This window comes from Ambystoma mexicanum, chromosome 13 (genome assembly GCF_040938575.1).
Source record: "Ambystoma mexicanum isolate Mex_15411 chromosome 13, UKY_AmexF1_1, whole genome shotgun sequence".
NCBI classification, from domain to species: Eukaryota; Metazoa; Chordata; class Amphibia; order Caudata; family Ambystomatidae; genus Ambystoma; species Ambystoma mexicanum.
In genome coordinates, this window is record NC_090938.1 from 89,720,926 (window position 1) to 89,865,104 (window position 144,179).

General features: G+C 44.1%; 1 protein-coding gene across 2 annotated transcripts; it reads left to right on the forward strand.

Annotated features, from left to right (window-relative positions):
* The first annotated feature begins 16,189 nt into the window (after positions 1-16,189).
* LOC138520918 (cytochrome P450 2A13-like) lies at positions 16,190-104,155 on the forward strand. Of its 2 annotated transcripts, XM_069633345.1 has the most exons (9): positions 16,192-16,435; positions 18,209-18,371; positions 49,998-50,147; positions 55,608-55,768; positions 64,692-64,868; positions 72,965-73,106; positions 74,286-74,473; positions 94,761-94,902; positions 103,759-104,155. In XM_069633345.1, exons 1-9 carry the CDS (start codon positions 16,256-16,258, stop codon positions 103,938-103,940), a joined length of 1,485 nt encoding a protein of 494 aa, XP_069489446.1. In that variant the 5' UTR covers positions 16,192-16,255; the 3' UTR covers positions 103,941-104,155. The 2 variants fall into 2 exon arrangements, with proteins under 2 accessions (XP_069489447.1, XP_069489446.1); XM_069633346.1 differs by lacking the exon at positions 64,692-64,868 and having other exon boundaries at positions 16,190-16,435.
* Positions 104,156-144,179: the final 40,024 nt, after the last annotated feature.

The window sequence follows — 144,179 nt, forward strand, 5'->3', positions numbered from 1 at the left end:
TAGTCCATGGAAAGCATGACTGTCCACAGACTACCGCTTCGAAAATAGGCCTTGAAAAGTTGCATAAAGTTGACAAATAAACAAATAATGGGTCCAGGAGCTGTCCAAGGGTAAACATTCCACTTGAAACATCCAAGATTGGCCATAAATGCATTTTTAAACTGTTAGCGGTGACGGACACTGTTCAAGGACACACCTTTACCCTGCACGGGTGCGGTCACATGATGATGTCCCAGGACGTACACGAAGGAGAGATGGCTGTCCACGGACACCCATTGGGTGAGAGATTGCCAGGCGCATATGCATCGGTGTCCGCAAACTAATTAAAAGGGCGTCATGCCGACTTGGACATGTCCGGACAGGGGGCGCAATGTCCGCGGACACCCTATTTCATATACCAGACACCCCAAACAGTCGTATAGTCTGCAGACTATTAATTGGGTTTTGAAAAAAATAAATATGTAAGAACAATATACAAGGTACGACATTCTGGCCTTGCAAGAAGTTTGGTTAACAACACCCCCAATATGGAATGAACACTATATTGTTCTATTACCTGCTAAACTACTGGTTAGGGGCAGACCCATGGCTGGGTTAATGGCAGTGGTCAAAATGATAGCAAATTTAGAACTCTCTCCATTGTTCTCTCCAAACATGTTTATTCAATTGGTCAGGATAAAGACGACATATGGATTGATGCACTGATCAATATATACTGGAACCACGTAGGGATTTCAGATGAAACCATCTTGAAAGATTTTGAGTTGACTTTAGAGCATGTCCATAATGATAAAGAAGTTCGACATGTAATCCTAATGGGAGATCTTAATATTAAATGCTTAAAAAAGACTCCTCGGGTTCAACCCAAAGTAACTCTTTTATGGTCTGCTCTTACGAAAGAGAGGCAGATGATGATGGTAAATGGAACTGCCAGTGGAGATACTCCTGCCAAGTGCACCTTGCAGAGGGGTAAACAGTGGGCCCTAATAGATTACATTTATGTTAGTCAGAGCTTCTTTGCCAAGGTTGACACTTTCCAGGTACTCACTCAGACCAATAGTGATCATAATCTATTAGAGGTAACGTGGAATATATAGGTGAATCCATCCAAGGATAGCATGCATATAAATCCAACATCAACAATGTAGCAGCTTTGAATTCTGGAAATAGGCTTAGGTTGACTCTACCGACTCTGACCGACTTTAAAAATCGGTTATCTAATTTCTCGAGTGGCAAAGGGCATGAGCTCAAAATCACTAGTGGCCTATATGACACCTTAATGGAAAGATACCAACAGAAAGGAGGATGTAGTGGTCAGAAGAACACTATACATGTCCACAGTTATGATTCAGAGATTGTCACTAAAAAGGCTCAGTACAGAGCGAATAGATGCCATGAACTAAAGCATAGGATATCCAAGACGCAACAAAACCTGAGACAGCTACAGACAAAGTACAAGAACTGGATAAGGGCAAGAAAGGCCAATATGTACCAGCAAGATTCACAAAACATGCTTTGATCTGTGGCTTCTAAGAATTCAGCCTTGATATGGGGATTTCTAAATCAGGCCCAAGAGGAAGTGTGGACCATATATTATAAGACCCTGTATTTACGAATGCACTTTTCCATCTCTACAAATGATAATACAGTAGCTGGTCAAATGACTATTGATTTTGATATGGATGACATTTTGTAATACATAAGCAAACTTAGTAGGTCCAGGGCTCTGGGACCTGATGGCTTAACGAATCTAATGGTTAAGACCCATCCCAAATCCTGGGCATTCATCCTAGTGATAATTTTCAAACAAGTGTTTCAATCTGGTCGACTACCACCCTCTTGGTTAAAATCCATCATAGTACCTTTGTATAAGAAGGGTGATCGACAAATACCTGAAAGTTATTGCCCCATCACCCTGTTGGATGTCCCGGGAAAATTCTTTGCTTGCATAATCCTCAAACACTTCAACACATGTGTTAAAACTTCAAACCTAGCAGATCCATTCCAAACCGGGTTTGTGGTGGGAATGGGAACATGTGTGAATCTCATGGATTTACATGCTATAAAGCTTCTTGAAAGAGAAAGACATCAAGCACTTTATATGGTCTTCATTGATTTCAAGGCTGCCTTTGACTCTGTGTCAAGGGAATTGTTGTGGGATAAAATTGTTAAAACAGCATGCCCGGAACCAATTCTGTATTGGATTAAATAACTGCACACTGATACAATGATCCAGGTTAGACTATCTCTGAATGGAAATTTAACAGCCCCAATAGCCACCTACCGAGGCCTCAAACAAGGGTGTATTCTTGCTTCGGCAGTCTTTAATTTCTTCATCTCGGACATGAGATATAGTTTTGGGGAAATGAAATCTGATCCTCCATGACTTAATGGGCAGTGCATCCCCTGGCTGTTCTATGCCGGTGATCTGATGTTATTGGCAAAGATTCCCAGGGGGTTGCAAATGCTACTGAACCACTTGCATACATATATGTAGAAAAACCATCTGACAATCAATAAAGAGAAATGCAAAATGCTGGTCAATATCAATTAACGAACCAAAGCAAAGAAACAAATGCAGTGGCTGTTACAGAAAGATCTGGTAGACATTTTACACAAATATAAATATTTGGGGCTCAATACAAATGATCATCCCTTTGATGCTCCATATTATGAAGACCTTAATAAGAAAGTAAAAACTGTAACATCCCAGTTATGTGTAATCTTGGGCAAGTACGGAAAATATTCCCTGCTACTCGCGCTGCACTTTTACAAACAAAAGGCAATGCCATTATTATTATATGGTGCAGAAACGAGAACATGGAGAGACAAGAGGAATCCTACTGAAAAAGAGTATTGAAGTTGCCACAAGGCCTACCCATGTCGTTTATTAGACACGAGTTGGGCTTGATATCCCTGAGTATGGGATATAAATAGAAAATGGTTACATTTTTTTGGAATTGCTTGTTGGCAGTGAATGACAAGTCCATTATGTACGTGGTTGCAAATCATCTGTTGAATCCATTAAGCAAACAGATGCGCATATGGCTAACAAAAGTTCAGCAACTCTTGAAAGATGTGAATGTCTCTAATGATGTTTTAGAGTCCAACCCAGATAGAGGAAAAATAATGTACCAATGGGATTGGATCCTTAATAGAGAATTTTGCATGAAGTCAAGATGATACGGGGAACATAACTGTTCCACTAAAAAGTTGCATGATGTAGAAACCTACCTAGTGAAGTTCCCTAGTGCCAGAGCAAGACATCAATACTTAAAATTTCGTCTGAACATATGGCACACTAAGGAGCTAACCAGTAAGTGGAGCACTGACAAAGATATTGATGTAACTTGGAGTTTCTGCAAAGATGCAGTGAGCATTGAAACACTGAGACACTTGTTAACTGAATGTAAGGAGCTAATTGTGCCGGGAAAAAAGTATTTTCATCACCTACTTGGCGACTATAGTCACCCAACATCTGACACAATGTGGGAGCTATTGATCATTTGTAATCAGACCTCTTTAAAGTTGGCAATGGTACACTTTTTGAATGGATTTAACCTGGAAAAGCCAGTACTTAATTAGTTAATAAAATGTGCACTGTGAAAATTTGTAATTTGATGAAATTTGTACTGAGATAAAACTAAGTACAATGTGTCGCATTGTTGAGATAATAATGATGTAAACATATATTTCTCCTTTTAGATGTAAATTTTGATTTGTATAAAAGAATTACTCGTCTTTTGTGAAAGGTTGATTTTATCAGCCAATTCAAAATAAAAAAATAAAAAAGAATTTGGAATTTCTATACAATGATCATTAGTGGAGGGAGGCAGTGAAGTTTCATCAAAGCATCTTTCATTGATATTTTTTCATTTATATTTTGGGAATGCGATTGGGTGATTGCTGGGGGTAAGGGGAACAGGTACAGGAACGACAATGATAATCAACATTTCTAATAACATTATTTATAACTTAATTTAAAAGTTCCTTAAAGTCATTAATAAGTGCATCTAATTTTGCAGACAAGATCACTATTTCACTATGTACAGTTGGGGACAGAGAGTGTCTTTCTGATTCTTGGGATTCTCCATAATTAAATTGGGGTCTTGTTTCTTCATGTAAAGTATGTGCTATAAGAAGAGAAGAAAGTATTATTCGTTCTGTATACATGTATACATTACATTATCTGTTTATAATAAAAGATGTATTGTTTACAATTAGAGATGTTATCATCACTCATTTCTTCTTTTGGGAAGTTTTCTTCCAGCCACTGTAGTGTGTTTGCCATTTATGTGAAAATAAAAAATAGTGCTTTTTGCTTTTAAGAAATTTTTATATAATTAATGGTAATAACACAGAAATAAAAACCTCTACGTACCAGTTTGGAAGAGGTTGTTTTGAAATGAGTGCCTGGTGTTTGTGAGTCGGTATGAAGAGTTATGGTGAAGTGATAATATGAGGTGTACAGTTATGGTTTGTGCTTGGTGCATTCCATTATATTGGGCCTCATTACATGGAAGGCGGTAAGGGTTAACGGTCACCGGTAATGGTACCGGTGACCGTTAACCCTTACCGCCTTACTACGAGGTCCCTTTGCGGGTAGGTACTTTAACGCCTGCTGTTTAGCAGGCGTTAAAAACCAACCCGCAAAGGGACCAGGGTGCTAATTACGGTACCGCAATTTGCGGCACCGTAATTAGCGCCTTCCCCATTCCCATAGAGCCCTATGGGGCAAAAATGGGAATGGGGAAGGGCAATGGGTGAAGGGGGAATTACCACCCCGCCAACCTTGGAATAGGGCGGTAATTCCCCTTTCCACCAAGGCGGTGCCGGTATTTTACCGGCATGGACCAAGGTGCTAATAGCACCTTGGTCCTCCGCCTACCGTGTAATGAGGCCCATTGTGTGCTAAATGAAAAATGAATGACTACATTTTCCAATGATGATCTTCGACAAAAAGGTATATTTGGGTGTAGTAAATATAAGTAATGCTGTTTAAGTATATATGTTTGTTGGTTAAAGAGTAGAACATTTTTTGTTCTCCCCTGTGCTTCTGGGCTTTGTTAATGTTACCTGCTGTCCGCTGAAGCTGCTACTTTGTGGGTGAGTACGATATAAGGAACTGGCAGCAAATGTAGGGTACACTGGTAAACACCTATGAAAAACAGTGAAAAAAGTTTGTTAGAGGGATGTTATGGTTAAGTTGAACTAATATAGACCTATGAAATTCAGTGAAAAAACAGTGTTAAAGGGACGTTATGGTTACAAGTAAATCCAAAACCCCTCAGATATGTGCCAGTTATGGTAAGTAAGCAACCATAACTCGCGCTACCACCGTGCTCTGCTAAGACTAACACCCAGGTCATCAAAGATGACTTCACAAATGCTCTGAGAATATTTAAAAGTATAACAAGTGAATGGTGGCAAAACAAGTTTTGAGAAAGCTCCTAAAGGTTAAGTTCAATACCACTGTGAAGCTAAAACAGTGGCAGTGCAACTGTAAAGAAGAAGCAAATAAGGTGTATCAGTTGCATGACCTGCAATCTGTGGACTGTGTAGTCCGACAACTGCACCTAGAGCGAGTACACCCACCTAAAGGAAAAGCCACTTAACACACTCAAAAGCTTGTGATTGAATATCAAGGGACTGATATGCAATTGGGTATTCCTCTTTTGTGAAAGGTACAGTGAGCTAAAACATGTGACCGTGGACTCTGAATAGGTACATTCCCACAGAATAGGTTATCATGCTGTGTTCTTTCTTGCAGAGGGGAGTCCTGACCTCTTTCTGTGTGGAAACTTGTGTGATCTGAACTTTAGGAACTGCACTTTGAGATATTGGTGAAACCGGTGAAAGGCAAGAAAGCCAGGAAATCTGTGAAGTATCCCAAGGAATAGTGTAGCTTTGTAACATTGAGAGGCTTGAAAGCTTGGAAAGAGAACCCCTCTTTTTGGTAAAGTGAACTATCCTGAATCTTGGAGAAGGTAAAACCCTTTTCCAACCAAGGGCTGGAAGAAGCTCTGAACTTTTATTTGAACACTTCTTATTTTGATGCTGACATCCCTTCACATTATATACAAGTAGATGTGAGGTCAAGTATAGGTTTTGGACACAGACAGACATTTGCTATGGACTTCCTGACACACACTATCATTAGTTTCAGTTAGGTAGGGAAGTCCAACTTTAGCATATGGCAAGTTAGATTTTTTTCCAACCTTCTTTTTATTTTAATTAAAGTTTGTAGTCCAGGCTTTACTCATTTGGCTGTCTCTAGTTCTTGATGTATTCACAAAGTGCACATATTACTGCGGCCATGGACAGTGTCCAGATGATTGGGGGCATGTGCCACATTTGGGAGAGCATGATGAGTAACCTTCAGGTACACTGTCTACACTGTGGATACTTACAGATGCTTATCAAAGTGTTCTCAGTGTAGGGAAGCTCCATTTTCCTTCCAACTGCAAAGTTAAGGGCAGGGTCTCATTCCCTCGTTCGGTCAGCCATATTCATCCAGTAGAATGGGACCTTGCATTGTCAACAACTCCAACAGAGTGGAATTTCCCACTCCATTTTCAGGTAAAACCTAGCATGGAATTTGGGCTTCTAAACCTCCTCCTTGAATGCATGGGACAGCTTATAGGGAGAGCCAATACTCTTTTGCAGCAATTTTCAGTGGCATTGCCTTCAAGAGCACAGAGAAATCAAAGTAGTGAAATTGTTTTTCTAAGTTTGGGGCTCCATAATTTCATAGCTTCCATCATGTCCACCATCCTGAGAAATGACTGGCATCTGCATGGAATTGTTTTTCCTTGTCTCGTCAACTCCAGATAAGCTGATTTCCCTGAGTTGGTGTGGGTTTTACCCAAAATTTAGAAACTATCCTACCCACAGCTGTCGGGGTATTCAAGGTCTCAGTGATGGCATTGCATAGGGTTTCCTGGTTGGGAATGAAAGAATATGCAATCCTTCAGAAGCATGGTCAGACTTTTCAGCATATGCACCTTTTATCTAGTGACCCAAGGAGAGTGGTGTATGTTTGGTAACTTTAAATACGTAAAAGTATATCTGACTATGACCTATTTCTCATCTTCACAGCACAATACTCTCCATTGGTAAATTATTGATTTAAATTGAGTTTCACTGATCATACAATTTGAAGGACACTACCCTCAGGTAGGTGTGCACATTGGAAATGCCAATGGGATTTAACATGTGTCTTTCTGAACCAGAACTAAACGCTATTATTGCCACTCACAGTTTACCCAGCTCTTTCTTTTGGTACTGGTAGTGCTATACGTGCCAGTAGACAGTGATATGAAAAATAATACATTCTCCATAGTAATAAAGGAGTTTATAAGGAAAGAGCTGAAATGAGAAGTCGCTACACTGTTTTTCCAAGTATACATTTCAGGCTGCATTTCCCTTTCGTATCTGAAATGGGGACAGTTCACATTTCTGCTGCTGGTATGTCTTTGGAATATACACAGCAGTAGTGTACATATGTCCATGATTATGTTAACACCTCAGTAAGCCTGAAGGCAGCTCAGATGAATCCACCAACACCCCCTTTTAGCCAGAGAACATCCACAGAGAGTATGGCTGCTCAGCAGAGCAAATAAACCGGCCTCACTCTGTATCGCAATCATAACAATCTCAAGAGAGTGCACACTTGCAGATGGTATTCTGTCACAGAATTATACAGCGATTATGAAGCAATGACTCTGTGGCTAGACAGGCTGATGATACAACAGATGCGGCACACCAATACTTAGCTGTGATGCTGGAAATGCATTGGAGGGACAGGGCTTCCCTGTCCTTGTCCTGTAGACCTTTTTCATTGTGTTCTGTATTGTTTTCTGCCCAGCAATCCATGTGGGACTCCTGGCAGTGCAGCTCTTCCTGGTTTTGGTTTGTTGTACGGACACATGGGATACCCTTATGGCACCCATGGGTGGGGGCACAACCCTGTGCCCCTAGTGTATGTTTTTGGGCACCTATGGGTGGCCCGCAGAGCAGGGTATGGGCTGGTGGCAGCTCCATGCTGAATTGACAGGTGCTCTGAGTATCCTCCATTTGGGGATACCCAGGCCCTGCCATTGGAATCAGTTGATTCCTGATAGGAAACAAGATGGCACCTGTGGCCTCTTGCTTTTTATTACCTGTTACCTTGTTTTCCCAAAGTCCTGGGAAGACCTGACTCTGTCCCTTCCCCCTGACTGGCTGTGGGGTGGAAGTTCCATATATGATGTTGTTGTGAAGTCCAGTCCAGACTGGCTGGAGCCTTCCCAGTGACTGTATGTTGTGGGTACACTCTGTGGGCGGGACCTGGGTGAATGGAGTGTGTGACCAATATGCACTTCTTGTTGCGGCTGTCTGGTTTCTGGTATGAGAGACAAAGACTGAGACAGCCCTGCCCGAAACTGGCCTGAAAGCAGTGTGTAGTGTTGAATGGCTGGGTACTTGTCCCAATCCACATTCCTTGTTGTGAGTGTCTGAGAGGGAGGAGGATGGCCTGAATACACTGTATGCCTGATTGGCTGACTGACTGCATGAATGCCCTTCTGTATGATTGGCTGCTGAGGGTGACCCAGCAGTGTGGATGAGAGACAGGATAGTATATCTGGGGACCTCTCACCACTGGAAATTGTTCAGAAGCTGTGTCTACACTTGAAGAGTAACTGGAACTGCTGATCCTCGACGCCCAGCTGGAAGAAGAAGACTGGCTGTTGCATTTGCTTCGACCTGATCTGAAAGCTGCCAAATTCGTCGAAGACTGATCCGAGAGAGGACCTGGAAAGGCGCCCTCTTCCCGTGCTCTGAGGGACCATCGAGCATCGCTGACCTTCGCTGAAGTTCCCTGGGAGTCAGACCCTCGAAAGGCTGCCGACCGGAGACGGGGACTGCTGAGTAGAACGAAGTGAAGCACCAGGACTTCACCGCTGTTGAAGTCCATTACCGTCGACCAGGGTTCGCAGGTTTGTGTAACTGCTGGAGGCCCGTCGAAGTCGTGTTGCCCAAGAAGAGGGGGCCGCTTGACGCTGTGCCGTCGACGAGCAGAGCCGCCCGCTCCTTTGCCTAAGAACATTTGAATCGAAGGACTCCCTTGTCCTCAACGTCGACCGCTTTGTCCTGCCAGAGAAAGTCAAGGCCGCTGATGCGCCGAGGAGAATCCGCCGGTGGGTTTCCCTCCACCTGAAGGCCACAAAGACTTCGACGACTCAATGCCCTTGTTGGGCCACAGTTCTTCAGAAACTCTTTGCGGTCCTGAACAATCAATCGTCGAGGTGCCCCGCACACCTCATCCTCGCAGGACGTCGCTGACGAGCACCACCTGTATCGACGCCGTGGTCTCGGCACCCTCGAACTTCTCATCGACGCCGTCGACGCCAAGTTCACCTTCTTCGATGCCTCTCCTCGATCCGTGACTGCTGCTTTAAAGGGAGTCACTCAAGAAGGATCCGTCGACGCTTCTTCGAAGAACTCTAATCCACCAAGTACATTGGGGGGTAAAAACATTATAGGAGAGAATAAAACTATTGATCAATATATGGACTGGGCTTGTGCTATATTGTTATTTTACAGGTTGCCCAGGTGGGGGGATCTCCACAAAGAACTGTGCCTAACGGTAGAGGCCGGTATTCTGCCTATTGTTTCAACCATCTTGCTTTCCCTCCTACCTCTATTGCTTGTTATTGAACTGTGTGACATTGTAACAGTATATTTGATGCGCTTTAATGAGATCTGATAATATTGGTGGCACCACTTTAGAATTGTATATATTTACCATTGTTGATTTCTGAGTACAAAGTGCGTTATTGTGATAGTGTAAATACCTTTGAATATTAATTATATAAAGACTGTGTTTTTAGTAATACAGTGTGTGGACATTCCTTTGTGGGGGGTTGGGGACTACACTGTACTTAAGAACCAGCCTGCATCACCTCCTGAGAAGCTAGGCCTTGATTGCTCGTCCATTGCTACCTTATAGAGAATCTTAGCTGGGGTCCTCTGTGCCTCTCCTCTGCCATATAGAGAGCAGAAGTACAGACACCCCCTCCGGTCCTTTACATCAGCCCAAACACATGTATCACTGTATAGATGGACATGAAAATGTAGTTTACAGATTGTTTATTTGTTAAATCATTTGAAAGGATCATCTGATGAAACAGTTGCCACAAATGTACTAGATGAAATATACACCTTGCTTTCCCAGATCACAACACAACGAAAAACAAATGTTTTCAGTTGTGATGGTATGATATGATATGATAGGTCATTTATAACACGCTTACTACCCAAAGGTTGCTAAGTGCGGACGCGGGGATCGAACCCGTGTTGCTCCGTGTCGCCTTGCTTCCAATGCGAGCACATTGCTGCTAAGCTATCCTCCCAAGACCAATGGTCCTACGGTATTGCATGGATGGTTTGGCTGAGTCCTGAAAAGATCAGAAGTAAATAAAAATGTTCTACAATGCGTCGCTCGACCATTGACTACTTGTGTGTCCCAGTCAGGTTTTGGAATTGTATTAGTGGGTTTAGAGTACTGGATGATCTAACTAGTGATCATTTTCCTCTGCGGCTCAAGCTGAGATGTCAGTATGGGCATGTGGGTTGCGTTGGCCTCCAGGGAGTGGCCTCTCTTGCCCTGAAACTTAGGGTGAAATGGCAATCAGTGGATCTCTGGTGCCTTCAGATTGCTATTGTTAGAAATCACTGGCAGATCTTGGAAGACTACTCTGTTGGTGTAAGGAATAGGGGGTTATCTGGGCAGATTTTCTGCTTCTTCTATCTAACTATCATTCACTCTGGGGGAGGGTAAAGGCAGGTCCCGTCCCCCTTCAAGATGGTTCAATTCAGAATGTGCAAAATTGAAATCCTCCCTGTTAAGAATTTTGAAGAACACCTTTTCTGTAAATTTGAACATAATTGGAGCTCGAGCAACATATAAGAAAGCCATTGCACGCAGGAAGCAAGCAATTGAAGAGAGACATTGGAGATTAATTAAGGGACCCTTCTATAAATTCAGGACTTGTGGATTCAGAGCGGTCATGGTTGGCTCATTACTCCTCCTTGTTTGGTAGTGACTGTGCAAGTATATACAGGGATAGTCCTTCTGGCCGGGCCGTAAAACGACAATTTGTGATACGGTAGCTAGTGTTGTGTTTACAGTGGAAGAGGTTTTGTTGGCTATTATTAATCAGGGCAGAAACAAGGCTCAGGGTCGGGACAAGATTCCATCAGATGTGTTTATGGCACAGCCAGACTTATGTACTCCAGTCTTGACTCTGGCATTCAACGCTGTGTGTGCCAGAAGCCCTACCCCTGCCTCTTGGTCTTGTGTGCTGATCTACCCAATATACAAAAAAGGCCCAAGGGAGCAGACAGGGTCTTATAGACCGATCTCCCTGCTAGATTCAGCTTTTAAGATTCTGGGGTGGGTCATTTTAGGGAGACTTGAGTCTTGGGCTGAGAATGCAAGCATTCTCTCTGCTATACAAATGGGATTTAGGCGCGGCTGGGAACTGCATAACAGACCCTGAATATCTATGTGATTATAGCACACTCCCTATTTGTCAAGGAAGAGCCTATTTTCTTGCCTTTCATGGTTCTGAACACTGCATTCAACAAGGTCGATCATGCTAGGCTGTGGAGCAAGCTCAGATCCATGAAATGCCCTGGTCCATTGGTGGATTTGATGGAGAGACTACATCTCTCTACAATGGCCCAGGTGAGAAGTGGAGCTGATGGACAACATACACCCTCTTTCCAGGTGGAGTGTGGGGTGCGTCAGGGGTGTGTCCTGCACCCCCTGCTTTTTTGTCTCTACACCAATAACATATACAAATACCTATTGAAATCATCTTCTGATTTCCCAAGGCTGGGCAATAGACACCTGCCAGTACTTGCTATGCTGATGACGTGGTCTTACTTGCCTATACCCCCAGATCATTAAAACGTTTGGTGGATGACTACTCTGGTGTCATGGACAATCTTGGGCTCAGGATAAATGCCAGGAAATCGACGTTGATGGCCTGTTGCCGAAGGAAACAACCCTCTAGGTCTCTGGTTATCTTTTGTGAAGGAGAACTGAGTGAACCATTTTGATTATTTAGGGGTGAGATTCTCTGCAAACTTTGGGCCGGAGGCACATATTGAAAAGCAGTCAAAAAGGTTTAAGGAGGTGATCGGGGGTCTCTGGAGCTTTGGGCTCATTTAAAGCAAAACTTCTAGAATTGGTATTGAAAATCTACCATGGCAAAGCAGCGTCTGTGGCAAAATATGGTATGAAGCTGTGGGGCTTTGGAAGATTGGAGCCCGTCCAGGCGGCCGAGAGTAACTTTTTTGAGAGCATTGTGGGGCTGCCAGGGTCGGCTCCTAACTTTGCAGTACACAAAGAGCTTGGCTGTCGGTTTTTTGGATGATCTGTTTGTAGCTTTACCAGTCAGCCATTGGCTCAGAATTTGGTGAAATACCAAAGCAACCTTGACCCAGGAATTAATTAGATTTTTGGTGCTTAGAGACTCTTATTTAAAACCCCTTTGGCTTAAGCTAGTGCAAACTTTGTTGGATGATGCAGGGGTGGGTTACTGTTTTTTTTATGTGGAGAAAGAAAGGACCTAGGCTGTGTAGCCGTCGGTGTGGGCCGCACTCCTAAAATACCCAAAAAGGGTTTAGATCACTTTTGTTGTATCCTTGTTGAAAGTAAAAGATGATTCCAAAAATGTTTCCGCGAAGTTCTTTTATTCATAGAATTATTCTTTTCATTTATGCTAATTCATTTCCTTTTTCTGGTAACGATTGGTTAAAGGTCACCAATTTGTTACAGGCTGATATATAGGCAAAGGAAAAGAACCTAGGGCTAGGGCTAATGCATTTCGGAAAACTAATTTTCCTTCTTCAGAGCCAGGTTAAGTACAAAAAAATCTTTCTTATTTAAATGTTCTAGGAAGGTTGGAGTCTGCTTTGAGTGGGGCTAGTTTGTTCTAGTGTGCAGAAGCCTCTTTGTATTGTGTGGTCAAGTCTGTGCCCCGCTGCTACAGGCGACTGGTCACGGTTTGGATCTCGCCTTCGTTTCGGCGTGGCCCCGGGACGTTACCTGAAGTGGTAATGCCTCCTGCAAGGGGCCTATTGCTATTAGTTGCTATTAGTTGCTATTAGTACCCCGGCCCGTAAGACCGTGGTACTAAGAGCATTTTGTTTCTGTTCCAAAATGCTCTGGCATTTCAGAACAGAAAAAAAATACGTCACAAAAATGGCCGCCAGGGAAGGGAAAACAAAGTCTGGTTTCCCTTTCCATGGCAGCCATTGAAAATGAATGTAAAAAAAGTAAACAAACAAAATGGCAATCATGGAAAGGGAGAAGGGACTACAGATAGTCCCTTCTCCCTTTCGTTGTTGGCCATTTAAAAAAAAACGGGAAAATGTAAACAAGAAAATGGCCGCCGTGGAGTCTTCTTCCTTCCCATGACCACCTGTTGTGGATCGGGATCGGAGTCACTGGGGACAGAAGTGTTCCCGGCGCGTCCGCTCCCGAAATGGACAGAAAAGAAGTTAAGTGGGGTTGGGAGGGTGGGCGGGAATTCTTTGGGTTGGAGGGCTCAGGGGGAAACACTTACCTCGATCCCCACCGGGGGAAGATGGCAGCCTCCAGCCGGGTGGTGGCTCAGAGCAGGGATTAACCAGTTCCATGCCTCCTCATTGGCTGAGTGGCTGCCACCCCCCTCCCGCTGGGAACATTGTGGGGAGAGGGATTCTCGGTTGGGTAACGCCCGGGCGAGGGCCAATGAGGTTGCTTGTAACTAGCTCATTGTCCTTTGCTGGGTACTAATGTTGCTTCCACTTCTGCAACTAAAAGGAACATCTGGCATGTTTATAGCTATTAATACTACACTACCTAGCAGGTACTTTGCTCCAGTTAGCTACACACCCCAAATACACTTTTTTGTTATGCATGACGCGGTGTTATTGTTTGCTGATTATGTATTTCTGTAACTAAAAAAACATAATTTATAAGAAAAAGGAAATGAGCTAATTATTATTAGTTTTATTTTTATTAATATTATTATCATTGATTAATGTGCATTTTTTTTTATTTCTATCACACAGGCATATCGCTGCCCAGACACTGTACCAAACTTAGGCTCTGAATCATTATGCACTTGGGTAATAACATTCTGTTCATCATGCTGAGAAAAGTTCAATTAAAGGGTTCAATTAAAGTTGGTCTTTTACCTCGGATGACGTGTGGCTGCTGGCAGTGTGCGAGATCTTGTGTGCAATTGATGGTGTCCGGTATATTCATTAAGGGGTTTTGAGGAGTGACCCCATTAAGATATCAGAGGGATTTGAAACAGGTGAATCTCTGCAGCTGTCTTGAGGAACAGGACATTGAGACATTTCCTTGAGTGCACATTCCATAGTCCTGAGCACAGCATACTGCATCTGTGGTGCCTCTGAATTGATTACACCACAGTACTCCTGTTAAGATTGGAGCAGGTCAATGTTGAGGTGTATCCTGCCCTTCTCTGAGGTATAGGAGGACTTTCCTCAGCATGATGATTAGGGAAATGATGGCCTTTGTGATGAATGTGATCTGTGGCAAGTGGAAAAGGTCTTGTTAAACCAGATGACGCTCGCGGTTGGATTCCTTCACAGGGGATTGAAATGTGGGTCTTCATTGTGCGATTGATCCCATTTGCTTCGGAGTTGTTGTTTGTGAAGATCTTGGGCAGTGGCTCAGAATCAATGCGGACTTTGAGGAAAAGCCTCTTGTGTTTGCATGTGCGGCAACACTTCTTTACCAATCAGAGTGGCCACAGACAACAGAGCTCTCTTGTGTGATTTCAGCTGCTGAAAGGCAGAGCTGATGAATGGCAGATGGTTGCCTTCCTTTAATGGAGTGTTGACAGATGTGTGCAGGAATCTTCAGCAAGAGAATACTGTCAGAAGCTATTCCATACTGTGTCCACTTGAGGTATGGTTCTAATTCCTCTTTGTGCTATTATTTCAACCGACGGCTGGTGGGAATATAATGTCAAAGTATTTGATGTGTGGGTGTGTGGGCACATGGTAGATTTGCATCGTGGGATGGTGGGCTTTCCAGGGGTATGGGGGCTGTTTGAGTCCGAGACTTCTAACTGGTGTAAGGTCTTGGTCTGTCTGGGAAGAGGTGGAACCTGAGAGAGTAATTTCTGAGCTGGCTGAGTATGCTTTAGAAAGACTCATTCTGATGTATGTGAGATGGAGGCATAGTGGTTGAAATACTTCATATTGATCACTTCCTGACAAACAGACACCTCTCCTTGGATTATTTAACCCTCTTTTAGACAGGCCGAGGTAGCAATTGACGACTCATAGAATGCACTGACTGAAGGAGAGAATAATCACCAGAAGACCACAGGACAGAATCTGCACCATGCCCCTGAAACCGAGAAACTAGCCAGCTCACAGAGGTATGTATCGCACTCCATGTCAATGGAAGAAAGCCACAGGCACAGCCACCCACCTGCACGCATCTGCTATCATATGCTATTTGAAGACACACTGCAAAACACCTCTGCCATTAGAATGCAGCTATGTCCCACGACATAAAGTCTAGCTGGACACAAAAGCAGTCTCCTGCACTCACATACTCTACCGACAACCTCACAGCACCCATTCACAAGCCAGCTCGACTTGGATCGCTAGCAGGGACTTGGTCAGCCCTACCCACCTATTGGCTCAAATTCAGACAGCCTTCTAAACTCCCCTGACGATTCTTCCATACCTTGGACTTTGGACCCCCGATAGTGTTCACCTACAGCTCTTTGAGGCCATACCAATGAGAAAAGGCACTGTACACATGACAAATGACATTACATTGCATTACATTACTTAGAAGTTCTGTGCGGGTGGTCCCATACGTGCAGTGTTGCTTTTTTCTTTTTCACTGAATCAGCATCAGACGTTTGGACAGATTTTAATCCCTGCAGAGCATAGATTCCAGGTCAGGTTTGCGCAGTGATATTGAATGTGTACACAAGAGTCAAGCAATTTTCTGAGCCAACTGGCACTGCTCCCTAAAAATGTTCTCTGTGCTGGAACGCCTGCTTTTCATGGTTCAATATGAAATAGCAAAAGATTGTGAAACAACGCAGAGCTCATAATCAGACAGAACACTGCAATCAAAAAGCAGGCGTGCCATGTAAATAAGAGAGAGGGTTGTTCCTTCCGGGCCACTGTTTCATTCACCCTTGCACAGGCAGTGGCAGCAATGTTTCTAGCTGGAGAATTGACCGTCTATTTCTATGCTGTTACCTCAGTGTTGCTTTTCTGGTATTTCTGGAGAACTTACGATGAAAGAAGCCGGCTGCCTCCGGGGCCGTTTCCCCTTCCCCTCATAGGGAACCTGCACCAGATAAACACCGGGGATATGGTGAACTCCCTCAAAGCGGTACGTTTATTATTCCTCTTCTTTTAATTCTAGACTTCAAAGTATCTAACTTTTCAAAGCATGGATGGAAATCCTTGTCCATTGGTACAGGGGGAAAGCATTTGTGCATAAAGATAGCCAATTAAGTTCAGCGATATGCAGTGCGCCCGCACATTTTAGCACATACTGAAAATGTCCCTATCCAGTCAGAAGTTACGGCAAAAACTCTGAAATATCTGTCAGTGCATTGTATTTTTTGGTTTCTGCATTTCATACCTTCAGAGATGTATAAAACTCTAGAAGGATCACCAAAGTCCACGGCAGGTGTCTACTGGATGACATAGACACATTTCATCTCATGAGACGCTCAGTGCGTTTTATGAATTACAGATTGAAGTCCAATGTCCTCCAAAGAGCAGCCCAGCCTAACCAATAGCCGTAAGGCAGCCCGTTCCTTCCCAATGATGATGTTCTCAGCAGCCATTACCATTACACTCAGAGAGGGCAGAGTTTTACTCGTGAATCCTCAGTCATCCGGAAGTGTATCTCGATTGCAGAGCTAGATGTCACTAAAGAATATATACTTCTACATGTGGTCAGCTCACTGTTACATTCACTAATGTTCATTGAATAATGAACTTATTAACTTAATTAGGAAAGGTGCGCTGAATTGTGTCCCAAAATAAATGTGCAACCTTTTTGTGAACATTGTAAGCCACTTTAAAACACATGAAACATAATCCATTGCCAGCATTCATTATTGACCAAATGTTTTGTTTTGAGAAGTAAATGAATTACCTTAGGTTTTCATGTAGCGCTTCATGTTTAGGTGCTGCCACTTCTAAGTGCTATGCTAATTTCAGTTCAGTTTCTGATGTAACAGTGCTCAGTGTATAAAGCTCACAGGCGTGAAGGGCAGATAAGGGTGGCCCTCCTGGGATTTTTACCTGTGACTATCGATCGGTCACCGACATCCAAGGTGATGGTTTTACTCACTGAGCTATCTAAATAAAGACCAAAGAGGAATGTGACATCTTTCTAAGTACCCGACCCGGGGAAGAGACTCACACAATTGTTCACTTCCCCTATTGTTGGTAAGGGAGGGTATGACTCTTTTTCAGACGCTCACAATTCCAGCCATCACTCACCAAACTGGGGGTGCCCAAGAAGAGTGGACACATGATGCTAAATGTGACACATCTGAGGTCATCTTCCTGACTGGCTAATTAATCAGAACTCCACTGGGACAATGGCAAAACAGAGAAAAAAGCTGCTAATCATGTGTATAGTGATTTTGTTTTGTATATGGCTAAACAGTTGAAAATAAATTCAATAAATTTGCCAGGAAAATAAAATACATAATCTTTTCCACAAAACTTGGCTGTGAAATAAATTAGGGCAGGAGTAGGCGGACCAAGGAAATTCAAAGCTGCATATCCTACAATAAAAGGAAAAGAGACAAAAGAATGGTAAGCACAAACAGCCTCCTAGGAAAAACTAACAAAGGTTAAATAAAGAATTGATGGTGAAATCCTGTAAATGGTAAATGGGCACAGTCTCCATAGGTTAAGAACAAGAGGATCATAAAGTATCCTTACCCTACCCTGGCACACTGCACCAAAAACAATAAGTAATTTTCAATCTTGGAAAAACAATTAGTTGTTTTTACACATTGTTTTCTTTTGATTACCGGGGATAGAAAACAATTTCAAAGTTTGACTTGTTTGTCTAGCAAACTGTCCATCCCCCATCATCAGAATGTTTTTTTTTTCTTCATTTTCCTGGGATTTTCAGATGAGCCAGAAGTACGGTCCAGTGTTCACCATGCATTTGGGCATGCGCCGGGTCGTGGTGCTCTGGGGATATGACGCAGTGAAGGAAGCCCTGGTCGATCATGGAGAAGAGTTCAGTGGAAGGGGGCCTGTGCCCACCTTACAGTTGGCAATGGAAGATTATGGTGAGTAAATAGAGTTATTGATTGTGCTGTAAACAGACATCTGTACAAATATCCCAATATTCAGATTACATTTGTTCCTAGGGGGCAATGATCCTATTACGATTTTAGTGGAAGGATTTGCTAGGCTCCTCAAATCACAGTTTTGCGCTGTGGCCAATTTGGCAAATTTGGAGGGATAGCTTGAGCTAACTCGACTCCTATTTAATCCAGCCAGGATCCGCTTTTTCCGGCTCAACCTACCTGCATTAAAGCAAGCAGCTCTCAATTCACCAATACTATCTCGACCCCCGCCCCCATCTCAGGGATGGCATTAGCTGCTACCCGACCCCTCCATGGAATTATGGATCACTCAGAGATCTCCTCACATGGCAGTCCACTTGCTAGCCAGTGTTGGGGAGCCCCTGAGGAATCACCGGATCATGGGGTAGGGCAGACAGGGGGCTGGCCCTAACCCAACCTGCAAGCACATCTGGTTGACCTTTGCACTAGATGGTTGGTTGCAAGCCGAGCTTAGGAGGTCTATAAACACCTCATGAGGAAAGAACATCTCCTAGGCATCTCCACATCTCTCGGCACCAGGGAAAGGGCACCAAACAAAGGCCAACTTAACAGGGTAAGTGCCAATATGGGCCTGTAAAATGACTTAGAAGAAATATGTAGCTGGCCATTTCTTTTAATATTTTTGACCCAATTGGCTCTAAAACTCACACTTTGCTTGTAATATTACCAAACCTGTACAATAAAGATTGCCCATGCTGATACCTCAGGAAGTCTTCATTTTTTTGAAGACAAGGAGGCGAGCATTATGCTTTATCTTTATTTAATACTGAATACTGCCATCTCAGCACTTAAACACTTAAACACATCAACTTAACTTATTTTTTTATATTTTCCTGGTGTTACATTAGAAAAAAGTAAACAGTAAGTTCAAGTTCAGCATCTCCTAAAATCTCATAAGAGTGTCCGGGACCACGACTCCCATGATCCTCAGGCCTTCAGTAGTCCTGACCCCGGCCGTCCACCTATCAGCGCCCAGCATGCGGTATATGCACTCCGAACCCAATGTCCATGTCCTTTCCTCTTTCTTTGCCACTAGAGTTCTAGTTCTGCACATGTACAGGCATTGAACGCCGAAGCCCATAAGAACTTGCTAACTGCTCCGTTGTTGTAATAAATCTTTGGTCCAACAGGGACAACTTGAGACAACTTCTTCTTTCACTCGTCTAAATCCTTTCAAGGCGCCTTCTGGTCATCTCCTGCGAGAACAGAAAAGGTACCATGAGGGTGGGAATGAACAAAGACTGGCATAAAATACATTACAAGATTTATTTCTTTGTCATTCAGGGCGGGATATAATGCTTGCCTCCTTGTCTTTAATAGAATGAAGACTTCTTGAGCTATCAGCGTGGGCAATCTTTATTCTTTGACAAGAGAGGAGGCTCGCATTATGCTTGTTTAAAGCTTGCTACCACTCTGTTCGGTATATCTGACACTGGTTTGAAATAAAATGTTTTAAAGGTCGACTCAGAGGACCAATCTGCTGATTTCATAATGTCTTGAAGTGACACTCCTGCTGCAAAAGCTCTAGAAGCCATCGTCCCTCTAGCAGAATGCACGCCAAATAAGGATAAGTCTATGCCTGCCCATTGCATCACCTCTCTTACCCACCTAGCTATAGTCGCTGTTGCTACTGCATGGTGTGGTTTCCTGCGTGCTATAAGCAACTGGGTCACTCCGCGGGGCCTAATCTGTGCTGTCGCTGCTTCGTAATCTTTAATGCATTGTGCTACACATAATTTCTTATTCTCTGTAAAATAAGTGTAAGAAATCACTCTAGAATCAGTCTTTGTTCTCTTGGTGATAGAAAATGCTACTCCTTCCGGATAAAAAATCTTTCTGTCTAAATCTAGTGCCTTAACGTCTGACACTCTCCGGCATGCCACTGGGCATAGAAGCATAGCTAATTTCCTGATAATTGGGATCGGGATAAGTCTTCATTCTCAGGCCACCTCAAAAACAGATGAAAAACGTCCCTGACGTCCCACAGGACTGCGTATTTAGGTTCTGGCGGTCTTCTCAATTTAATCCCTTTGAGAAGCCGCAGGACTGCTAGATGCTCTCCGACGGCACTCCCTTCCACTTTATCGTGACCTGCTCAGGTCGCTGATCTGTAAACTCCTATTGTTCTGTAGGCACTGCCGGCCTGGAACCTCAAAGCTAGGAAGTTAGGGACTTGCACTAAAGGAGCTGAAACAGGATCCAAACTGTGTTCTGTACACCACAGAGTCCAACCGTTCCAAGCGGTGCTATAGCTCCTAATAGTGAAAGGCGCCCTGGAATCTCGGATGCAATCTGCAGCGAGCTCCAAAATTCCTGGCAATTGCCATCTTTTCCTGAAACCCTGCATGCTATCAGTTGTAACATGCCCGCTTCTATCATCGGGTGGACGTGACCGGTCGGGTCGAGTAGAAGGTCCGGCAGACTCTGAACTATTCTCAGAAAATCCAAAGAAAGTTTCATCACTACTGGAAACCAGGCCTGCGCCTTCCAACAATCCAGCACCATCACCAGCTCGGCTTTGTCTCTGCGGACTTGCGCCAGGGCTCTCGTGATCATCACGAATGGCGGGAAGGCATAGTGGACTGCTCCTCTCCATGGGTGTAGAAATGCGTCTGTACCCGCTGCCCCCGGATCTATCCTCCAGCTGTAGTACTTTTGCGTCTGTGCATTCAGTCTGGATGCAAACAGATCTATGTCTAGGGGTCCCCATAATGCATGCAAGTGTCTGAATACCTGAGGATGTAGCCTCCAATCGCTGGAGGCTGCAAGATATCGAGAGTTCCAGTCTGCTGTACTGTTCTGACTCCCAGGAAGATATTCCGCCGTGACTGCAATCTTGTTCTGCAGGCAATAGTGCCAAAAATCTTTCGCTAGCTCCGGTAACATCTTGGACCTCGTCCCCCCTAATTTTTTGATGTAGCAGACTGCTGAGATGTTGTCCATCTTCAGCAACACGCAGCATTTTATCTTGTCTTTTGTAAACGCCTGGACTGTGAAGGAGCCTGCTTGAGACAATTTATGTGCAGGCTTAATTCTTCGTCTGACCACTTCCCTCCTGTCTGAATCTGTTTGCACCTTGCTCCCCAACCTGACCTGCTTGCGTCTGATTCTATGACCAGATCTGGAACATCTCGAATATAGCTTGGCCGTTCCAGGCCTCCATATTCTCCAGCCACCACTGAAGTTCCGTAATGGCTTCACGATCCAAGCTCACTATGTGATGGTAAGCTAAACCTCTGCGCAAGTGTCTGATCTTGAGCCTCTGTAACGCTTGGTAATGCAACGTCCCTGGAAATATATCTTGAATGGAGGCTGCTAGTAGACCCACTACTCTGGCTAGATTTCGAAGCGAAATACCTCTCATCGCTATCACTGTTCTGAGCTCCTTTTTTATCGCCCTCACTTTGTGACCTAGGAACTCTAGAATCACTTTTACTGTATCTACGGTGAAGCTTTTTCCTCTCGCGGCATGCTGATGGGGTGAGGCTCTGTCACCTGAATTGTGTCGCCTGTGAACTGCAGTTTGAGACCTGTCACCGCCTCCAACACCCAAGCATTGCTGGATGAAGCTTGCCATTGAGTCACAAAGTAGAGTGTTCTCCCACCCACACGTATATTTGGTGTACTCACCACCTGCTGCACTGGGCTGATGATAGGAGCCTCTCCCTCTGCGACCTCTCGTATTCCTTCCCCTGGCTGGAAAGAAGGTATCCTGCTGGCGTCCTTCCCAATATTGTGCGCGTGGGCCTTCAGGTCAGCGTTGATAATTGAAACGACCGTACGAACGACCTCTGAAGCGTCCGGTCCCAGCAAAAACACGTCCCGGGAAAATATTCCTTATGGAGCTCTGAGCTCTCTCTAGTGCGGAATATGTAACTACAAACTGCGACATTTCTTTAGCGAAGGCTTCCCCAAAAAGAAGACCTTTTGCGCCCTCACCTGCCTCATAAGTGACTAGGTTGCTGAGTTTGCTGTCGATTTTCAGGAGGAACCCTCTTCTCCTCTCCAAAGAGAGAGCACAGTTAGCATTTCCCAATACTCTTAGACTTACCAGCAGCCTTTGATCTGCTTGACCATCAGAAACTTCAAGAGGCACTGGAAAAATCAGGAAACTGTTCTCAGGAGGCCATAGATTGGGTTTCTTCTTTTCTTGGGGAACAAAGCTCCAAGATACACTGGGGAGACGAGTTTTCTAACACCATATACATAAACTGTGGTGTACCCCAGGGGCAAGTTTATCTTCCCTTTTATTTAACCTGTACCTATGCTGTTTTTGCCCCCTTCTTAACAACTTAGGGGTGCTATTTACCAATTTCCCTGATGACAGCCAGCTGATAGCTGAACTAAGTGGGTTCCATAGCGTAGACAGCACTAGGGTTGCAAACATCTACAGTGTAATTGAGGCCTGGATGAAAGCGAATTGGCTTTGCTTAAATGGTAGCAAAACAAAGCTCATGATATTCGGCTCTCCACAGGCCAGGACCAAACTTAACACAGACTATGGGCCTCATTATGAGTCCGGCGCTAGCCGTGCCGGTAAAAACGGCACGGTTGCCGCCAGAGTCATTTTTTTTCTGCCGCCCGGCAATGGGGATTTTCCCGGGGCATTACAGCCCTGGCAGTCCCGGTACTTCCTCATTGCCGGGTGCCAGAAAATATTACTCCCCATTCCCATTCCAGTCCCATTGGACTCAATGGGAATTGGGAGGATGGATGCACCAGCATCATTCATGAATGGTGCTGGTGCATCTGTCAAGGTCTGCGAGCGGGTGCTTTTCCACCCACCAGGTTAGACCTCGTAGTTTGCCGGTTCGGTAGCAATGTTGCCAGTAGCTTACCGGCACCGTTGTTACCAGACCGGCAGCCTTGTAATGATGCTGTATGCCTCGTTTAGTGTAAAAAAACTCAAACATCCCGGTCTCCGATAAGGTCAAACCCTTAGGTGTCTCTTTGGGCTGAGGCCCATGTAGCCGGTGCCGGTACTATCAAAGACTACTCAGGCATATAAGACCTGTCCTAAATGAAAAAAAATGTACCACCATCACTAGAGCTAGAATCCTCTCAAGGCTGGACTATGGAAATGCCCTACTACTCGGAGCAAATAAAGGCTGTATAGTCCAATGCCAGACCATTCCGGATAATGAGGTGAGATCCATCAGAAGGCAAACTAGGAGGGACCACATCACCGAAGATAGGAAGTCGATCCATTGACTAGCCATGAACAACTGTATTACCTTCAAAACAGTTTCAATTGTACACCATTGCCTCAATGGCTCCGCTCCAGCATATTTGAAAGAGAAAATAACCTCATATGAACCAGGTCGGTCTCTGAGATCTAATGCTCAAGGATTGGTGAAAGCCATACGCGTCAAGAAAGTGAATGGATTAGGACGATCTTTCACTGTCAAAGCGGCATCAAAGTGGAAAAAACTTCTGTCCTCATTAAGATTATAGTCCAACTTCTTAACGTTCAAGAAGAAACTGAAAACACTGCTATTCAGTTAAAGTCCAGACTGACCAACCATGAAGCTAACACCCTCTTAGCAGTCCCGTCTTGTTTGTTTGTCTGTTGTCTTTATGTTCACGCCCTGATGCCTGCGGGCTCCGGCGCGCTGTAAATAAATGAATAAATAAAATTAGTAAAAAAATCAATCTCTCCACCATTTGATGTCTCTCTTCATCGGACAAATTAACTAAGGCTTCACTTGATCTCTCTGGGCCTGGCCTGCTGCTGCACAATCAACATACATTGGGGATTGGTATGAGTTTGGTGGTCATTTAGTGGTACATCCACAGACTAAGGATCAAAATTGATTAACGTTATCACCACTCGGTCTTGCAGAATTCCAAGTGGTGAAACAGTGGTGCTAGTCCCCAGTTGTTAAGCTCATAGCACTCCATAGGCAATTATTCAGAATTATCTGCAGCGGTGGTTCCACTATAGTAATTATGATGATTTTCAGACTTTAAAGTGGATGATTTACTTACTTTTTACTGGAGGTACATCCTCTGCTTTACTGACAAAACTCATTATGCGGTAGTGGGATAATGTGGTAGTATTGGAAAAACGACCTCTTTACCACCATTTAACCACACCACTATACTCCTAATAAGGGCCTTTGCCTTGTGACTGCCTGTGTAGCGTTTGTTAGATTGTTGGAATGATTTCCAAGGGTAACACTTGGCCAGTACAGGCTTGTATAGTTAGACATTCAGAAACTGGCCTGGGTTAGTCTTCTGCACCACCCCATCCAAATTCCTGCAGGCTCAAAGACCGGATTCAGGTGTAAATTGGATCTTGAACGAGGAATTGGATGAGATAATGCGGTTCCCGTGCAATGAGAAATCTCAGGGCGGATTATGATGTTTATGTGTTTATGTGTGATGCTTGTCCTCGCGCGAGGATTTTGGTGATATTTTATCCAGAAAGCGAGCTGAGACATCTATAGAGGAAGATGCATTGGAGATAATTCCAAGTTGGGTGGTGCGGGTAAAATGCAGCAGTATCACCATATACTGCCTCTTTAACGCACCGCCCAAATATAATTTAGGTGTAAAGTTGGAGGGTTTACCTCCAGCTGTTAGTTGCAGGTAAATTCGCTGAATTTCAACCACATTTTGGCAGAATAACATCAGGTGGAATTTCCCGCTGCAGGAATTCCACCAAAATCTCCTATTGAGTCAGATGGACTCAAAATAAATGGGGACTTCCAACGACTACAACGACTACTGCCACATGTAGTTTGGCAGTAAAACTGCCAGACCAAGTGGCGGTAATGGTAATATAGTTTGGTGGAATCTTGGCGGACTTACTGCCGAAATACCACCAAACTTATAATGAGCTCAATGTCCTGTTTCCTTTGTGGGTTCAGTTTGGATGCAGGTAGGACAGTTGGGGTTTGTCAAACTCACACAGCAGAAACTGGAGTTTTTGGAGTGAGTCTATCTAGCAAATATTGTATTGAGCAGGAGTGTGTGTCTATTTGTGTGTTTGTGTGTGTGTGTGTCTCTGTGTGTGTCTGTTTGGTAGGAAATCCTTATTTCTTTCGGGTTTGGGAAGCCATTTTGTTTTGCAATGGCAGTTTTGTTTGGGGCACCTGTTTATTTTGGAAAGCCAATTTGATTTCATTTTTCTAGTAACCCCTTTTGTGTTTGGGAAAACTGTTGTTTGCTTTTGGTTTTTATTGAAGAAAATGTCATGATCCAAAGATGAGGATTGTGTGCTCCCTGTTATTCAGTACAGTGATCCAGATGGAGGTGTGGATGTGGATGTGGAATTGTTGTCATCATACCTTGAATATGGAGAGGAAGCAGCTCAGTTATATGGCAAAACTGGTGTGTTGACGCACCCTGAAAATCTGCACCCCTCTCCAGCAGTGTCACCGCTGTTGGAGGATGATGATGGGACTGCAAAAGACAACAGAACAATACTGTATTGATTGAAATGGCGCCTTTTTATTAAGCATTCATGTTACTAATTACTGCAATAAGTGTCTTGCAGTTGTGCACTTAGTTTATCACTGTAATAAATGTCTTACAGTCTGTTGATGTGCTCATTATTTTCACTTTGTTTAAGTCCTTTATCTTCTTGCTTTTTGCTTGTTCCTCTTGTGTCCTCTTAATACTTGTCCTCTTTTGATTTATTTGTGTGCTCGACACGTGGTTCCCCGTCTACTTATCTGACGGTTCTTCAGGAGGATCTTTGAGTTTATTTGTTCTACACAGTTGCATTGCTTCAAATTTGTGTGCTCTATTCAGTTGCCTTTCCTTGTTCCTTGTTAGGTTTGATATTTGTTTGCTATGGTTTTTTATCCATGTATGGATGGTTCAGAAATAACTGAAATAACTGTTCTATTTCATCTGTGTTTCAAATTGCCTGTAAAAGAAAAACCCGCGTCACTGTTTTATTTGCTTTTTGTCGCTCTGTTATTTAAACTGATACTGATCATTTAGTCCAAAATAAAATCATGGTTATTATCCAATATGTATGAGACATTAATTCTTTTAGGTTACCACTGTTTCTAAAAAATGTCTTGTTTTCTGAAGAAAACCTTTTTATCTCTCCGATTTTCTTATTTAGGTACTTAGCTTTTAAACAATTGTCTGTCCATTTTTAAATTCAAACTTATTATTACCTTGTTATTTCTTTTGAAATATCAGATGTTTTGTTCGTCATTTATGTGCTCCTTCGCTGGATTCCAATGTTTTTACGATACGTCTACATGGGAAATGTGAAAATAGTCATGTTTTAGCCCTTAGTAGTAACTGACTTCGTAGAAATGTTTGACATCTACTTTCACATATAGCACAATCGTATGGTCCTAATCTGTCTGAGTCTCTAACATCCCTGTTGCCTTACCGTTGTTTGTGTGATCTCTGTGCTTCCCCCGTGTGCGATGGTCCGCCTTCGTTTCTTCTGTTTGTCATGTTTTGTTCTCGCGGCTGTGTTAGTTTCATTTTGATGACGATATTCCACATCACGTGTCTCTCAGATTTGCGATCACGTGACGTTTGTTAGTGACGATCGCCATTTTGGTTTGGGCATGTTATTCTCTCTTATCTTACACGTTTTGAGACTACGTTTGTTATTGTTTTTCTAATCCGTTCTTAAATAAATATATTTTTTGGTGATTCTGTGCTTTATATTATTGAATACATTTTAAGTTTCTCCTCTGTTTCAAAATTGTGGTCACGTTTATAGATCCTTATTTCAGTTCGAACTTGTAGTTTTCCTTCTTATTTTGCATTTCATTGGTACCTCGCATTTTGAAAAAAAGCATTTCCTTGTTGCAAATATTGTATTTGTTGTATTTACTTTTTTGCAGGCAATTATTTCTATGCTATTGAGTAGATTCTTACTTATCTTACATTTCGTCCTTTTTGCTTGCCAGACTTCTAATGTTGTTGTATGGTATACTTCTATATGTGTTGTTAAATAGCCCAATGGCATGGTTTATTCATTGATATTGCTTCAGAGGAAATGGTGCATTTCTTGGTCTTTGTTGAGTCCTGTGTGGCATGTATCAAGATGACAAATCCAAAATGTCTCTCTTTTCCTTAACATTTTTTTCAACATTTCCACCTCTGGGTGGAATTACAATTTTTTCAATGCCAAAATATTTAAGCTTTCCAATGTCAGTTAATGAATGATACTGCTTAAAATGGTATGCCAGAGGTGTTTCGGGTATTTCACTTCTTATTGATCTAATGTGTTCCCTGGTTCTGAGCATGCGTTTATTGCTTCCAATATACAGTTTCGTGCAGATGCATTGTATTGCATATACTACCAGTTTACTGTTACAGTTAATGAACTGTTTTATTTTCTTAGTTTGTCCATTGGGCAATGAGATTTCTGTTTTCTTGTTGTCTGAAAATTGGCATTGGTTGCAGGATCCACATTTGTAATGTCCTGTCATTGGATTTCTTAACCACATTTGTTGTGATGGGGTGATATAAGTTTTCTCTGAAACAAAGTGAGATGGATTGAGTATGTTTTTGAAATTCTTCAGCCCTCCGATAAGTAATACTGGGTTGTGGGTCTAGTAGTGCTTCCAGGTTTTTGTCGGTTTGTAGTATATTCCAATTCTTCTTGAGAATATTGTTCAAAGTTTTATTTTTACTGTTGTATGTTGTGATGAATCTTATGGTTTCTCCTGTTTGTGTTTTCTTGGGATTGTTTCTAAGAAGATCTGTTCTTGTTTTGAGGTTGGTTTTCTGATAGCTCTTAATTAGATGTTTATAGTTGTAACCTCTGTTTTGGAATTTTCTAATGCTTTCTATTACATGTTTTTCAAAATCTTGTGTCCTTGTGCAGTTGCGTTTAATCCTTAACATTTCTCCATATGGTATATTTTTGGTTATATGGCTTGGATGATTGCTTGCAGCATGTAAAATGCTATTAACTGCTGTTTCCTTTATGAAGAGAGTTGTATGGATTTTGTTGTTTTCTATGAAGAGGTTCAGATCCAGGAAGTTGATACTACTTTGGCTGTATTGTATGGTCAATTTCAAATTGTAGTTATTGGAATTCAAAAATTCATGATATTGTTTCAATTCATTTTCTGTGCCTTTCCAAATCATGATAATGTCATCAATGTATCTGCCCCAATATGTCACCTGGTTAGTTATGTTGAAAAAAGGATGGGTCCACGCATGTTCTGTCTCAAAATGTCCCATATAGAGGTTGGCATAAGTTAGGCATATTTTGCCCCCATTGCTGTTCCTTGAATTTGTTTATATATTTCTTTGTTGAAGGAAAAAATGTTATTGCGTAATGTGAAGTCAAGCATCTCTAATAGCATCCGATTTTGTTCAAGAAATGATATTGATCTTGTTTTTAAGAAATATTCTGTGGTTGTTATGCCCTTTTCATGTAAGATACTGGTATAAAGAGTCGATACATCTAAGGTTACTAACCAGAAGTTGGTTTCCCAGTTGATGTTTTCTAATTGCTGGATTACGTGTTTTGTGCCCTTTATATAAGATGTGAGTCCTGCTGCCAAAGGTTGCAATTGGTGATCTATATATTCTGAGATCCTTTCTGTTAAGGACCCTATGCTGTTAATTATTGGTCTGCACTGTGGTAGTGCTTGAAATTCTTTATGTATCTTCGGTGTAAAGTAGATAGTTGGCATGATTGGATGGGTACAATTCATGTATTGATATTCTTCATCAGTGAGTAAGCCCATGTTATTCCAATGCTCGCTCATCAGTTTACAGTCTTCTTTGAATTTTGGAATAGGATTCGTGATTAATTTTGTATAGCATTGGGTATTACCCAAATGTTGGTTAGCTATTGTAATATAATCCATGGTGTTTACGAGAACTATGTTACCTCCCTTGTCTGCCATTTTAACCGTGATGTCTGAATTGTTTCTAAGGTTGTTGATGGCTTGTTTTTCTTTCAAGGTTAAGTTTTGTCTTATTCTTGGTTGACTGTTTTTCAAATATTTTAATCTGAGATCTTTCTGTACCGCTTTGTAGAATATGTCTACCACATTGCCTTCTGTTAAAAGTGGAATGAAGGAGGATCGAGGTTTTCATTTTGTACTGGCTGATAATCCTAAAATGATATTTTGTTCTTCAGAAAAAGATTCTACTGTGCGTATATCTTCTGATTCTGGTAGGTTTAAAAGTTCTAAAGTTTTCAGAACATGTTCCCTTGACAATTCAGATACTGGCCGATTTGTAGGTCATCCGATTTTCACTAATGCAGTTGAGAAAATGCAATTTTAATTTGAGCTTTCTGCAAAACAGAAAAAGATCTTTATTCACATCGAAGTAATCCCAATTACTGGAAGGGCAGAATGATAAACCCTTGTTTATTGCTTGAATCAATTCCGGTGGAAGATCAGTATTAGTGAGATTCACAGTTAAGTTTTCCTCTGTAATTGTAGATTTTTTGATCTCGTTAGCATTCCATCTGGGTTCTGTGTTTCGCTTCTTCTGTACATATGATCTACGTCCTCTTGACCCCCTCCTCCGATATTTGGTTGTCTGTTGGGTATTTTTGCCCAACTTGGGTAACTTCTCATCTTCTTGTATTGTTGATATTCTTCTAAAACAGTTGTCGATGGTGTTGATAAACTGGAATCTTGGGTGCTTGTTGCCTCTGCTGGTGCTTGTGTTGAGTCTAAATCTTTGTCGCTTATTGAGTCTGTGTCTGACGAGGACGGTATTTGTTGCATACTTGGTTTTCTAGACTTGTGAGGCATTGGTTTTTTTACTGATTTAGTGGTAGGTTTCTGAAAGGTGTACACTCTCTTGAATGTATAGTCCATTTCATCTCTTATAAATTGTCGCTGCTTTTTAAGTTTTGTTGCTTCCATGTGTTGCTCTATGATTTTATCCATGATCTCATAGTTCTTAAAAGTTTTCTCTGGAATATTAAGTGCTTCTATTTGTCCTTTAATGGTTTCGATTTCCTTCAGTAATTTTTCATGTGTTTCTTTGCATTTATAATTAGTTTATGTATCATTTCTGTAGACGTATTTGTCAAGAGTTATTCCCAATCTTTTAAGCTGTCTATGTCGTCTTCTTCAAATGAAGGGAAGATACATATTCTAAGGCCTCTCGGAATTCTGCCTACTTTTTTTCTTTCAGCCTCGGACACACCATAATTAAATGTATAAGTCCATCTGTTTCCATGTAACTATGGATTCCATTGATTGCAGACCCAATTCGAATCTGATCCTTGCCACAGGAAATGATTTTGGAAGGGCCAACGTTTTCCGCCAGTATAGCCCTTTTAGAATGGACCAGTTAATAAACTTCTCCTTGATTATAGATTCACTGGCATAAGTTATGATAGGAACTACCTTTTGCCTATATAATAATGTTATTGGCTTTGCTGAGAATGTGCCATACTTCAGATGAAAGAATCTTCCTTGTCTCGCTAAAGATATAGCCTTTTCTTTGATGTTTTCAAACCATTCTTTTTCATTGTTTGAAGGATTTATCAGGGCACCCAAATATTTCATTGATTTTGTCATTACAATTTCATTTCCATCCAGCATGATTTTAAAGGGATGTTGTTTTTTCCGTTTCAGACTGATCAGTTTCATGGCCTTGGTTTTGCACGTATTGATTTGCAGATCATTTACGTTCATATAGTCTTGTGTTTTGTTCAGAGATTCTTGCAAGCCAGATGTCGTTTTATCCAAGATGATAATATCGTTAGCATAAATAAGTGCTTGGATAGGTTCGTTATTGATTTTCGGAGGATTTGCTCTCGTGTTTTGAATACGCTCTTCAAAGTCATTAGTATAAAGGTTATAAAGACATGCAGCTAGGGGACAGCCTTGTTTCAGACCTTTTCTAGTAGAAATTGATTCTGTGACCATACCAGCATTTGTTAATCGGACTCGAATAGATGTATTTGAATATAGTTGAATGATTGGGTTTAAGATGTAAGCAGGACAACCCCAAGCTGTTAGTTTCTCCCAGAGCTTCTGTCTGTTTACTGAATCGAATGCCATTTTCAGGTCTATAAACAAGGCATAAACTTACTGATTTCTGATGCTTGCTTCAACCTTTATCATATTCAGTAACAGTAAGTTTACGTTTGTCCCAATCTTCGTCAAAAAGCCAGTCTGTCTTTTCTCGTGTCTTCCATTTTTTGCTGCCCATATGTTTAGTTGTTTTTGTAGGTAGCTTGCAAATAGCTTTCCTAGTGGATCAAGGAGGGCTATCGGTCTGTAGTTGTTTGGCAGCTTTCGGTCTCCTGATTTAAAGATTGGGATTATTATTGCAGTTCTCCAGGTTTTGGGGATTTCTTTACTTTTCACTATGAGTTGCAATAATTGTGAGAAGAATTTTGCCCAGTCTTCTGGTGATGCTTTGAGAACTGCATTTGAGAGCCCATCCGGGCCTGGTGCTCGCGAAGAATTCAAAGCTTTAATTTTATTTATTATGTCATCGAGCTCCCATTCAAATTTCCAAATAGATTCATCGTTTCCTCCATCAATTACCAGCTTGCTTGTTTTGTTGTTATATACTTCATGGTAATGTCTTACCCAGTTTTGTGAGTCAACTTCTTGTATTAATGTTTGCTGAGTTGATTTATCATTCATCATAGACCATAGATATCTTGTGTTTTTATTTTTTAAAGCGTTCAATATTGCTTCTGCATCATGTTGTTTCATCATAGCCTTGTTTTGTTTTATAAAGTTTGAGTATCTTTGTTTTTCTTTCTTTAACTCTTTTTTGAGGTCCGGTTCATTTTTTGATTTCAAGTGACGCAGTCTCTTTTGATGTTCATGCTTTTCTTGTTTGATAGTTTGATTGTAATAATGTCCATGAGAGTTTTTCGCCGCATGCTTTGTTTTTGTTTGTGGGTCTTTGTATTTTTCTAATAGCCATCCATAGTTCAGTTTTTCCTGATCTTTCAATGTGGCTGCTTGAAAAGTTGTACGAATTTCTCTGGCTTGCTGGTCTCGTATTCTTAATTTATTCAGACTGTTGCTTACTTCCAAGTCAGGTAAGAATATATACTCAGCAATAGTTTTGTGGGCATACCAAGAAATAGAGATTTGATGATGATCGCTTTCTTCATTTGAATAGTTGCTGGTTTCAATTACTAATTGTTGTAGAGTGTCAGAGGCAAAGATATAGTCAATTATCGACGTAGAGGTTTTTCCTGTCCAAGTTGCACACGGTATCCCCTCTCCATTTAACGGTTGTTTTGTTAAGGAAATGTTACGAATTCTCAGCTCCTTCATCCATTTCCTTGCATGAGGTGACATTTCTTGCATTGAAAATTTGATTCCCTCTTTGTTAAATAAATGCATATTAAAGTCACCGGCTATGATGAATTCGTTTCCAATATTAGCTCGGGAGATGGAGTCAATTTCTTCACATACGGAACCAATTAGCTTGTTGTCATTGATTGCAATTGGATTCCAATAGATGTTGAAGATTGAGATACATTTACTTTCGCTCTTGCGTGTCGTTTTATTGTCATTACGTTCTGGATTGTATGCTGGCATGCTAATGGTTATGTATTGAAACCAGGAATTTATGTTCATTCTTGCGGTTATATTCCACATTGTATTGATTTTCATTAGGATTATCATTCCTGATGCCGCTCTACCTGTTTTCGATTGAATTGCAGGGTTCATCCAGGTTGTATATCCCTCGCAGACGATCTCATCAGTAAGTCAGGTCTCTTGTAAGCAGATTAATTCTGAATTCGCTAAAACTGTGGAGTAATTTTCTAGGAGATGTTTATAGCCCCTTGTGTTCCATGAAGTTAGAGATATTTTATGTGTGTCACATAGTTTCTCCTTTGGTTGTTATAGGTATGTCTTCCTTGGTTGAGCGATCTTGTTTGTCCTTTCAGCTAAATTTACTTGACTTCGGGTACTTCGATCATTAGTTTGTATGCTAGTTTGATGTACCTCATTCTTTTTGTTGATTTTTATCCTTTGGTCTAATATTGTGATATTCATAGATTTCTTTTTTGCCATCAGTCTGGTTACATAAACTTCTTCTGCTTTAAAGCCAAGTTTCTTGAGATGATGGTTGGCCGCTAGGACACGGTCCATGGTTTCCTCTAGGTAAAAATCAATGTGAGCTTCCTCCATATGATTCTTATTGGGGAAAGTTATTACTTCGAGGTTATCCGATTCTATATCTCTAAGTTGCGGGATTGCTTTCATCAGTCGCAAAGTGTTGTATCTATTAAGTGTCACCCGTTCTTCTGAACTTGGCGCGAGTTGGAACAGGGCCACTCTGTAGGCGTATGTTCTACTCAAAGGATTCTGGAAATTAGGTTTCAAAATTGGCGACTCTTGGGTAGTAGTCTGCTTCTGTTCTTTTAAGTCTGTTGCCTTTCAGGAGATGTCCACGATTCCGCACTCGAGACAGCCGAGTAATTGAAGGCTGCTTTATCTCCTTGTATGGTTGAATCATGCGAAATAGTTGTTGGCGTCCTGATTGGATCGTTATATGCATCGATGACAATCAACTGCTCGTTTTGATCATTTGTACTGCAAAAGGTGTCTTCTACGGAGTCTTCAATTGTAATCTGCTCTGTTGCCGATGCTATACTTGAATTCAGGGACTTTTCTTCGCCTCTTGTTACTCCAGTATTGCTTGTTGTTTTCTTATCATTCTGGTGATGAATTTCCAATATCAGATCGTCTAAAGGATCCCTTTGTGCTGGATTGTGTATTTGGACACTTGTAATGGCACTGTCCGTTGTTGGCATAGGCAAGTTTGTAGTTTTCGTCTCTTTATGTTTCGTCACTTTGTTCTTGTTATTTTGTGATGTTTTGTCATGTAGCGTTTTTTGCGCTTTTTGCATATTTCTAAGGAACGCTCTAGATCCTGTTTGTGATTTTTTTGTAGCTTTTTTATGCGTTGGCTTATTCAGACTATCCTGTCCTGCTTGTGCTCGTTTTGAGAGATCAAATATGTCAAATGGTGTACATATGGAAGGTTCATTAGTTTCAGATGTTTCAATCCTCAGTGGTTGCATCTCGTACTGCGTTGTCTTGTCAATCTTGTGTTTTGACCAATCTGCTTCTTCGGTTTGTGTGTCTTGGTTTATTGCATAGATCCGTGGTGAGATTTGGGATTGTTTTTTTGCCTTTTCGTCTATTAATTTTTTTGTTATATTCGACACTGTTTCTAGTAAATTCTGTTTTTCGATATGCTCTACTCTTCCCATATCTGCTAAACGCGATTGCCAAGATCTTGATGTTTCGGCCTCATATATCAGTCGCTCCTGTATGCTGGTTGTAAATGCTTCGAACTGAGTTTGTTTTGTCATAATCATCGCTAGTAGCGTAGCCTGGTCTTTTGTGGCGTCAACCATTGATTCTTGTATTTTCAAAAAGGGAATCATCGCGTTTGATAATACTGCAGTTAGGGTATTTTGTAGGTCTAACATTGTTGTTGGTATTCTTGATGGTGAATTATTCACGTCCCTATTGTGTTCTGATTGTGTGCTTATTGCCGAAGACTCTTCTGTCCCCGATGTTTGTTTTTTTTGGTATCCATTATTTTCATTCACATCATTTTTTTTTTGTTGATTTACTGTCTTTGTAGTTGTTCGGTGTAGAGGTATTTATTTGGTTGGTGTGGGTGGTGGCACATTTCACATTGAACACCTCTTGTCTTTTGTCTTGACTATCCAATAAGGCGTCTATCTCTGTGATGTCCATTGAGAGTCGTGCTATCCTTAGGGGAATGGGATGTATGTTATTGTCGCACAGAGAGTGGGCTGACCGATACATTGTCTGCCATTGTTGTTTTGCGATCCGTGCTCTTTCCTGTAAGGATGGTGTGCAGCATGAGTCATCTGGGCTTTTTTTTGGTAGTTGTTTAGCGTCAGAATCACATTGTTTAGATATCTCTTCTACAAGATCTATATTATCATCTGTTGACTTTTGTTGGATTCTATTTTCCCTTGGCATTGTGTTTGTCTGGTCTAGGAAGGATCTGGATTGAATCTCTGTGGCAGCATTCGCGTTGTTAACTACAGGAAGAGCATTTTTAGTGTAAGATCACTAGTGCTGTATTTGCTCTCATTTTTCACTGGAGTATTTTCTTTCTTTATAGATGGTCTCAGTTTCTCTTCTATGTGAATGTCAGTGAATTGGGGATGATCATTGTCTTTCGGCCTGCCTTTATCCTTTATTGCAAGTGTTTCTTCCAATTTTTCTTGCAATCTAGTGCGTGGTTTTGTGTTATCCATCTTTATCCTTAGTATTTTGTAGTTGATCTGACAGAAGAATCTTTTTGTTCGTATTTCAAGTGACAATGGTTTCTCACCTCTCCTATTAGCCGCCTCCAGCCGCAAACAGCAGTCAAACAGCGCGCCCTTTCCTCCGCGCGGGCTTCACGCCGCAAGGGTCACCCTGTTGTGGTTTTGTAACGGAACTCAGGGGGAGTGTCCAGGAGAAATCACGTGACACAGGTCACGTGTCAGTATACGAGCCTCTGTAGAAATGCCCGCTCGCTTCAACTGCTGTCAGCTGTGTTGGCGACTGACAGTCTTACGCGAATTGGAGCGGGGAAAGTCTTTCTTGATGCAGAGTTCCCAGCAGGGAGGGAGGAAACAAACAACACGTAGGTCTCAGCAGTCAAACAGTGCGCCCTTTCCTCCGCGCGGGCTTCTAAATACTTTTCTAAAGTGTTGATGTCCCACCATCTTTTTGATGATGGGACTGCTGTTTGGACTGGTGTTGTTGATGGGCATGATGTGATGGTGGTGGGAATGATTCTGATAATGATGAGGAGGGGCAAGTGGAAGAGGAAGGGCTGGAGGAAGAACAGTAGGCAAGAGTCATGAAGGAGTAACGTGGTGACAGGATAATGAAGAAGAGGTGGAGGAGAAACAGGAGGAGAATGAAGTAGTAGTTGAGGAGGGAAAGGAGGAGGAGCAAGCTGCAGTGGTCGAGGAAGAAATTGAGGAGTATGTAACAGTGGTTGAGGAGGAAAATGAAGAGGAGTATGCAGGAGAGGTGGAGGAGAAACAGGAGGAAAAGCATGCAGCAGTGGTTGAGGAACATGAAGATGAGTATGTAGCAGAGGTGGAGGAGAAACAGGATAAAAGCATGCAGCAGCGGTTGAGGAAAATGAAGAGGAGTATGCAGAAGAGGTGTTGTATGAATGGGAGTAGCAGTGTCAGGTGTTCTTAAGGAGGGGTAAAATCGCAATGTCCAATCCCATCAAATAATGACAGTACAGTAAAATTGGCTTGAGGCTCTCAGGTAAATTATAGAGGATTAACAGAACGGGGCAGTGGCCTGAGCTCATGCAGTGAAGAAGTGACTGCTCGGAGCTCACACTGTGATCCTGTTTATAGATCCTGATTGTGATGACAAAAGCAATTTCTGAGGTTCCCTGGGCATATTCTGGTGGGGGAGCCCAGCCTTTGCATGGGCAGCTTTGTCTCGGAGGAAAACAGAGCTGTGAGAGCTGTACAGCACGAACGAAACGCTACACGCTGAGCACTCCAAAATGGCAGATGAGCCGGCTTCATGAAATTTTCACCAACGGACCTGGTGGCAGCGAGAACTCATGCTCGGCTGGAGGGACATCGGACATCCCCTGACACACGCTTGAGAGACCCCCCCACTGGGGTTGTAAGGTCCAGGTATGGACCTCAGACATAGCCCAGCAAAAAACACCAAAAAGAAACACACACGAAAAAGAATCCAGCCTTATAAAAGGCTTTTTTGCCCTTTATGCAGGAAAAGGAGCCTGCAAACTAAATTTCCCAGTGGACACCGGGCCAAGAACTACAAATCCCCACCCACGTTGGCAAGCAGAAGCATGGGGCTTGTGCTCAGACGTCCGACTGAAGCAGACGTGTTTCCCAGAGCTCCGAGCAAGGGGAGAAGCATGAGGGGCCACGCCCCAGACAACTTTCCTCCATTCCCCTCGCACGCCTGAGATAAGTAGCGCCAGCGCAGAGGAGCCTAGACAAGTGTTGGGAAAGACGCGCACGCCGCAGCAAAGCCTCGTTGAGGAGCGAACATGCAGGAAGTCTACCACGCGATCAGGGGCACATGCAGGGGGCATCGCCCATACTTTTGAGTCCCCCCTGCTCCAGAGAAGCTAAGCCTCTCACGCAGTAGCAGTTCTAGCCATAACTCCATACCGCCCAAGGGGGTATCCCGGGGCGCAGCAACTCCTAGAGCATTGCATGTCATTTGCATATATAATTAGCCACGTGGAATAGTGCGAATTGTACTGAAGTCGAGCCTCGCCACGTGCTGCTAGCAGCACATCAAGGACCCATTCTACCATGTGTGATTTTTAACACATGAACCAGCATTTACCGCGGAGCCACATGCGGCAATCTGTCCGCATAAACAGTGTTTAACCCATTACGGGAGGCATGAAACTAATACAAACAAAGCCTGAGATGAGTGGTTCTGCATGGGGAGGTGTTACTAATCTACTGCATGTACAGTGTTGTGTGTGTGAGGAAACACCCACAAGATAATAACTCCTGCTCTCTTTGAAGCATTGAACTGCTCCGGATACCAGACCTGAGAGTGCGCAGGGAGGAGGCCAGCACTCACCCCAGAGATAAGTCTCTCTTTGGTTCGTTTTTGAGCCGGGTTGTATTATGTGCATGTAGTACTGGTTATTGCTGAGTGAGTGTCCTTAATTGTTATTGTTGTATTTATCCTATGTTCCCCCTGCCTGCCCAATTCCCCTCTCCTGACCCTCTTTCCGGTTACCCTAAAACCAGTTCCTGTCCAACCAACGGTTCCCTAACCCTCTTTCCCCGCCGGGGTCTCGGAGGCCCGTGTAAGCTTTGCCTTGCAGGCGCCCAGACCTGTTGGGTGTGCTGACCCACGTTTGAGCTATCATGCTGCAACATTTGGTGCTGTGGGCTTAGAAAATCCAAGATGGCCAAAAAGCCCACATGTGCGCCAGAATCTAGGAGAACCGCGCAGTTTGTGCACACTAAAATGGTTGCCTAACTTGCCACCCACCAGTGCGAGCAGGATGGGCCGGGGTGCCATGAGTGAAATGTGTGCCAAAGGAAAAACTGCACTTGAAAATCACCTTTTGTTTCTCTGAATGCCAGCTCAAAATGCCTATTTTCAAACATTGCAACATATCCAAAAATCTCACTGAACACCAGCGGACATCTGGCAGAATGAAGAATGTGTGCATACTAAATCTGGGAAGTTGAAGAGCCCCAAAACAATGTTCATAACAAGACTGGCTGAGCTCTGCAGGTCTGCAGCAGCCTAACTGAAACTGGATTTAAAACTACCAAAAATCGAAAATGTTTAAATTAACTGAGTGTCCTACTTTGAGTGTCACATAGTTTGTCACTGTTGAAATGTCATAGTTTTGAACTTAGAATCAGCATTCTAGCTGCATATGTAAAAATTGTCTTGACTTAAACTGGGGAACAAAAAGTGACATTTTATCTGAAACCTGGCTTAATGAAACTGAATTCTGCCTGACATCTACCCCCACAGGAGTTAAAACCTGCTCAGCCACTCTTCCCCTTGCCAAAAGGAGTTGTCACCTCTCTGATTAGATTAGGGGTGGAGCAGCTACAGGGAGTTGAACAAAGGCCTGTCCTGGGCCCAGGCAGATGGTTTATTAGGGTGGCCGTAAAATAGCTTCCTCTTGGCAGAAGCTGGGAGGGGCAGGGTCTCTGAGCTTGGCAGAAACTGGATAAACTGGTTTCTACACCATGTGACCTGAAAAGACACACCCCTGTTGGCCAGAATATGATTCTAAGAAAGATGTATAACTCACAGTGTGGACTTGTCAAAATTATTTAAACGATACCATAATTCTTGTGAATTTTCTGTGCACGTTTTAAGACGCGTTGGGAATTTGTGTGATGTTCTGGGGCAAAACCCTGCTATTTATGGATACTACAGACTCTGTGTTTAAGCTAGAGACATGGGAATTTACTGGAGTATGTATGGACAGGCCGTGTATATGTGTATAATTTTTAATGAAGAACCAAGGTTGCATAACCCACTAAAATCGAAAATGTTGCCGTTTCTGAATGCAAGCCCTCAGGAAGAGCAGATTTGGGACAGAGACTACCTCATGTGATAGGTAATATGTACATGCAATGACAAACCACTATGTATTTGAGAAATGTGTATTTTGATCAAATATAGATTTGTGGGCAAACTGACCAGGGGAGGATCCTCTGACCCATAAAACCTACAGCATCACTCTGACTCACAGTTCCTTCCCCAATCATGGGAGAGGGGAGAATTGGGCCAGTTACAAGTTGAAAGAGGGGCTGGCTAGTGATGCTGCACACACACACACTTTCAAAAGACATAAAAAGAGCCACTGGAAGCTAGAGAGGGGATTCAATTCCATTTGCTGCGGAGCATACCGACCGACAACTTCACATCCAGAGATCCAGACTTCAAATCCATCAATCTCCAGAACCTGTAGCAGTACCCAGAAAGCAGTGTTACATCCAGGATCCAGAACCAGAGGCCAGAGATCCAGAGTGACCCATACCGCTGTTAGCAGAACCAGAGAGCTGACCCAGACCGCTGTTCGCAGAACCAGAGAGCTGACCCAGATCACTGTGAAGTGCCGAGACCAGAACCAGAGTCCAGTCCAAAACCTGACCAGATCCGTGGCGAGGCCTATTTCTAATATATTGTGAGTACCTAGCAGAACTGTGCAGAACCAATCACTTAGTTAAAATAATCTAATCCAAACTATTTTAAGCTAAGTAGAACTGCCTCCTAACTGTCACCTGTCATTTGCAAAGCTGTCACCTGTCATTTTCTAGCTGCAAGCTGTAACCTGTGGCTTTGAACTTTTAAAATTTCAAGTCCAAAAAAACAACCTTCACAAAATCGTTCATAACTCTGTAATCTCAGCTTTTCAACAAGCTTAGAACCGACTTACTACTCCTTATACTTTTGCCGTAATCACGATTCTCGCACTCGCGAATTTTGCCGCGATTTGCAATTTGGCCCGATTTCTTTACTTGTAAAAAGATAGCCGCTTTTGCCTGAACTGCTAATTTTCGTTTGCCTCTTAAGAACCATCCCTGAATCATTGCTAGAGTGAGCCTGAACTCATATTAACTAGATACCACTCACCCTGAACCTCCTGAAGGGAATTAAAAGCATTTTCAGCATATTTCTCACTGCATTGTCACCATATTCAAAGCACTTGGGTCTGTGTTTCAAAACTCCTATCTGTTGTATAAGCTGCTGGGGGGGAATTGAACTGAATTCTATTTGATTGCATTCCTAATAACTGAGTCCCATTCTATTTATCTCCTTACATTGCATAAAGGGGGGGGGGGGTGAATTGTCCAAGAAAGTGATTACATTGTCTTTTGCTGAAATCCTATCAAGTTATTTTCTGTACTGCATTGTCATTCCACCTTACATCTATTTGAAACCGAAAAGTATTGTTGCTATCTTATCCATCCTATAACCACTCATCATTGATTATGAAGAAGTGTGCTAGTGCCAGACTATCCATTATTGATTACTGCTCAGATTAAGTGTGATATTCCATTATTAATTTATTATAAAGTGATATATATATATATATATTGTTTAAATTCTCAAATAAACCTTTTAACTTGCAAAACAGAACTACTTCTTGGCTCAGTGGGGTCAGGGGGATTCCAAGAGAGGGGTGTTATATAGGGGTAGTCATCCAGAACTCATGAACTGGACATAAAGATATATCAATAAGGGTTTCCATTCAGTATCCCAGACTAGGCATTGACTTAGCTGTAGTGCTGGATTGAATCCTCTTACAGACCGCGGAGGGGAAGGTTGGTTCGTGCCACTCCTGTGCTTGGAGACCGGAGCTGTGACACCCGGAGAGGAGGTGAGAGGTGTGAGCGGATATTTGGGTACCCCGCGGGGGAGGCAGTCGTTTCCTGTGCAGTTGTACCCTGCTCTCCACAACCGCAGCAGGTTCGCTGAGGAACGGGGGCACGCCTAACTACACCTGACAACACTGGACATAATGGCCCCCTTGGGCCTGTGGTAACATTCTTTTTAATTGTGCCTGCATGGACCTAGCGGGCCTAAAATGAACGCCTGACTCACACAACTACTCTGGAAACACATCCACATCCCCCAGATGATCCTCTGCGATGAGGTTCCTGAAACAGGGCCCTGCTGTCACGTGCTCTCTGTCATCTGAGCTGCAGGTGCGACGGCCCCTCCCTTGCAGATGAGGATGCTGCCTTGCATGTTGCCCTCGCAGCGACACTTAGGTTGACATATACTGGTAACAACAACGAACTAGGTGACTGACCACTGTGTGCCTCCCCCCTATTGATAGATGTTTGTAACTAATTGGAGCGCGCTGCGATTGGGACACTGCGTGACCCTGTTGCCTATCCATAGCAGGAGGAATGCCGGACCTTACTTGGGGATACGAATGTCACGACCCTCGCCCAAAACCTCCTCTGGCAAACCCATTGACCAGGTGGAGTCAGGACTCAGGCCTCTAGAGCCTGGCATCCTCTTCCAAAACACTCTTGGGGCCACTCCTGGCACCTATGGCGCCAGGCTCATACACCATGAAAAACATGTGCTTAGGAACATCTTAATGTGTTGTCAGCCAACATGGAGGCATCCACATAGCTTGGTTCCAAGGAACCAAGCTATGCGGTCTAGTGTATTGGGTGTGGTAGCCTAGGGACTACTTTACCTGGACTATTTTGTTGGGGCTATTTAAACCACACCCGAGCAAGACAACACGCTTTGCGTTACTTTGCAGCTTGCAACGTGACGCTCACCGTGTCCAGCTATTCCCTCGAACCCAGGAGAAGCAGAACCTGCAAGGAGACAAAAGGAACATCATTATCAGCAGCATCTTACCTGCAGTCTTCATCTTTAAACACTCACAGCTGCTGAGAACAGCTTCCTCGAATCTGCACGCCTCCTGGACAGAATGACCTGAAAGAGGAAGATAGAAGCAACATTAAAGAAAGCAGTAGAGACATTTACAAATTACGAACTGCTCAAAAGGCTTACCTGGCTGGTCGTCTCTTGGCTGGCTCCACTGCGGACATTCAACTCGCGCTGAAGAACACTGTGACCTACAAGGAAGGAAAACACAGGTTAGCAAAGGCAAGTCTACGCAGCGCTGCGCATAGCGCTTACTTACCGCATCATAGCGCTCTTAATGCAACATCATTTTCCAGCGGGGCTCAACCAAGCCAGTTCGTCGCACTGAAGCTCTGCATACCTAAGGGGGAAAAAAGAGACATTTTAAACAAAGAAAGGCATGCAGGATAGCAACAAAACTAAAGAACAGCTATAAGACCTACCTGAACAATATCAAACGGGCCAGCGTCAGTGAAGTAACTGGACCGCATACGCCCATGAAAGACAACGCGCCCCTGCAAAGAAGGCAGGACGGAGAGAACGCCTAATTCTACCACAAGGTGAGGAGAGGGTGCCAGAGGGACTGAAATCATACGGGGGTGGAGGAAGAATACTTACCCCAGTCGGTCAGTCTTGAACACAGTCCAGTGTATTTTCAGGCAGAACCTTCCCAGCAGACCACATCAGGGCAAAGCTGAGAAGCATACCAGCGAGGTGGCGTCCCTGTGGATACCAGGTGAACGTAACAATGATATGCAAGATATTGTCTAAGCAGCAGGAATCCATCGTGTACTGCCAGAAGTTGTCATGGAAACCAGGTGAGCCCTTAGTTGCCACTGGGCTACTGCTGTACACCAGACCTGTGAAGGAACATCTTTCCTCAATAAGTGCTTGGTGAACTGGTATAGGATCGTGCTGCTGTTGATCTGCTTTGGCGCCTCTCTGACTGGGCTCCCACGCCTTGACTTGTGGGACAGCACCTCAGACATTTCTCCTCACCCTGCATTACATACTCCAACAGGGTACAATAATGGACTCTTTCGCCAATCAGCATAAAAAACTGTAACCCAGCCTCAACAATTGCAGCAGAACTGTGGGATCCCAGCCTGCAACCAACAGACCCGCAGGGAAATCAGGTGCAAGCTGCTATAGCCACCTTGTGCTCCTTCCAGGAAACCAAAATTACAAGGTCAAGACTGATGCCCAACTGTTGCGGCAGGATGTATGTACGTTGGCAGGAAGAGTTACCAATGCGGAATCGCAGATGAAAGAAATTATCACCACAACAGGAGACCTTGTGTCAAGAGTGAAAACAGAGCAGAAGGTGCGGAGTGCAGATACTGCAGGAATAACACTTGTGTGCTGGGGCTTCCGCAAGGCGTGGAGGGCCCAGACCCAACCACCTACATTGAAAATGCAATCCTTCATGAAATCGGCCTTGGGCGCTTTATGGAGGAAAGGGCCCACCGATCACTTCAGAAGAAACACTCACTGGTGTGTTACCCGAGACCCATCATAGCCAAAATACTAAACTTCAGGGACAGGGAAGTAATCCTGCAGTTTTCCAGGGAGAGGGGGGAATACAAAGAGACAACTCCAAGATTGCTATGTAGCCTGATTATATTCCAGCAATACCAAAGGCGAGGAACACATTCACACCCACCAAGGCGAGGCTCAGACAACTGGGGTTTAAAGTTAAGGTGAAGGTGTTGTACAATGGCAAATCGCCCGTTTTTGATAGCCCAGCCACAATAATCATGTGGATTGAGCATCATAACCTGCTTGATAAGAAAGGTACATACACTTGAAGGGAAGTGATGGGGGTGCTGCCCTCCAGATCCTTATGGGAGTGAAACATCACCATTCTACTGCACATCCCAACACACTTATATGCCCTTCAAACAATGGAGAATGGACCCCATGAGAAATAGCTAACTGGGGGTGGAGGTAAATGCATCGCCTTGACTTTACAGGTCATCAGATTGCGTATTGTGATGTGCTGGCCTTGGAAACCCCTAGATGTCACTACTTGAGGGGATTTATGCCGCTTCAATACAGCCTTTTTTCCAGTGGGGCGATGACTGTTACCCACTGGTGGGCTTGGTCAGCCTCGTCCAGGTTAATACCTGGTACCAGCCTGTTGCTGGACCACTTGCCTTGTACACAAGGCCATGGTAGGCCCAAGAAGTACAGGTATGCCTGACCAGGGGATTCTTGTTGGGCAATGTTCACTTTTTGAGTTTGGTTTGTTGTTGTTCTGTTTCTCTGTAGGTTGTGTTAAATGGCTTGCATTGTATCACTGCTGGACAGTGGGGGGGAGAGAGATGGAAATGTTTGTTTACCATGAATGTACTGAGTACGTTGGACAAGGGCTTGGGGGCACACACTCCATGCTACTGGTAGGGCTACTTTGGGCTAGTACGTCAATCTATTGGGGGAGCCACGTGGGAACTAGGGTGGTGGTGCTGACCATGACTTGGTCATGACTCAAATTAAGGTTATGACATGGAATGTGAGGGGGCATGGGTTCCTACATGCACAGGAATAGGGTGAAATCATACTTACACCGAAAGAAAATAGATATAGCTTTACTTCAGGAGACCCACCTCACAGCGAAGTGCCAAGGCGCAGTCATATCTCACTGGGGTGTAATGGGACTCGCAGCCACGTACTCTAAGTTTGCAAGAGGGGTGTTTATGCGGATAGACGTGGCACTGCCATTCCAATTGTTAGAAATGGAAAAAGACAGGGAAGGGAGGTACTTCATTTTGCAAGGTTACCTTGACCACAGAGAAACATGTATTGTGAATTCCTACTTGCCAAATCACATGATACCGAACCACGTACGCATATTGTGCAAATGCATGGCATCGAGATAAGAGGTACTCTTCATATCGGTGGCAATTTTTACTGCGTAAGAGATGTAACTCTTGACAGAACCTTTCCTTCCCGGGGCGGCCCTTCCCCTGCTACTACTGCTTTAAATATGAGATATCTGACTTAGGGTTAGTGGATATGTGGAGAGAAATGCACACGGACACCAGGGGATACTCCTTCTCCTCTCCCCATAAATTACAGTCTAGAATAAACTATTTTTTTGTGGGATTGAACAACTGGCTGAATTTACTGCTGCTGAATATATGATCTCTGATCACTCTCCTTTAGAGTGGGACAATGCATGCCCTAGGTCCCCTATCCCGAAATGGAGCATGCCTACAGACACCATAAGGGACAATCTGTTCAGAGAAAAGCTACGGGAGACCATGGTTAACATTTTGAAGGACAACATTGGGAGTTTGGATAATTGGGGCACTGTCTGGGAAACCATGAAAGTAGTGATCAGGGAGGAAGTTATCAATAGTGCTGGGGGCATCCATCGGAAGTTGAGAGAGGAGATGGAGGCTGTAGAAAACAAAATTGGCATATTGGAGGCATTGCATTCTGAAACAGGACCTGTTGGACGTACACTACTAGAGGCCCGTTCCTGATGCCTACTGGCGCGGGACAGACTGTCGAAGTTTGATTACGACACACAAATGGCCTGAACCCATGCAGACGGGGTCAAATCTGGAAGGGTCATTGCGTGGCTCTGCAAACATGAGCACGCTAGAGTCATGACCACATTGTTACATGATGAATGTGGAGCTCCATGGAGGGCGCACATGGTAATCAATAGCTTTACTGCCTATTACACACAACTGTATTGGCATGACATCCAGATACCCCTGGGCGATATTGCAGAGGCAATCTCATTAACTGAGCTCCCAAGGCTCACTGTAGATCAGAAGGGCGCACTCGAGCACCGTATTACTGTTGATGAAGTACTGGTGACAATCATTTCACTCTACACCTGTAAAACACCAGGGAATGATGCGCTCCCACCAGAATTCTTCAAAGGACACAGCTTCTCTCTGGCCCATGCATTACTAAAGGTCTTTGAGGAGGCCTATGTTATGGGCAAGCTTCCAGCAATTATGAGGGTAACACTAGCGATACCCATCCTCAAACCCAGGAAACCAGAGAAAAAGTGTGACTCATACCGCCCCTTGGCCATGTTAAACTATGACATGAAAATACTCACAACTGTTCTAGCTATGCGCCTACGAAAAGCTATCGCTTTTCTAATGCACCCAGATCAAACTGGGATTGTGCCTGGCTGTAACACTCCCCTGAATCGCCGAAGGTTACAACACATTATTGATCAAACTAATCTGCATACTGGACACTACACAGCAGCATCCCTGCATGCAATCTATGCTTTTGATTCAGTCTATTGGGAATGGATGATTGCGACACCACAGGGCTTTGGGTTCGGGGTGAACGTTGTCCGCTGGGTAAATTTACTTAACACCTCCCCCACGGCCAGTGTGAAATGTGGCAGGCAAATGTATACACAATGGAATATACAACACGGGACATGCCAGGGGTGTCCGCTTTCACCCACGCTGTATACACTTGTCTTGGAGCCATTAGCTGTATACTTAAGTCAAGAATACTTGGAGTCGGTATTGCAATAGGGGGCACCCAGCCTCTCATATCACCATATGCAGACAACGTTCTGCTCTAATTGTGTGTATCCCATCACAACTTACCTGTAATCTTGGAAGTGTTGGATGATTTTGCCAAGTAATCTGAATGTTCTTTCAATAGACAGAAATACTGTCTTTTCCCCCTGGCAGGACTTTGCAGTAGGGACAAAACTACACTGCCTGATCGGGGACTAGCCTGGGAGATGCACTCCTTTAAATAACCAAGCATTCGGATCACTCATATTCCTAAAGACACACGCACATGCAACACACTCAAGACAGTAGATGGAACTAAGAGATCCATGAATGTTTGGTCCAAGTTGCCACTCTCTATCATGAGCAGTATTGCTATAACTAAAATGATCATTCTACCAAGGTTATCATACACCTTTATAAATGTCCATTATTGCATTGAGATCTCATTTTTTTTTATCCCTGGGCACTCTTATTAGGGGCTTCCTGTGAGGCCCGAGATGACACAGATTGGCATTTGGGGTGTTGTGTTTGCCATACAGGGATGGGTGGTGCAGTTCCCAAGCTTGAGCTTTATTATCTGGCTGCCCATCTAAGTTGTGTTGTGAAATGACTATCAGATGATGCTACATCGGAATCGGAGTTTCTCCAGCCGTTGGTGAGACCTGCATGGCTTAAGGAACTCTTTTCGCTCCCAGACAGCGTCATGAGATCCCAACCTTTACTTGTGAAGTTGGGTAGGCAGATCGGGCCAGGGCTTTGAAAAAATGCCAGGTACAGCACCCTTATTTCCCTAATGTCCCATTTGCTGCGGTTGTGTGTATGGGCAAGGAGAGCTTGGGAAGAATTGGGTATATCCATCCAGGGGACTTGTGCAGCAATGGTACATTCAGAGATCTGGAGAGCCTACGATGGCCGGATGGACTCCCCAGGGCGCCATTATCGAGGTATATAAAAGTGGCAAAAGTGGAGCGATGCAAATGTTAGGGTGGCCGGCTGAGCCGGAGGTGACTAAATTGCTGGCCTTGATGTACACCATGGGGATGGCTGGAGACACGTGTCCAGATTTGATGAATGCTTGCTGAGTGAGACTACTGTTAGCAATCCCAAGCTGTAGGTTGATATAAACTCAGTGATCACCGAACAACAATGGGACATGGCGCTAAGTTTTGGGAAGAACGTGTCTCGTAATGCTAGGTTCAGGTTGTTTCAAATTACCATGGTACATCGCACATACATGACCCCTAGTGGAGTGTCTAAGTTTAATGTTAATTCAAAGTTCACTTGCCCTTGGTGTAAAAGTGACAATGCTGACTTAATACATATGTTTTGGACATGTACAAAAGCTCAGAGTTTCTGGTACCGAATTGAACAAGCTTGCGTGAGGGCTGGCATCCACCCGATACGACTGGAACCCACTTGAATGTTTATTGGGAATTTATTCTAGAGCAAGCAAACATAAGCATGTCTTTAAATTAATAGACCTTTCCTACATATTAGTGAACTTGGTCATGTCATGGAAGATCAGCAAGGGTCCCCAATTTGAACAATTGTGTAAAGAGTTGGAAACCTGGTGTGAGGCAAAAACAAAAGCGTGGCTTGTAGCAATGCAAGGTCACGATACTGCAGCTACCACTTTTGAAGCATGGAAGATGTTTACTGTGTCTATGTTCCACCCATCACACGATAAACCACCCTGAGTGTATCTAAAGAATGCCGAGATATGTGTAAATGAGTACATAAGATCCCCATAGTGCTTCCCCTCCCCCCCCCCGACCCATGGCTGTGGTGATGCTAACCCTGCTGCATGAATAATTGCGTCCAGCGTGCTACCCCCTCTCCCTGTGTGCGACCATTGAGGTATTGGCATTTTACTGCAAGCCTAATTTGCTTCGTGTTCTATTTTGTATCTGTTTGTAATGTTTGATAAGTTTCAGTTCATGTTAGGTGATCTCAATGTTATGCTGCAGCGCAGCGATGTGACTGTAACATGGCAATCTGCCTATCTAACTGTGACTAGCTGCATGCTGCTGGTATGAAACTGCTAATACACACATTTAAACATAGAGGAGTAACAGAACAGTTTCATAACTGGCCTATAGATGTGAGACACTAATAGAAGAGAAGAGATGTGCCTAGTGAGACGCAGAGCCAGCAAGTTCATCAACCTGCAGGAATATCTGTCAATCCAATACCCAGAAGGAAACACTGTGGGCCCTGGGAAAATATATTTTGGGGCACATTGGGGGCCTCTTCTTCCATGAAAGCACCACGCCACCCGTATAGTGGTGCAATGCTGCCTTAAAAAAAACTCCCTAGAAACCCAGCACTAACCATACACAAAATAAAGTGCAAAAATCTTTTTTTTCATTATTTCCTTAAAGTTATGGTTGCCATAAACTCCCAGCATGGTGGTGACCTTATTGCTGGGAGCAGAGCCAAAGGCAGGCACAACAGCGTGAATGGCACTCTGCGGTATGGATCGCTATTCATGCTATAACATGAAATATGGCAGACGCCACATGTTGCTGCACTGCCAGGTTTGGCACGAGTACCAACAATTGCTCACCATGTGAAATCAGGGCCTCAGCCGGGCACACACTGACAGGCTGCCTCTGTGGCTTGGGTGTTCTGCACAAATGTTAGCATAATGTTATACATTATCCTAAACCTGGTGTTCAGTGAATAACAACATTAATCCTGGTGGTCCTCCAAACAGTTGCACTGCCCATAAAATGCAGAAATGGCAATTACCATTGTCCCAACCAAGAGAAGCGGCCATCTGGCTATTATAGGTTGGGGGATAGCCCCACTGATGTTCAAGCCGGTTGTTTCAGCTGATTTCAAGTGTTTCCGGTGTGGATTATCTACTAATAATTATACTGCATTAGCTACTGGGTGGCTGAATGCTAAAAGCTGTTTCGCTGCTTGTACATGCTACATGCTGTTGGACTGGTCTTCTGCATTTCACGCTTATGCTGGGGTACATGCAGAGGAATTGCAAAAGAAAACTCTTGTTTGCAGCGCTGGACATTCACTCTCCTTGTATCTCAGACCTGAGGCACAGCTTTAGGATATCATTTCCTCGTCAGACAGGATGAGCTAGCTGGCAGAGGACTAGGTCTTTCTCTACAACTCAAGATAGATCTGTGTTTTCATTCAGTACGGTGGCCTGCTGGAAATTGAACATTTAACGTGTCAAATGTTTGTCTCCCATTTCTTTTCCCTAGGTCCGATATTTAGCAATGGAGAACGTTGGAAGGAGATGCGACGTTTTGCACTCGTGACCCTACGGAATTTCGGAATGGGCAAGAGAAGCATTGAAGAGCGTGTCCATGAGGAAGCGTACCATCTCATCGATGCGCTTAAAAAAACTAAAGGTTGAGATTTCTAGAGCAAAGTTGCCCGAATCCTCGCTGGTCAACACATTTGAACTAGGTGAACTAGTATCTCAGGCTGCACAGTTGTTTGTGATATGTTTGATGTTCATTTGTTAGAAGGGTCTTTGTATCTTTCTTTCACATTACATTTATATTCCTTTGAACTATTGGATTTAATGCCATAATATCAGCCAACTATAGCTCATACAAAAATATTGCAAGTGTCAAACAGCTACAGTAAAATTTGCAGAAAAGGGGTTCCAGTTGATGAGGACTGTAAGTAGTGCAGGTCTGCATTACAGCAGCTTAATGCCAGCACACAACATGAAGGAGCAAGGGCACAGCGTGCAGGTAGACACAGAGCAGGGAAAACCGTGGCGTGGTGGTTGGAGAAATGAAGACCATGCAATGGAAGTGAGTGTCCAGGATTATTAAACAGAATGTAGTTAGATGACCCAAGAGCTGACGGCAGGGTTGGAAGAAGGGGGTGTGGGGAAAAGGGAAAAAAGGGTTAGGTGCATTGTCCGGACCTCACCTGGAAACAAGCAGTGCAGCCATGTCAGAGGACAGTGACGCCATGTGTTCGCTGTGTGGCATTGTTATGCTGGCATTCTAACATTCAGAGAGGGCTTGTCCTGTCTACAGTGTTTTTCATCAATAATGGTTGACTCAGGGATTTGAACAGTAAGGAAGTTGATCAGTGAGACCCTGAATCCGGCAGATTTTGGTTTGGCTTTCAGTTTTGTTGAAACATTGAAGTATGGTTAGAAATTACCCAGCAAGATATCCTTACTACTAGTTTGCACTTAAGTTGCAAGTCTTTAGATTAGATTACATTTTCTCTGGATGAAGAAATCAATAATTCCTTTTGAGAGATACCATGTATTACCTGTTGCTTTTTTGGGAGTGATTATTGATACAATATGATATTTTATTTATATTTCGGCCATACACAAGTGTTTTAGAGCACAACGAGGTAAGTGTGGGGTACAAGGGAGGACAAAAAACAACGATCTTACTAGGCCCAGTGACATAGAGGATGCGCAAGTTCAGGGGAGAGGGAAGGGTAAAGTGCAAGGGGGGAGGTGTGGATAGTGCTGAACAAGTGACCAAAAACAACAACAGATAGTGAGGACAGCAGGTGGCAAGTACAAGAATTAAGCACAGACAACGGGTGTCTGATAAGTGCAGTTAAGGGAACTGTAGGGTTGCAGATACAGACCCAAGTGCAGAGGTTGCCAGGAAGCAGTGCTGGTATGCAGCTGGGTGGGCAGGGAACTGGGCCCGTATTCAGAGGGTAGCCAGGAGTCCAGTGCAAAATAGGCATATCAACAAGGGAGGGGAGTAGAGGAGGAAGAAACAAAGAGGAAGGTCTATTTGGGGTTTATTTTGCAAATTAAACCCTGGGGAGAGATGCTAACAAATCAGGAGGCCAGGACACATGAGTGAATCTATGTTTACACTCACATTCCATCCTGTCCTCTGGGGCTTCTAAGCAAGGTCTGCCACTTTTTTAAACTGCCCCTTCATCAGGGCCTCTCCACTCTCTCCCAATTAATCCTCCAAACCTCCACCCGCTGAGTTCTGCAACCCTCACATAGCCCAAAATACCTTGGTTGCCTCCTAATCCTAGACTGATTTCACATGTCCCCTAGCCATCTCCACCATGGCCACCATTGAAATAGAAAAGGATGAAATACTACAACCCATCAGAGCACTCTATAACAACACCAGGATACAAGTCCGCCTAAACCATCAAGGTCTTCTATCTGAAGAGATAACCACAAATCGAGGGGTAAAACAAGGATGCCCGCTGGCTCCGGCTCTCATTGTGGCTTACATGGGAGACTACAAAGAAACGGAGGCAAGGGTCAGAGCCTTTCCCCCAAAACTTGGACAGGTCAAAATATCCAGGATTCTATACGCGGACAACATTATCCTACTTGAACAAACCGCCATTGGTCTACAGAGACAGTTTAAATCTAAAACCAAAATACTATCAATTGGAAAAGGGAGAGGCAAAGCAGACAACTTCGTCTGGCAGCTGGAAGGTGAACGTATCGAGAAGGTTATAGACTTTAAGTACCTGGGCATTATGATAGACAACTCCCAACACGAAAGCGCCATGCAAAACTACCTGCAAGATAAAACCAAGAGCCTAATACCTCAGGCTAAAGCCATTGCCAAGACGTGTGGTCGCTTCTCTTTAACACCAGTCATAGGGCCTCATTACACGGTAGGCGGTAACCATGGCGTGATTAGAACCATGCTTGCCGCCGGTATTTTACCGTGTCCGCCTTGGTGGATGGCTGAATTACCGCCCTACTCCAAGGTGAGCAGGGGCGGTAATTCCCCATTCACCATGGCACTTCCCCATTCCCATTTTTGCCCCCATAGGGCTCAATGGGAATGGGGAAGGTGCTGATTACGGTACCGCAAATTGCGGTACCGTAATTAGCACCAAGGTCCCTTAGCGGGCCCGTTCCTTAACGGCTGGTAAAACCAGCCGTTAAGGTCGGGTCCCGCAAAGGGACCTCGTAGTAAGGCAGTAAGGGTTTACCTAAACCCTTACCGCCTACCGTGTAATGAGGCCCATAGACTTCTACAAGGCCAAGGTCGTCCCATCGCTCGTATATGGCGCGGAAGCCATGCCTGGACTACCTAAGAAGATCTGTCCCGCACTAACTTCTGGCAGAAAGTGTTGAACCTGCCGACCTCAACTCCTATGGCTCTAATAAAGCACAAATTGAGTCAATTTTCACTACAATCGGTGGTTGAAAGAAACTCTATGATGCTGTTCAGGAAACTTCTATTGGAAAATAGCCCCCAACTACTGGCAGCAATTAAACAAGAGCTGATTGGGGGACGTTGCAAAGCCCTAAACCAATGGTCAGCTGACCAAGAATCCAAACTAGAAACAATCCAATGCTGCAACCAAGATCTGATTGAGAATCCAACAATGATTCACAAAAAATGGAACGAACTAGACTGGATCAGGACATGCGAGCAAGCTGTGACTTACAAATTGACCTCACAATTTCCGTATGTGACCCACAATCTTCACGCACTACCACCGTTTGTGGGCAAATACCCAAATCGAAAATTGAGCAACATCTTCCTAAGAGCTCGCCTTAACCTTTTGCACACCAACAAAATTCTCGCTATTCTTGGCCTGACGACCTCAAATAAGTGCGGATTCTACAAAAACCCCAATGAGGTCGAAACAACGAGGCATCTTCTCCTATCATGCCCAGGAGTGGTAAGCATCAGGCAAGCTTACCTGAATCCAATCTTGGCCTCTGCCCACATCTTTGACGAAGATGTCTGGTGGTCAAGACTAATCAGAGGACAGAAGACAGCGTGGGTGACGGCCAGAGCCAAAATAATGGACTTAATCTTGGCCACGGCCGACAAAGAAAGTAGATAGAAGCATAGAACAGAAAATCCAAAGCAAACAATTCTTGTAAAAAACATGTGGGTTAATCAAGTATAAAAAAATAGAAAAGGGACTTACTCTTGTGCTTAGTTACCATGGTGGACATCTTTGTAGATTTCTTTAAGGCAAAATGGCACGCGCAATATTTGCGGGTCCCATTTCTCTAACAGAAAAAGTACTCAAATTCAATTAGCATCCCAAATTGAGCCCTTGGGTGTTATTGATGATAACTCCATGTTTCAGACACTGACAGGGGTGGTAACACCCCACTTCCTTCATTGAGGGCTTTGCTTTCCCCATGTCTGCTTTAGGCTCAGCCTAAGGGACTATAGGGCCTCATGTCAGCACACGAACACAGGGGTTATCTCTATAATAACAATTCTTCACTGTTCTAAGTTACCATTGAATGAGTGACAGGATAATGGGCTATTCAAAGACAGTAACAAATTCCAGTACCTTAGTGATGGTGTCACCACAAAGATAGTTCACACCCTGTGCCCATCTGCTAATGTTTTGTGAATTTGTGAGTGTGTGATTGCATTTTTGTCACTCTGTAGAACCACACAGTCATTTTACAAGGAGAACGAGGAACCATTTTGTTATTTTCCTCATCCATGGAATGCTATGTCACATTTCTGTGGATGTTAAATGTAAGAACAAAATAATAAAGATTAACCGATTTTTGCATTCGGTTTTCCAAGGTACATAGAAACATGGTTTCAAAACTGTCCACTACGATTTTTGAGATTATTAAGACACACATTGCATGAAATATGGGAGTGCTACAGCTTGTGCCTGGTACAGCACTCATAGACATTCAAAGAAAAATCTTTATTTAAGAGACCGTATATATTGAAAACAGTTCAATGCAACAAAATCCATGACATTTAGTTAAAAGTCTTGAGGTCAAGTGAGAGTAAGGTTCTGGTTGTCGCAACAAAACCCTCGAAAGTAAGTATTTGATGAAAGTTATGCCAGGTAAGTATCTGGTAGTTCAAAAGGATATGACTTCAAAGAAAGTATATATAATCAACCACTTGAAGTTATGTTTCTTGTGTCTGTGAACTTGTAGGTCAATTAGAAATAATAATATATTATGAAAGGCAGTCATATAGAGTTTTCTGATGATGGGAAAATATGTTGTCATCTTGAAAGACACATGACATCCTGACAGACTACAACATATCTACGATGGGCCATTATAAAGATATAAGTCCAGAGCATGTTTCTGATATGTCTTGAAATACACAAAATGAATTCTTCACTCTGTCAGTTATTCTCAAGTTGTGCCTGATGTCTTAAGTGATGTCATCTGTGAAATCAGTGTGGTCCAGATCTGTGAAACCAGGGAATTGGAATCAAGGTGATGCCTTTTCTCTATAGTTTTATTGTCAGTTTTATTGTCACATTATTTTCCAGGTTTTGTTGTCACAAGTTGTTTCACTGAACTTTGAGGGTTTTATTGACCTTTCAACGTAAATGTTTCCTAAGTAAAGATTTTCCTGGGAGGATGTATAAATGGTACGTATTTATGTAGCTAGGTATTTTTACTTAAGATCTTGAAATGTGTTAATAATAAATTGAATTATGTATTAGAAATCTAATAAAACAATTATTGAAAAAACTAGCACTCGGGCTGATATTAGATATTAAGCCTATATGACTATGATGCTTGAAATCTCAATAAAATGATATGCTCTGAAAAATCATATAGAGAATTTACTGTATGTTCAAAGACTTCGCGATGCATCATTGATGTTCTTGTGATAGTCTCCTGGAGGCTAATGATTTGCCATAGATGTTGCTTGCTGGCATGTGGGGCAAAATGTCTGCATTATGATTGGACCAACAACGTATAATTTTTAATAATAATATTTTGGTCTACTGACCTTTTTTGTGTTGCATTTTAGTTTTCATTATTCCAGCATGTATAAGTATGTTCATGTCAGTAAATAGATGCTCAATTTGATGAAATGTAGCCAACCTATTAATCAATAATCCTTTGTTTTTCTTTTATTGAGCAGGGTTGCCTTTTGACCCAGCCATCCAAATAAGTAATTCTGTTTCCAATGTCATCTGCTCAGTCATTTTTGGAAAACGATTTGAGTATCATGATAAGGAGTTTGTGGAATTACTTCAGGGGATCCATACTGTGGCGGTGATAACAAGTTCTTTAGGTGGCCAGGTAAATAAATGTATCTATTAATAGCAGCATTTCATTTAATTTTAATTATCTGAAGAGCATGAATCCATCATCATGATGGCCTAAAGGTGCTGGGAAACTGAAGACAAAAGTCAAAGAGTCAGTTGATTTTTTGATTGTTACACAGTGTATATGTCTGTCAGGAAGACAAGGTTGTCAAGGATACTGCCAATCAGTAGCAGAATTTAGCAACATTTTCAGGAGCGATGTCGGACAATTCTCCAGAGTGGATATTGCATGTACAGGAGATTGTTGCAATAATGTTTATGTTCAACAAGAAGGCCCTGATGGAGGTATATTGCTGAAGTTCGACCACCAGGAAGTGAGGGGGTGCACTTGGTGGATGTAGTGGTGTGCCATACAGATTTGTTTGATTTGATCCTTTTGATGCTTGGACAATTTCCTGTCAATATGTTATCCAATTGTTCTCTAGAAGACTTTCCACCTGCTTCCCTTCTGGTAACATCATGTTTCTGAAATGCCCTCATAGTGGTCTCAGGGCCCGATTCTAATGTAAGTCCCTTGTGACTGTCTTTTTTTAATATAATGGTATTGTAGCTACGTTTTTGGTGGTTTGTGTTGAGAATAAACACACTACTGCTTAAATTGAGTAGATGCTGGACCACAGAATTGCATACCTTTTGCTGGAAATGGATTAGGATTAAGTGAGCCAAGACAGGTATGAAGTTTGAGATTAGGTAATTGAATAATACAATTTAACATTAGAATGGGTCAGAGACAACAAACAGCTGTGATCGTTTTGCAGCATTTGTTATGGGGTCAACACCCATACACACCTTCTACACCTCAGCCTACGGCCTACTATCCTAAAAAACAATTTAAATGAGACACTATACCAGCATTCTTTGTAACAAATCATGCAGAAATGCACTCAAATGGCCATTCAGGAAATTATTTGAATTTCTGCACTGAGTTTGGCTGGTACTGTGGGAGGTTATGCCTGGGAATTCACCAATAGTGAGTGCAAAGATCGAGATGCTAGAATGGAGTGGACCTGTTGAGGTTAGATATGAATTGACAGGAACATCCAGGTTTTTAAATGACTGTGCAGTGGTAGGGCATGAATAGGTAGGGGAAGGCCCTGTGGTGGCTTTCCAGAGCCTATATTTTAGCTGGGACCAGGGCCTAATCTTTGCAGCAGTTAGTTTAGCCAGTGGGCTTCCATCGAGGCACAAGTTATGGAAAAGCAATAATAAGGCTCATGCCTGCGTGCTGGAATCTCCTTTGAGATGTACCAGTGTATGCTTGACCAATAATGTGCAGAAAGTGAATCTGGAGGAACAGATAAGAGCAACAATCTGTCAGATGCAGGTCTGTAAATGAATGGTTACAAGAGCAAGTCCCTGTTCTCTGGGCCCTTTGGCAGGACAAGTTTTCTGAAGTTAGGGGAAAAATGGCAGCATGTGAGCTTGCTATTGACAATTGACTAGATGGGCATTGATCTACTTGAAAAACGTACATAGAATGGGCAGCAGCTGCATAAACCACACCTAAAGTCCTTTTTCAATGCACTAGGCTGCACAAAAGCCACTGGCACTCAGCATAATTGTAGCACTTGACTACCATTGTTGTGAAGACAAGCTGTTTGTGCTAGAGTTATCCACCTGGTCATATCCATTAGCTGGACCATCTTGAAAGATCTAAGTTATGTCACGGCTGGAACCTGCACTGTTAATTTCAGACAATGCACTGATCTGAAGATGACAGTAGGTAATGTAAAACACTGACAGAGAGGGATACCATTGCTAGTAGCAGTGTCATTTCCTGTAGGACTAAATGAAACCGATTTTGGATCAAGTAGGACCAATCTCATGGAGGCTTGCCCTCACTGGAAATGCAGCAGTTTAGGCAATAGCTCCATTTTGGGAAGCTTCCGATTGTTCATGTTGTACTCTTTGAATGGCAGTCATTTTCGGTAGTAGCAATTTCCACTCACTGTGCCAAACTTTGTGGAGTAGTTACTTGGAGTCATGCTGAGGTTCGAATGCCAGGTGAACTTTCAGAACGACACTGATTAAATGTAAGAAGAGCACAGTGTAGGATGAGTCTATCATCAGAAGTGGTGAGTGGAAGAGTTCCACCCATTAGGACGTTCTGGCAGAGTTTCTGGAGAAAGAGAATCTTGTCCACAAGATTTCTGTGTCAATGTGCTGATGACCTGTCCAAAGAAATAGGCAACCTTCCAGCATTGTGTGGCCATTAGTTCGCGTCTTAGGAAGGGAGTGGATCTTCCTGGGATTCAGATTTTTCCAATCACCGGGTGAAAATAATCAGTTTAGGGTATTTTTGCAGCATGAAGTATCTCAGCAGATGCGTCTAGAAGACCGCAGCCAAGAAGAAGCACAGAAGGTGAGCCTAGTAGTTTCACATCAGGAATGTTGTTTCCTATTTGGTCCTGGAAAAAATGCCAACTTACTGAAATCTCAACCTAATTATTGATTACTTCTCACTTGTTCTGCCTGCAGAAACTGCTGTAACACTGTTTACGTTGTATTCAGTAGATGATCGTTTTCGGTGCAGGGGGCCTTTTTTTGAGATGGAGTATAGGGGGAAGCAGTATCTTGCATTTGCTGTTCTATGTTGTTGGTAATGCTTTTTGTATAATACGTAGCTTGTTTAGTAAGCAGGTTGGTTTCCATACTGTCCTCATCTTCTAATGAATTTTTAGTATCTGCCATCAGATCTATCACGCAGAGGGTCAAGGGTGAAGCATCAATGATGGGTGCACAGCAGCTGCGAGAGGTGGATAGGATAAAAAGGTCGAGTATGTGGCCTGAGCATAGGCATGAATGTTGTGTATGCTAAAATGGGAGTGGTCATTCAGGGGATATTCCTTTACGAGTTTCTGGGCATTGGACTAGTTAGTTGCGTTGAGGTCTGCAATAATGATAGTGGGGATGTCTGTTGTGAAAGATTCAAGTCTTAAGTCAAGGACAGTGAAAAAGAGAGTAAGAGTGCTAGGGGTGGAAAATGAGAAGGAGGGTTGTGAGGTTGACACAAGAACTTTAATGGATATGGGTTCAAACAGGGGAAGAGTGACATCAGAATGGGTATCAGGGGCTGATGGTTGTGTCTTTACTTATTTTTTTACCAACACCACTTTGTAGTCAGTTTTGGGAGTGGGCGAGAGCAGAAACGTCTGTAGGCTGGGCATCCAGACTGACAGTATTCTTAGGAGAAATCCAGGTACCTCTGATGTTCATTGCAGAGAAGTTTGGGAGGTGGGATGCTTAGTGTTTTGTGATAGAGCATTACAGAGATTGGGCATTACGGAGTCCCACAGGGAGTTTTTTAGAATTGTAAAGGGGTGGCGAGAGAGACACAGGTCTCTGGAGAAAGGTGAGTGAGATAGATGAGGTTAGTGTGCTAGGATTGAAGAAATGACCAGGTGTCATTTGATAGCTCGAAGGGGAATAGGGATAGAAAACCGAAGTGAGTGTAAGAGGAAAAATGGTGGTCTAGCTTGAAATGGAGAGCAGACACCGCAAGTGAGGGAGAAAGAGTGAGAGAGAAAGAATGTGTGGCAGAGACCAATTAAGTAAGGAGGGAGATTAGGAGGGCAGGAGCATGGTGGGAAGGCAGTAGTATATATGTAATGCAACAGGTGCCTTGGTGTGAATTTGGGAGTCAGCAGTGGTTCTAAAGGATCTAGATTCTTTTTTGTATTTTTTATTTATTTAAGAACACAAACGGCCCACACAATAGACAATAAGAGGGAGCACCATCAGTGCTGGGCTTTGTACCTTTAAAACAATATTGTTGGATTGAAAGGTGTATAAGAGATGGTGAACTGGTCAAAACAGGGACATGTCCTGGGGACTGGGACCGGAGGACAGCACATTTATAACACTCAGAGCCTCCTGGGGTCTATATTCAAATATTTACAAGCAACATAGAGAAGTCCTAAGTGCCTAATGCCATTACAAACAGAAGCAATGTTGAACTAGAAAAGATTAAAGAAAGGTGAAGGAGCCAGGCAATGAAGGCAGGGATGAAAGTTCGATGATGGGACGTTGTAGGGATGGCTAGTAAGCTAGGTTATAAAGACTGGGACATGTTTTTGGCTCCATAGATGTAATGAAGTTTTAGGAGACCTTGACCCTAACACCAGTCTATAATCAGGGTATATACATCATGTGTCTGCCCAATGCCCCATCACTTAGAGGAAAAGCAAGACACAGCTTGATAATTTGAGTAGCTATCAACCTTATACTGAAAACCTTAAATATTGAGTCTGGTTCTCACTTCATCAAACATGTGAAGCTGGTTTGGGTTTGCACTTCCTCTATATTACACTAAGGTGCACAGGGATTGCTCATAACCAGACTATTTGGGTCGATTTCTTTGTGAACTGAAGATCATGGGTCATCAAATATAGTCGGACTGATGGGGTGATTTTAATGGTATAAACATACAGGAATCCAAACAGCTCCTTGCTCACCAGGACGATTTGGAAAGGGAGATCACACTAGTTTTGGGTATTTTCCACCCCTGACAAGGTTTCAAGAAAATGGAAGCTATGGCCCTCCAGTATGATATGATATGCTCACACACAAGTCTTTCAGAGCACAACAAGGCAAGCACATGGGAAAGGGAAAGGGACAAAGTGCATAGTGTGGAGCAGAGGAGACACAGATAAATAACAATAAATAAAAATCAATAGATAATAGAGGCAATAAACAGTGGTAGTGCAGCCAGCAAGTGACAAGTGCTGTGTTTACAGCAGCAGACTGGGTAAGTCTGGTAAGTGCAGAAAAAGAAGAACAGGGGTTGGTGGGGGACTGTATGGGTACATATACAGTCCCCAGTGCAAGGGTTGGCCAGGAGGCAGTGCAGGAGGGTGGCAGGGTGAGCAGGTACCTGGGCCCCGGGGATAGAGGGTGGCCAGGTGCACAGTGCCAAGAGAGAGCAGATCAGTACATCAGTATGACTGTAGGATGTTAAATCGGTGATCATGGTTAAACCTCTCCTTAAAAACATTTTTGAGGAGTCGAGGTAGTAGCCTGATTGACTGAATTTTCATGTCAGCTGGTTGCTGGCATTTAGTTTCAGATATGGAAATGGTAAATTACCTGGAGAGCATCCACAAGCCCTTGGTAGCACCTTTTATCACTTCCGATAGGTAAGAACAGGGATGGTAATGTGCACGATCCAAGAGTGACAGGATCAATTGGTTTCTTCCAAAAGTCGTGTCACCTGGAAACCAAAGTATACCTACTGAACGTACATGATAATCTTTTTTTACTGCAGATCTTTTACCAGCAGGGGACTCTGGTTGACAATCATGGCAGTAGGTGGAGAATTAGAGAAGAGATTCAAGAGATTATGGATGAGATTGAATCCATAATGACAGGCGGCACTACCACACTCCGGTGAATTAACTCTACGATTTCAGTGTCACCTTCAAACATCAGGAGTGAACCACTTCCAGGGTTTATTTGGTTCGATGGAGATTGCCTGGTGGCAACACACCATTTGGCATGGACTGCCTGGCTTGTTCAGAGTTTTACGGATATGTAAACATTGGAGCCCCACTGCTTGTGTTATAAGCAACTAATCGAGTACAGGGAAAAGGATCTTTAAGAGCGTGTTTTATTCAGGGCCCCAGGATAACACATACAGTCCACTTGTTTACAAACAAATGCTAACTATGGAATTGGCTTAATTGTCCAGGAATTGACATATGAGTGGTCAATTTGACACATGCAATCGTCATAAAAAGGACGGCACCAGATGTGGACCATTTTCTAGGTGATCATTGTTTAACTGCGTCAGCTATTTTGGCCCCTTCTTTGTGCTGTTATTTCAATTTGATTTGGATTTCCTGAGTAATTCTATGTGGCACTCCATGAAGTGCGCCAGGATAGGGTGAGGTTTGGAAGGTGTGTGAAGGTAGCAGGTACATTCCCAAATGGGATATATGTGTGGCAGGGCCTTGCACTGCCACCTACCCTTTCAATATATTTATCAATGACGGTGTGGTGGGGTTTTTGCACCCTGTGCTGACGCCCTTAATAAGGGCTCCTGGAATGTTCCAGTCCTTCCCTATGTTTACAACTCTGACCTAAGTGCTAGGAAGGACAATGGCATAATGAACCTCCTGGCAGCCCTTCAATCATATTATTGGGCCTTGATCCTATCAATTACTGAAAGCAAGAACAATTTGATAGCTGGAGCTCAGGATGGATGTTGGTTGATCATGTCTTCCACTGAAGACAGAGGGTTGTAGAGGTTACTGATTTTGACTACCTTTGGGCAAGATTTTCCATGTCAGGGTATTGGTGTCCCCAGATTTCTCAAAGTACCACGCAACTGATACAAGATGCAGCTAGAATGCGAAGATGCTACAAGAACATTGATGCGATTCACCTCCCCCTATCTGTGCACCAGGCAATGGTGTTGGAATGTGCAATGTATGGAACTGAGGTTTGGGGTTGCTTCAGTCTAGGCCAGATACAGGTGGCAGAAAACATTTATTATAAATCTCTTATCCCTTTCTAATTATAATTGTTCTTTTATAAAACGCTTAATACCAGTGAGTGGTTTCAAAGCGCAGGATCGGGATTCAAACTTGGGTTGTGCTTCATTGTGTTGCTTCCAAGACAAATGTTTTGCCCCTGAGCTATCCTTCCTCTCCAAGTCAGCACCTAATATGCGACTAAGAGAGGTAGTAAGGGTTAAGAGTGTTAGCATCCAAACTTGGCTTAGGTTTTGGGCCAAGGACAACCCATCAATACATAAGGAAAATCTTATTCAGACAGAGGTTTTGTCTTGATCTGAGCAGATGCGCTGGCTGTCTTATTTCAGGGAATTATTGGTCAAGTTAGGTCTGTGCGGTCTTTGGGATTGTATAGATTATGCACAGCAGAGAATTGTTAGGATATTGTATGGGCATTTAAATAGGTAATTCCAGATGATTTACGGGTGTTGTCATCTTGTAACTCCAGAGTGATGCTTTGTTATTCTTTGGAATCTACTGTGATGATCGAGTCGTTTTAGGACTAGATTGTCAGCCCAGAGAAGCTGACCCTCTACCTTGGACCTTGGACTGAGGTTGGCGATCCTGCCCTTTTAGTTGCTCACTGGCCATTGCAAGGGATGGGGGGGCCTTGATCTGGCTATAAGTGGCAATAGCACCCCTGTTGAAAAGATTATACACTCCTATGCCATAATCACAAGCACTTGAGGCACAGATGGATCAAGTCCACCTTCACTGAATAAGGGATTAATTTTGTCATCGCAAATTATGTATGGAGTGGCTGGAATTCCAGTAGATCATGAGCCTTGCCCAGCTCTTACTTACTTGGTTTCTATGCATATGTAGGTAGTTCCTGCCTGCCTGAAGGGTATTGGTTTGATCAATATAGACAAAATGCAGTTGCTAAGTTTTTATTTATTTCAGATGATTTATGGTATATGATGTGCTCTTTTTCTAATTTTGTCTGATTAAGCATGTGACTTTGTTGCAAAGTGGTTTGCTATACAACACATGTTGCTGCTGTTGCAAATGAAAACTAATTACACTTCCAAGTAGTTCATATCTATAGCTCAATATATTGGACTCACATTCCTTTGAATTCTATGATTACATTAGGGTGTTTTATGATGTATAATATGCTCATATTGAGTTTTACCAAAGAAAACCTGCAATGTGTTTGTAAAGACTTTTGCTATCAAATAAATGTTGCTACTGTTGTAAATGGTGTGTATTGTAAAGTGACCTTCTATAACGCTCTTCTGCAAATGACGCTGAGCTTGCTACGCATTGCTTAGTAAAAAAGGAGATGAGGATGTGTTAGTCAGATAGCAGGAAGGCAGATGCAGAATCCTTTGTTGTTGATGACTGCAGGTTGGAAGCATAAGTAAAGTTGTTTATTTAATGCGCGTAATACCCAGACGTTTCTTCGCATGAACCTGGGGATCGAACGTTTGCTGTCCCGTGTCGTCTTGCTTTCATGGCGAGCGCGTGGTCCATGAGCTATCCTCCCGAGAAAGTACACATTACCTGTGTGTTAATATTAAAATCTATGAGTGGTTGGTATCGACTGGGCAAGTTAGCCATGTGGGCAACGCCCAATTTGTGGAGTGTAAAAAGCATGATTGCTGACCGAAGATGGATATGGCCTGAATTTGTTAACTTCACTAGACCTAGGATATCATCTGTAGGAGTGTGGGTGGTGTAAGGATGCCAGATATTAGAAGTGCAGATTTAGTTGAGAGATGGCGGGGTGGAAAGTGGGGGTGAGGGTGTTGTCACTTCCTTGCTCTTGGTGGTAGATTTCACTGAGATTAAAGGTGCAGACCAATGCCACACAGAAGATGTTCCATGAGTGATCTTCATTTCCAAAAGAATGTAGTGCAAAGAGTTTCACAAAATGCTTGTAATAAATTATCTAAAACGTTCCTGTTATGCAGCTTTTTAGTAGGTTGCTATTATTTTTCATTTCTTTCAAAGTGGTTGATTTTAAAAAAGTCTTGAGCTGTTTTCTGAATGGCAGTTGGTTCTCTTCCAGGCAAAGAGGTCTGGGTAGGATGTCCCACAGTTCTGTGGCCAGACCTGTAAAAGAGAATCCTCTTTCCCGTTTCTTGTAACACTAGTGCAGCACTGTTGGACCTAAGACTGGAAATGAAAAGATCAAATTTGTTCTTACAGGTAGCTCAAATCTGCAACTCACTGTATTAACATCATTCCTTTGAATTATGTAGAAGATTGTATATGTATGAAATATAATCTTGTTAACCATGCATTATTTAACCACTGCTGGTTGTGTCATAACCATAGACATGTCTCCTTTTAGAACCTTCTAAGATGTAGCTAGTCATCCATCAATTCCTCTTATCATGAACCAAACTTACATTCTGCCTTTTCTCCAATTCTTCATAGCTTTACACCATGTACACAGGCATCATGAAATATTTGCCGGGATTACATAGGACAATTTACCAAGTGATGACTGATCTAGAAATGTTTGTCCAAAAAAGAGTGAAAATCAATCAAGAGACTCTTGATACCGATTCTCCCCGGGACTTTATTGACTGCTTCCTTATTAAGATGGAGAAGGTAAGCATGATATCGACTCTGGTGGGGTGTTATAAGACTAAAGAGGGAGCATGTCACCCGATTTATCCTTTCCCCCCTTCTCAGGTGAGTAATGTATATCAGCAAATAGGAGTCATCATGACATCCCAGCCAATCAAATTGTTTGGAAAGCAGTCAAAACCAACTGGCATTGACAGCAGTCCAGACAATCTCACTCCAAAACGTGGCAGGAGAAACAACCAAAAAATAATTCTCTGTATACAAGAAACTACAATGCTATTTCTCTGCTGGATTCCTTTCAACAAGAGACTCCAACCTTATTTAACACATCTAGGTAAAACCTAAACATGACCCAGAGCTTTCACTTTTGTAAAGAAAAAACGTTCACTTTAACATTGCATCTAATTCGAGTTATGCTAAACCTGTTCCAGTCCAACCCTGTTTACAATTAAAATACTTACCTTATGAAGACAACCAAATTAATCATTTCATAATAAAACCACATTTAATTTACTAATATGGTCTGTGTACTTTACTCACTATTAAAATAACATATTTGACTTTGCCACCTCAACACCAAACCCTTAATTGCTATTCGTGTAATGTGATAACATCCTTAAAGACCTGTGCAGGGGTTATTATCGCTTGTTATGATGACCCTTTACCAACCCATGGACCTCGTTTCCGCTTTGGGTATAACTTGGGGCAAGATCGTTGTCCCATCGTAATGACCCTTCCTGAGCTCTGTTGGGCGATATAACAGCACACATAGGGATGTTGGCTCACATAAGGTTAATTTTGCCCAATGCTACAGGAAACCCATTCTGTTCTTCCATTTACATTAAGATGTCTGGGTAATACTCAATTTGACCTTTTTGTGCATAATCATATCCTTCTAAGGGCCTCTAACCTTTTTATACTATGGGCAAACAACACAACACCTTGTACGGAAATACACATTCGTGAAAGTGAAAAGGTCTTGCTCATGAATTTTGAAATATGTGTCAGGAAGATAAATGATAGTGCCTGAGGAGGATAGTAAAGACGTGTTAAATCACAGAGCAGTGACAGAAAAGAACGATGCTCCAGTATAGGGACCATGAAAGGGAAGAGTGTTGCTTACTTTCTAGAAGGCTTGCAAGGCACTTCAAATGCAATATTGTGCATGGGGATAACCATAGATTGGGGACACTACCAGAAAGAATGAAAAACACAAATGTAAATAATAGTACATATAAATATACAATAGACTTATACCTCAAACAGATCATTCCACAATTGGTCAACACATGTATTTACCCTACAATGTTTCCGCTTCAGCCTCCCTCAAGTAGAATAAAATGTTTTTCTTAGTGGCTGCTCTGGTCACTCAAGTTACAGTGCTGCATTTGACAAAACGCATGATCTACCATGGTTCTGTTTGGAATCTGGAATGAACTCGGTCTTAAGAACAGTCCAGGATTGTTAGCTCAGCTGGTGGTGCCGATGAGGTTCAGAAGCAACAAGGGGTAGGTCCCAACAGGTATAAACAACAGTGGAATAACTCACTGTATAATATTTCCACAAATGACTTAAGGGTGGGACACACTATATCCACTGTATAGAAGCTTATGGCTAGTGTAGTGTCCTGTGATCAAGGCTCCAATGTATAGAAAGAGAGCTATAACCTACTGTGCATGGTTAAAAAGTTGTCAAAAGTCCTCGTGTGCACTCGCAGAAAGATCAGAGAGCTAAAACACACTGCGCTAAACCCATTACATTAAATGAAAATCTTTTTTATTCTTTATATTACACCTGAATTGTAACAGACTCCTAGTATATAGATTGTTACAATAATTCACTCCACCAGAATGCAATGATTTTAATAGGTAAATCCAGAAGTTCTGTCCGGAGTCGACGAGCTCTGTCCTAAAGACCTGCTCTACACAGGAAATCAGCATGAAGCAAGGAAGGTTATAATGGTTGGCTACTTGTTGTTCCACCCTCTGTTTAATGATCAATGATTTCTGATTTCTGAAGAGTGTGAGAAGGTCATTGGTGGAATGATCTACATATTGTTGTTGCAGGTCTCACATTGGCACTGAATCCCGTAAACCACATTGGATGATCTGCATGTAAGGCAACTTTGATGCTATAGGTTCGACCAGTGCTAGAGCTTGTGTCAGAGGAGGTTTGTGAAAGGTAGTCACATACAATTCACTTTTTGAAATCACAGCAGAACACTGCCGCGTTTGTAACAGTTTGTTGTAATTTTGCCCTAACATAGGTTTACATGAATTTGCAACTCTGCGATAAGCAATAACAGGTTGTTTGAGGAAAGCCTTTTGTAATAATTCTGAGTTGAGCAAAATCGGAAACGTTTCCTGACTGATCTTTTGGATGTTGAGTTCTGCTGGATGATAATCCACCAGCAGTGGGATCTTGTCACATTTCTCTCTTATATTGGTGTTCCAAGTAATTGTTCCTATGTGTAATTTAAACGATTTTTGAATCTTCTGTTGCATGATGTGCAAAGGACAGCCAAGCAGTCTGAATAGAGTGGTGAGCTCCTCTATATGTTTTTTGCAAGTGTCTTCATCACTGCATATGCATCTTATTCTCAGAGCCTGGCTGTCGATGATGCCCACTTTCATATGATGTGGGTCACAGGATCTCCAGTTTAAATACAGATGGGCATCTGTTGGTTTAGTGTGCAGATCTGTTACTGTCTAATCCAGAGTAGTACATCGTTATGTCGGGACTTTCCAAGGTGTTGCTACTGGTGACTTTTGGTGATGAGCTGGATACTATTAATGAACGTTGTACATTCTTCAAGTACTTCTCTCTCTGTATTCCAAACTATAACAATATCATAATGTATCTGAGCCAAACAACAGGTTTATTGGAGGAGTTGTAAAGTATTCAATGTTCTATTTTGACTGTGAAGATGTTGGCATAGTGGGTGCCATTTGAGTGCTCATGGCTGTACCCTGTACCTGTATCTAGTTGGCACCATTGAATGTAATGTTGTTGCATGCCAGGGTTAGTCGTGCCAAGTTGGTGAGAACTTTGGTGGTTGTAGTTTTTGTGGATCTTTGTTAAGAGCTCGAGTAAGCATTATGATACCATTATCATGGGGTACATTTCTGTATAACGAAGTTACTTTAAACATAACCTATACAATGTTTTCATGAAAAAGGCACCATTGGTTTAATTTCTCATTCATTTGTAGGAAGTTATTGGTATCCTTAATACATTATGGTAGTTCACAACACTATGGGCCTCATTACACGGTAGGCGGTAAGGGTTTACCGGTACCAGTATTTTACCGGTACCGGTAAACCCTTACCGCCTTACTACGAGGTCCCTTTGCGGTTTGGGGAATTTAACGCCTGCTTTTTGCAGGCGTTAAAAACCAACCCGCAAAGGGACCAGGGAGCTAATTACGGTACCGCAATTTGCGGTGCCGTAATTAGCACCTTCCCCATTCCCATTATGCCCTATGGGGCAAAAATGGGAATGGGGAAGGGCAATGGTGGAAGGAGGAATTACCGCCCCTCCAACCTTGGAATGGGGCAGTAATTCCCCTTTCCTCCAAGGCGGTGCCGGTATTTTACCGGCATGAACCATGGCGCTAATAGCGCCATGGTTCTCCGCCATCCGGGTAATGAGGCCCTATGCGATGTATCAGAGAATCAACCTCAAAGTGACACATTCTTCTTTTCCACACTGTATTATAGTTACAGCAAAAATAGTCAAACGCTACTCATAAAAGATTAGAACACCCTAGCGGGTGTTTGGCATTGCTGATTGATCAATCTGTGGGCTATACGCACTGGTATAGCCCGCAGATTGATTACAGCCCGTAGTTCGGATGCATGTGTATTCCAGAACGGAAAGAGTTCACTTTCTGTGCCGAAATACACGTTCGTAGAGCAACGTCTCCATAGGCTCACAGAAGGTAAAGACAGGAAGGAAAGCAATGGAAACGCTTTCCCAGCTTTCACGGACATGAAATAATGAAAGGAAAGCAAAAGAAAGGCTTTCTCAGCGTCACGCTCACAGAGGGAAAAAAAATGAAAGGAAAGGAAAGGAAAGGAAACGCTTTCCCAGCGTTTCAAAATGAGCTGCACTACAGCTTAAGGGGAAAGTATGGAGAAGTTTATATTTACCAAGTAAATGAGAGGAAATGTGGCAGTCACTTGAACGTTTAGTGGAAAATGAAAATGGCAATGGAGGAAAAGGCCACAGAAAGGTTAGTTAATGAAATGGCTGGCAATTGAATAAATGTGCATGTGGAGCTTGCAGAAGTTTGTTAACTTGCATATTTGTCTGGAGTAGCTAGTGCCTAACAGTTGTGTAGTGGGGGCAAAAAAGCACACTTGAAGGAAACTTAATTAGAACAGGAGGCAAGCATACCCACACCTGAGTCCACTTTAGTACCATACTCGTCCCACCCTAGCACCTTCCACCACCCAAAAAAAAAGAAACATGTTTTCAATTGAAGTACAAAACATGTCTGCAACATATATTTACCATTTTGCAATTTGTTGTACTTACAACATGTCTCATTTATTCAAATTTAATTAAAAAGTGAGGGTGTTCTAATAGCTTTATAGACCTGCAGCTCGGCCGTACCGGGCCTTATGGTCCCTCATACCTCGTTAAAGGCCCTCGCGTCGGTATTCGGGGCCTATAACGCCCTGTACGGCCCTCACTGCAGGTTTATAAAGCTATAATAGTTACTCAAAACAATGAGTTAGAACAAAAATAAATGAAGACCCATGATTAATTCTACCAGCCTTTCTCTTCTCGAATAGCAAAAAGACTTAAATCGTTTTTCAGCAATTTTATCTCCATGCACCATTTTGTTGCTTTCTAATTAGTATGTCTCTCGAGCATGGAGTAGACACACGTCTGCCAACCTACAGTGGCTTGTACAGTATATGATGAGCGTGCATGTTGCTACACTGGATCTACACCTTATGCCCTCCAAATTGTAAATGTTAAACACATTCCTACTTTGTATGTGTGCATTTCTGTCTGTTGAGAGACACGTTAATTAAAAAGGCAAGCAACAAAGTGGGGAATGGTGATAAAAAGTCCGAAAAACACTGAAAGGCTTTGCTGGTAATGAAATAATCCCAAATATTTTACATTTACAGGTGTGTGGAGATAAACTTGGAAGAGAAACAGATGGTAATGTGCAGTTTGAAATGTTATATATTCAACTAAATATTGCGTACACTCTTCTTATTTGGATTCACACAGAGTGGCCTGAACTAGAACTAAGAAAAATAGTGAATACAAGATGGTGACGATACAGTCATTGTGAATATTGAAGGTAAAGACGAAAGGTATGTTTAGGGTGAGGAGGGAATATGACACAATGATGAAGGGAATAGCGATGCGATAAATTCCTATTTACTAGTACAGACCAGGGAAACACTAGAAGCACAAACTGAAGCCAATTGAGGGATGCTAATCACGTGCCTTTCAGTTCTCCATTATGGGTGAGTGTCAGCGTGTTTTTGGTTAAAAGTGGGAGTGATGATACATTAGCGATTTGCCCGTTATATGCTCAGGGTGCAATATACATACAACTTGATGGGAACTAAATTTGTGTCAGTTTGATGTTGATTCTTTGAAACTTGCCACGCGAAATAAGGTTTTAAATCATAGTGTTGTGTCCCCTTTTGAGATAGGCCAGACAGGTGGGGACTGAGGCAAATCTATGCAGCCATCTAAAGAGCATCAACTACCATTAATTTAGTGAACAATTATTGTGGATAATTGTTGTGATTAAAATCAGGGTGCATCAGCTGTTAGGAACCTGTGGGTTTTTTTTAAATGATGGTAGTTATTGGACAATAGGGTGAAGATGCCGCTAGACAAATGAAGACATTGGAGCCTCATTTCGAGTCTAGCAGTAAGACTGCCGGTGATACCGGCGGCTTGCCGCAGACTCGAAAAAAAATGACTGCCGCCTGACTTTCCGGTAACACCAGGGTATTACAACCCCTGTGGCCAGGAAGTCAGGCGCCGGTAATTTTGTAAGTCCCCATTCCCATGGAGTCCCAAAGGACTCCATGGGCATGGGGACCACGGAAGCAACGATGCCAGTGCTTCCATGACCCTGCCTCGTAGTGTGCCGGTCCACTAGAATGAGGCCCATTCTCTCTGTGCGTGTATTATTAGCAGGGATTATGGGCCTGTTAGCATTGTTTTCTTTTTGAACTTTTGGCAGCTTATAAAATCTTCCAGGTCTTGGTCTGTGATGAACAGGTATTTCTGCCGTCACATTATCGATGAGAATACATCAGCAATATTTTGCAATCACTTTATTGATCACTTTGTTTAGGTCCATTAAGCTTCGATTTATAGGCTTGGGTCACACATTTTGATATAAGTCAGCTTCAGTTACAGAATACCAGCTTCCACAAGTGTGTGATCTGTGCATTGATGAGTACCACCCAAAATTGGCCCTTGTCACATGAGAAATCAAATGCATGGAAAGTGACATTCCCGTGAGTTTTCATAGTCATACGTGGTACTAGTATTATTTTAGCACAATTTCCATAGGTAAACCACAGAAATTCCACTGGGGTCATGTTCCAGGTGAATTGGTTTGGAACAAATGGCTGACAATTCTTTCCAATCTGCCTCATTACAGAGAATTTGTAAAGGGGAGTTTGGGGGTACAGGTAGACATAATATGGCTGTATACATTTCCTGTAGTGGAAAGGAGGATAAGTGCGTGCTCCTGACACTAATGTAGTACAGTCACCCATCACTCACCTGAGTGCTGGGGGGCACATTTCACATTGATGAGCCCTTAATGGTCCCATCACTGTCATATGCAGGCAAACAAAACAAACAAAAAAGCATTTTCTCCCTTTTGGGGGAACTAGTGCAACAGTTGGTACATTCTGTTGTAGTTCCATTTAAAAAAATATGCATCACATGGTCAGGATTCCCTGTGCAATGTGATGTGCACCTCTCTGTGCCTGCACCAAACATGCGCCAGGGGATGGCTTTGTTTTCTACGCATTTTAAAGTACATACCATTTCTGGATACGTGAGGCACTTCAAAACACACAGACACACAAATGTGCAAAATGGGTAGAGCAGGCTGTTTGAATCTGCGCATCAATGATGTGCACATTTAAATGGCATTTTAAGGATGGCACACGTGTTGTGGTGCAATTATTGTCATGCGGTAGCGCATCTCATTGTTTGCACCAAAAGAAGTTTTGAGAATCTTCTCCATAATGTCGGTATCTGGGTCTTTGAGGCTACATTAGGCATGTCACTGCAATATCTGAACATTCCTAGCCGTGCCTGTGCATGCGATGGATGTGGTTGCACATAGGAGACTGCAAGTGGCATGTAATATGGAGCAGCAGCTTTATTAATGCTTGTTATTTCCATCCTCATGGAAACTGAATATAGATTTGCCGTTTTCACGCACATTTTGAAAATATAAGGGACTTTACTTCTCTTGATGATTTACAGTAAAAACCATGTCGTTTGTTGATATTGCCTGGTATATAAGGTTTCAGGCTTTTTTTGAAAATGTGGGCTATTTCATGTGGAGGATGTTAAGAAGTTGACCACTAAACATATTGAGACTTAAACAAGAAGACAGAAGAAGTCAACACAGATCACAAAACTGCACAAGTTGCTGGTAGATCGATTGCCATAATTAAAATAATCTTAAAACCGATTTGCATATTCTCTTTGCTATACTAAAGGTTTCGAGTCAACTTCCATTTTTGACATCCAAACATCTTTTTCCTTGATTGTCATGTGTGGTGTTAGTAAGATATTTAATAGGTTGTATGTCTGCTGCAGGGGGGATTGCTAGATATTGCAGGGAAGAGTCTAGTTAATCAGTGGGTTGACTAAGAATTCTATCCTTTCGGAATTGATTAGAAAGCTTCTAGTTAGTTGGGTACTGTGTTTATAATGCATTAACACTCATGTATAACAGTCTTATAAGATAAACATTTTCTTTATCTTGTGATGTTTATTCAATATTTTCTTTTCAAACTGTGTGCTAACAATTCTGATTATTTTACCCACAAGTTGCTCTTTGTAAATTTCAATGTATATTTTTTGTTTATTTTCAACACAAGGATAAAGGCAACCCCTCTACCGAATACTCCATGAAAAATTTGATCTTCAGTGCACTTAGTCTGTTCATGGCGGGCACAGAGACGGTCAGCACAACGATAAAACACTCGCTGCTCCTCATCAAAAAGCACCCTGAAATTGAAGGTACCACATTTAAGATGATGGCCAAAAGACTGGCCTCTTCAATTTTCTGATTAAATGGGATATGTCCGTCCCCACTTTAGTAATTGAAGCTTTCACGTTCCTGCCTAGTTCTGATTAAAAGACATTTCTGTGTACATTTGTGGTGTTCTATCTGTGCCTCCCTTATTCTCCTATTAGCCGTATCTATAGTACATTTTAATTTTTGTCTTGCAAATTTCTCATTTGAAAGGCTTTCCTACATACAGTTATTTGAATCATCTTTATATTTTCTATTTTCTTATAGTTGTCTTTTGCTCTATGTCGTGTTGTTCTGTACTGTGTTGTAATTTATCATATCATTCTATGGACCATTTCATGTATTATGTACATCGCTTAGCTATCCATGCTTTAGATATAAATAAACAACAAATAACCTCTTAATTTACAACCTGGAAACAGATGGTAATTTTTCAGTTCTCGGTTGACCAGTGCAGTGTCATACACTTTTTCTTGTGGATAATTCTAAGCTCTGTGTAAAGTAGAGACACTTGTGTCTGATGAGCTATTTCTTCTGAATTATGTATCATGTTATTTCATTGGACAGATGGCAGACCATAAGGTGGGTTCCATGAGCTGTGTCTTCTGACTGCCTATCCTTATTCAGCCTGCCATTCATGATCCATATTTAGCAACATGGAGACACATTAAGACCTACAAACTGGTGTTAAAAACCCCAAAGACCCCAACAGAACAAAAACCTATGGGACCTGAATCCTAAAACCGTTCTCCAACCTACCCATGCAAAGGCTAACTTTGCATATGGGCTGATTAACAAAGTTCTTTTGAACTGCATTTGTGCAAATTTCACATAGAAGGAACAGGGAATTTACAGGGAAAGATGTGTGTATATGTAACTGCAGCCTGTCGGTCAATCGCCCATGCCTAGACCTGATGCAGGTTGGGCACAGTGTCAGGCACATTGCTGCCAAGGGTAATTTCATATTCCTGACATACAATTTCTTAGCGAATATATACACACACACACACACACATGCACGCATGCACAAGCACACTTTATTAACCTATAATCAATATTAAAGTCACGTTAATAAATGACACACCTTTTCTATAATGCATTTGTAGTGGGAATGACATGGAATATCAGATGTCCTTATACACTTTTCATGTTCTTGACGATAGCAAGGGTGCTTGCCGAGATTGATTCTGTGATCGGACGAGACCGTCTTCCCACCATTCTGGACAGGAGCCGAATGCCGTACACTGATGCCGCCATCCATGAGATCCAGCGGTTTTCTGACATTCTTCCTTTCGGGGTGCCGCACATTGTGATCCGAGACACCAAGTTCAGAGGATTCATGCTTCCAAAGGTATGTATCATCTTAGAAGTTTTAAGACCGAGACACCCTGGAGACCAGCCTACCAATGTATACTTAATGCTCCCCTCCAAGAAATGTATCATCCCCTTTACAAGTATTTGGTCTACCAGTCTGTCTCCTTGGCTTGCGTCTCACAATCTCTTAATATCCAACCTAATCCATTGCATTATGCACCACTCTAGCTTGCTCTCTCTCTCTCTCTCTCTCTCTCTCTCTCTCTCTCTCTCTCTCTCTCTCTCTCTCTCTATCTCTCTCTCGCTCCTTGTGTGTGTGTGTGTCTTGTAAGAGGATTCAATTCAGCACTACAGCACTACAGCCAAGTCAACGCCTAGTCTAGAATACTGAATGAAAACCCTTATTGATATATCTTTACATCCAGTTCATTCGTTCTGGATGACTACCCCTATATAACACCCCTCTCTTGGAATCCTCCTGATCCCACTGAGCCAAGAAGTAGTTCTGTTTTGCAAGTTAAAAGGTTTAATTGATAATTTAAACAATATATATAGATCACGCTTTATAATAAATTAATAATTGAATATCACACTTAATGTGAGATGATCAAGATTAACAACAGAGAATCTGGCACAAGCACACTTCTTGATAATCACTAAGGAGTTGACATGAAATGGATAAGATAGCAACAATACTTTTATGGTTTCAAATGGATGCAATGTGGAATGAAATGCAGTAAAGAAAAGAACTTGATAGGATTTCAGCAAAGACAATGTAATCACTTTCTTGTACAATTCACCCCCCCCCCTTTATGCAATGCAAGGAAATGAAAGGGAGGCACACAGTTCTCAGAAATGCAATTAAATGTGATTCAGTTCACCCAGCAACTTAGACTACAGACGTTGAAAACACAGGCAAAATGCTTTTATATGTGCTGGCAATTAAGTGAAAAATATGCTAAATTGCTTTTAATTCCCTCTAGAGGTTCAGGGTGAGTGGTAACTAGTTAATATTAGTCCAGGCTCACACTAGCAATGATTCAGGGATGATTAGCAGGTTAAACGAATTTCTGGCAAATGGAAGGCAAGCAGCAGCAGATTTTTACACGTGAAGAAATTTGCAAATCGCGGCAAAATTCGCGAATGCGTGTTCCGCGATTGCGGTAAAACTATACGGGCTAGGAATGTGGTTCTTGGTGCGATTAAAAGCTAAGATTCTAAGCTTTCAGATGAAAGTTACCGCAAGTCTCTAAGACAAACGGTCGCGGAGATATGAGCGATTTAGTGAAGGTCGTTTTTGGTTTTGCAAATTTTAAACGCAACACTTTTTCAGCTTTAAAAATGATGGCAGAATAACACAATTGCTAAGCTGCAGTTCTACTTAGATTAAAAATGGATTGAATTATATGATTTTAACTAAGAGATGTGTTCGGAGTTTTGCTGAGTACTCACAAGAGATTTTGAACCGGAAAGCGACTTGGTCACGGACTTCAGTCTGGTCAGGTCTTCCCGAGTTCCGCTCACAGCGCCTGGCCTATGAAACTGCTCACAGCATCGGGGTCAGCACTCTGGATACAATGGCCTGGTCTCTGCTAGGCACCGGTTCTCTGGGTCAGGTCCTGCCTTCTCTTTGGATATTTCTGTCACTGGGTTCTTGCAAAAGTTCTTGGCAAAATTCAGACGGCGTCAGCAGGCTGTCTGAAGAGTTCAGTTGCAAAAAGATTTTCAGGCCTGTTGACAAATACTCTTGCTGGCAGTGGCCTTTTTGGTTAAGGTTCTGTAGTCTCTGTTTATCTTGGAGTCTAAGTGTTGGCTCCTTGAAGGTTGATGGAGGTAAGTATGGATTTTTCCGGCAGAGCGTCCGCTGCAGATGGAAATGAATGTCTCTACCTAAGTTTCAGTGGTCCATTTATATGTTCTGCAAGTGGGTGTGTGTGTTGGTCATAACTAAACTTGCCCCTCTCACTTGTCATTGGTCCAGCTTTCATTTCTCCCCTGATTGGGGGAGCTAAGTTGTGTCAGAGTGATGTCAGCCATTTATGATCTCTTGAAAAAACTCCCCTGTCATCTGTGCACCCAAATCTATATATGATCAAAATACATATTTCACAGTTACACAGTTGTTTGAAATTACATACCCATGTCACATATCACAGGAGGTATACTCTGTCCCAAATCTGCTGTTTCTAAGAGCTTGCATTCAAAAATGGCAACTTTTAGCACTTTTTAATGTGCTAAACAACATTGGATCTTCATTAAATTTTATACAACTGTTCCTCACATATCTACCCACATACCAATGCATTTTCGTTTGTCTAGCTGAAACAGGGAGTCTGTAATATTAATAAACAGCAGGGTTTTGTCCCAGAATATCCCACAATTTGGAGTTTGGGCTTGAATTAAAGGTACATTTTTTAAATTAAGTCTCTCAAAGTTATACATTTCTGTCATTTGATTACAAAGAGTTATCAGTGTTTTTGTAAAATATATATTTTACTTTCAATTCAGTCCTCAGAGTGTTGGAGTCCGCCTCCAAGACTTGGGTGGGTCAGTCACATGTCTTCTGGCAGGCAGGCCTTTGTTGACAGTAAAACAGTAAAAATCAACATATTCCTTTCAGAGGAGAGGGGCCATTGTGTGGTCTCTGGGAAGCTGACATCAGGAGGCCAGGGAGCCACTTTGCATTTAATTAACAGAACCCTGTGATTTCCTGGCTTCTTGTGTTGAGTTCTGAAGTGTCAAGAGTTCTCAGGACAGGCAACCCCTTTGAACTTTTGATGAAATGAGACCCCTTTCTTTGCACTAGACAGTTTTGCAAGACAGCTCTCCTGTCAGAGTTTAGACCGCCAGTGCCGCCTTGAGGATTTTGTTGGTACTGCATGCAATTTTGGGATCTTTCTTGGATTAATGCATTCTAAACAGGAATGGTTCTTACATGGTAGTAAATCCTTGCTTAACATTGTTTTGATGGGGCTCCTTACAGTAAGATGGTTATGTGGAACCCCACAAAAAGGTTGAATCTTTAAAGTGGTCCAATGAGTCACGATTTCAGCAACTTTTTGACACCAGTAAGAGTGGATTTTGTTAACAAAGACCTTTCTTTACACTGGTGGGTGGCAAGTTAGGTAACCATTTTGGTGTGCTCACAACTGCGCAGCTCTCCTGGATTCTGGGATGAAATGATGGGCGGCGACAGCGCATCCCCATCTTTACCCACTCCAATGATTTATTTTTGTTCTGGGGTAAAATGATGGGCAGCGACAGCTTAATCCCCACATTTACCCCGTCTAATGATTCCACATGGGTCAAAACCCTCCACAGTCTCTCTCTCTCCCCTCTCCCTCTCTTTCTCTCTGTCACTCTCTCTCCCCCTTTCTGTCTATCTTTTAACTATCTTTCTCTCTTTAGCTTTCTTTCTCTCTCTTTCTCACTCTCTCGCTCTCTCCCTCTCTCTCTCTCTCTCTCTCTATTGCTATCCATCTCTCCCTCTCTCTCTTTTGCTATCCATCTCTCTCTCTCTCTCTCTCTCTCTCTCTCTCTTTCTCTCTCACTGTATCTCTCTCTAGCCTCTCTCGCTATCTCTCTCTCTCTCTCTCTCTCTCTCTCACTGTATCTCTCTCTACCCTCTCTCGCTCTCTCTCTCTGATTGTAGATTGTAGGAGGTAGTGAGGTGAACGTGCTGTTATCTTATGGGTAAAAGTAGAAAGAGCGCAGTTGTAACGGAGGCATCCATCAAGGTGGGGGTCAGTCTTCTATTTGAAGGCATACATTGTCATTGCTTGTTTCCTGCAGGAATTTCGTCATCACAGAGAGCGTGCATTACACGTAACAGGGGCATATTTGTGTTTTTATTTAATTGAAGAACATAGATGTCAATACAATCAGAAATGACTCCCATTAAAAAACAGACATGATATTGGAGAGGAGGATCAGAGAGAATGAGATGGTGGGTAAACAGACAGACAATCAGACATGTACTCAGGGAAAATCCATTGGTAACTTTGGAGACTTGGTGAAATAACTTGAAAAGAGAGTGGAAGTTCATGGAAAGGTAATCACCATTTGTTGGTAGGTAGAAGTGGGTGAGCAAGGAGTAGAGAGGAAGGAAAATGAAAGCCTTGAGCAGTAGTCCAGATTGCTGAGCACAATAGTGGAGATTCATTTTCGTGTTTAGAATTGTTAGTAAAAAAAGGACAAATGTTCCAGATGTTGATGAGGTTAATTTGAGCATCAGAACAGTGATAGTGTTGAATTCATCATTTATAGATCACTATCAAAGAGGACCATGAGACTGCAAACCTTGCGTGAGGGAGCAAGATGATCAGATAGGTAGAAATAGGCAAGGGAAGGTAGGGATCGCGTTGGGAGCTGGGAGAAAGATGACTTCTGTTTTTGAAGAGCCCAGCATGTGGCAGCAGAGTGCCATCCGGTGACGAAGAGTGGGATGAAATCTGAAGCTTTCATGTGATGACATTTCTCATGGCAGATCTTCGAAGATGTCTAAAAACAAATTCTGTTAGGGTAATTTAAGACCAAACATTTATAAACTAGGATAACATAAGAAAAAATCTCAGAGCAAAGATCCAAGTAGGAAGATTCTAATTATCTTGCGACAAAATGCGTCCCTTTTCACTCAACATATAAGAACAATCAAAAGAAGAGATCAAATCCAGAATAGAAGAATGAAGGATCAAGAAAAAAATAATGTACCTACAACTTAGCTTGCAATATGTTTGATGATCCCTAAAATGAAGCAGTAGATGTAATAATACAAACATGGTTCAAATAAAAGAAGAACCAAAAGAGGAATCCCCTTGGAGATTAGCCTGTGTAAGCATACATTAAGGGGCAATCAATTCTGTGCAAGCTAAACAACTGATTTTTAGTTGAGTATTTCAAGGAAAAGATAACAGGTCTTGAACAAGTCAAAAATCAGTCCTAAGTGAATTACCCAATTTATTGTTTCTGCCCACATTTATGATCGATTTTGTAAGACCGTTAGTAGGTCTTTCTAAATCGATCATACAAACCCATTAACTTCCCTCACTAGCCCATAACCAAAGCCCCCCTCTCACTGAATATTCTGTGATGCTACATTCCTCTTGGTGCACCCGCACATCTTTGGAAGTGCAAGCAGGGGCTGACAGATGCAGCCATGTGAGAGAATTCTCGGAAGTTAGCTAACTGTGTGTTTGTGGGGGAGGGAGTGTCTGTGTGAGAGAGGTAGGGGAACATGTGTAGGGGTTCAGAACATGATATTTCAGCGCACAGAAAATCAGCCAAGATAAATCTGTCTTTTTTGTGCTGAACCTTCAAAATGCAGAAATATACCATAGCACCAAAAAATCTTCTACCTTCTACATAGGATTCCACAGATAAGTAAAATTACTCATGGCATTTGTTTAATTTCTTAATCCTAGTCACATGCATTTCCCCACATGGTCTATTATGTTTGTGATTCTTAAGCAGGTGAATGCCCTCTGAAAAATGGCCATACTTTTTTACCCGACCCATGACCTAAAAGATAATGAAGGGTTAAACAACATAGAATATAAAATGATGGCCAAATTACCATTAGAAAATTGGGAACTATCTGCAAATCAATCAGCTGTTTTACCTTTGAAGATAAGCACCATACAGGTAAAAAAAGGGCTTCAATTCATAGAGTGAAGGAAGAATTGATTCTCTGAAAGGGAATGAAAATTGGTATTGGCTATTGAGCACGGTGCAGTCCCATATCATACAATTTCCCTAATGAGAAGGAGAAGCAGGTAGAAATTCTAGAGGTAGTTTCTTGGAATTGTTCAGGAAAACTAAAATGCAAACAAGTGGTGTGAAGAATAATTTTGATAGAAATCACATAGTGTGCCTTCATCACACTCATCTGACAGCAGAATTTGCATGGGACCATTACATTGTGTGCCTGAAGTTTGCAATTACTTTTGTTTAAGGTAGGCTATGAGCGGCCTGATCACTTTAATTAGAGCGGATTTCACTGTTTATCATGAACACATATTTAATAGCAAAACAAAAGAGGTGATGACTGGAAGGTTTTGAATTAATTGTCACCTCTGGCACTGCTCTGTGCTTTCTGTCTCTGCTGGTTGCTGAAGCTGTGAGCTGTATCTACCGGACTCCAGTGCCTAGAACTCCCAGCAACAGTGACTGTGGGATTGCTTCCTTTTAACTGTCTACTTGGGGCATAAAAGGCACTTAGACGTACAGAAGTGGCACTGAAACAGCATGCCAGTGCTGCACGCGAAGCACCCAAATCGCATTGCTGTCACACCATCAGGTGTCATGGTGACGAGGGCGATGAACAACTCATCAATGAAAGATGATAATTTAGTGGACATGAAAACAACTGAAACCAGCCTTGATGATGAAGTGATGGTGAGCATAGCTGAATATGTGGAGTCCCCCACGTGTGCATATCAACAGTGACATCTGAGAACCTGCACGTAGAAGACGATAAGAGTACCTAGAGTGGAAACTTAAGTGAAGGTAGACCCAAAAACCACTCATTTCTTTCTGGTGCATAAATCACCTAATGAAATGGAGTTGGAGACTCAAATGGAAAATCTCAAAACATCATTAGTGTATTTAGGAGCTAAACTGATTGAAGACATCGTCAACTACTTGGCGCATATTTCAGCAGAGTTAGTTGAGACAGTTCAGATAATAACAAAATGTATTATCACCCGAGATCGTAATGTCTGAAATGGTTGACCCTGGGGTTCAGGAGGAATGGCTCCTGTTGGATGTTTCTACACATTCAGAGATGAATTGTAGATATGAGGAAAGGTCACACGTGACAATTCTGATTAGACAGGAAGTTGTAATTCCTTTATTGACTATACGTGGGGTGGAGTGCTCAATGGAGAATTTGTCTGTCACACCTCGTTTACATAGTCCTCCATATTTCAGGGAGGAGACTAGAGAGAGGGTGGCAGGAAAAGCTCTTACAGAAACGTCGACCCTTACTCAGGAGGCGCTAAGTCTATTTGATGAAATCGATATGCGAAATGTTAGCAGCTCTTCTATGTCTTCTACGCCTAAGCATTTTGTGCGTGAGAAATTGTTAAAAAATGCTGTGAACAAGTGTGAGGGGATTGAAGTAAAGCTAGAACAACAAATTGCTTTACTAAAATCTATGCAGGTAAAGGGGAATCTTCTTAATCAGACCTGTGGCAGGGGAAAACGATGAAGACAAACAGGTCTTTATTTCCCATTCTACGATGGAAGTAATTGAGTTTGAGGAGACACAGTATGAAGGTCCTGTTCTCATAAATCCTATGGAACGGGAGAGGGGTATTGAGAGTCAACTCAGAAATAGTTATTCTAACCAGGACAAGAGTGAGGTCACTTAATGCATTAAGATTTCTGAAGAACTAGAACAGAAAAGTAGGTCTAAGGGAAAGAAGGGAAAGGGCCTGATTCATGGAATAATCTGCGCTGCAAAAATGGGACATGTGCACAATATAGTGTGCAAGTCCTAATTCGTGGATTCATGGAAAACAATACGCGGGGCTTACCTGGTACTTGCAAGGAATCTGCACCGGTCGAACACATCTCTGTGACCCCATTGATGCCTTCCGCAAGACTCCAAGGGAAGGCCCAGCCCGGCCATTGTAGCCACCTAAAAAGGGGGCAGTATACGTGAACTGCTGAAGAACAAGCAAAAATGTGGGCGTTACGAGGTTATTCCACGGTCAAACCATCGCACCACCAATGCACGTGCAAAACAACTGTATTCATGAAATTGAACAGATGAAAAACCATGTGCAAATCCCAAACCACCTACGCCACGTGATAGCAGGAGTAAACATCAACGTGCACACAAACAAATACATAATAAGCATGCATGATCAACAAACGCACGTATACAGGCACAAGGAATGCACCATTTGTTGCACCAGTCATCCTGGGACAGCACAGGAGGAAGAGGATTGCCAGGGCCCGGATCTTCCACCCAGGGACAAGCCTTTTTGGGATGCCTGATGACCAGGTCTATGGCAGGTATAGGTTCCCCCACATATCATCCTAGACCTGGTCACTGAGTGGGAAGGTGACCTCATATCACCCACCATGTGGTCCCAAGCACTGAGCCCCTTGAAAAAGGTGCTCACTGTACTGCATTTTCTGGCCACTGGCTCATTCCACCGGACCACCACCATAGTTGGTGGCCACTGGCTCATTCCACTGGACCACCACCATAGTTGGTGGCATCTCACATGCCACGCAGTCACGCTGCCTACACCAGGCATTGTCAATAAAAACTGCACGTCCTTTTGTCCGCCAGCATATCTATATGCCCAGAACACCTGCAGAAAGGCAAGCAATGGTCCAGAATTTGTATGGGGTGGCGGACTTCCCAAAAGTGGTAAGTGCCATTGATTGCACACACGTTGCTCTATGTCCACTTAAGCAACAGAGCATATCTACCACAACCGGAAACACTGGAAGTCCATCACTGTTCAGGTTGTGTGTGATGCCAAGGGCATCATTAATGAACTATATTTCAACTATCCTGGCAGCACCCATGATAGTTACATCTTCAGGATGTCCCTTCTACACCGGGCCCTGGGAGCTTGGAGGCATGGCAATACATGGCTCTTTGGTGAGTATGAATGGCCATGCACACGTGCATGCATGATGCACACAGACCAAAAGACACTGTCAACAAATGACAATGACAACCTTTCTCACCTCTACAGGGGACTGTGCCTACCCTCTGAGCACATACATGATGACGCCCTTACGCAACCCCAACACTCCTACTGAGGTAAGATACAACACTACTCATATTGCAACTCGGGGGATAGTGGAGCGCACAGTGTTAGGGAGAATTCTCCACAATGGCTAATTTCCCTTACCTACTGAGTTCCTCAGCAGCTTTGCTGGATTTCTAGGATTTTTTTTTCACCTGGTAAGAGTGTGAGCCTTTCTTTCCCACTCTTACATGTGTTTTGCTGTTTGTGTTTAACATGTTCTTGTGTTCATAGACTGTGAAGCCTCACCTACTCCACAGGCATCATCTTTTTGCTGTGTGTTACACAGCACCTTGAGTGCATGACACAGGGTTGTCTTTTAGACTTCCGAACACAGATTCCATTTTTTGGGACTGACTACTGTCTCCCAGAAACATATAAAGTTGCCATTAACTTTATTAGCCTCTGTAAAACCACAGACCCAGTACACCCTATCTTACATAGAGTACTGGAAAGGGTTACTAGTTATCCCTTTTTGTCTGTTTCTCTTGGAGTACTGTTTCGCTCCCTTTTCATCAAGACTTGGCTGTTGGCAGTGGTAACTACCCTATTTTTCCTACTGCAGTTATCTTAAATAACCTTGGTATTGTTTTAGGCTATCTTGGTAGCCTCGAACTTAAACCCGCTAGACCATATATGTTTTATTTCGGTTCCGGCTGTGTTTATTTACCATTTCTTTTTGTAAAAGTCTTTCTTTTGTTTTACTCCACGTGCCAAACCAGGTTGGATTCCTTTGTTCACCGTCTTTTTGCGGGCTTCAAGGCAGAAGCCCTCCTTAGGCACCTGTATGTCTGGGGGGGACAGGATGTGAGGGCGGGGTTTACAACTCCTTGCACAGGGTCTTCTTGGAGATGCATGTCGCACTTGGAAATGATTGGCTGTGGTGACTGTCCCGGCGGGACAGCCACTCTGCTGTGTGATTGTCAGCCAGACTGTGTGAATGGGGGGAAACTGTATAAAAAGCAGGTCTGTGGGTCTGGAAAGGCAGAGTCACCACTGGAACGAAAGAAACAATGAGGAGCTGACAGAGGAGGACCCCTACCATGACTGAACCGCCCGGTGAAGCCCTGCTGCAGGTCTGAATCTTAAAGCCCCAACGACAGAGAAAATCTAACAGGAATCTTCTTCCCTTGAGCTGGTGGGACAAACCAGTTTGCCCAAACTGCAAGCCAGGACTCCTTCGTCGAATTTGCTGTGCCGAGCTGCAGTGAACTGGATAGCCAGGAAGGTCGGACCCTGCTTGGTTTTAAGGAGCGCACCTTTTATTTGTTGCTTTGCTCTGCTGCTGGTTTCTTCCCTGGGCAGTGCAGGACCCTCCAGTCTTCCTACTTCGTATCATTCCGACAGTCGATTCAGGAACCTTGAGCCTGCAGGACCTCCCAGGAACATGTGCCTCAGCTACAGCTTCTTCCATTTAAAGGTACTGTTCAAATCTTGTTGTTTGGTTCTTCCAGCCGCGGTGAAAGTGTGTGAAATCTTTCTCCAATCCAAGGGCTTGTCCTTCTCTACTCTTTGAACTAACGTTTCTGCCGACCAACTTCGTCCGGAACTCTTGGCAACGACTTAACCATGAACTACCCTGAACTGTGTGATCTTGAGCAAAAGACTTTTGTCCTATGGACTTTGGCCGTAAGCCTTTTTGGTTTGATTCCCTCACTGTAGTTCCTTTTTCTAGATTGCCCTGCTTACTTACCTGTTGGTGCTGCTGAATTTCTGCCTAACTTTGTCTTTACCTCCCTTTTAAATGGCTAGAATGTCATTTTGCTCACACTTCATTTATGAGCTTAACTTGTCTGGAATCTATTGGGAGTGGTGTGGTGTATTAAGAGTGTGATTTTCTAAACTGCTTTACTTCAGTGAGTGTGTAAATAAATTTATATTCTTTTATTCAGAAACCTTGAGTCAGTGTTTGTTTGAATCATAGTAATTGCTGTCCTTTGTGTAACTATTGATACTGTTCACTTGCTCTTGAGATAAGTCTGGCTGCTCAGCCATCGCTACCACTTTTACTGTGTAGTACAGGCTGGTAATAAATGTGAATTTGTACTGTCACTGTAGTCTTAATTGTGTGTGGTGTTCCCAAAGGGTATTGCATATAATTCTGCCGAACACAAATTCAGAGTGCTCAAGTCACTTTTCTGCTACCTTAACCCCTCTATATGCACCACCAGTAGTCTGCAGGATCATTGTGGCAGCATGTGTCCTGCACAGTGTTTCTACGTGACGTGGCGTGCAGGTGGACATGGTGGTGGCACCCCATCCACATTCACAGGCCCACCGCTTGCGTATGGCTGGGCAAAGGGCACGTGGAGAGAGTGCACGTACCCAGCTTTTACAATCATATTTCACCTAAAATGCACCCCCTGTGGAGTGCACACAATCCCACTACATCCCAGGTGCCATTCAATGATGACAATGGGCCAATCCACAGTGCCCACAAAACAACCCTGAGAAAGTTCCCCTGGAAGTGCTAAATTGTGTGCATCCCAAAGAAATAGAATACATTTCATCTTGTGTTCCCAAAAGAAACACATTGAAGAAGAAATACACCACTACCACCATGCCACCCATTTAATTAAATCACCTCTGTCTCACCAAAACCATCCCATATGTAATTTAAAAGGATATGTATCCTGCGCACCATACCAACAGCAGTGGTCCCCTTCTGCTCTGGAGGATCTGAGTAACTAACATACCATTCAAATGTGTAAGCACGATACATCCTGAAACATCATGTCTGACCTGCAAGCCATACATGGCCTCAACTATTTACAAGGACACAAAATTCAACAAGCACAAATGGAAATATCTGCACACATGTTCTAGATTGTGCCCGATGCGCACAAAAATGCCCCTATTGTGGGGTGTAGAAAAGCAGTGCCTTTTTGACCCACAAGGTCCTTAACATCCCATAACGATCAATATAAAAGAACATCTTACCTGTCCCCTTAGCTCTCCCCTTGGCATGCAGTTGACAGTCAAATTTCATCCCATTAAATAGCCATCATTCCCTGCTCAACGGATCTGTACACAATGAACAAAATGAAACATAGTGCAGCTAACACAATCCTGCACAAAAAAATGCAAGACACGCAGGCACATCTCAGTGACATACAACAGATGCAAACAACAATTCACAAGACAACCATCAACATGTGTACCAGCACACATGCAGAAACACCTGCACAGTGTATGCAAATCAACACACAAAACACACACACTGACAAAGAGCAACATCCCACTGCCTGTCCCCCTCAATGACATGCAGCAAATGTGCATGTCACATATCCCCATTCACTATACAATGGCACATACACAATGCACGCATCAGTCAACATGCTGCATGAAAATAAAAATACATAACATATGCAGATAATTGAGCCCACAAAAAAGCTGGAACACCTCTGGAAGACTACCATTGACATGATAAGGCATGCCATCACCTGCGTAGTATTGGGACAGTGTACTATACTTTTTAATATACCTATGTATTGCTGACTTGTTAGGCACTCATACAATTACACAAAATTGCTCTAAGTGCACACAGGGCAACAGTGTGGGGGCAGGGGAAGCTAGACATTGAATTACAACAGAGAAAATTAATGGAATCAATATTGCAAAGAAATCATGACAATAACTGCAGTTACCACCAGATCACGGATTACTGAAGCAATATGGGAGAAGACATTACAACAGGCATAGTTAAGTACCATTCACACAGCACACATGTCCAAGGGAACAAAGAAACCATAGTTACCTGCACATGCCATCCTCTGCACCACCATGCAAACATGCACGTTGACCTCGTTATGCATACCTGCATGTCCACAACTGCAAACATCATGGCCTTCAGATGTTAACAGCACACCTCAATGAAACATTAAGTAAAATAATAAAAAAATAAAACAGGAAAGGGCAACTCAAAAATAATATGCCAACATCCGGGCCATGGGTGAAAAAAAGAAAGAATTCCATCATGGACCAGGGGAGAGGTGGGGATCAACCCGTGAGGGGGAGGGTGCATGTCAACTTCCACATGGGTGGATGTTAAACAGATAAAAATAAAAAAACTCCATGGGCTGACGGACCACACATTTATGGTGGACCGGAAGGCATGTCTCTGCTGCCACCACCACCCTGGGTTGAATCAGAAGCTTGAGGCTGACCACACAGTACCCTGGCCTGGTCCGCAGTGGCAGCAGCCATGCGTGACACTGATGAATGAACCAGCACACTGAGGGCTTGGATGTCACCATGCATAATCTCACGGTATGCACAGCGTTCCCCCAAGATATTCTGCCTCGATGTTAGCATCTCCTGTTGGAACAGTCTCCTGGTGGCTGCCTCTTCCTCACGGATTGCAGCTCTGTGGGCCAACAACTATTGCCTCGGTATACACGCATTTCACCGACCTATTTTTGGTCGTGGTACTTTTCATCGCCAGATTTTACATCGCCAGAAACCCTGTTTTTTATTTTTTTTATTTTGGGGGGTGTATTGTTGGGGTTGGTGTATTATTATAATAGTAAGAGGGGAGTTTGGGGGGGGGCAACCCCCCCAGAATAAAAAAAAAAAACAAAAACAGGGTTTCTGGCGATGTAAAATCCGGCGATCAAAAGTACCGCGACCAAAAATAGGTCGGCGAAATCACGTAGAACCATTGCCTCAGGGCTTCCCTTTGTGCACGACCCTCTTCAAGCAGGGATTACTGCAGAGACCTCAGATCTTCCTGTCGGCTTCTGATGTTGGCCTGCATGTGCAGCCTGTGGGAGCAGCATGTGGACCTCATTACCTGCAGCTGTTGCTCCACCTGTGTTGCTGGAAGGATCATGGAACTGGCCACCCTATCCATTCCCTCAGCCAAACTCTCATAGGCACCACCCTGTCGGTGTGCGGAATGCAACATCTGTTTCTCCCACTCTGCCCATGTTGCCCACGTCCACTAGGTGTGCACGGCCCACGCCTGCCTGACCCAAGGGAACATGGCCCTTGCTGGGAGGCCACTGTCCCAGCCCAGGCTGCAGGACTGCAACCCTCCCTTGGATACCTGCCCGAGGACCAGAAATCAATACATGGGAGTATGGCCTTGCATCCATAACTACCACAGACAGCCCTGACACCACTGACTGGCCTTCGAAAGGCACCTGACCCCCCTGCAGACTCACATGCAGAACTCATCATCCTGGGTACCCTTACTAACCTAAAAAAACAGGGACCCGACTACTCCTCATTTATAATCGACAGCAACCCCATTAAGGTAGCACAGGAGGTAAAAACATTAGGTTTTTATCTTGACTCTATGCTCTCATGCTCCAAATAGGAGGTCAACACGCTAGCGTCCTCTACAGCCTATACGTGCAAACTTATCAGAACAGGTAAGCCATTTCTCTCTAATAACAGCTGTACCATCCTGGCCGGAGCCCTCATCCTGTCCCGCTTGGATTATTCCAATACTCTGTACATAGGCTCCAACAAATCCATCATTAGAAGAATCCAAACCTTACAAAAAAATGCCCGTAGAGCGGCACTAGGTATTTCCAAAAGAAAACACATCTCTGAGAGCAGACGACAGAATAACTGGCTCCGAACCAATGACAAAATCCTCCTAAAAACTCTGTTGTTTACCCATAAATATCTTAATAACGCCGCCCTTATCTACCTCTCTGAGAGATTCCACAAACAGACATCCCTACCAGATCAGCAAACAGGGATCGTTTGTCCATCCCTAGATTTAAACTAGCTACGATCGGAGGTAACAGTTTCCCTGTTAAAGTGGCTGAACTATGGAACTCCTTGCCTCATACACTGAGAATAGACCAGTCCTACCTTAACTTTAGAACCAACACTATCCTGTGGCTGAAATCCAACAACCACTAACTCGCATGATGTACAACCCTTGGCTGTGTAACTGAACTGTAACTAATTACGCCCACTGGCTACTCCCAAACTTGCAACCTCTACTTGACGTACTTTATCTACAACATTTGTAAATATTTGTATATCCTGCCTTTGTAAGACATGTATTTCACCTCACGATTCACCATATGTTACCCTGTGGCGGTAACTATAACTTTGTACATATTACGCTGTAATAATTGTAAATAGCAGTATACCCGGCTTTGTAAGTAATGTCTCACACTTTATGATTCTCTGTAACTAAGCTTCGCATTGTCTTGTAACTGCTGCGCCCTGATACCATTGGGTCTGGCGCGCATTATAAATGATAAAACAAACAAACAAACATGCCCCATCCTCTCCAACAATTGGTGCACTCACCTCCTCCAGCATTGACGACTGCACATCCAGTTTGGCCTCAGAGCTACTGGAGTTCAAAGCTTTAGAATTGTATGCCGAAAGGCCCACAATGGTCTGTAGCACTAGTGGATTTTCACGGCCTGCCACGCCACGTCATCCACTGGTGGTAGGAACTGCACAGACTCTTCATCCTCTGTATCTGGTGCCTCCTCACCTTCACATGGACAGAAAAAGATATGAAGAGTCATGTGCAACGTGTCTACAGTAAACATGTGTATCACGTTGCTATCATACAAAAAAATGCAGGGCATGTCACCATGAGAAAAACAGCATCCACACACTATTTACAAGAAGCTATCTGATCATGGCATATTCAGACTGGAAAAAACATACCCTGCTCAGGGCCATGCTGCCAGTGGACACATTGCCATCAAACATGGTCGTTAGCAAGCACTTTATGCACATGGCACAGTGAACTGTTGACTAATATCAGAGAAAAGGGCATGGTCATGTGGCACTGTGACGTGTAATTACATGACATGTCAACAGGCAGGCATCAAAGTCTGCATCCATCACATGCCACACCAGTGCTGACCTGGCACAAGGACTGCACACAATGGAAACATGCTGTAAGTGTGGAAAAAAGGAAAGTGGAGAGAGTAAGTAAATGGAGTTGGAGATAGGAACAAGGTACAGTGACCCACAAGAGGTACAGAGGCATGCCCATGGAGTGTGTTCTGAGTGCGGGAGTGTAACAGGGATCACGTCTCACAACAATTTGACTCAGGAGTCATTGCCATAGCGGCAGCAGGCATGTGCATAGTCTGGAGATATGCACGCCCACTCATGGCAATCTGTGAGGCGTGTTGGTTGCCATCTCAGATGTTCTATGTAGCAGGAAAGCACCAACATCCATGTGTGAATGGAGAATCTATACCCTGCAGTGCATGAAGTGTAACTCATTGTTCAGACACAAGAACATGCCTAGCAGAGCAGAGTCACTGACATCAAGGATGCAACTAACAAGAGGGCACATTGTGGTATCATGTTGCAGATGTATGGTGGGTATTCTAGTGGGGGATGCATACTGTCAAATGGCCATGTTCAACTGATGTACAACACAATGGTTGTATCCACTCTTGAATACACTGGACAGGAGTCAGTACACCATGACATGGTTCACCCAGGGCACTCCTTTAAATGCAGCCAGATGCACAACACAATCATACACCTTGGTTAGGCTTCATTACACGTACTCAGGATGCACAATCTTGGTCACTCACCGGACATGCCCGCGTAATTTGGCAGGCCTCCCATGCCTTGCACCTGCTCCATCAGAATTAATTAGTTCATAGTCTCTTCATGCTGGCTGAGCTCCTCCTCCTCTGGTGACGCCCCCTCCAGTTGCCATAGCAGAGGCGAGGTAGGCACCCAGCTTGGACTTGGTGTGACGGATGAGGTAATTCCAGTGCTTCACTACCTGTGCAACAGTGCGCTTCTCAAACCCTAAGTTGCTGATCTCATCCGTGAAATGCTGCCGGTGAGCAGGTGGATGTGTGCTCCCCAATTGCAGGCACATGTCATGGTGGTGCTCGCTCATGAGTCCATGAGGATCTGGAGTTTTTCATCATGGAATTTCCTTTGCCTCAACGTGTCAGTGCTCCGTGCCATAGGGTTGAGCCTGTTCCTGCTGTGCAGGCTTTGCCTTCTTGCCACGTGGTGTTGGTGTTGACCCTGTGTGGCTGGGACCACTGTAGTCTCCAGATGCCAGACCACTAGTGGCCTGGGGCATGGCGTTGCCCCCTGTGTCTGGGACAGCTGCTTCAGCTGCACGTCCCTTATCCTTCTAGGCTGGGACAGCTGCTTCAGCTGCATGTCCCATACCTTTCTGGGCTGGGACAGCTGCTTCAGCTGCACGTCCTGTACCCTTCTGGGCAGAGACAGCTGCTTCAGCTGCACGTCCATTTACCCTTGGGACTGGGACAGCTGCTTCCGCAAGATGTCCCTGACCCCGGCCACCTCTGCCCCCTTTCCCTCTTGGGGCCTTTCCACTCATTTTCCAGGTGTAAGTGAACAATGGAAGGCACACCAAGCAATTGTCCTGGCCAATTAGAGTGAGGGGGCAGTGTACGTGATGGAAGAAGTACTTCTGTGGTCCAGCAAGGCTCAAAAGTACCCCAGGTGACAAAAATACAGGATGTGTAATGCACAGGCACCCCAAAAAATGAAAAATTGCGTACATGAGACCAGGATAGCTTCCGTAAAAAGAAAAAGCCTTACGCGATACACAGTGGCACACAGCCACACAAAAAATGCATATGCATACTCCGGAAAGCTGCACTAAAGGTAAGAATAGAGGTATCGATACACAGGGGCACCCAGAGTAGGAAAAATGTGTATGCGACTCATCGTTAGCCTCTGAAAATACAGAAGTAGATGTGCATATGTGCAGAGACAAACCCCCACCAAAACAACAAGTTTGTACGGTTCCTGATGAGAACTAATTGCGCGGCACCACAACATTTGCAGTATTACACTCGTCCATCTCCTCCCCTTCGCACGTATGGTCAGAATTGCTTCAATGCGCACTTATGCATCCCCAAATCTGGCCTGCTCAATGCCAGCACGCAGTACGTGTCACGTAAGTTACGTGATGAGGGCCTTTCCTCAGATTTCACGTGTCCATGCACATTTTCTTCGGGCAGTCACTCTGTTTCCGGCTGCCATCGGATTAATACACATAAGACCCATGCTCCTGCCTCCGTACCATTTTAACGGCCTCCTACTGCCCTGAGCTGCCTCCTACTTAGCATCTGCTGCTGCCTGTCCAGTGTGTATGTCTGCTGCTCACCTGCACTGGGTTTGGAGTGCCTGCTGTCCAGCCATTGCCAGTGATCCTGTCCTTGGCCCTGTGACCACATCAGCTGCTTCATCGGACTCCCACAGTGCCATACTAACACCTAAGCTCAACAGCCCAGCTCCACTTTCTGTTTTAATTAGTGTGTATAGGCAGGAGCCAATAGTAGTGTTAGAATATGCTGATACCTAATGTCTAGAAGGTATTCTAACATATTCTAATGTGGTTTTCACCTGCAAATACTGTACAATATTGCATTGAATTAAAACTGCGTTTTCTTGCAATTTGTGTGTCTCTTCATTGTCTCATTAAAATCACTAAGGGTCTTCACCTGCTCCTTTTATTCACTTCCACTTTGTTTTTCTCTCTTTTCCTCCCTCTGCTTGCAACCTTGGTGTCATCTGGAATCCCTCACATTTTTTCTCTTTTTACATTTCTTCTCTTGCTCATTCGTGCCATTTTCACATAGATCATCACTTGCTGGATTATTTCTTTTATTACTTTCTCTGCTATCAAGATTCTTATTCTCATCCCTAATTTGCTCCCAACCTGAGTGCTGTTCCTCTGATCTTCTTGGCACCACAGTCTTTCATTTCCTCTTGTGGGTCCCCCATTCTTACCTTCCTTAGCTTTGCTTAGATGGCTATTATTATTTATTATCACCCTTGGTGGGTGCAGCCAATCAGGTAGCTCCAAACCTTGGCTGAATCTACTGATGCAAACCCGAGTTTGGTGCAACCGGGGATGCCGCTGCACCCGACGCTGCTGTATTCCATCCTCCCCTGCCTCCCGCCCCCAAATGCAGCTCTCCCTCACCCTCATCCAAATGTGTCCCCCGCCTCCAACTCTCCTTACCTCTTAAGGGCTGCTCTGCCCGGGCCAAATGGAAATAGGAGAGGGGCTCTGAGCAGAGCCCGACTTCCATTTCCACGGCAATCCAGACTCTCCCTAGCCACTGCTGAGAATGAAGCAGCACGGCTGGGTATTTTTATTTCCTATTGCGATTAGCACCTCAAGGGTTATCCTAGGGGTGCTAATAACATTAATCCTACTTGGACCTGTAACTTGTGCCGCTGGCCATTACCGGCCACTAAAGCCCACAAAACACAGGATTAATCCTTAAATCTCATTATCTCTTTATTATTCTGTAATGTATGGATGGTTTAGCTCCTGCATATATCTGTTTTCATATCTGGGTCTACTACGCACCCTGGGCAACTCTGGGCTTCATTCTTATTTTTATTAGCACCTGGAGATTATTATTGGGCTACTCTCTCACCAAATCAGAATGTTTAGAATGCAGTTAATAACTACTGGTATTGACTGCACTCTGAAAATGTTGTCTTCACAGTTAAACAGAGGAAAGAATACAATTCCATTTCCAGGCAAGGTTTCTTTCTACAGGGCACTTCCTTTCTCTGAGGGATTTTTTGTTTTTGTTGCTGCAACATCCTATTTAACAAAACAAAGAGAAAGTTAAAACATGGGACAGTTCTTTCACTTTCTTATAGAGAAACCTTCTACTTTTAGCAGGCACCTAATATATGCTAGTGTTAAACCTGTTCTAGTATAACTAGTTAGTATAAGCAATTCAAGTGCTTAACCTGTGAATACAAGCTTATTTAAATACTACAAAAATATACTTATTTTACTAACTTAGTTTGTCTATTTACTTTACTCACTATTAAAGTAACATTTTTACTTCACCACAAAAACTCCAAACACATATTGCTATTAACACTATTTGCTAATAGCCTTATAGTCCTCGGGAGGGTCCATTATCACTTTGCATCAGACCATAACCTGGTGGTGAGTCATTAAAACGTGGTAATATCCCTCCTCAGTTCTAGAAGGCTATATTAATTGTCCCTCACCCTCATTGTGAATAGTCTCACTTTCGTAAATGTTCTGTCCTTGCTGCTAAATTCTGGATTCCTTTTCATTATTCACTCCATGCAATATCTACTCTGACTCCTTTTTGTCTTTTCTTAAAGCGTATCTTCTAAGCTCTGCAGCTATTAGAAATGGCACAAAGATTGCTTCCTGACTATCTGTGTATTTTGTAATTTTCTTGTATAGATCCCAGGCGTAAGCACTCTATCAATATAATAAATAAATCAATATCACTGCGCATTCTATCTCCATGTCAGAAACACCAAAACAATGAGACTTCTTAAATTAAATCAGTTATATTCTAATTCTAAAGGAACAGACTGTATGATATTTAATTGACTACTTTTAGAATGATGTTTGCAAAATATCAAGTTTTCTTTCTCAATTGATCATCTACACCATTTATAGTAATGTATTTTGTATTGCTGTTTCAATGCATTCAATACATCTGAGGATGGTTTTCAAACCATATTTCAGCTAAAATAAGTAGAACAACTCTTAAAAACCTTTGTGATATTCAATATTCCTTTACTTTTTTTCATTTCTAGGGTACAGAAATATATCCCATTCTATCATCCGTTCTTAGGGATCCAGCAAAATTTGAAGACCCTAGAACGTTTGACCCTGGACACTTCTTGGATGAAAATGGCTGCCTGAAGAACAATGATGCCTTTATGCCATTCTCCACAGGTAGAAAGATACTGAGCATAAATGGGTCAAACAGTTGATTAGAGAAATCTGCATATGTTGATATATTTATTTAATTGATTATTGCAATCATTTAACTATTTTAACAAAGGGCCTGCTACGGCATACTCATGAAATTTCTACTTCTGCCTTGGATAATGAAAATGTAAATTATATTATTCTTGGGGTGGTACAGAAGTGATGGGGAACAGTGGCGAACCATGGTGAGCTGTTGGGATGGAAGGAGTAATTCAAGTGATTTAAGAAGGTTAAGGAGTGGAACTATAAACTGGATTGAGCAGTCTAGCTGGGTTGGAGAAGAATAATGAAGCAAGGGTGCACTAGGTGAGATGGAATTAAGCTTCTTACCTTTAACATGGGTCTGAACTTATATACACTGACATAAATAAAATCCATCCAATATTTCAAAGGAATGTTGGCACATTACCTGAAAAGCTGATCTCTCAAAAATATTAAATTCTTCCAAAAAGATAGTAATTGAAAACTGAGTGGTTCGATGAAAAACTAAATCGGAAACCTCATCCAGAAAGGCAGTAGATCAGATAGAGTTCAAACCGGAGAGTTAATAGACGCTGATATTGACCACAAATCAAAAGAGGAACAAGGAAAAAGGGGAAAGTTGACTACAGTTTACATGATTCTTGAAAATAAGCACCATCTCAACTTTTTACCAGATTTGTCCATGTCGAATGAGGACAAACCCTGTTATCTTCGTTTTTTTAATAATTTCCCACTGCAGTGAATCAGAGATCATGTTCTGTCTAGATGGTCGTGCAGATATTTGGAACCTCCGTCCCCAAGTACCGCACGGGTAGAAAGTGAGACCACTACCCATGCAATCTTTGAGGCCACAGGTGTAGAGTACCGTCAGTCTGGAACCAGGAACGCTGGAAGAACCCCCCGACCACTGCAAGGCAACGAATGGTTAAGTCAAACACAGTGGCAATGGGAATCAATTTAGAATGACAAGGATGAGTATCAGGGGCTTACCTAATTAAGGTGGAAGGGCAGCCTGAGTAGAATAAGTGGAGCAGGAGCCTATGGGTAGCCCGCGGCAGCAGGTTGGTAAGGGACCTGGTAGCACTCTGGATGGCAGGATAACACCTGAGCCAATGGTACAGAACACTGGGTGCTGATCCTTAATCAGTCCGGTAAACAATCCGAGGTCGAGAGCCAAGAGTAATGCCAAAGACAAGGGAGTCTGATTCCAGTATCCAGTTAGCAGAGCCAAAGGTCGAAATTCCAAAAAGACAAGATAGTGCGACTGAACTCAAGGGAAAAAACAAGGCAGTCCGTGTAACGTTCCGTGGTCGTGATAGCTTTAGGAAATCCAAAGAAAAACCAGACGCCAAACTTTACTCCGAAGAAGCAGCTGTTAATCGTTTCTTCTGCGTTTCCCTGATCCTTTTGACTGTGAAGTCTGGTCACATGATGTGGGTCACGGTACCGCGTGATCTGAGTCACGTGTCCCTCGATGTAAACAGAGACTACTGATTCTTGACCACGTGACGCAGAGATCTCTTTGCGCCCATATGGTGTCGATAACCATGGGGAAATCGCCATGGCAGGTGCCAATGGAGAAAGGGTCGCAAAGATCCTGAATTGCCAGCTAGGAATCTCCACTTCCCGGGCGAGCTGCTGCCGTCGGGTATGTGAGTGGGCAAGGGGATTGCCGGGGACTCGGCAGGTGGTGTATGTGGAACCAAGTGGACAGGAACTGGATGTGGACCGGGACATGACAGAGCCCCCCCCAAAGGCCCATGACCCCGTAGGCTGGACGGGTGATCCCGATGAAAGCAGGCAACCAACTGAGGGGCATGAACATCCCGAGAGGGAACCCAAGAGCGGTCCTCAGGACCATAGCCCAAGCAGTCCACAAGGTATTGCAAGCAACCCCTATAGATGCGAGAACCCAAAATGGCACTGACCTCAAACACATCCAGGGATGACACAGAGACAGGAGCAGGAGGGGAAATAATACGGGTAGGCTCCGGGCATGGCTTAAGCAGCGAGGTATGAAACACCGGATGGATCCACCAGGTAGAGGGAATCGCAAGGCGTAGAGCCACAGGGTTCAGGATCTTGGTAACACGATAGGGACAGACAAATCGAGGCAGTAGTTTGCGGCACCCAGGGATATGCAAGTGGCGTGACGATAACCACACCCGATCCCCCACTCGATATGTAGGAGCCACCACCCGCTTCCTATCAGCAGCAACCTTCATGGAAGCCTGGGCTTCCCGCAGATGGACGAGGGTCTTGGCATGGACCGTGATAAAGTCGCAGGCACAGGCATTGGCAGCAGGGGTACCGGAAGATGTAAAATCCGGGAGTGGAAGGGTACGGAGATGCTGACCATAAAGGGAGTAGAATGGGGAAAAACCAGTGGATGAATGTAGTGTATAATTGTAAGCAAATTCCGCAAGGTGTAGCAAACTGAGCCAAGTACCTTCATACTGGAGGGTCAGACAGCGTAAGTATTGCTCCAAAGCCTGGTTCACCCTTTCTGTCTGTCCATCACTCTCCGGATGGTATGCGGAGGAGAACCGAGCATCGATGCCGAGCAACTTGGTAAGGGCCTGCCAGAAACGGGACGTAAACCGTGTACCACGATCGATACTAGGACCTGTGGTAGCCCAAAAAGACAAAAGACTGACTTAAAGAACAACTTGGCCAATGTAGGAGCGGAGGGTATTCCTGTACATGGTACAAAGCAGGCCATCTTAGTATAGGAATCCACCACTACCCAGATGGTGTCAAAACCCTGCGTACGGGGTAGGTCAGTAATCAGATCCATCGAGACGGTATGCCAAGGTCTAGGGGGTATTGGTAGTGGTTGGAGATGTCCCAATAGGCGATCCCTGCGTGACTTACACTGAGCACACACCGAACAGGTGTTTACATAGTTCTCTATGTCAAGTTTCATCGACGGCCACCAGCACCAGCGTTTAAGCAGATCTAAGGTACAATGTTGCCCCGGGTGACCATTGATGGCGGCGTCATGAGACCAATCTAGCGCCTGGTTGCGTGTATCGCTCATGGGTAGAAAGAGCTTCCCTTGTACGAAAGGCAACCCATCCTGGAAAACAGGGTCCCACTCTGCCAATGTGTGAGGATGCTGCGAGACCCACTGGCGTATGGTGGATAACATGGGTTGTGACGGGGTGCAAGCAAAAACAACGTGACCCTTCTCTAACAATGTGTCTGGAAAAGACGGGAGGGATCGATCCTGGGGATCGAGACAGGGCATCCTTCTTCCCGTGTACCGCCCCTGTCCTATGCTTGATCACGAAATCGTACGCAGCAAAAAACAGGTGCCAGCGTACCTGCCGGCTGTTCATACATTTGAGGGAAGCGAGATCTTGCAGATTTTTGTGATCTGAATATACAACAGTCTGATGCTTATCCCCCAGGAGATGGTGCCGCCAGATTTGCAGTGCGTCTTTGATGGCCAGGGGCTCTTTCTCCATGACCGTGTAATGCGATTCGGTTGACGTGAATTTCCGTGAATGGTATGCTACGGGGTGTAGGTGGCCAGTCGTTGGAAAGGGTTGGGAAAGCACTGCACCTAATGCAAACGATGAAGCGTCCGCCTCTAAGACAAAAGGGAGCTCTGGGTTAGGGTGCTGGAGGACTGGGGCAGTGGTGAACATTGTTTTAAGGGAATCGAAGGCTGCCTGATGTTCTGTGGACCAATGGAAGGGGACTAGGGGACTGGTCAGGGCAGTTAGAGGGGCAACAATAGAAGAGAAACCAGTGATAAAGTGCTGGTAAAAGTTAGCGAAACCTAGGAAAGACTGCAGTTGTTTCAGGTTAACCGGGGCTGGCCAATCCGTGATTGCACGGATTTTCGACTGATTCATGGACAAACCCCCAGGAGATATGTGGAAGCCCAGGAAGCCGACTTCCTTAGTGTGGAACAGACACTTTTCGGGTTTCGCAAACAATGCGTTCTCTTTGACACGGGACAGTACTTTCCTAACATGAACGATATGTTCTTCCAGGGAAGGGGAAAACACCAGAATGTCATCCGGGTACATCCCCACATAAACATCTAAGATGTCGCTGAATATGTCGTTTATGAAGCGTTGGAAAGTAGCTGGGGCGTTACATAGGCCGAAAGGTATCACTGTATATTCGAATAATCCTTGTTGGGTGCAGAATGCCGTTTTCCATTCATCCCCACTGCGCATGCGGATCAAGTTGTATGCCCCCCGGAGGTCCAGTTTGGTATAGATAGATGCATGCGTTAGCTTATCTAATAAAGTGGAGATGAGAGGGATGGGGTAACGGTTCTTAATGGTGACAGAATTCAAACGCCTATAGTCCACACAGGGGTGGAGGTCCCCCACCTTCTTCGGGACGAAGAATATAGGGCTTGCTGCTGGCGAGATTGAGGGTCGTATATGGCCCAGTCGCAATGCCTGTTGGATGTACTCCTTCAGGGCCTGTTCTTCTGATGGTGATAGTGAATAAATCCGGCCTTTCGGAATCGAGGCATCAGGGATTAAGCCTTCTGCTGAGACTTTGTCAAACACAGTCTGGAAATCATGGTATGCTGAGGGTATTCCAGCTAGGACTGCCCCAACCGCATGTGGCGTTGTAGATGTTAGGTTACTCTCTTCGATGGTTAATGAGGCCACCATCCCAAGGGCACTTGCAGGATTGGATATAACCTCAGGGTCCACCAGACAGTAGTGTTGGCAGACCTCAGACTCAAAGAGAACTTGACCAGTACCCCAGTTTATTAGCGGATTGTGTTGTCTCAGCCAGGGAATGCCCAGGATGATCCCAAACAGTGGTGTGGCGATGAGATCGAAGGACAGAGTTTACTTGTGGTACCTTCAATCACTACCTCCAAGGGAGCAGTTTGTTGCTTGATTGGGCCAGAAGCGAGGGAAGTCCCATCCACACCCTGTACTGGTTGTCAGTGTTTTTTCATTATCAAAGGTAAGTTCAGTGTTTTGGCTAGTGTAATGTCAACGAAGCAACCGGTAGCCCCTGAGTCAATTACTATGTGTACTGAATGCATGCAATCCCTGGTGGGTTTCAACAAAGCCTGGACTACAACTGGTCTAATAGGACCGAAAGCGGCCTCGGAGGGGGTCCAAGAAGTGCTTGCCCTTACCCCCGATCTCAAGGGTGAGCCTTCTGAAAACCCGAAGTCCTATTTTTTGGGCGGCGGGGACACTCATTGACATAATGACCGTTGACACCGCAGTAAAAACAGCCATTGTCTGTTCTTCTACGTTCCCATTCAGCATGGGTTATGGGACTACGAATCCCACCTATTTGCATGGGTTCACTGGTTGCGTCTGGCGAAGTGAGAGACTGATGACTAGAAAGGCCAGCTTCCGCCCTGCGCTCGGTTCTCTGGGCGTCCACCTGCAGAGCCAGATCAACCAGATCAGAATAAATGGCTGGGAGAAATGGTACAACCGACAGGGCGTCTTTCATGGTGCCACACAAACATCAATAAAACACAACAGCCTTTTTATTCTCGGGCCAAGACGTCTCTACAGACAGTTTGTTGAACCGAGTTATATATTCGATGAGTGAATGATTAACCTGGGTGAGATCTAATAACTCCAAGTCTCGGGATCGTGCCTTGTACCTAGTATCGAATGCCTTGCCCATCTCATTCACTAAGAGATCGAAATTGTAGAGAGTGGGATGGTCACTCTCCAGCAAAGGGTTTGCCCATGTGGCTGCCACACCCGACAAATGGGAAAGCAGGAAGGCAGCCTTGGTGACGGAGTCAGGGAATGCTTGGGGCCGGCATAGAAAATGGAGCTTTCATTGATTAAGGAATGTACGATACTTTCTGGGATCGCCCTGGTATCTTTCTGCGGCTGCAAGAGGGAACTGGGTAGAGAGTACCACAGGAGTAGTTGGTGGGGGGGGGCATGGAAGGAACTGGATTTTGGGATGTGGCATCCCCGAACTCAGAGTCTGCAGGTAAGGGGTGGCGGGCGCTCTGTAGAGTGTCGAGGCGGTGGTGAATTGCGGTCGTGGCTGCGGCCATATCTGTCCTAAGGGCCGCAACTGCTTGCATTAGAGCAGCCACAGGGTCCCCGGTTGAGGTATCCATGATCTGGACGACCAGGAAGGCTTCACAGTCTGTTCTGTCTTGATGGTCGTGCAGATATTTGGAACATCCGTCCCCAAGTACCACATGGGTAGAAAGCGAGACCACTACCTGTGCAATCTTTGAGGCCAAAGGTGTAGAGTACCGTCAGCCTGGAACCAGGAACGCCGGAAGAACCCCCCGACCACTGCAAGGCAAGGAATGGTTAAGTCAAACACGGTGGCAATGGGAATCAATTCAGAATGACAAGGATGAGTATCAGGGGCTTACCTAATTAAGGTGGAAGGGCAGCCTGAGTAGAATAAGTCGAGCAGGAGCCTATGGGTAGCCGGCGGCAGCAGCAGGTTGGTAAGGGACCTGGTAGCACTCTGGATGGCAGGATAACACCTGAGCCAATGGTACAGAACACTGGGTGCTGATCCTTAATCAGTCCGGTAAACAATCCGAGGTCGAGAGCCAAGAGTAATGCCAAAGACAAGGGAGTCTGATTCCAGTATCCAGTTAGCAGAGCCAAAGGTCGAAATTCCAAAAAGCAAGATAGTGCAACTGAACTCAAGGGAAAAAACAAGGCAGTCCATGTAACGTTCCGTGGTCGTGATAGCTTTAGGAAATCCAAAGAAAAACCAGACGCCAAACTTTACTCCGAAGAAGCAGCTGTTAATCGTTTCTTCTGCGTTTCCCTGATCCTTTTGACTGTGAAGTCTGGTCACATGATGCGGGTCACAGGACCGCGTGCTCCGAGTCATGTGTCCCGCGATGTAAACGGAGACTACTGATTCTTGACCACATGACACAGAGATCTCGGCTCGCCCGTATGGTGTCGATAACCATGGGGAAATCGCCATGGAAGGTGCCAATGGAGAAAGGGTCGCAAAGATCCTGAATTGCCAGCTAGGAATCTCCACTTCCGGGCGAGCAGCTGCCGTGTCGGGTACGTGAGTGGGCACAGGGATTGCCGGGGACTCGACGGGTGGTGTATATGGAACCAAGTGGACAGGAACTGGATGTGCACCGGGACATGACAGATCAAATGGGGGTGAATCAATTACCTAAGCAATCACTGATGTGCTAGCTGTGGCAAATTGGCTGTTAAATTGTGACGCTCATGAATAAAGCATGTATGAGAGGGTGAAATTCTAAGGACAGGCAAAGACATACAATTCTCAAAGGATATTATCCTCTGCTGGTCTCACCCTCTTCCAGTAATTGAAAAGGGATATAATGACAAAACTAATGTTCTAGCTCCTGGTAAGTGGAGCAATGTCATCCATCGGTCAGTTGAAGGTAATTCAGAGATAGTTAATATTGCTATTATCGCTGAGGATATAGGGTAATTACTTCAATAACTGTTTCTCCATAATTTGACTGCATTAGAAGAGCTCCATGTACCCCATGGATTTGGCAAAGGCACAGATGCACTTTACCTGGATCCCTGGATGGAAGGAGATATGTTTATGTTGTGTGATAGAACTGTGAGCATCAAGAGGAAGTTGCTGCTCTTTAGCCTTTGTCTTTGACAGTGTTTCGATATACGTTCCTTCTATTAAAATCTGACAAATATACACAACAGTGCCTAGCCAGTTTAATAGGTTCACCCAGCTCAAGAGACTTAGGGTTAAAGTACAGTACCAAGGTTTTGGGTGGACTAGGACTATTAGTTGTATATTGCCATTACACACCAGCTGCACCTTGCAGGGTATATAAATCCTTTGGAATTGCTTTGTTACCTAGTACCTCTATGTTTTGTGACTCATCATTTCAGGTGCTACCATGCCATTTTTCAATATTAAACAATTGCTCATTTTAAAATAATAATGCATTACCATGAGTCCTTACATTATCATAGGGTGTTAAGCATCTGATAGAGATATCATAGAATCATGTTTCAGGTACAATGTGGTCATGTAAGATACAAAAATAACACGAAAGCACAAATGTTTAAAAAATATTGATTTTTACTTGACCTCTTAACTTTACTACTGACATATCAAAATGAAGCAAAGAATGCATTTGCTTAATGTTGCCAGTATACAAACAGTTCTTGTAACTATTATTATCATGTGGTTTTATGTTGCGCTGCTAACTCCGGAGCGATTGGAACCAATGCTACTGAATAGCATAATTATTATACATAATGAACTACTCATTATATTGAGCTGCAGAAATTGGAGGGTACAGGGCTGAGTTGACCCAACTAGCCTATTGAATCCACGTCATTGTTTGTTCCCAAGACAGGTGTGTTGGGGTTGAGCTATCCTCCCTTGTTCACATGTCTTTGAGAGCAAAGTGTGTTAGAAGGAAATATGTGACTATATGAATTTGACATGGTTCACCAACGAGGAACACATAGTATGCATTCTGTCTTGCTCTGTTCTTTTTGAGTTAAACTGAAGTAATTCCAACTAAGATTACACTATCAGCATTAATGGTATGAAAGCCAGACATTCAATGCTTCCAACTAAATTAAAATGGAGGTTGTAATGTAGGACTCAATGTCAATAAATGGCCTTTACAAGTTTTTGACATGACTTGCAATATTAAAACATGTTATCTCTGACCCTTTTCTTCCTTGCAACTTTTTTATTCAATCAAAGGTTAAGCCATGATAATATATGTGCAGAGTAATGTTTTCACATCAGCACATCCATGCCGAGTCAGATATGAACTTAGGTGCTTGAGTTGAAAATTTGTAACAGGAATTGTGTAACAAAGCAGCAGATAATTTATTGTCCTATGATAATTTTTTCCAGGGAAACGGATTTGCCCGGGAGAAGGCCTGGCTCAGATGGAGCTCTTCATATACATCACCACAATCCTACAGAAATTCAAGCTTCAGTTTCTATGCGATCCAAAGGACATCGACATTAAGCCACGATTGAGTGGCTTTGTAAACGTTCCAATCTCTTATGAGCTCCAGGCAATTCCACGCTAAAGTTGAGGGGACACCTGTATGCCACAAAAGAAGAAGGTCATGCAGCAAAACATGGCCACATTTCCTCGACTGGCAACTTCCCACAACAGTCAAGCACATTTCAGATTCATCTGCCAGATTATGTCATTTTGCTTTAAGCGGTGCATCTCTTCTCCTATTTTTACATGATTGTCTTTTTTTGTATTTTGTTCTGAAATTACAAGACTTAATGCACATTGGATTGGTACATTTATTATGGCAGATTCTTCTCATCAACTCATGGTTTGCCTATCTGAAAACAGCAATGCATTGTGGGAAACATCAATACAGGCTGCATGGTGGATGTGTCTTTCCCAGGCGAACTTGATTAGCATGGTGCATTACTTCCATCTGAGTGTATCTATGAGGTTTTTCTGATTTTTGCTGTTGTCTAAATACACATTTGCCGATTGTATCACTTTTCTTACTGTCTTTAAACAGACAATATATATAAACAAAAATGAGACTGATTACCCCTCTTTACGCTACTTTGCCAATAGAAAAATGCCTGTACCTAAACAGTTGAAATGGTGGTGACCCGTGTTCCACAGGATATATAGTGGAGTACAAACTGATGCTGATGTAAAAACCAATTTATTACTTGATCATCATATTACATACACAAGCTACTGTGAATTGTGACAAAAAAACAAGATTTAACAACTTTGTTTTGTCACGATTGACTCTGATAAAACGGGACTAAAAAAGGTCCACAGATCTGACACAGTACACAAGGCACCAAAGTTGTGACATTTAACAAACAACAAAAGGGGTTATATATTGAACAACACTCAGAATGGATCTCAAAAGGCTTATCAAACAACAAATCAATTAACAGTTGTATAGAAAAACAAAAGAGCCCCAAAATGATTTGTGTGGGTATCTTAGATAGTCGACATGTTTCGGCCTGCTTTAATTTTTGACCCTATCCCTAGTGTCATTTAGCTCAAGAGTTAAAGGCCATCTTCAGGACAAAGATTTCTTCAAACTCAAGCGGTGACTCTTGTACCCCTGGTGGATATTGCATGAGTGATTGATCTAAAAAACATATGATGATATCTCAGAAAGATGTAAGGAATTACACATCATACAAAAGCTGATTCTTGCCCGACTTCTCTTAGCAAGTGACCATGTATGTTCTCTTTCTGAGTGTTACATAGTTCTACACATGACAGACACACACACCATAAGTGAACATAAGCATATTCTTGATTAATTGGCAGGGTAAGTAACATAAGACAAACTGTATTGGTTGCATTTTCCAAATAATTTTGTGTCATATCTGAATTCACACATTACAGACAGTGAACTTTGAAGAGCCAAATGCGGAACGTCCATGGTAATGGCACACTGTTGCTATAACACTGCCTGTTATAAATGAGCTAAACTCTGGGCCTCATTACACGGAAGGCGGTGGTCCAGGGTGCTATTAGCACCCTGGACCATGCCGGTAAATTACCGGCACCGCCTTGGCGGAAAGGGGATTTACCGCCCCATTCCAAGGTTGGTGGGGCGGTAAATCCCCCTTCCGCCATTGCCCTTCCCCATTCCCATTTCTGCCCCATAGGGCTCTATGGGAATGGGGAAGGCGCTAATTACGGCACCGCAATTTTGCGGTGCCGTAATTAGCTCCGAGGTCCCTTAGCGGGTTGGTAATTAACGCCTGCAAAAAGCAGGCGTTAAAACACCAACCCGCTAAGGGACCTCGTAGTAAGGCGGTAATGGTTAACGGCCACCGTTACCATTAACGGTGGCCGTTAACCATTACCGCCTTCCGTGTAATTAGGCCCTCTGTGAGAATTCTACCTACGATTCACGTGAGACGCAGAGCAAAATGTCCCAAAGTAAGTTTGTTGTAAATAAATACTGTCTGTTCAACAGTCATACACACGAATATATGCACTTTTGCAACAAACTAATAATATACAGAGCCTTTGCAGGTATCCCATACTGCAGGGTGACCGAGTACTGTAACGCCCTGACGTATGACCGTGATCAGTTATTTGTGAACAATTGACCTAACTGTCATCTGTCCATGAGTGATCCATCGTTGCCTTGTTAAGTGTAAGTTGGATTTTCCCAGCACTTAGAAGGTAGTCTATTAACTCTAGATGAAATAGGAGTTTGTTAAATTAAGCTTGTTGAGTCTTTAGTAATAGTACTGATTATAGCAACAGTGTCCCACAACCATGGACGTTCCACATTTGGCTCTTCAAAGTTCACTGTCTGTAATGTGTGAATTCAGATATGACACAACATTATTTGGAAACTGCAACCAATACAGTTTGTCTTACGTTACTTACCCTGCCAATTAATCAATAATATGCTTAAGTTCACTTAGGGTTTGTGTGTCTGTCGTGTGTAAGAACTATGTAACACTCAGAAAGAGAACGTACATGGTCACTTGCTAAGAGAAGTCTGCCAAGAATCAGCTTTTGTATGATGTGTAATTCCTTACATCTTTCTGATATATCATCACATGTTTTGTAGATCAATCACTCATGAAATATCCACCAGAGGTACAAGAATCACAGCTTGAGTTTGAAGAAATCTTTGTCCTGAAGATGGCCTTTAACTGTCGAGCTAAATGACACTAGGGATAGTGTCAATAAATTAAAGCAGGCCGAAACATGTCGACTATCTAAGATACCCACACAAATCATTTTGGGGCTCTTTTGTTTTTCTATACAACTGTTAATTGACTTTGTTGTTTGACTAGCCTCTTGAGATCCATTCTGAGTGTTGTTCAATATATAATCCCTTTTGTTTTTTGTTAAGTGTCACAACTTTGGTCCCTTGTGTACTGTGTCACATCTGTGTACCTTTTTTAGTCCAGTTTTATCAGTGTCAATCATGACAAAACAAAGTTGTTAAATCTTGTTTTTTTGACACATTTCACAGTAGCTTGATGATCAAGTAATACATTGTTTTTTACATCAGCTTCAGTTTGTACTCCACTATATATCATGTGGAACACGGGTCACCACCATTTCAAGTGTTTAGGTACAAGCATTTTTCTATTGGCATAGTAGCATAAAGAGGTGTAATCAGTCTAATTTTTGTTTATATCTTTAGCGATTTCAGTTCCCTTCAAGCACTGATCCCCCATCAACAAAAAATTGGTAACCTACCTGAGTATGGTAAAACTTTAAACAGACCATACAATGGGGTTTGACTTTTTCTCAAAATGAGGCAAATGAAAACCTAGCCCTTATATTAGTATGTTTACTTGATGAAAAACAATACTGAGCTTCATTTGTGCACATGATTTCATAAATACTATGAATACATGCAACACGATCTTGGCTTGATGGCTTAGGTTTAACTTGTCTCTTATCATAAAAATATGCACCTTTGTTTTCACTGAGTCTCAAGGTTGGGATTCTGGATTTGGAGACTGGAGTGCCTAAATGGTTCTTGAAATGTTTACAATTATTAGAGCAGAGGGCAGGTTTACATAAAATGATTAATCTAAGTGATATCTGCATTGTCTAGTAAACTTGATAAAACCTTTTTCAGGTAATGAGTTGTTATGATGATTCAGACTATGTTCCCAGAAGGTTCTGGAAAACCAAAAATGTAATGTGAGCAAATGGTGTGTTGAGCAGCTGGATTAGACTAGACAATTTAGTGGCATATCTGTTGATGATGATCATGTTCACACTGCATTCTTTTCATATCAACCAGAAAAATCTGAGAAAACCAAGGTAACACGTCAGGGGTGGTAGGCGGCTTTATTTCCTCACCTAATGAGATCCAGTCCATTACACAACAGTAAAGGTGATCTGTAATGGAAAGGCTGCAGAGAACCCTAGAGGAAACAGATGAGAAGGGATAGGTTACAGAGCTTAAGAGCAAAAGGTCATGCAGGAAGAAAGGAAGATGTGAAGGAAGTTGGACCTAGCATTAGTAATGAAAAATAATAATTTGTTTGGATACAATTATCCACTTTTCAAACTGCTGAAGTGATGTGTATCCCTGGGAATTACTTCCAAGGAGGTTTGGATGGACTAATTCAAGGCACTATACCAAAGGAAAGTATCAGGAGATGATTGTAAGCAATACAGTGTACTAATATTCCTCTAAAAGAATTAGCAGACCAAGACACTGTAAAACGATTTGCAGTGATTATCATCAATGAAAAAAGAAACAAATTCCATGGCCCAGATTGGGGCGACATGTATCTATATCAGAAGTCTAATGATGCTTGGGCCCCAATCGTCACAACTCTTACTAAAATGATATTCATGTTGTGTCAGCTATGAGGGACCTTTCCTAGGGTAATTATAATCCAAATATTATAGACGAATGATCGAAAATATCTGACTTGTTTTTGACTGATTTCCCTGATAGTTGCAACCACTAGCACTATGGGGAAGTCCACTAGGGCACACCTTTGTGGATGAATTTTGTAGACTATGGTGTCAAGAAACACACAATACATTATAGATTTCCCATTCTTTCACTCATTAGCAGACAGGGTCAGCTAGCTGCCTTAAAGCAGGTCTAATCTAACTGTCACAGCCTGGTCAACCTTGTTACACGAAAGTGGGGAACATTATATGAAACATCAGAATACATCCTTTGATTCAGGCCTACCTCCACTATAATAGCAATGAAGGAATGGAAACATGTCTCACCAGATAAAAAGATTGTTTGTTATTGTGTGATTGGTGGGACCTCGACAGTCAAATGGAGTGGTTTAACTGAATCACCTGGCATATGTGAGTGCAATAACTCCTTGTTTTCTTTTAGATTTCAGGAGTGAGGCATCCCAGCACAGCCTTCTTCCTAATCCAGTTTGCCTCAGAGGAAGGTCTAGAAAGAAGGAAATATGTGCTCCGGGTGGGAGAGGTTAGGGTCTCTGCCGAAAATATATTTTCAAAAGTCTGTTCTGAGGAGAATGAGATTGTCTTGTTTTCATTTTCAAGGACTTTGTTTGCTGCCTCAAAAATGTTTTAAATGAAAAAATACATTAATCCAAATTTGATTTGAAAACTTTTCAACAAAGGTCATGTTTTAATGAACTGTTGTTTTGCTTTTCGGACACGTCTAATGACCTCAGAACTACTCACCTTATTACATGGACCAAAAGTTCTTGCACTCAGGAAGGCAATAATACACACACACCTAGACCAACAATTGGAATATAATTGGCTCTTTACAGGCCCTTTATTGCTATGTAGGAGCTTGGATTATTGACAGAACTTGTGGTCCATTTGTTAATGGACCATTTTGAAATGATATGTCCTGAGTGCAGCAAGTGCAGATACAAGAGAAAAGCCTTAAACAATTATAATTGGAAGCAAATTCAGTAAATCAAGCTGACATCCAACTAATATTAGCATCTAAGCTGTCACTAACATTAGAGTGCAGTATTTTGAAAACTCAGTAAATAATAAGTCAGTATATATTGGAAAAATATCAACATACACAGCACCATTACATATGTGTGTATAAAATAAGAAATGGTGGCATGTTGATGTTAAAGTAAGTGTCATTAAATGGAATTTCCAGAATTACAGCAAAAGGCATAACGTTTTACCTATTACAATGCCAGTAAAGTTGCAGATGATGTGGGTAAAAAAAGAAGAAAGAGGATAACCTCAATGTTTAGCTTAAAGCTTCAAACACATTGCCAGTCATTCTTAGACAGATGCCAGTAGTGATACTGTGGCATAAATCAAATAAACATTTTACTATAAATATGAGGTTCTGAAGAGCCACAAGTCCACATTGCTATTTATTACTTATATAAGAAATGATCATACAGTCTGACAGTTAGTTGATTAAAATGGCAAAAGTGCTCCCACCAAAACACTTGACACAAAGAACATCCAACCACAGCATCGTTGCTGTTTTACTTAACTCGACGCGATACATACAAATGTTTGCCTCTCTGTAAACAATGGCCCATTGGGATATTTCATGGACCCCCAGAGACACAGGACTACCTGATGTTATTCTTATATTGTGATCATGAGCAGCACGCTAAAAACCGGACCTTGTGTGCACTAGGTCCCAATTTGCTACTTTAATGGTATTTCATTGGTGGAATTTCATTGGTGGTATGGTGTAGAAACTCTGCATAGACTTACCAAGTCACCTGAAGACTGTAATATGGGGAATCTGCACTTTATGATTTGCCCCAGTTCACAGTGTTTTGCAGAATCTTGTTTATTTACCGGTAGAAGTAGTAAAAAGACCTCCTTAGATTTTTTCCTGTCTATTTCCCATCACAAGTAACTAAAACATAAAATACATAGGCCAAAGCTGTTCCAATTCTTTTCAGGTACTTTATATGCAATAGATCATTATTGCATTTACCGCAAGACAGAAACAAAAGTACACATCTCAAACCATTGTTTCTCTTTTGCAATGATAACAGATTATATTCTTCAGGCCAAAACAGAGATGTAGGCACAGTTCAGAGTAGCTGCTTCACTGCAATAAAAGATTTTCCCAATGAACTTCAATCACATTTTTAGTTTTTCAGTTCAAAATACTGTTTTCTAATAGCCTTGAAACATTGGGCCTCATTACGAGTTTGGAGGTAGCCATGCCCTTAATAAGGGCATGGCTTCATAAGGGCTGCCTCCAAACTCGGGTCCGGCTCCGGATTCCCTGAATGGGGACATACCGGGCCATTCCGACCTTGGAGGGCCCGGTATTTCCCCATTCAGGGAACCTGGACCCAGACCATCCCCATTCCCATTTGGGAATGGGAAGCATGCTAACAACGGGCCTGTTAATGATGGGCCCATTGCTAGCATGCTGGGCCGCTCGTGGGACTGCTAAGGCCGTCTGGTAAGACCTGGTAAAACCTCTGGGACATCTCGTAATAGGTCGGTAAGGGGTTAACGGCTCCGGCACCTTTACCCCGCCGTTAACTCCTTACCGCCCACCTCGTAATGAGGCCCATAGAGTTCTGGCAGCCTAACGCCTTTAGTTATATATGGGATCTGCTCCTTGGATGGTAAAGAAAAACACATGAAAATTGATATTTCTGTTTGTAAGTGCAAACGTTCCCAGCCTGCAGATGCTCACAATATAAAATTACACCATATGCAACCATACAACACACACCTTGCTTGTACTTTTATTTTTCCTCATCTAAATATTGCTTGGAATATTCACACTGGCAATCTCAGGGAAGGATCAGTCCTGTGTGCCATCGGTCTCAGCTAGGCTGCCCCTCCTTCCTCTGCTGCACCCCTTCTCTCACCCGCAGCTCGCCCACAGAAGGCTGAAAGCCCAGCAAACAATCACAATCAGAACAGACCGACAGATCCCCTAAGAGATTGTTTTTTCTTTTGAGAAACAGGGCCTCATTGCGATTTTGGAGGTAGCCATGGTGCTAATAGCACCATGGCTGCCTCCAAAATTGTGTCCGGGTTCTGTGAATGAGGAATTACTGGGTCATTCCAACCTCAGAGGACCCTGTAATTCCTCATTCACAAAACAATCCCCATTTGAGCCCCCATAGGGATCAATGGGAATGGGGATGGAGCTAAAAACGGCCGATTGTTAGCTCCCTGGTCCCCTTGCGGAACCCGCAAAGGATGTCTGGTCTGACCAGACGTTATGAGTGGGTCCCGCAAGGGGACCTCGTAATAGGGCGGAATGGGTTTACCGGCACTGGCACCATTACCGATGCCAGTAAACCCATTCCGCCAACCTCGTAATGAGGCCCACAGTCTTTTTTTTTTTCTTCTCCCTGCACATCCATTTTTTAAAGTCTCTCTCCTCAACCTGCCCCTTATTGTGAATTCCCCTATGGAAAGTGTAAGAATTGCCTGCCCCTGACAATGTCAATCAGACACCACCTCCTCTGACCAAACCTCCTGGAAGCTTCCAGAGAACACGCATTTTGCCTGCCACCTTTTCATAGAGATTCAGGGTAGCAAAAGGATGCCAAAAAGTTACAGACCTCTATTCTGGCTTCCTGCAGCAGAACATGAGCAATGGAGCTACTTTGAGCACATGGCTCTTCACATTCCACATCTCCATTGCAGCAGCAGCTTTTGCATATTTATTTGCCAAGCAACATTGCAGGGTCTGTCCTGGCAATCTCATCCAGTGGGCCAGTGTGTACCCCTGATCTGCACCAACGCTTTGCATCACTGAGCCATGCACTCAGTGGTCTTCAATATGAGTAAGGAATTAGAGATTTGTGGGCTAGAGTATTAATGGTCAGTATGTATTAGTCTTCATTGCAACTCAGTCCATGCTATACCATGGTGTAGTGCACTATGCTACATATGGCTACTATGCAAAGCTAGGTTCAAACCCCCTTTTTTCTTATTGTCTTATATAATAAAATTCAGAGTACTGACTCACAACAGATGCATACCAGAGTCTCACACCGCTCTCAAAGTCTGGATTTTTTATATAACTCTCCCCCAGTTGAAATTCGGAGCCCATATCCCCTACAGACTCCCCTTTCTTTCTGTTGAGACCTGGCTAACCTATTGGCTCCTATAGAAAAAAATGAAAATCTCAGCTACTGTTTCATCCAAACATGTGATCCTGTGCATGTGATAAGAAAATAGAGACTTCTCATGCTTTGATATGAGGATATTCTTAACCAAATCATTCAAAAATGTTCATGTTATCCAAAAAACCATGCAACTTGCATCCAAAACCTTCAAATAGAGTTCAATTGTTCAACAAACATTTGTTTGAATTATTTTAGGTTTTTTAAAAAGATTTTGTACATGATTTATCTTATGGTTTTCTATTTTCTTTTAATCACCTCTTTTTTATTTTATATTAGTGATTTTTACTTGTATTTAGAATAAATTTGTAAACTCTTTTTCCCCAATTCTTTACCAATAAATCATTAACACGCTAGAAATACCCAGTTCTTCTTCTACAAAAAAATGTAATATATAAGAAATAATTATGATGTTGTCGAAATTGTCCATAGTGTCTATTCTATGACTGGATAGCTATATCAGTCCAACCCTCAAAATTAATCAATTGAAATCAATGTTTCTGTTGAAAACAAGGTACTCCCAAGATTAGTGTTACACCTTCAAATGTTTTAAGAACACAGATGAATTACGTCACAGACGAAGTAGGATGCATAATATCCAAAATCACCCAATAGCTCCTTTAACTTGGTGATAGCATAATAATCACCAGGCCCAATGCTGAACTTTCAATGATGCCCGTGCCAACGCCACAGCTTTCTGAAATGTGAAGCAAGCTTCCAACGTCAGCAAGTGGGGCTTTCTTGAGGCGTCTCCATATTTTCCCCCCATCTTCGGTCCAGGGGGGTTTGTTCTGGGGACTCCAGTTCATCCGGCTGATTCCAAGGTACTAGGATCTGGCAGCCAGCTCCAGAAGCAATGGAGGGACAATGAGTTAATTTCTAAATCAAAAGAAAAAAGGTAGAATACGAATCAAATACACCAAACTCATTCATTTTCTCTTTCCTTTGAAGTTTACCTGAAAGAAAACTGTGGATTACGCAACATAACATATACATTTCTGATCATTTTATAACAACCTGGAAAGAAATATGTGTGTTAAACATAGAATTACATAACAGTAATATCTTCTTTCATAACTAGCTGGGAATAAACACATGGGTCAAGCATGGAAACCATTCCATTATTACATATTATTTGATAAATGGCTCACTTTCATTTGTTTGTTTTCTTGATTTTGAATCACTAAGAAAGTCAGTCTGGTCATTCAAAGACAATTCATGGGCATCTGTATTCTCATCATGACAAGTATGACTAACTAGTCACTTGTCACTACATGCAAGATCACTCCTGTGACATTCTGCACTTTCATTTTGTTGTTGTATTGTACTTTGGTAAACGTTAGCCCAGGCCTCTAAGCATTGGAACATGTCCAACTCTTCCCTCTGTGCTCTATGCCAGTAATGGTCAAATTCGCCCTGATTTGGCCTGTTCTGGTACCTTTCAGGAGATTGTTTTCTGTCTGTGTTTCCCCTGAATTCCCGGGACACAGTAGGTGGGGAACGTTGGGTGACCATCCTTTAACCATGGTCAACCTGTGGTCGGGACTGACTACATTGTGGAGGTGCACGGTTTGCATTCTGTATTTCATGTGGTGGGAATTGCTCCCTGTGCTGATTTACATTTTCAATGAACCTATCCACATATCTTGACCTTTCCTGATGACCATACACCATAGTGTTATGGCCAAATCGACTCTGGTCCCGTAATGTCTGATATGGACTGCTATACATCTGATTCTGGGTGTTATTCAGCCCTGGCATATCATAACGAAGTCCCACCATGGGTGCCATTCCAAGAAACCGAGGACTACTGTATGAGCTTCTGTCACTGGGATCTATGGACTGGACCATAGGCATTTGGGGAGGTGTTCTCTGTGGAGCCACACCCCTTTGGTTGTGTGGTGTGTCATTCTTTGTCTGAATTTGGGCTGTTCTAGCAGTATCTTTGCAGACTTTACCTCTAGAACCGCTGTTGTGGATTCTTTAGATTTTGGTTTAGGTTCTCTACTCTTAGCTGTCTCTTCCTTCTCATTAGATATTACCTCTTTGAACGTCGACACATCAGATTTCTTCCTTTTTGAATGGTTTGATCAAGGCCTTAATGGACTTCATTATCTTTAATGCACTGAATGGTGCATTGTGTGATATGTTATGCCCCCCGCTCTCTTGTGGATGAGCATGTTGGTGAGCAGTTGTCAGTGGTTCAGCCTCGAACACTGGACCATAGCCAGGCCTTGTTGAGTGGACAGATGCTGGCAGGTTTCCCTGACTAGAGTTGCGAATAAATTCAGCTTCAGTGAACGTGGTGCACTGTCACTTTTCTTGGTATTCAAGACTTGAGATTTGCTGCTTCATTTCTCTGCACTGAGCATGGAGCAGCTGTGCTTCATGAAAAAGAGAAGCATTCTCACCCCTCACTTTAGAAAATACCCCTTGCAACTCATTATTTTGTGTCTGGTAATAGTCAACTGTTTTGGTTTTTCCTTAGTTGTCATCCAACAGCTTAAATATTTCACTTTCCATTGCTTATAATTCTTTAGCTTTCTCACCACATCCTTTCTAAGTGTCTGAATTTCCTGAAATTGCCACATCTCTATCTTTTTGTACACTGCCTTCACCGGTTTTATGGTGTATTAATTCTTCCTCACTCTCACCAAACTGTTTGTCTTTTGGAATCAACTGTGCATTGGTGGTATTTAATTGGTGGTATGGTGTATAAACTCTGCATAGACTTACCAGATTACCTGAGAACTGTAATATGGGGAATAAGCTCTTTATGATTTGCCCCAGTTTACAGTGTTTTGGTGAATGTTGTTTTTTATGATCTGCAGTACTACAAATACCTCCATAGCTTTGTACCTGTTTATATGCCATCACGAGTAACTAGAACAAACAATAAATAGACCAAAGCTGATCCAATTTTTTTCAGGTACTTTATAAGCCATAGATCATTATGAAATGTTCCGCAATACAGAAATAAAAGTGCACATCTCAAATCCTTGTTTCTCTTTTGTAATGATAACAGATTCTATTCTTCAGTCCAAAACATAGTGTGGGCACACTTCACGGTAACTGTTTCTCTGCGATAAAAGCTTTTCCCACAGTAAACTTCAATCATACTTTTCGTTTTTGCAGTGCAAATCACTGTTATCTAATGGCCTTGAAACATAGCATTTGTCCTGGCAGAATAAAGCCTTCAGTTATATTTGAGTGCTGCTCTTTTGATGGTAAAGAAAAACACATGAAAATAGCTATATCTGTTTGTAAGTGTAAACGTTTCCAGCCTTCAGGTGCCCACCATAAACAGTGGCACCATGTGCAACCATACAACACACACCTCACTTATACCTTTTCTTTCCTCACCTAAATAATACTTTGAATATTCACAAAAGCAACGATAGGCAAGGATCGGTCCTGTGTGCCCTCGGTCTCAGCGCTATTGCCCCTCCTTCCTGTGCTGCTTCCCTTCTCTGTCTCCCAGCTCACACAGAGAAGGCCGAAAGCCCAGAAAAAAATGACAGTCAGCACCGACCACCAGATCCTCTGAGAGAACATTTTCCTTTTGAGAGAGAGTCTTTTTATTTCTTCTTTCTGCACATTACTTTTTAAAGGTTCTCTCCTCACCCTGCCTCTTATTGTAAATTCCCCTATGGTAAGTGTAAGAATTGCCTATCCCTGACTCTGATGTCACATGTCAATCAGACACCACTTCCTCTGACCAAACCTCCTGCAAGTTTCCAGGGAACAGGTGCTTTGCCTGCCACCTTTCCACAGAGATTCAGGACAGCAAACGGATGCCAAAAGTTACATTTATCTATGCTGGTTTCCTGCAGCAGAACAAGTACAATGGGGCTACTTTGAGCAACTTTCCACATCTTCATTGCAGAAGTAGCTTTTGTATGTTTATTTTCCAAGCAACATCGCTGGGCCTGTGCTTGCAATCTGCACCAATGTTTTGCACCAATGAGCCGTGGACAGAGCTGTCTTTAATATTAGTAAGGAATAAGAGATCAGTGGGTTAGAGTATTAATGGTCAGTATTTATCAGGGGTGTACCGATAGTACATTTAAGTATTCGGACGAATACCGAATAGTTGGACAAGTATTCGTCTGGAACTGAATACAGAGCCGATTACTTGCCTTTTTAATAAATAATGTTATATCGACAAGTAAAAACAAACTTTAAATTATGTACATCCATTCTTTATTGCATTTCCTCTTTTATTGTTCTCTACAAAAGATGTTTAAGTGAACCATGAAAGGAATACATGATCAGAAAATAACCCATTCAATAACAGCGCAGGTCGAATTTATTTGTGCATTCATGGGTGTCACATGTTGGGCAGAACCCAAGTATCTAAGACAAGCCCAAAAGCATAATGTTCAATTACTGTGAGAGGAGCTTGATGTGTCTACTTGTACTTTCAAATGTTCTTTTTGGTCCTTCCCAGTCTTTAGCCTTCTGGCTCTAGCAAGGCACTGAATCACAAAAGGAGTCATCACAGCCCCAATTACTTAAACATTTATATGTTAGAATAGGCCCTGCAAATAACAAAGAAACAACTTAAAAAATAATTTGCTACCCAGTCTTTTCAAATCAGCCCAAGCCACATCAAGTAAAAGGTGAAGCCCACTTAATGGAAAGCTAAATGTTTTTATCGTCTTTTGTTCTACAGGGTGGGTCCTGAAGGAGATATTATGAGTGCTGTGGTTGGTGGAGAGAGGAGGAGATAGACAGTGCTGCTTTTAGTGCTGTGAATTACAGTCCGAATAGGTCTCCCATGGAGGTGTTGTTAATAGCTGGTTGTCCTGCCTGCTGCATTTCCAAGAACCAAGCAATAGCTATGTGGATGGCGGCCTAGTGTAGGTGGTGAAGAAATCTGTCTTGCTAACATGTTAGTGGTGCAAAGTTTGCAAAGATGTAACGCTTACGTGCAGTTTCAGTAAAAAAATAGGGTCAAAGTGAACTGAGAAATAAAATAATTTAGAGCTTTATGAGATTTAACCAAAATGAAAGTTCCCGCCACTGTAATCGGACTGGGGCTGTGTGGTGGGTGTACTTTATTTTTTATTGTCTGCATCACCATATGCCTGGCAACTCCGTTGGCTACCACCCCACACATCTTGTTACATGGAGGGGAAGGAGCCCTTGTTCCAGTGCAGCCGTGCACTTGCACATTTGCTGGCCGTGCACCCTGAATCATGATTCTGGTTGCTCTACTGTAATAGCAGGGGGTTAAGGGGCACCTGAGCATGTTATTCAGGTGTTGCAGTGTGAAGAGCAAGAGGCAGTCTCAGTAAAGCCTCGGAAGTGTAAGAGGGAAGGGACATGCATCCAGGATCTGGAGCCGGGTGGGGAGGCAGGGGTGCAAGAACCCTAGAGAAGGAGAGTGAGGAGGAAGAGGTGTTAAGCAGAGTCAATGGTCGGGGAAGGGGGAACAGAGGTCTGGCAGTGATTGGCATGGAGTGTGAATGACAAGTGGAGGGGTCCCTGCGTGTTGCAGAGACCTGAAATAGATTTCATGCACAGGAGGGATGCCTGCATTGCCCAGGTAGAATTGGGCACAGTGGCTGTTAAATCGGGTTATCATGAGCACAAGAGACACAGGGGTGTGCCAGGACAGGCAGGGTTTATGAAGCGTGAGAGATACTGGTTGGGGGAAAGCACAGTCAGAGAGAGGGGAGTGCTTACAGCGTCCCCAAGATGCTCTAGAGGGAGCTTGGATCAGAGTACCAGCAGATTCCCATCTGGCCTACCCCAGGGCGGATTGCACTGTACGCCTCCTATGGCAGACCCCAGAAGAGCTGGCGTTCACCCGCTCTTGCAATATCAATAAACGGGGAGGGAGATGGTTATGCCAAGCATTGGAAGGTCTTCAAGGGCACCCCCACATCCCTCCTGTCATCTCGTGTGTGCATCAAAGCCTCTGCACACTGTGAAGCATAGTCAGCCAGGTGCAATCATAGGTCAGTCAGGATTGCTCAGCGGGTTAATGCACCTACCGCAGATATTTCAAGGTTCAAATCCAGACAGCAATTATGAATTGTATCTTGCGATGTATAAATGCCCTGCTGCAGTTTATGTTTTCTAGTTAAGTCTAGGCTATCTCTGTAATGCCCAACCCTTCCTTTTCAAATGTGTGACCGTTGCATACTTTCATTCTCTTACATTGGATGAGTAGCTTAGTATTCAGGCAGAAAGAGGTCCCTTCTTCAGCAATAACTGTCTAGTATTCGGCCTCTCATTGACAAGGTTTGGTTTTGAAGTTCACCCTTTGTCTTGTTGTGCATTGGAAGGTTTTAGCAGGGGCTCCTAATGGCACCTGGAAGGCCATTGAGAGCTTGGAGGAGGATCCCTGTAAGCATCAAGTTGGTGTCTGGGAATTGGCATTTAAAAGCCCCGTTCATTAAGGAGGTGCAGTGAGGTGATTCATCTGCATTTTGGGCTTAACACTTCTCAGAAAGAATGTTAAGAGTATGGAAAATGGCTTCAAAGGGACGGGGTGCAGCACCTTAGGTGTCATAGGAAACAATCAGAATGCTTAACACGTTCTTGGATGGGATTGCGATTAAACCCTATCATTTAGCAACAACTGGGGGCAGAAAAGCAAATCTCCATGCGTGCCAAATCCCCTCTCACAGCCCGTCTTTTAAATGCTTACATATGTGAAATTGGTTGAAGCGTTGGACCTTTTTAAGTGTGGGCATGTTCCCATTTTATGCTTACAAAGCAGCGGTTTAGCCTAGGGTGGCTCTCTTATGGCCTTGTTAATCAAGCATTTCCTGGCTTGCTGTATATCCTAATGCGTTCATGGAATTTTCTCTGGTAAAAATTAAATGAAGTCCTTTGACTATACTAGGAGGTTAGTTATGACAACATCCATGGGATCAGCATGAGAAGGCCGTACCAACAGCAAATGTGGGCTGCACACATATTAAGTAAAAGCGAACATAACATGGAATAACACAACTTTGAATGATGTAGCACAGCACAACAGGACAGTAAACAAAATAAGATAGCAAAGCATAACAATATAATACAATACAATATAACAGGGTATATTAGTGGTGTTATCTTCATCTTCGAGTACAAGTCAAGTAAGTATTCGGCCGAATGCCGAATAACTGATTTTTAGCCGGAATTCGGCCGAATACGTACTCGAAGCTAAAACTCGGTACACCCCTAGCATTTATTAGTCTTCATTGCAACTCAGTCCATGCTATACCATGGTGTAGTGCACTATGTTATGGTATGACTACCATGCATAGCTAGGTTTAACCCCCCTTTTACATATTGTCTTATATGATGACATTTGGAGTACTGACTCACAACAGATGCACATCAGAGTCTCACAACAGAGTCTCACACCACTTACGTCAGAGTCTGGGTTTTTGATAAAACTATGCCCCACTTGAACTTTGGATCCCTATTTTCCCTAGAGGACTCAGCATTGCCACCAGATCCTACTTGATCTATTAAAAAAACTATCTTGGAATTAACGAACATTATTATCTAAACAACAAACATGTTTTCAGCACATTGGAACTACAGGAACTTACAAAAGGTTACCCCAAGACTATAGACAGTAATTCAGTATGCTCTAGACATAATGGACTAGACGTATTGTTAATTTTAACGTTAACCGATGATAAATGATTGTGTGTGCACAGGTCATTTAAAATGAGCTCTGCTACACAGCCCATTCAAAGATGATAGGGTAAAGGTAATTATAGGTAAAACAAAAAAAGTGATGGCTGGAAGGTTTAGAATGAATCTTAACCACAGACACACCTCTGGGCAACCCTCCAGACCATCATTTTTAAACCTGTGAAGTCACTACAGAAGGAGAAAAACCATATGCAAATCAGGCTTGGTCCCATCCAGGTACCATTGCCTGCAAGATAGGAAACTGATAAGACCATTAGAAATGGTAAGAAGGTTCGATCTGGATTTTTCCTGCCCATAAATGTTAAAATAATGTCTAATACTTGTGAAGTTGTTCATCCGCTGTGCCAAGTTCTGGTACCTTTAAATGCAGAAAAGAACCTGCAAGATTCTCATAATGTTACTTGATGATTTCCGTCACCTGAATGAATCGGTGCAGCTCATACATGCCCACGGGAAACAGATGTAATATCGACATCCTCATGTTTTATCTATTTTGTTTTAAAATGTTTGCTTATACTATAGTTTAACCATCATGGAGGGATCTCTGGACTGAGACACTTGGCAATGAGAATGAACTCCTTATTGTGTCTTTACTGGCAAAAACATAAAATTGTCTATGAGTTCAAGGTGGTGTATATATTGTGGGGTGCTGAAAGCTACATATCCTGTTATTTTTTCAGGCCCATCGCCAGTGTTGGCTGAGTTGAGTTGGCTTGTTGCACCAAAGTCATCCTGCCTGAGAAACAAGGAAGTTATTGCCGAGTTGGCAAATACAAGCCTTTGATATAACTCTGAACATTTAGGGCAGAATAACCATTTGTAATAAGTAATCTGCTTTAGGATCTGAAGCTGGAGCCTCATTTAAGATTTTGGCTTATGGGGAACCATGGTAGGCACCGGCCCCCTGAAAGATTTGGCACTATATTGAGATAAAACTCCACTTCATCACCAAAAGACAGATTTTGGTAGTGCAGTAATGGAATTAGCATCAAAACATTACCGCACCACCAATTTCGCAATGCGGCACACACTCTGGTAATGTAAAACACAGAAAAAGTATCATCTCAAATTAGCTGGCACAATCCAGTCATTAGGTGTTACTGTGGGTGCCTATTGGTGAGTGGCAGTCTTAAGTGATCATGAAGCTGGAATTTTGTGCTGGGATAGTCATTGCACATAGCTACAAAGTCGTGGCTTTTGGATTATTTGGAGGTCTAAGGTGCAACTGTTTGTTGGAGAAGGAAGACATGTGGACCCTCCCTAAACTGACTGTGGTTATTTAATCTATATATAAAAGTAAAAATGTGTTTGTTTGTGGCAGGATTTGTGGCGATGCGTTGTTCCTTATACAATTCCACACCGTTTCATCAATCGGCACCAAATTTGGCATCGTTGCCTGTTTGGACCCTCTGCACATTACTGCCTACATGACATCTGGTCACCCCACACCTTGCCCTGGATTTCAGCAAAAGTCAAAATGTGTTTGTGGGTTTGTGGTTTTATGGCAAAGCATTGTTTCTTAAAAATGTTTACACTGTTTCACTAATCTGCACCAAATTCTGCATAGTTACCTGTTAGGACCCTCCAGATATTACTGGACACATAATGTTTGGACAGCCCACCCCACCCCATTCCCCAGATTACCGCACAAGTCAAAATGTGTTTGTGGATTTGTGACTTGGCAAAGCGTTGTTCCTTATACAATTCCACACCGTTCCACCAATCTGCACCACATTTGCATATTTACCTTTTAGGACCCTAAAGACATGAATAGCTGCATGACATTTGAGCACCCCACCCCTTTCCCGGATTTCAGCACACAGAGATGGTTGCCTGAAATCCGTGAAACATCAATGTGGTCGTAGAAGGACCGGTCTCAACACGAAGAAGAAAACTCGAGGTTTTAGGCCCTAGTTTGCATGGTTTCCAAGATGTTTGTGCAGCGATGCACCACAATGAACTTCACCACACCAGGGTGAGGCAGAGAAGGTCCAGTATGGAGCAGCGCACCAACTCTCGCCTCCCTCTGTCTGCTCCTGGGTATGTCAGCCAGACATACGTACCCATTCTCAGTGCAGTTCACTTCAGGGTGCAAAGCACATCAAGCGATAAGCGAATCCGAACAACGAGCCCCAGGATCAGTGTTATCATGTCTTTTTACAGAACCCATCTAGTAGCCTCTAAAAGTTAATGCCAACTCTTTTGGCATAGGTGGGCAATCTGTCTTCTTCTGCTGTAGATTACTTTTGTTGTGAAGATGCACAGTAGAGTAGTTGTTTCAGATATGAGGGCCCTGGTGCTGCTGTATAGCTGGGCTACAAATGATATTTACTCCCTACAACATGCTCCCAAGTGTCCTACTGTTGTGTTCCTGCTACGTGCCTTACTGTAGTTAGGCACTGCTGTCATTTTGCTTCTATGTTTCCCACTGTACGTATGTCCAGCTGTGGGTTTGCCTCCCAAGTATCATAGTGCAATTCAGCTCCTAGAAACCTTGGCAGTGATTTTCCCCTGGCGGGATTTCACTCTGCTGTTGTCTTGGTAACCAAAGATCCCTTTTTCTGTTTGTCTTCCTCAAATGTGATTTATGAAAAGGCACTGCATGGGGTCCGAGCAGGGAATTACCAACTACTGCAACAAACATTCCTTGCACACTTTTTTAAATCATTGAAGTGAGATAAAAAAAATACCTGAACTAATCTGCCTCCCTGATGAGTGCTGAGGCATGAAAGCACTCTAGAAGGAGAAAACCAATGGGCAATAGGGCTCACTGCAACTGGCATCTACAGTGTGGCGCTCACCCCTTCTTTTAAAAAAGATGCTAAAGAAGCTCTGGTGTCCGGAGGGGCTGCACCCAGGTGGTCCATGCAGGATTGAGTAGTACCACACCTTCAGAAATTTCACCCCTCACCACTAAGGTCTTTTACATGCTACAGCACCCAGAATTCCTTGCACACATCTTTTTCACTTGCTGAAGTGGGATTATATCAGCAACACCTTCACCAATCTGCCTCCCTGATGAGTGGCGAGGCATAGAAGCACTCTAGTAGGATTGCATCACTAGGACCGCAGGGCTGACTTCAGCTTGGTACAAGAGTCTGCCCCTCACCCTTTTTGAAATAAACCTATGGAATATATATTTAAGACAAGTAGAAAAAGCAGACAAGCAACTTGCGGATATGTTAAGTCCTTAAGGAGAGAAGGAATAAGAGACATGCGGCCTCATTCCAAGTATGCAGTCCAGCAACAGCATTGGCAGTCGCTCGTACAGGCACCTTTTTTCAAACTGGCATATTCTGAGTTGCGATGCCGGTTACACTGGCACTGCAAGTGACCCTCTGCATCCGGCAACACTGTTGCCAGAATCTGCTGAGAGACGCGTCAGCCCTACCTGAGATACCGGCATGGCGTTAGTAGGTGCACATTACGAGCTCCACGCACACAGAAATACTGGCATGGACATGCCAGTAACACCGTGAAAACTGTGCCGGAAACAACGGCATCACAGACCAGGCATTAAGTAGACTCAGGTGTGTAGAAACATGCAACAGGTGTCCAAATTCAGCACAGGTGGTCCCGATGAGCACTGCTACAGCACAAAAGGACCACTCCCACACCCCACACCGCTTCCCACACTACCATGCTAGCAGCAGTAGCAGTACTGGAGCTGGAGGCCCTGTCTGCAGGCCTACTACTGGAAGAGGCAGGGAGGCAGAGGATGCAGTGGAAACGCTTGAGGAGAAGGGGGGCCATCATGGCCCAGCAAACCCCAATGTCCTGCAGGTTGCAGCCCGCAGTCAGCCACCAATGTCCCACATAAAGGCCTCACCTTTCAACCTGAGCCAAAGCCAGATCCACACCCTGTACCGGCTAGACAGGGACAGCATCACTGCAATAGTGGACCTGATTCATGATGACCAGGTCAGCCTGATAAATATCTGTACAGCCATCCCCCCTCCCTTGATCATGGTAGTTTCTGTGCTACACTTTCTGGCCACAGGCACACACCAACACACTGTGGGTGAGCTGCATAGGATATCACAACCCTCTTTTTCATGTGTCCTGTTCCAGGTCATTGATGCACTCCTGCGTCACGTTGGACACCACATCAGCCCATGCAGGACTACTGACTAGGTCAACGACACAAAAATTGCCATCCATGCCTTGCAGGCATGCCAAATGTGATTGCTGCTTTGGACTGCACACATGTGAATCTGGTGGCCTGGCGTGCTGTGGAGTCAGTCTACTGGAACAGAAAATGGTATCACTCATTGAACGTGCAGATGGTGTGTGATGCCCAACACCTCATCGTCCATTGCTGTGCCCGATTACCCGGTTCGACCCACAACTCCATGGTGTTGTGCGACTCCACGCTTCCTGGGTACATGGCCCGTCACAATGGACAGCATACCTGGCTGCTGGGTAAGTCTAACTACAAGGGAATGTGTGTGATGCTGGAAATGCATTGGAGGGATAGGGCCTCCGTATCCTTGTCCTTTACTGCTTTTTATCATGTGGTCTGTCATGTTTTCCATGCAGGAGTTCATGTGGGACTCCTGGCGGTGGAGCTCTCTCTCTTTTGGTTTGGTGAACAGACCCGTGGGATACCCTTATGGCACCCATGGGTAGGGGTACAACCCTGTGCCCCTAGTGTATGTTTTTGGGCACCTGTGTGTGACCCACAGAGCAGGGTATGGGCTGGTGGCAGCTCCATGCTGAAATGACTGGTGCCCTGAGCGTCCTCCATTTTGGGATGCCCAGGCCCTGTCATTGGGAATCGGTAGATTCCGCATGGAGACAAAATGGCCCCCATGGCCTCTTGCCTTCCATCACCTGTTACCTTGATCTTCCCGAAGTCCTGGGAAGCCCTGCCTCTGTCCCTTCCGCCTGACTGGCTGTTAGGTGGAAGTTCCATGTATGCTAGTGTGGGGAATTGCCGACCAGACTGGCTGGAGCCTTCTCAATGAACGTATGTTGTGGTTACGCCTGTGGGTGGGACCTGGGTGAATGGAGTGTGTGACGAATATACATTCTATGTTGTGGCAGTCTAGTATTTGGTGTTTGACACAATGGTTGAGACAGCCCTGCCCGAAACCAGTATGAATGCAGCTTGGAGTGTTGAATGGCTCGGTACTTGTCCCAATACACATAACTTGTTGTGAGTGTCTGGAGATAAGTGAATGCCTTGTGTGCCTGATTGGCTGCCTGCCTGCATGAATGCCCGTAGTCGTGATTGGATGCTTGAGTGTGACCCAGCAGAATAAATGGGAGATCAACAGTATATCTGGGGACCTCTCACTGCTAGGAATCGTGTTCAGAAGCTGAAGTCCACTACGACGAGTAACTGGTGTAACTGAAGCTTGATCCTGAAGCCCTGCTGGACAAGAAGAATTGCTGTTGCTCTCCTTCGCAATCTGAAAGCTGCTGTGCATCAAGAACTGACCCAGAGAGGACCTGGTAAGCCGCCCTCTTCCCGAGCTACGAGGGACCATCGTGCACAGCTGATCTTTGCCTAAGCTCCCTGGTAGACAGACCTTCGACAGGTTGCCGACCCAATATGGGGACTGCTGCGGAACTCCAAGGAGAAGTGCCTGGACTGTTGTCCGCCACTGTCGCCGACCGCCGTCGCCGACTGGAGCCGCCGTGCTCCTGTTGCCTAAGAACTTCCTGATCCAAGGACGCTCTCATCCACATCGTCGCCACTGTATCCTGCTGGAGAAGGCCTGACAGTCAACGCGCCAAGGAGCATCCACCGGTGGGTTTCCCGGCACCCAAAGACCACAGAGACGCCGACGACTCGATGCCCTTGCTGGGCCACAGTTCTTCGGCTCTTTGCGGTCCAGAACTATCGACACTGAGGTGCCCCGCACGCCTCTTCCTTGCAGGACGTTTATGCTTCCCCGTCAACAAGCACCGCTAGGAACGATGTGGCCACTTCACCGTCGTAGCTCGACCTGTTCTCTGTCAGATGTTCGATGACACGTGACTCCTGCCTGAAAGGGAGGACACTCACGAAGGGTTGTCGATTTCCCCAACGTGGAACGCTACAACACCAAGGTACTTTGGGGTTGCAGAACTATTGGGAAGTCTAAGGGTGAACAATATATGGACTGGGCTTGTATCTTGCTTCTACAGGTTGCCCAGGTGGGGGGATCTCCACACAGAACTGTGTCTAGGTAGCGGGACCAGTATTCTGCCTATTGCTCATCTTGCTTTCCTTCCTCTCTCTACTGCTGGTTTCCTCTTTATTTTGATCTGTGTGTCATTCTGACCATATTCACTTTAAGGAGATCTAATAACGTTAGAATTGCACATATTTAGAATTATACTTTAGAATTGTACATATTTACCATTGTTGATTTTCAGAGTACAAAGTGAGTTATCGTGATTGTGTACATGACTTTAAATATTAATTATATAAAGACTGTGTTTCTAACCGATACAGTGTGTGGACATTCCTTCGTGGGTGCTCGGCGACTACACTGTACTTAAGAACCAGCTCGCATCACCTCCTGAGAAGCTAGGCCCTGATTGCTCGACCACGTACCAATAATAGAGAATCTTGGCAGGGGTCTCTGTGCCTCCCCTCTACCATAAAGAGAGTGGAAGTGCAGACCCCCTTCCCCTCCGGTCTTTACAATGTGCACTGTTGAATAGGGGGGGCAGAAAGCACCATAGCCTACTTGGCTGCTGGGTGAGTCTAACTACAAAGGCATGTGCACTGTTGAATTATGGGCATGTGTAACACTGTTCAGCAGTGGCTCTGTGCCGTGTATGCATCAATTAATTTGTTTTTCAACTATTATGTGCTTATACGATTAGGAAAACACCCTGGAAGCACAGAGGCCGGACAGGGTGGGTAAAGGGGAAGGTAGTCCATAAATAAGAGCAAGGATCAATGATTGCTAGAATAGTACAACAAGTAATGCTTAAACAGGTGAGGGGAGACAAACCTACTTTGGGTTGTGAGTGCATTCAACGTGGAACTGTATCAGTTAAAATCAAGGTGCAACACAATAATAGCATGACAGGAGTGTCTCAATTGAAGAAAATGTTCCAGTGCATGCATTACATAAAATAAGCCCAAACACAGTCAACTAAACCCACACCACCTGATGCACAGACCGAGAATACCCATGCTCCAACCCACATACCACCATTGGCCTGAACACCAATTAGCCAGGTGACCTGCCTGTTAGAAGTGCACAATCACATATGCATTGGATTGCAAATCGAAATGTGAATCAGTAAATATGTATGATTTATTGTCATGGACATAATAGCATTATTACATTGTAACACAAGAAGAACACATACACCAGTACCATTTGTTTCCGATGTATAAAAAGGGTCAGAGGTCATGCTGGCTGGGAATGGGCCATATAAAAGCCATTGCACACCACACACCCATCACACATAATGACAATGTACATTTCTGGTACCCGAAATAGGACATATGCTATCTGAACTGCATTCTTTCGTGCATTTTTGTATTTGTAAGTGAAAATATACAGCCTGTACCAACATGATATGGGCAGAAGTATGACATTGTACACTTTCTGTTGCTCCCATGCCAGTGAGGCTGGTTATGCCCAGACTCAAAGGCTGATGACCCCGTGAGGTAACCACACAACCATCATGAGCAGGCATAGAACCGTGCCCAGGTCCCTAACCGGTGCACAATAGACCAGACATTTGGCTTGTTAAAGGCGCGGTTCCGTTTGCCTGAGCAGATCGGGGGGAGCACTAATGTACAGCCCTGTGAAGGTGTGAAGGGTAGTGCTTGCCTGTGCCATGATGCTCAACATGTGTATCAGGTGAAAGTCCCACTGCCCATTGACATGGACATACACCCACCAGAGGCAGAAGAGGACAGTGATGAGGAGCTGCCAATTGCACAGTGCTGTGATGGCATGGATGGACGTGTCGCACAAGATGAACTTATACACCACTACTTCTAATTACCTGCCACACACGTGGTACAGGTCAGCTAGTGCACTGGGCGCTGGACACTGCACATACATAAGATCACTCATTTACACTGAAAAATCAATGTCCAGTCATAGTTTGTTTGCAACACCAAATGTAATTTGTGATAAGAAAATATATACAAATGTGAAATGGCTTAACTCACAAAGCTATACTCCCCAACTATCCCTCCCCACTCCCTCTCCCCAACTATCCTTCCCCATTCCCTCCCCACAACTATCCTTCCCCACTCCCCCTCCCCAACTATCCCTCCCCACTCCCCCTCCCCACTGTCTCTAGGCAACTCATGTCATGGCAATGTTCATTAGCACGAGTCACAGACAGAGGACGTATGCGTCCATTACCTATTTTCGTTCTCTTTTTGGCTCTGGTGTGTGGCTGTATGCCAAGCGGGAAAGCCCAATTGGAACGCCCCCTTGGGCTGCTCTGCATGGAACTACCAGGTGTTGTGCTTGTTGATGGTGCGGGAGGGAGTGCCATGGGCGGTCGTCCATTAAAGCCTGGTGTAACATGGCCATCGTCTCTGTGATGGACGGCATCACAGTGTTCCCCACCTGTACCATCTGTGACACCTGTGCAACGGCACATGTGCAGTGACCAAGTGCACATGCATTACGGCATCCACAAGCCTGGACGCTCTCGTGCATGAGCGTGCTGCTGCACCATGGGTGTCAGTGTATCGAGCCGTTGTTGCATCCTGGTCAGCCGTCCTTCAATATCACTCACATTGGGCAAGGGGGGACGTTGTGGGCTAATTTCGCCCATGGGGCTGAATAGCAGGGGCTCCTTAATGCTGTGGTCTGTTATGTTTCCAGTTTCCACACCACGCTCATCTGCTGTGTCATCTAGAAAGCATGCATGTGCGCGGCCCTGTGGCAGTGGTGGTGGTGGCACTGCTGCATCTGCGGCTGCCAGGCGGGTGCAGCTTGTGAGGCCTGAGGTGGCAGTGCAGGAGGAACCACGGGGGCCTGAGGTGGCAGTGCCGGAGGTATCACAGGGGCCTGAGGTGGCAGTGCAGGAGGCACCACGGGGGCACGAGGTGGCAGTGCTGAATGGACCACAGGGGTCTAAGGTTGCTGGATGGATGCAGCTGGGGTTGCAGTTGTAGGTCTGCCTGTTGAGGCTGTGGAGTCCTGAGTTGATGTGCTGGTCGTGCTGGTTGTCCTTTGGCTTTTTCAGCGTCGACACCTGGTGCCCCTTGATGTGCTGGGATGGGTGTCCTCATTTCCAGATGATGTGCCTGAAGGAGTCAGAAAGGCAGGTTATCTGTGATGAGTGTGAATTGATGAGGCAGACATTAATGCTTTTGCTTTTTGATGACAGAGCTATGTCAGGGACATGGTGGGGGCCAAGACTTGGTGCACACATGCTTGTCTCGAGCATACTGTGTGGGTGGATGTGTGATGTACGTACCTAGTGTGTGGTGTGCCGGAGATACTGTTGTAGTGTACTGGAAATTGCTGGGTAGGGTGTTAGGAGAGTGGCACACATCATGCTGTGTGATGTCGTGTTTGGGAGGGTTGTGCCTTGGATGGGGTCCCCATGTGCCTGCTGCCTGTAGAACTTACAGGGTTAGTGGCAATTTGTGCTCATGGGTCGGGCCTGCTGGGAGTTACGTTTCCTTGGTGTGTGAAGATGGTCATTTGTGGGTGGTGCAGGTGCTTGGCACTGACGTGACTTTGGGCCAGGGCTAGCATGGCAGACACACAACAATTTTGCTGTGGAAGGTAGATATGTGCCTGAGTGCCAGCAGCAGCATGTTATGTTGGCGGTACAGGGAGCCTGTGCTATGTTCTATGTGTGATTGGGGTATGAGTGAAGTTTTGGGTGAAGTTGTATGTCATTGTGTGCACCCAGGTTGCAGGCCTGGTGGGTGTTGGGGGGCTGACAGGGCTGTATTTGTGTTGTGCACAACGCACTTGACATATTTTGCAGCTGTAGTGGGTGCAGGGTGGACAGGGAGGTTGATGTGACATTGGGGTTACGTCTACTCACCAGTCTCATCAAATTTCATGGCTCTGGCTTCTGCAGCACCGGTACCTTCAATGTTCTTGAGGAGCAGCACACTGCTGCACGTCTCCTCCAAGGGCTGCAGGTGGATAGAGGATGTGCTGCTACCACCTGTGGCCATACCCTGTCTCCGCTGGGACAACAGGAGGTTGCACACCCTCAGGCGCAGGTCATCCCACGTCTTGTGACAGCAGTCATGACAGTGAGGGGCATTGTGCCAACTGCTGTCACTTACTGGGCAACCTTTTCCCAGATGGTCTTCTTACAGAGCTGTGCCTGCCTGCGTTGGTCAGTGGAGAACAGTTTGTCTGGAGTTGGACAATGGTGTCAGCTAACATGTTTAGCTCCGCTTTGCTGAAGCATGGCTTGGGCCTCTGGGATGCACAGACTCTTGATGTTATGTTGTTTTATCAAAATCTGTTCTCAGGATTTATGTGTGTCCTGTGCTCTCAGGTTTGTAATGGATTGTGTTTTAGTAATGGCTGCTGGTCGATTTCCTGTAATTGCAGCACCGTTGTTACTGGTGCCGGATTTGGAGTCACCGGCACTGAGGGCACCAATGTTGGCATTTGGTGGCGGGGGCATTGTTGGAATCACCGGCATGCCTGTGCCACCGTATCTGGCATGCCTGAATGCACATGCACTCCAACATGGAATTATCCTGTATTTCCGGCAGCAAGAGTTGACGGACACGGTGGCACCGGCATGCCAGTAATTAGGATTTCTTACCGGAAATCTCATAATGAGGCCCATTGAGTTGTTACACATGTACTGCTTGTAGGTGTTCTGCAACGCCAATTTGAGATGTTTTGCTTTTACGTTCAACTGTATATTGAGATTGACGAAATATGGAATATTCGATCATTACATAGCAATCATATCTCTACAAGTTTGTGTGTGGCAATGTCTTCTGCACAGAGTCGTACTGTGAAGGGCTACAGACTATGCAATAGATGGCCTCCCAGAGACATCCTACAAAGACTCACCCCTTGAACTGATCTGTGTATTTCTTTCTTGGAATATATAACGGTAAAGGGTATACCTGGGGCATTGTAGATATGTTCAAGGTGATTAAATATTACTGAAAGTGATCACATTATGTATGTGCAATAATTTAGATGCTCTGAATGAATACTTGAAGATCAACGGCCTATCAATTAAATTATCCAAGACTAGCATCGTGGTCCTGGGACTGGTATGTGGACCGTGAACGGCTGACGACGACTGCCCAGATGACATACCTTGGGGCACTTATTAATAATAGCAGATGTGACCTTCCTCGCCAGATGTCCTTGACATCTAGGCTGAAAATTCTGATTGGACTTGGCAGGAGGCTTCAAAAGATGTATGGCAGGTTTTCTATCCTGCCGGTCCTCTCCTGTTACAATCTGAAAGTGGTTCCCTCTTTAATATATGGAGCTGAAGTGTTCCCACGTATTCCTTGGGAGATATGTCCCGTATTAGAGGGCAATTTTTGGAGAAAAATGTTAAAGCTCCGGGATTTAATCTCGACTGCCTTGATTAGATATGAACTGGGCCTCACTTCTTTACAAGCACGGGCTACGTGGAAGACACTGGGACTCATTACAGGTCTGGCAGTAACTGTGCTGGTGATACCGGTGGGTTGCTGCCAGAACTGTAATGATTTACCGGAGCCTGGCTTCCAAGTAGGGATTACATCCTCGGCGGCCCGGAAAGTCAGACACCGGTAAATTGTAAGTCCCCATTGCCATAGAGTCCCATGGGAGTGGGTACCACAGAAACACTGGCACCGTTAATAACGGTGTCAGAGCTTCTGTGAAAACTCTGCGGGCAGGTGCCGTTCTGCCCAGCAGGTCTGACCTGCCAGGCGGGACAGCACCCGCCTGCACAGTTGTAGTGTGCCAGTTGTTTAATTTGGCCTTAAAAACAACTGCAGAATTCTTCTTCCAAAACATTACAGAGAGACAGCCATCTTACATATAGAACTTAATTGGTAATCATTTTGTTTGGGATTACTTACTCCTTAACTTAAATTGAATGTGGCCAAAACGTTTGAGGAAACTGGGCGCTGGCTTAATGTCGCTAGAAATCTCCAATTTTGTCAGTTTTGTGGAGAACCAGACTTGGAAACAACCCATCATCACCTCTTCAACTGCTGTGCAATGTCAGATCTAAGGGTAAAAGTGATATGTCCTCTGGGTCTGACTTTGTAGCCAGCCCAATTGTGCTCTGGGAAATTTTTATGTCTGGGAACCAGAAGGGATGTATAATTTATTTTGCGAAACTGTGGAAAGAAATATATGCAATAATAGCAGTGATGGAAGCATGAAACATATTTGTCAATGTTGAAATGCCACAATGTTTCTCAAGAAGACTCATCTGCTAAAAGTTATTCATTTAACTATGTAATACTAAATTAAATTAAATGTGCACTTACCGGTTTAGTATACAAATCAGAAAAATTCATTTGCTAGGCATTAGACAAGATATTCTAATGGGTAATTTAGCACAAATGTATGATTTGTGGGATGTGATGCCAACAAATATGCTTCCACCTGAGCAATGAGAGATATAGTTGGCGGAGCAGCACATTCAAACAGTGAACTCCACATTACTTTCACACATCACAATGCTCCAACCACAAGGTTATCAGACTTTACAGGACTGATGATCCCTATAAGGGATGATAAGGAAAAAACAGGAGGCAGGCAGGTCAGCACCAACAAAGCACAAGGTGAGCAAGGGAAAACCCAGGAGGCAGGTAGGTCAGGACTGACGAGGCTCAAGATCAGCAAGGGAACAACCAGGAGGCTGGCAGGTCACAGCTGACAAGGTACAAGATGAGCAAGGGAAAAACCAGGAGGCAGGTCGGTCAGGCCTGGACGAGGCACAAGATCAGCAAGGAAAGAACCAGGAGGCTGGCAGGTCAGGACCGACAAGGCACAAGATGAGCAAAGGAAAACCCAAGAGGCAGGCAGTTCAGGACCGGCAAGGCACAAGATGAGCAAGGGAAAGATCAGGAGGCAGGAGGCAGGCAGGTCAGGATTGGCGAGGCACAAGATGAGCAAAGGAAAAACTAAGAGGTAGGAGGCAGGTAGGTAAGGGTCAGTAAGGCACAAGGTGAGCAAGGGAAAAACTAGGAGGCAGGCAAGTCAGGACTGGAGACAGTCAAGATGAGCAAGGGAAAAACCAGGAGGCAGGAGGCAGGCAGGTCAGAACTGGTGAGGCACAAGGTGTGCAAGGGAGAAACCAAGAGGCAGTCAGGTTGGTACTGGTGAGGCACACGATGAGCAGGGGTAAAACTAGGAAGCAGGCATGGGAGGAATGGTGGGGCACAAGATGAGCAAGGTAAAAGCCAGGAGGCAGGAGGCAGGTTAGGACTGGTGAGGCACATGATCAGAAAGGGCAAAATCAGGAGGCAGGAGACTGGCAGGTCAGGACTGATGATGCAGAAGATGAGCAAGGGAAAAACCAGGAGGCAGGAGGCAGGCCGTTTAGGATTGGCAAGGCACAAGATTAGCAAGGGAAAAACCAGGAGGCAGAAGGTTGGCAGGTCAGGACTGGTGAGGCACAAGATCAGCAAGTAAAAAAGCAGGGGCCAATCAGGTCAGGACTAGAGAGACCCAAGATGGACTAAGGACAAATCAGGGGGCAGGTAGATCAGGACTTGCAAGGCTCAAAATGGACAAGGGAAAACCAGGAGGCAAGAGCAGGCCGGTGGGTACTGGCAAGGTACAAGACGTACAAGAAAATAACATAGACAGTGTGGGCACACAAACAAGCCACAGAGAGCAAACATATTACTAAGAGCAATAAGACTCTCCAAGCTTTTGTGCTGGCAGTTTAAATAAAGGCTGGAGCATCCCAGTGCCAGTTGGCCAAGCTAGGCAAGCTATTGGGGATGCCATTCCTTCTGCTCATGCACAGAGCTGGTTCTCCGCACATGAGCGGTGCTGGCAAGATGGCTGCACCCACTGCAGTCACCAGGTCCTTGGTCCTCAAGTTCCTGGAGACCACCAACCACTCCCATTGGGGATGGCCGCTTCCGGCCTATAGAATCTTCCTGCCCGTGGACCGCCATGCTCCGCTGCCAGGAGTCACTGACCCATACCTCTGCATCTGTCCTGCTGACCACTGCCAGCGGGGATAAAGCCTCCTTGCTGGTAAGTGGTAAGCAGAGCAGCCATTGAAGCGTAGGAGTGCAAGTGGTAGGAGCATGTGTCTTAGTAGTGAGCATAGTAAGAGTGTGTTATTTGTGTAGATTTACAAAATGTTTATCTCACACACATACAAAGACTTTTAATATAAAATGTAACATTATTCTGCTTATGAATTGTTTGCCTCCTATACGTATGAAAGCTCACATTAAAGTAAAATCTAACTTTGATGTGTGTTTTTAATACATACAGGAGACATATATGACTTGCACAGTTTGTACCTGAATTAATGTGCTGAAACTGTACAGAGAGACACACCAGTTTTACAGTTTGTACATTATGCAATTTAAACCTCCTGAAAACTGACATCAAGGTTAACCCTCACTTTTATGTGAATGTTCAGGATATTACAATTGCTTAATGTATGAACTGTAAAACTCATATGCCTGCTTGTATAGAGTGTGTGCATTATTTACATCTGAAAACTGACATCATAGTCATATTAAAGCTTTAGTTCTTACTTGAATGAATGTGCACAAACTGTAGAAACAGGCATAAGAGTTTTACAGTTCATACAATACACAATTAATTCTGAAAACTGATATGAAAGTCAGCATGGTCTTTCAACTGTTTTCAGATAGTGCAATGGCGTAATGTATGAACTGTGAGACTCATACGTTCTTGGCAAAGTTCATATGAAGAAATTCAAGTTCCTTCTGGGCATGCATGATATAAAGATACATTTAAAGCGTTAATAACTTAAAATTGGGGAAGTCGATTTTCCCATTTATTTGCAGTGCACCAACTCCTGATGAAATGTAAGGGCATACCAAAAATTGCAAGAAATCAAAGGAGCCAATTTTGAAATTTTTAGGCGTAATGTATTCATTTTGTTGCTATGGTAAAACCCCATGTCAAATGTTCTTCAAAACGTGATCAAAGTAAATATGTTTTAAACTATGATGCCGTTAATGTAAAATTCTTAATTTTTGCATGCATAGGCGGCAGCCTCGAAATATTATTGACACATTTTTTCAGATTTATTTCGCAGCAGGGTTCATAAGTCATTCAGAAAAGTGGTTTTCTTTGTATGAAAAATGCAACTTCATTCTGGGTATGCAGAATACATACAAATATTAAAATGTTAATAACTCAAAATTGGTTTTGTCGATGTTCAGTTTTGTTTTCAGTGCGACAATTCCTGATGAAATCAAGGTGTATGCCAAAAATGGCAACATCGAAGCGGTTAGTCTACACAAATAGCATGCTCTTACTACTCTCCTACGACACGCGCTCATACCACAAGTGCCCCTAGGTGTCATACGCTGCACCTCATGCCACTTACATGCATGGATGCTGTATTCTTGCTGGTGGTGGTCAGTAGAGCAGACGCAAAAGACTGTGGCCCTCATTACGACCCTTGCGGAAAGCGACTGACCGGAGCGCCACAGCGTAAATAGCGTTTCCGCCATTGCACGAAGGAGCAAAGTGCGGCCCATTCCGACCCATCGGGCACGAGCACCACGCCACGGCGGAAGTGCAAAGTCCGCGATGGCGGAAATGACCCCAAAACGGCCCACACCGCCGCCGTACGGCGCCCTAGGTGCAATACCGCCACCCCTCTTAGCGGTCACCGCAGTGTGCGCCTACCGGAAAGTACGGTGACCGGAAACATACGGAAACGGAAGTTAAAACATGGGCCCGGAACGGGAAACATCCCGGCGTACACCTATAAAACCACTAAAACCACACAACCACTAAAATCACTACCCTGAAACACACCCCAACCCGTCACCCACCCTAGCGAAACCAAGACAAATGGGAAAAGTAGCGAAGAAAGCGTGCGACCGCAAGCGGCAGGTCCACTTCTCCCGCGAGGAACTCACCGTGCTAACAGAGACCCTCCAGGAGAATGCTGCCGTCGTCTTCTCCACGCAAATGACCAGAACGGCACTTGCAAACAAGAAGACCATATGGGCTCTGGTGGCACAGCGGGTAAGTGCGGTGGGGACCGCACCCCGCACCCCACAGCAATGCCGCAAGCGATGGGACGACCTGCGGATACGCGTCCGCAGCATACTCTCTGCCAACCGCAACATTGCCACAGCCACCGGGGGAGGTCCTGAATCACCCATCAAGTTGACCCCCTGGGAAGAAATCTGTGCCTCCACCATCGGAATGGAGAGCATAGAGGGAGTCGGAGGGATGGAGAAAGGAGTGCAGACATCCGAAGATTCAGGTAGGTGTACCAGATAAAACAATGCCAAATCCACACAGTCCATCCATGTGAAGTACCATGCGTCCACATAGTGCAACAGAAACACATGTCCAGGAGAACGGCCACACACATCGGCCTGATAGCGCACGTTAAAACCCACAATAAATACATAAATAATTAAAAACCCCTAATACACGCACTACACGTGCAGCAGGCACACCCTAACTGCAGGCTGCCAAACAACTGCACCCTCACTCCACACACAAATCAAAGCACCTCCAAGGACCCGACCCAAATCACCCTCAGGTACCACCCCAGAGCATGTGATACAATGCCATTCCAATTCCCACAGACCCATCATTAACCCTCGCCCTCCTTTACTCCACCACAGGGTCCGATCCAAACGACGAGCTACAGGACACCCCTACCAGCACACCTGCAAAGAGGGCCAAGACCAACGGCCAGAGACCCTCCACCTCAGCTGCACGCATCAAGACACGGCAGCAGCACAAATCAGGTGGCAGCACAGAGGAGGGAACATCAACAGGCACCCCAGCAGCCAGCATGCCCACAACACCACCACCACAGGTCCCCCCAATGGATGCCACAGAAGGCACTGCCTCTGGTGGCAGCAGCACCATAGGTGACACCCCATTGATGGCAGCATGCTCCGACACAGAAAACGGGGATGTCGAAGTCAGATCCATCCATGACCTGTCCCAATCCCCCTGTCTGTCCCATCCCGTACAACATGAGGATACCACGCAGGGGCACCCACAAGACAACGACTGGCCATCCCCCCCAAGCCCTGTGGCAAGGCAACATGAGGACAACAGCCCCTCTGTGACACCCCCGCAAATGGGCATGGCCCAGCAGAGGCAACAGTCCCTCGACCAGTTAATCGTGCAACAGCAGCAAATGGCCACGCTCCTCAAGGACCATGCCGATGAATGTGGGGGCACTAAGGCAGACATAGAAACATCAACTGAGACACTTAGGGCAGAAATGGAGAGAGGCACAGAGACGCTGAGGGCACAAATGGAGAGTAGCACCGAGAGCCTGAGAGTCCAAATGGAGAGAAGCACCGAGAGCCTGAGGGGGGAACTGCATGCGACGTCCAAAGACGTATGTGCCGAACTTGCCGCAGTGCGCCGTGTGCTCACTGAGCTCTCGCAAACCCTTAGGGACATGCATGGACGTGAGCAGGCAGACACATCATCCGTTGCAAGTTCCGTCCAGGGCAGCCCCCAACGTAGATCTGGAAGGAACCTGCGCTCCACAGGCAGGGGTGCCCCTGATACCCGCAGAGGGGGCTTGCAATAGCGACAGCACACTGACAATGAGCATCTTTGGACACTGGTGTTCGGGGGGGAGGTAGGAGGGTGGAGGGGGTGTGTTGGGCTCACTTGGGTGGCGGGTCGATAGGGTGTTCAACATGACATCACATATGCCATAAAAAGTGCACGATCAACCAATGAGATGTGTGGACATTGATCTTTGTGTACTAGGCCATCATAGGCGTACAGTCCATATTGTGCATGTCCCAGACACACGCAGTGCCACGAGTCCCGTGTCCATGTATCAGCCACCAGGCGTGAGTACTAGAAGCATGCATCAATGAGATGCTGACGAATGTCACGGGCCTCCGGTGCCTCGCAGACTCCATGAGGTGCAGCCACATCCCCACCCTCATCATGACCATCATCAGGTGCTTGCAGTTCTGCGTCAGGGGGCATGGGCACATTTCTACGTACGCACATGTTGTGGAGCATGACACATGCCATGACCATCTTTGCAACCTTCTCATGGCGGTACAGGAGTGCCCCGCCAGACCTGCTGAGGCAGCGGAAACGAGTCTTCAGTAGGCCGAATGCCTGTTCTATGACTACACGGGTACGTGAGTGGGCATGGTTGTAGTCCTCCTCATGCTGGTCCCGTGGGTTCCGGACTGGTGTGAGGAGCCATCTCTTCAGTGGATATCCAGCATCACCTGTATGTGGACGAGAAACGTATGATGTGGAATGCCATTGCTACGTACGCACACCCCCCCCCCTTCCTGCCAGGTCATTGCCAAATCACATTCCCCACATAATCATGCATGTAATGAGACTCACCGAGTAGCCAGGATCTGTTCCCTGCGTGTCGCTCCATGTAGCGTGGTATTGTAGAGTTCCTCAAGACCATAGAATCATGGGTTGATCCAGGGAATCGGGCACAACAATGTGTAATGATCCTGTTGGAGTCACACACCATTTGTACATTCAGGGAATGAAATTGTTTTCTGTTGCGGTACTGGGCCTCCATGGCATGTGGGACGACCAATTCCACATGGGTGCAGTCGATGGCACCAATGCAACCCGGTATGCCGGCAAGTGCATGGAATCCCACTTCTGTGTTGGTAATTTCCTGCTCCGAGCGTGGTAGAGAGATGTAGTCGTCTGCGTGCTGCAGGAGGGCATCGAGCACTTGCAATAGTGTCCGTGAGAACAGTGGCTGAGAAATGCCATGCAACTGTCCGACTGTGTGCTGGTAGGTGCCTGTGGCCAGGAAGTGGAGTACAGACACCACCTTCAGTAGGGGTGGGATGGCGGTTGGGCTATCTATCATGCTGACAAGGTCAGTCTGTGTCATGTCCACAATGGCGGCTATGGTGTCCCGGTCCAGACGGTAGAGGGTGTGGATCTGCTCATCAGTGAGGTTGAACGGATGTGCTCGGAGGCGTGGGATTGCGGGCTGCCTGCGTGGTGGTAGTGGCTGTGCTGGCGGCCCTTGCTGGCCCTGCCTTGGCCTCCTCCTCCTCCTGCGTCTCCTTCGTGCGGCCGGTAGCAGTTGGTGTTCGTCTTCTTCTTGGAGTTGGAGTAGTTGCAGTGCTATCAGGTCCCCCAGGGCCAACATCGCGAGTCCTGCCGGTAGCATTTCGGTGTGGTTGTGGGAGGAGACTGGCTGTGCAATTTATGTGTTTTCAGGCTGTATGGCCTCCACCTGTGGTGATTACTTCCACCTGTGCAAGCTGCTCTCCCCTTTGGCCGAGCACGTCCCGCGCACAACGCTGCAAATCTGGGAATGGCATCTTGCTATTGCAATCATGTATTTGTACCCGATGGCCGTGTAACATTGGTTGACATGTTCATTCTGCTGTGGTCCCATTGTTGCACATACTATCTGTGCAGTCGCGAACAGACTTGTGAAGGGTCAGTGGAACGTAGTACTCGAGTAACGGTGGGCCCTCATGCATCACTTTACCGAGTTGCAATGACGGGCGGGGCGTCCCATTTGTGGGTGAAGGCAGTTGCCATTTTCACACACAGCCGCACTCGATGGAATAATTAGTGATTTCAAACGGCCACAGATGCCTTTTCGGCGTGATGTTGCAAATGTGGAATTCCAAGGGCGGCGCTTTCGGTTTCCAGCTAGCGGCGAGGAGATGCCCACAGGTCTGACTGCAAATATAACGTTCTGTTGTTCAATGTCCTTGAGACAGGGCCCATGGCGAGGAAGCAATGATTGATATGAATAGTTTGGGATGCGCAATTGCTACGTGGGCGATGAGGCCGGCCGTTCCCACATACATGTTACTTCACAACACTGGAATTACGGGCTGGGGCACTGTGGATTTTGCAGGCTGCATAACGCACAGACTCAATGGATGTTTCTAATGTTATGTGAGTAATTATTCAGGCGTTTTGATTCCGGGATGAGGGAATGATGAATGGATGCATGGGCAGGTGATTTGATACAGAGTTTGCCATGTACAGGGCTTCTTGGGATCTATCCGCCTCCCCTACGCTATGTGATGCAGGGCTGCCATGGTGGGACCATCGTCTATCTGGCCTTGTTGAGCCCTCCCTGTCTCGACACGCCCTCAGACACTTGTGTCCATGCACATTAACATTCCCATCTGATGGATTCTGTTTTGACAGACGCATGCACAGGTACACTCGTTTGTGATGGTGTTTGCACCTCGATATAGATGGTTAGGAGTCGCAAGTGGTTTTGGGGTGGTGATGATCCTTTGGAGTGGGCTAGCATGCATATGGCTGTGGATTTCGTGTGATCATTGAAGTGAGTAGTTGGAATGTAGTTCTGATGGCCATTCTGTTCTTTTTCTTTTCTTTTGGTTGACAGGTATCTCCTCCCCTTTTGCCACTGCCATCTGTATGCCACTCCTGCAGATGGGTTTTACTCCCGACACCTGCTGCTTCGTGTTAATCAGTGGAGCAGCATTACGATCTTATGGGACGATCGCCAATGGCCCACATGCCCTTACGCAGTACTGGTGGCTCGGAGCAACATTTCGGCCTTTCAGCTGGACTAGTGCCTCCCCATTGGGACGGCCCTGCGGTTCTGTGCGCTTCCATGTTGCCTTTTCGTACGTGAATGTGGCTCTGTGTACCATGAGGGAACAGGACGACACACAAGTAGTGGCTGGTCATTTCTTGCGGATGCAGCCCACAATGGTGATTGGTGTTTAGGAGTTCATGGCCTGATGGCTGTATGGGCTTGGTGGCTTTGATGTGCATTAAATTTCTATTCTGATTTGGCCCGTGTAGCGTTTTTCTTTGCAAGTGATGTGGCATATGCCTATTTGGGGGGCGATGTATTGTGAGGAGATCTGCATTGGGTTCCAGCTTCGGAGTTTAGTTGCGTGGTACTGTACTGGGCGCGTTTGCCTACTAAGCCCGTGAGGTCAGGGATGGGGGCTGCCAATATGACAGTTTGAATGTTGTCATGCTCAGGGGCGGGGGATTGGGTTTTGTGTGACAGATGCCGGTCAGCCAGGTGGACTGGTGGAATGATGTGATTCTCGGAATATGGCTGGTCACAGGTGCCTGTGTTTGCGTGCGTTTCTTGGTGGGGGACTGTGGTCATGTCCATTGGGATGGCTTCTGTATTCGTGCCATCTGTGCCCTGCAGCTCCCATTGGCCCCTCTTGTGTTTCTTTTGTTCGTTGCCATGCATGGGTGACTTGTACATTTCAATGGTTGCATTGTGGCTTCATTGCACCTACGGGGAGTTGTACTTTGTGGGCAGGGAGCGGTGTACAGGCACTCAGTGGGGCCGTTTACGGTTGATTCGCGATGCCGTACTTCTCACCATGGCGGAATGGTACATTACGCCATGCCTGATGGCGTTAGGTACATGTCCGCTAGGGTCGGAATTGGCGTACCGTTGCGCCATGGTGGTGTTTGCGGTTTCGCATGGCGCGCGCGCGCGTGCTTGGTGCAGTTAGCGTTGGCGTTCACTACGGTGTCGCTAATGGCTTCGTACTTTGCGGTGACGGGTCATAGTCGCACCGAGCGCTATTCGATGGCGGTATTGCATTTCCGCCATCGTTTTCCGATTTCCGCAAGGGTCGTAATGAGGGCCTGTGTCAGTGACTCCTGGCAGTGCTCCATGGGAGCGGTCGTTGCCAATGTGAGAGGCAACAGTCTCCAGGAACTTGGGGACCAGAGCACTGTTGACCGCCATGGGTACAGCCATTTTGCAACTGGCACGGGATGAACCAGACTTGTTCCGGTACAAGCCTCCTGTTTTGCTTATCTTGTGTCTCGTGTGTCCTGACCACCTGCCTCCTTGTTTTTCTCCTGCTCATCTTGTGCCACACCAGTCCTGACCTGCCTGCCTCCAATTGGTTTGTTTGTTTACTATTTTTATATCGCCTTACATCAAGAAATGTCGAGAAACGTAATGAAAACATGTTGCAGCACCAACAGGCCACCCTCCACCAAAATAACATTGGGGGTACGCCCTACAATAGTAGAGAGTTCAAAAACAAAATGAAGGCTAGATGTAGAGCCTCAGCAAAGCCCACCCTGGCTGACAACAGTGTCTACAAGTGGTCCGCCAGGAGTAGATGGTACACAGGCCGGGTCAACAACTAGTAGGCTTCATGGTAAACAGTACTGTGACCGTAGTGACCCGGTAGAGCCCAGCAGTTCAGAGTCCAGCAACATCCAAACAAGACATGGACAGTATCCAGACAAGACCCCCTGCGACCACCAAGCTCAGGGTCCACCTAAAGCACTGCCTGCAGGGCCAAAAATGCACATTGGGATGCTCCAAATTGAGAGCCACAGCCATGCTTGCTGTTCTTTCCCATGTCCATCTTGTGTGTCGCCAACTTGAAGCTGCATGTCAGTTCCCTGCCTGTCGCTGCCGACCTGCGTCTTGCTCATGCCTGCATGCCCTTTTCTGTCTGCTTCCTTTTTGCCTGTTTCATCTAAGCCTGGATACCTAAATACCAACCTGTGTTCTTGAATAGCAGAAGTATCATCGCAGATCTTCCTAAAACTTCCAGGAGTCCCTGTCAGTGTTCACACTGTATGTACACCATGTAAATCAGGGAAGTCCCAGGCATGGTGTAAGGAGACAACTTCCCTGTGGATTTTGCCATTTACTGTGAGGACGCTCAAGTGTTGTCTTCTTTCATTCAACTTTTTTCCATGGGCCTTCCAGCTTTGAGTAGATTAATGGGGCATCATCATGGAATCAATGCAGCCATTATCAGGTACGATGGTATAGTCACAAATTCAGTCAGAAGCGGCTGCCATATGCCTTGTCTCGTTGGCTGCAAGGTCCTTTACTCGAAAGTGACAAGGCTCGGAGCGCTGGGGATTCTGCTGGCGCGGAGGAGTTCAGGACCGCGGGATCGCGCTGACGTTGTTGTCTCCCTTGTTGTGTGGGCACGAGGACCTGTGTCGCAGTGTGCAGGGGCTGCTCGGTCTGTGGACACTGGAGGGTGAGTTGTGGTGGTGAGCGGCATAGCTTGTACCGCTTTTGGCAGCGGGCCGCTCCCGACGTGTGTCTGCTGGGACACCCAGTGCTTGTCACTGGTGTGACATGGCTCTGACTGCGGTCCTGCTCCCTCCCCTTGGCACTGCCACCTGTTTGGAGTTCTAGTTGCTGCTGTGTGGCGAGTGGAGTGTGGCAAGGCCGACAGAGGGAGGGACTCGCCTGGAACTCTACTTGCATCAACTTCCATCTGCCCAATATTGCCCTGTCCTACAGTCCCCTGTTGTTCTTCCTATGGTGGCTGTGGGCTCCTTTATGGTTCTGTCCAGTGGACCTTTGGCCTGAACCCACGGTATACATTCCTGTGCTGTGTGGGCCTATTAGCATATTTGGGAGACTGGATCAGGTTTGTCACTAGGGCCAGAGTGACAAATATCAAGAGCAAGGGTGCTTTTAAGGCTCAGATTTGGGTGCTTTGGAGCTATTCACTCCCTATTCTCACGAGCGCCTAGGATAGTTGGTGAGAGGGTCCTTTAGTAACTTTTATCTTTACACTGGTCAAGCTATCAACTCAAAATGCCTCCAGGCAAAAAGCTGGCACAAAGCAAATATAATCTATGCAAGACGAAGAAACAACTGGAGGCAGATGCACTGCGGCGTGAAGAGATGGGAAGTCCAAAGGAAAACAATAAGAAGAATCCTAAAAAGCCCATCCTTCCTGGCCAAGGGGTAATCACTGGTTTCATCCCTCCCCACCCTATACCAGAAATTAACACCACAATTATTGAGGAACCTGTACTCCCAGGAGCTGGAGGGGGGATCCAATGAGTTCTACAAATTTCGACAACATTGACAACAACTCATTATTAGAACTCTGTCTGAGCATTCAGCGAGAGATGACACCACAGATCCCCAGGTTGTCTGGAGATAAAGGTCTGACACAGGGTATTAATCCCTCGTCCTCACCA

What these genes read in the sequence shown, in the direction of transcription:
- LOC138520918 (XM_069633345.1), top strand. Translation starts at nt 16,256, where the DNA reads ATGTTTCTAGCTGGAGAATTGACCGTCTATTTCTATGCTGTTACCTCA. An exon ending in TGGTGAACTCCCTCAAAGCG is followed by an intron (nt 16,436 to 18,208) that starts GTACGTTTATTA and finishes TGGGATTTTCAG; the next exon opens with ATGAGCCAGAAGTACGGTCC. An exon ending in AAAGCACCCTGAAATTGAAG is followed by an intron (nt 73,107 to 74,285) that starts GTACCACATTTA and finishes TCTTGACGATAG; the next exon opens with CAAGGGTGCTTGCCGAGATT.